General features: G+C 50.2%; 2 protein-coding genes and 1 pseudogene across 2 annotated transcripts; 2 read left to right on the top strand and 1 right to left on the bottom strand.

The window, feature by feature from the left end:
• The first annotated feature begins 43132 nt into the window (after window positions 1-43132).
• Window positions 43133-43677, top strand: LOC116646978 (annotated as a pseudogene).
• A 41291-nt stretch (window positions 43678-84968) lies between these two features.
• On the top strand, window positions 84969-109119 carry IGFBP2 (insulin like growth factor binding protein 2). The gene is made up of 4 exons (XM_032402488.1): window positions 84969-85557; window positions 106098-106327; window positions 107084-107224; window positions 108619-109119. The coding sequence occupies exons 1-4, from the start codon at window positions 85116-85118 to the stop codon at window positions 108781-108783; spliced, it is 978 nt and encodes a 325-aa protein (XP_032258379.1). The 5' UTR covers window positions 84969-85115; the 3' UTR covers window positions 108784-109119.
• A 10530-nt stretch (window positions 109120-119649) lies between these two features.
• IGFBP5 (insulin like growth factor binding protein 5) lies at window positions 119650-136320 on the bottom strand. Its single transcript, XM_032402482.1, has 4 exons — window positions 135232-136320; window positions 121565-121794; window positions 121233-121352; window positions 119650-120073 (listed from the first exon to the last, which is right to left on the bottom strand). Exons 1-4 carry the CDS (start codon window positions 135563-135565, stop codon window positions 119942-119944), a joined length of 816 nt encoding a protein of 271 aa, XP_032258373.1. The 5' UTR covers window positions 135566-136320; the 3' UTR covers window positions 119650-119941.
• Between the last annotated feature and the right edge of the window lie 5306 nt (window positions 136321-141626).

Genomic DNA, 141626 nt, shown 5'->3' with positions numbered 1-141626 from the left:
GCAGGTATCTCAGTGGACGCCACGTGACCCTGGGCTGGTCACATCCCTGCTCTTGTCTCAATTCCCTCAAACATGAAATGAGGGGTTAGGTGATCTCTAGGTCCTTTCCAGTTCTAACCTTCCAAATTAGGGCAGACTATCCCTGTGTCAGTAAGGGAGGAGGCCTTGGTGGTGTAGGTGGGGCTTCGGGGGGCAACAGGGGATGCTTGACAGCAACTGCTTCCTGGGCGGTGTGGGGGGTGGCGGGGGGGAACTCCCAGCTTTCAGGTTGTTCGTATGCTACTTACTTAACCTACCCCTACTGAGTTCATGTCACTCCTTCTGCACGTCTGGGGATTTCCATATCCGTGTCCTTCATCCATCCGTCCACCAGTACAGCAACTTTTCAATTAGTTCATTTATTCACAACCAGCCTCTGGAGCCAGAGTTGGAATCCCAGATCTGCCAGCCCCCAGACCATGGGCGCGTTACAAAACCTCCCTGTGCCTTAATGTCCTCCTCTGTGAAGATAATCATGGAATTTGCCTTACGGGGTGGTGAAGGATTCAATTAGTCATCCATATGAAGCGCTGAAAATCATCCTGGCATGCTTTCCGTGTGCACGATCATCCTTATTATTATTTTAACTAAGCTCTACGCCCAGCATGGGGCTTGAACTCACAACCCTGAGATCAAGAGTTGCGTGCTCCACGGACGGAGCCCGCCAGGCACCCCTAGTCTTAGTATTATTATTTAAAGCATCTCTTGAGTGGATACTGTGTGCCAGGCACTGTGTTAGGAGCGTTTCCTCTGTGACATGTTCACCTACAGCCCCCCAAGGGAGGCATTACTGAGCCTGCTTTCCCGAGGAAGGAACCAAGGTCTGAAGAGTACGTGACTTGCCCGAGATGGGCTTCTGCCCCCCAGGGCTGCGGAGGACACGTCAGCGGGGCCGAGAAGGAGCCGGCGGGGAAGGGCGGGCAGGTCACCTCCTGCCCCCATCACTGAACACCCATCTCAGGGTGCCTCCCCGCCGCACCCGTGGTTCTTGCTCAGACCCGGACTCCTGCTGCTGCCTTATCTTGAACTGCATGACCTGTCAACACACGAGAATCATTTGCAGTGACTGGTGGTGGGGGGGTGGGGGGGATCTGATTTAGGAGCGGGGGCGGGGGCGGGTGGGAGAGAAGCTCCGGGAGACGGGTTCAGGTTGGAGCTGCCTCTCAGCCAGAGCAAACGGGAAACGTCCTGCCTCGGACTGAGCGGGATGTTAATACTTAGGTGAGTGAAGACACGCATGTCTCAGCTCCTATCCCAGGCATATCGGACCCATCATGCTGCGCCGCAGTGCAATTTCCTCTCCGGTCTTCTTTTTTTGGCCCAACGCTGGGCAGATGGTGCGCTCCGCTTACTGGAACCAAGTGTGGAAATGATAAAATAGAAACACGAGACATTTGGATATCGCTGGAGCTGAAACTTGACACTATAGGTCTGATCGGAAATCCAGCAGGCCTCTCTCCTGACCCTTTATCCCTGCTCCCCCTTCCCCACAGCAGGTGCCTTCGGGGGGTGGGGGATACCCCCCTACCCCCAGCTCTCTGCAAATCCCGCTGTTATTAGCTCTGGCTCCATTAGTCCTACTCCTCACAGGAGATGTCCGATCAGGTAACCCCCTCATGCAAATCCCATGACTCCCACATGTGTGCATACGAACATGCACCCCACTCCCGTGCCGCCCAGGGCTCCCCTCCCAGCCTACTGTCCACCGAAACTTCTTGAGTTTCTCTCTCACACTTTTCATGGGAAAAAGCACCTTTCTTTGTCCTTTGGGGTCCATCTCCTTCCTCCTTCAAAAGCCCAGCTCACAGAGCACTTCCTCCAGAGTGTCTCAGATCCCCGTTTTTGGCTAGCCTTCTCTTTATTCTAGTAGCCCAAACCTATTTCAAAGTCTGCTCTCCACACAGAAATCCAAATTTCTTAAAGTTTCAGGATGCCTCCCCTCTGTCCCCCCATCTCCAGGCCCCACTGTTCTGCAACCTGGAGCCCTCACTCCTCTGTACTTCTGGTGGTTTCCATGTTGACTGCAGATTCTAGGGTGACTTGGGTCTCCACAGTGCCTACATCAGGGGCTGACCGGAACTCTCAAAACCCTTTTTCCCATACAATCTCTGACTAGACCAATTTTGATTACCCAAAGCTTCAGACTGAATTTTTGTCTTTTCCTTTAAAGATTTTTTTTAAAAGGAATTTCTATCCCCAACATGGGGCTTGAACCCACAACCCTGAGATCAAGAGTCACACACTCCGCTGACTGAGCCAGCCAGGTGCCCCATTGCTTTTCCTTTAATGATGAACTTGCTTTGAGGAATCCAGGAGCCTAGATATAGTGACGCCTGACCTAGTTACTGACCCATCCTAAAGATGTCTCTCATGAGGTCCATCCTTCGGGCTCCAGTGCATTTCATATGAGAACGGGAACTCGTTTTGGGGGCCCGTTTTTTTTTCTCAAGCCAGGTAGAAATATTGATCTGGCCCCTTGACCCTGCATCTCTCAAAGGTTTGCTGTAAAAAGGCCTCTAGAGTGGAAAGATTATGATGGCTTTGCTTTGTTTTAGGTTTCGTGTTTTAATCTCTTTAAACCCCCATTTTTGATCTTATTGACTTCAAGCCCTCATCTTGGGAAGTAAGAAACCATCAATTGTGCCGCTCTATACAGCTCCAAGCCGTCTGGGGCTTGTCACCTTCAGAGCTGGGGAGGCTGAAGGGTCCTCAGGTTCCCCACAGCCAAGGATGAGGCAAAGGTGGTGAGCTCCTCTGTGTGGGCACCACATGCCTGTCCCAGACTTGCTTCTCCTAGCTTCTCTGAGGCACCCCTGGGCCCTGCTCTGGGTCATCATAACAGTACCATAGACCCAGGGGCTTAAGCAACAGAAGTCACCGGCTCTCAGTTCTAGAGGCTGGAAGCCCAAGATCAAAGTGTTGGCTTCTTTTGAAGACTCTTTCCTGGGTTTCTCCCTAAGTCTTCATATGGTCCTCCCTCTGCACCTGTCTGCATCCAATTTTTCTCTTATTAGGACCCAGGAATGTTGGATTAGGCCCACCCTAATGACCTCATTGTAACTTAATTACCCCTTTATAGACTCTATGTCCAAATACGGTCCACATTCCGAGGTACCAGGGGTTAGAACTTCAGCTTACGAATCTGGGGTGACATAATTCAGCCCCTAACACTTTTAAATATCCACTGCCCGGTTTTAGGGCCTCTTGGACCTTCATTTAGGTTCCTGAAAAGACATTTCCTCCTCTGTAAAATGGGATCAGTAAGGATACTGATATCTTGAAGTTCTTGTGAAGATTAGGTGCCTAGGAGGCTTACGGGAGGCTGGCATACAGTCGGAGCTTAGTAATGCTGGAACCATTTAAATAAATAACAGTGATGAGGATGCTAATAACACCACTGTTATTAGTGGATGCCTTGGTTGTAACAGATTTCCTTTTTTATAGCACCTGACAATCATTTCATTTGGGTCACTGTCATTTTGCTCATTTCTTTTTTCTTTCTTTCTTTTTTAAGATTTATTTATTTGTTTTAGAGAGAGAGAGAGAGAGCGCGTGCGCGCACTTAAGCGGGGGAGGGGCAGAGAGAGAGGGAGAGAAGCAGACTCCCCACTGAGCACAGAACCCTACCTGGGGCTCAATCTCATGACCCTGAGATCCCAACCTGAGCCAAACTAAGAGTCAGATGCTTAGCTGACTGAGCCACCCAGGAGCCCCCATTTTCCTCATTTCTTTCCAAAAAAGGCTGCCCAACTCCCCAAAATTCAGGTTCAAGGCACTCTGCACTCCTACTTTGAGGACTTTTAAGTGTTCTAGCAGGAGGAACCACAGGGCCTGCCCCAGGGCCTCCTGGTTACCAGTGATGATGGTACTCCGGCATCTGCTTTTGACCTTGGCACCTTCCCCTGAGCTGTGCCAGGTGCCTGGGGGACTGCCAGCTCTCCCGGCCTGCCAAGCTGACTCTCTTCCATCACTCCAGGGACTTGGGAAACCCCACCTCCCCTCCAGCAGTCCAGCGAGATCGACCACAGGAAAGGTGCTCCCGTGGGAGCGCTCGGCCCCACCATCCTCCCCTCCACACTCGATGCTTGGCGCGCACTCAAAGCCCCTGCTCAGAAAGGCTTTCTGCTCAAGACTTTCTGTTTATGTGCATCCAAGTGTCCATCTCTGTCCGCATTGTTTACAGTCTTAAACTGTAGGACTGGGTCTCATTCCATTCTCTGTCTGATGTATTACATGTACATCAACACGCCCGGTGGAGGAGCGGGGTCTCCGCAGTTTACAAAGGGGTTGCGCATGAGCACTTCATTCCTCTCTCCACCCTGCTTCTTGCTCCTGTGCTTTTGTATCTGCTGGTTCCCTTTTGCCTGGAAGCGTGTCCTCTGCCTCGTACCCTGGTGGAGGCTTGTCTTAAGTCAGGCCTGGGCCAAGGCTTTGGAGAGGCACTGCTGACCTTCCCCAGTTGAGCTGATGCTCCCTCCTTGGTGGCCCCACTGGACCACTGGTGGCATCTTGGCCATACTTGCCATCCTGTACCCTGATGGGCTGTTTGTGCAGCCTCCCTGGCTGGACGGGCGGCTCCTTGAGGGCAGGCACGACAATTCATTTAACTCTGCATCCCCAGTGCCCAGCACAGTGCCTGGCTGCAGATGAATGGAGCCTGTGAGGAGGGTTCTGGGCCCTGGCCGTGCTGGGCAGGGCCTTTCATGGCATTTTCCATTAGGCCTCACCTCTTCCTTTGTCCTGTTTTTAGCCTAATTCCTTTCAAGGAGCTGGCATGGGACTCTGAGCTCATTTTCATGATTGCTTTAAATATTTGGGGCTGTTGGCATGCCAACATGAGGACCCACGCTAAGGAGGGAGAGGAATTCTCTAGCTCTCTGGGTCCTGCCCAAACACAAGGAATGTGCCAGAGACAGGGGAGGTTCTAAGAAAGTGCCAGATCGGGTCGGACTAAACTGCTTTTCTACCTGGCTGAGGGAGCCAGGAATTTTGGCAGCAGACAAAAAGTGAGAGGACATAGAGATCTGGGGGGGCGGTGTGGGAGCAGAGGAGGGATGGCATTCCGGGAAACCCAGGAAGAGCCCTGGATGGCAGTGAGGGAAGGGGTGGTAGCAGCACCCATCTGGAGATGTAGTGTCCATGCCCCGAAACGGTGGAGAGCCCCCTGGAGCAAATGCCGGGACACCTGGACTGTCCCAGGAGTCAGTTTTGAAAATCAGATAGATAGGAGGAGACTCTGAAAGTCTTGTCATGGAAGAACTTGGGAGCCACAAAAGAAGCTCATGAGCATCTGCATAAGGAGGGGCCTCGGAGGGCAACCCCATCACCTTGTAGATCAGGAAATGGAAGCTCAGAAAGGGATGGGATGACCACGAGCACACAGTTTATGGTGGAAGCGCTGGGACTGGGACTCAGATCTCCTTCTTCTCTTTCCAAGACTCCCAGCTGTTCAAGGGCTGGAGAGGAGCTTGAATTAGGTTCTTCAAGTTTTCCCCAATAACTGTTACACATAGCATAGAAAGCTTCACTTCTGCCTGGTAAGCTCTTGTTACCTGCCATGCATCGTGCTAAGTGGGTCCCATGTTTGACCAGAGCAGCCTGACAGACATTCATAGCTCCACTTTAAATATAGGGAAACTAGGTTTAGAGGCTACAGGATTTGCCTAGATTAACCAGCTACTGAGCATTAACGTCCAGGTTCTAACCCAGAGACTGCCTGATTCTGGAGGTCGTGGTTTTAACAGCTACTCTCTAAAACCTTGCCTGCCCAACCTTGACAGATCTCAAGAGACTGGGTCAAAGGAAAGATAGCTTGGAACTTCTAGATGAAAATGCAACATCACAGCCCTCCTGACAGTGAGACTTGAGGCAGATAGGCGTGGGCATCCGAAGGAGTCTTTCCTAAAGACTCCCCAGTCCAAATGGAATATTATGCAGCCATAAAAAAGGGGATGAGACCTTGCCATTTGCAACAACATGGATGGACCTAGAGGGTATTATGCTAAGTGAAATAAGTCAGACAGAAAAGACAAATAACATATGAGTTCACTTGCATGGGGAATTTAAAAAATAAAACAAATGGATAAACAAACAGATGAAGAGCAGCATCAGACCTATAATAGAGAGGACAGACTGATGGTTGCCAGAGGGAAGGGGGTGGGGGATGGGCAAAATGGGTGCAGAGGAGTGGGAGATCCAGGCTTCCAGTTATGGAATGAGTACGTCATGGGAATCCAAGGTACAGCATAGGGAATATAGTCAATGGTATTATAAGAGTGTTGTGTGGTGCCAGATGGGAGCTGTTGAATCACTCTGTTGTACCCCTAAAACTAATGTAACACCATGTGTCAACTATACTCAAATAAAAATGTTCTTAAAAAAGAAAGAAAACTAAAACAAAGATTCCTTAGTCCAAAAGAGCCCTGTCACTAGGGGTAGAGATGGACAGAGGACCATCCAAGAGCAAGAGTGGGGAATGAGACGAGGGGGCCCAACAGAGTGGCCGCACGGATGGAGACAGAGATTCCTGACTCACTTCCCGAGCTGGTTGCTGACTTTAGAGCTCTCTTACCTCAGAGTGTGGATTCGTCAAAGAGGACAACAGACCTTTGAAATTCACACACTTCACATTTAGAGAGCAACTTCAAGCTCACGAAGTGCTCTTTCTCACACAGATTCTCATTGGATTCTTAGAAGGCAGGGTAACTAGTCCCACTTTAAAGACGAGCACACTGACCCAGAGAAGTTCAGTGACTTGCTCAGCATCACCAGCTAGCTAACAGCAGTGCGCAGACCAGAACCCGGGTCTTTTGAACCCTACGTGGATATCCTTTGTTTTGATACCACTTCCAGTGGACAAAGGAGCCCGTAGAGATGCTGCTGGAAGCTGCACTGTTGTCTCAGGGGATGATGACCCTACTCCCAGCTCTATGCTTGCCCTGATCAGGCTACAGAAAACCCTCTTTCCTTTGCTACCAGTTGCTTCAAGGAAGGCCATGTGACACAATTCTAGCTCATGAGGCAGGAATGGGGGTCTGCTGGGCAGCAATCATTCTCTTGCTCCTAGAGAACCACAGGAAGGGGCAGCCTCTCTAGTCCTCTGGTTGCTCTTATGCCTTGTAACATGATGGCTGGGACTACTGCAGCCGACTTGTGCTTGGAAGAAGCCAGCACATGCAAGAGGAATGAGCAAAGAGACGAGAGAGTCTGGGTCCCTGATGACATCATTCAATCAACACTGAGGCTCGTTGGCCTCGGGCTGCACATCCCAGAGATCAGACTTTGGACGTGGCACACTGGAGAAAATTAGAGTCCAGAAACTTTGTGTCTCCTCCTTAAGAGTTCGCATAATCTCCTCAGAAGGTCCCTAGCAGACTGCCCTCATGACTTTTTGACAAGTGCCCCGGGAATGCCATGATCATCTTATTAGTTGGGGTAAAAATAGCAAGCCCTCCATAATATAACTTGTATTATGTACCAGGCACTCTCCTAAGTGCTGTATCATAATGCTGTAGAAGAGATACTATTAATATTCTCATTTTACACAGGAAGAAATGGAAATAAAGAGTTTAGATAATTTACCCAGGGACCACACAGCTAGGAAGTAGCAGAGCTAAGTTTTGAACTCAGGCTGCAGCACCTGTGTCCTTAATCACAACTTACTCAAGTTAAGAATGAGGTCAGCCTCCCTGGGGCACATGGCTGTGTGAAGGAGAGGTGGGGATTTGAACAAAATTTAAGTTCTGTTAGGAAAGAGGGAGAGACAAATAGACGTTGGTTAGCAAGAGTGTTTGCTACCGTTGACCCCCGCTGGGTACTCTCCCTGCAGATTTTCTTTGACGTGAGCCAGCAGATATCCTTGTGGTTGAAACCAGTTTGAGTGTTTCTCAAACCATTACCTGTAGCACAACTGTGCTAACTAAAATGAGTTATTGTTGCAGGCTAGATCGGAAAGGACTTCAGGCAAGAGAATGATTTGAGGATGGATAGGATTTAAAGCAAATGGACATTCCAGGCAAAGAGAATTGCAGAAGAAAATGTGCAGAGGGCACAGCTGGAGATGTAGGGTAGGGTCAGGTCTTTGAAGTCCTTGAACGCCAAGTGGAGGAGCGTGGGCTTTATTCAGGCAGCGAGGACTGCAGAGGATCCTTGAGCAGGGGCATGGCTGGGCGTCCGGAGAGATCCATTCTAAGGTTGAGCAAAGGAAGGAGTGTGCAGAAGAAGAGAGCTGGTTGACAAGAGGACCTGGCTTATAATAAAAGTTTGAATGAGGGAGAAAGTGTTGGAAGTGGCAAGGGAAAGACACTCTAGGAGCTACTAAGAAAAAATGATGGACTGGTCTGATGACTGCTTAAGATGTTTGAGGAGGAGGAATCCAAGGTATCTTTGGAGTTTCAAGCTTTGGTGACAGGAAGAAGGAAACCAAGAGCTTGCCTGGCAGAGGTGGACGAGAGAGAACAGGATATGGCGGATTTAGCATCGGGCTTGAAGCTTTGAGATGATGGACACCCACATGGGGATGTGGGATTGGGACATTCATGAGGAGTGAGAACCCAAGATGTGTCAATTAGCAAGCTGAGGGCGAGGATGGAGGCAATGAGACCTCCAAGAAAGAGCACGTGGAGAGCGGATTGGGAGCCTCGGAGGCCGGGACCTGAGGAAACCCCCCATCCCTGCCTGGTCCCGGGGGAGTGCGTACAAAAAAGACATGGAGGCAGATCAGAGGCCTTGAAAGAGGACCCAGCAAGCCTGGGGACAGAACCAGGGACTAGAGGGCTCCGGGAAAGAGGGGTCAGTAGTGCTCAATCCTACAGCTACAGAGAAGTCCGGGTTGGTGAGAGGCAAACATCTTGGGTATTTTAAAAGAAGAGATTTGGAAGACAACCCAACATCTTTACAAGCTGCTGGTGGGGATAAAAATTGGTAGAATCCTTCAGAAGGCCCACTGGGCAAGATGTTTCCGAGGCCTTAAAAATGCATAAAATTGCTGATCCAGAGATTCTTCCTCAAGGAATATAATCTCAAGGGCATAATAATTAAAGCTTGAGTACTTTCTCAACCCATGACACAGTGTCAAGGATGGCATTGTTTTCAGACTTTATATTTAATAACTAATTTAATAATCAGGACAACCGTGTAAGGTAAGTCGTATTCATACTTTTCACAGGCAAATTGAATATTTTACAAAGAAAGAAAAGGAGGCCAAGAGAGGTTATGTCATTTGAGCTAAGGGCTCAAGATCTGGGGAGAACAGCTGCAAGGCCCTTGATCTTAACCACGAGGCCATCCTGCTTCTTTTTTTTTTTTTTTTTTAAAGATTTTATTTATTTATTTGAGAGAGAGAGAGAATGAAAGAGAGAGAGAGCATGAAGGGGGGAGGGTCAGAGGGAGAAGCAGACTCCTCGCTGAGCAAGGAGCCCGACATGGGACTCGATCCCAGGACTCCAGGATTATGACCTGAGCCAAAGGCAGTCGCTTAACCAACTGAGCCACCCAGGCGCCCGGCCATCCTGCTTCTTGAAAAGATTAGGAATGAACACAGCATTGCACCCCTGAGGGTGTTCATCTTAGCGTTATGATAACAGGAAACAATCTAAATGCTTAACAGCTGGAGGTTGGCTAAATAAAGTCTGATTTCCAAGCGAGAGCATGATGCTATATAGATGTTAAAAATCATGTTATAAAAGAACACTCAATGACATGGGAAAAAGGTTGATGATACATTTTTAAGTGAGAAAAGCTGTTTTCAAAACCGTATGATCTCAAATATGAAGAAAGGAAGATGTTTGTTATTACTCACATGTGTGTACACTGGCAGGCAGATCTGGCTTCCGTACTGGGCGGCCTATGCCCCCACCAGGTGCCCTCCTTCACCCACCCTGCCCGGCCCGAGAGCCAGGCCCCATGTCCCAGTCACTTTGCGGTGGTCATCCTCATGCCTCTGGACTAAAGCGCTGTGTATTTTAACAAAGATAAGAAGGATGCGTGGCAGAGTTCAATGCCCCCAAATGTCATTATTTCCCCTCAGGTCACTCCTGGAATACTTCCTCGATGAGGCAGGATTCCCAGGGAGTGTTGACTATTGGAAATGGTTGGGTGGAGCTCATCGGAAGAATATTTCAGATATATGGGACCTCTTCTGAAGAGGTGTAGAGGAGATGATGTGTCCCTCCAACGTAGGGGATGCTGGAAAGTACCTGTAAGTAGGGTGTCCTGATCCTTAGACTGGGGAAGGTAGGCCAGTCCCCTACCCCTGGAGTCACCAGCTTTATGTTGCAGGCAACTGAGCTCCAAGATGATTCAGAGGCCCCACTCTGAGTCCTCTTGGCTTTCTGTCCTATGCTTCACCCCAGCTCCACAGCCATGCTTAGGCAAAGCCCAGAACTGACGACTTAGAAAAATATTTAATTGAGATTCCTCCTACAGTGCTTATTTCTGTCTCAATAAGGCCTTGGCATGCCATGGGTAGCTAAATATATTGGCTGTTTCTTCTCCAATGCCAGCCTAGTTTTTTAAATATTCCCAAGTACATCTGCCCAGTTTTCTCTTAGAGAGAATTTACAGCATTAGCCCTCTGTAACCCAGAAGGGGAGGAAAAAAAACGTGGAGGAGGTTAACTTACTTAGAGAAGAGAAACCAGGGGATTTATGTCTTGCAGGATAAGTATTCATTCGTTCGTTCTTTCATTCATTCATTCATTCATTCAGGAGCCATCTATTGAGCTTCTCCTGAGTTACTGGCACTGTGCTTAATGTGGAGACTGAACAGATATATGGAATTAGACCTGGTTCCTGCCCTCAAGGTGTTCATAGTCTAGATCAACCAATGATACAGAGTGTTAATGATGGAGGATGAACAAAACAGAGCTGAAGGGAGGGTCTACAGTGCCCCAGAGTGAGGATACACAGAGGATGTTTCCTAAATAACACCTCTACCTGTCCTAGCAGTACTTAGGAATTGGAAAGGGGAAGAGCTCAGCAAAAATATAAGGATACATAGGATTTATGTGCATGTCACATTAGTTTGGGGTCAACAGCATGGGCACTTTTCTCAATAGAATTCCTCCGTTGGGTTTGGTATTTGATTCTAAAGAAGTCTTGAGTACAATTAATTTTTCCTCTCTAAACTTTGGTTTCTTTATCTATAAAATATATTATTGCAGGCAGATGTTTTATAAACATTTTTAGAAGCACAGGATCCCTTTTGTAAACAAAAGCATGTATGGAACCCTGTATATAAGATGGGTCACATCAGAACTGCTGTGGTTGAGGCCGGGGTAGGGGACCCAAAACTAATCCTGATCTACCCCTGTTCCAGCATCAAAATACCTATCAGGACTCCAGAGTTCCCTAGGCTGCAGTTCAAACACACAAGTTAAGATGATGTTTCAAGCTTTTCTGTCTCTAAGCCAGTCCTCCATGCTCTCTCTTTGCCTCCATTTGGGCATGGGGCTGGTCCTACCTCCTGGAGGGGTCTGCACCTGCTACCTGGGAGCTCTGATGGAGGCTGGTGGGAAATGGTCTTGGAGCGCTTGGGATCACCAAGTTCTGGGAGTGGTCAAGTCATAGTTCCTTTGGTGACGGAAGTAAGCTATCATCTGAAAACAGGAAGGGCGTTGGCAGCCGAAAGATAAGCACAGTCTGGGAGCATGTTTATTGGATGGCGCTGGCCCCATTTACTTGTCTAGGGCTTCTGGAAGATGATCTAGGGGTGGAGGGTCCTTTCGACATGTCAAGGTTTTTAGCATCTAAAGTGGGCTTTACTCTCTGTGATATCAATAACACAAGGTAGAGAATGGTTTCCCCCATATTACAGATGAGAAGGAGGCTAGTGTGGTTGTCTTCTCCGTGAAAGAACATTGAGACTTTCTTTGGAGGGTGTGGGCTATACTTCACATCTCAGACTCCTGAGAAGTGCTTTCTGTTCTCTAACTTATATTCATTTCATCGATGTGCATTACTTCCCCTGCATTTATCTGCTTCCTTCTAGTTCAGAAAAGCCTGAAGTTTGACTTTTTTGTTCTTCTTGACATTGCATAGAAAGCAATGGAAGTATTAGGGGGTCTTGAATGAATGACCTGCAAGAGTTGTGGCAGATTTCCATCTCTGTTAATGAAACACTGCTTTGGTGATCTTGGCAGGAGGCTGGAGTGTGGACATGAGAATTTTAGGGTGAGGGTGATTTCTGTCCTGGGGAGCCTGTAATTCCTCAGATCTTATTAACAGAGGGGCCGAATACCAGACGTTCCTTTGGGTCTGCGTGCCCATGCTCTCAGCCGTTCCTAGCAGCCTTTCTCCACTGGTCTGGAACCTTTTAGGGCATTCCAAGCCCCCGCCCCTCCCCCCCCCCCCCCCCCCCCCGCCCCGGGGCTGGCCTGCAGTCAAGCATCTTCACACTCTGCTGCTTCCATCTGGAACTCTCTTCCTCGATTCCTGATGCTGGCTGCCTCCAGGCCTGCTCGCTGTTCCGGTGCCCAGAATCCCACACAGCAATGCTAGCCGAGTCCTGGTAAACCGCAGCAGCAGATAAGGGTGGGCTTCCCCAGAGGCGGAAAGCATGGGCAAGAGGATGCCTCCCAGGGACCTCAACCACTCATCAAAGGGTATCTTACAAAAAGAGAAACGACATATTCCCAGCTTCGAGGAGGAATCTGGAATACACATAATTGATGAAGGATATCAGCAAGAGCACATCTCCGAGTTACCTTTGGATTCTAAGATTCTCTATAGCATTTGACTCTCGGTAAGACATGAGACTTTCCCTGATGTGGAGTCACATCCTCTCCAGAAACTCTTATTTTTCTGCTGCAAAAAGGTGAGGGAGTCTGAGCCCTTTTAGGGGCCCACTAGCTGACTATTTCAGGGACTCAACTAAGACTCGGGAAACACAGGTGTGAAACACGCTCTGGCTTCCTCTGGACGCTTACATAATGTCCTGTGTCCAGGCAGACCCAGTTAGGAATTCCGTTGAGGTTTTAGGAAACAAGGTGCTGGAATAAAGCGAGAGGAGGGGGTAGAGTGAAGTAGATGCTGGAAGGAAGCAGGGCCTCCTGCGGTGTGCACTCCCTGGAGACCTGCACGCCTGCCTCACCGCAAACCCACCCCACACTGACTGCATGGCTTTCTTCTTCAGTCAGTCCCCTTGTCTAAGAACCTCTCCATCTCTGGTATCGGCAGCAAACTTCCTTTGCTATCCTGACTCAAACCAGGGTTCATCCGAGAGTCCTCTCCCCTTGTGTCCCCCACATCTGGGCCCCTGGGGAAGCTCACCCTTCCCTCCCTTGTACGTGGTTCTCCACTCGCTCCTTTTGCGGGGCCTCGTGTCTGGGGAGGGAGGAGGCCTTCAGCATTCCATTCCATAAAACTGATCTCATGATAGCAGACTCTGCAATTAAGCTCATTTCTGATGAACTCATGCCCACCTGCCTCTGCCTGGCTTCTCAGTGTCTCCACACCGCGCCCTGCACCTTCCTGCAGGGGCATCTTGTGTGGCTCCGCTTCGGGGCTTCCCCTCCCTGGTCAGTCTCGTCCTGTCTTCCTGCCCTCTTCCTCCCTCCACAGCTGGGCCTGAGTTGCCAGACTCAGTTCTGCTGCCAACTGCTGATCCTTCGAGGCCCATCTTCTCTGGGAGGCAGTCCCGATCGGGCCATCCGCTTTATGACCTGACATTTTACCTGTTGATTATCTCCAGTCTCCCACCAGTTTGGCAGTTTATTATACATTACTAAGTGTTGTCTTCTCAACAAGGTTGTAATCTTGATGGTAAGGATGTGGCGATCCCTGTTTGAATGATCTCTCTGCTGTACCCAAAGCGAGGATGTGGGAATGAGGGAAATTAACATTTAGCAAAGGCTTTAAGACATTTTCTCACTGAATCCTTTCAACCCTAAGAGCTGGATATTTTTTTGTCTGTGTTCTGTACATGAAACCAAAGCTCAGAGAAGTATTTTTACATCTACAGCGGGTGAGTGGCTGAGTCAGGATTTGAAACCAGGGTTGCTTGATAACAAAGCATTTTTCACTACTCCCTGTCTTGATTCTAAGGTGGGGCAGAGAGCATTCATAAATGCACTGAATCAGAAAAACAGTTGGACACATGAAGCTGATGTGCGATTATAAGCATTGCTAGCGTTGAACATTCTACATGTGTTTCTTCTATTCCCAACCTGAAAACTTGAGCCCCCTATCAATCTACTCCAGTGCTTATTTTTTTCAAAGATGCTAAGAGCATGTTTTATGATTGATGTCTTTCAAAGTGTCCTCTTTATTTTTCTGGAAGCATAGTTCTTCTAAAATTTTTGTTTGGCAAGAAATGGCCTGGGGATGTGTGATGTGGCCTCTGAACTGAACAACGAGGGAAGGGGGCTCTGATAGCTGCTAGTTGTCTCTCTCAAGGCTGGTGTCCCAGCAGAAGGTGCTCCCGTACTTGCATGGGATTAGATTATCATCAGAGGAACAGGGCTGTGAAGCATTCTTAAGATAGAGCTCAGATAAAGACATACACCTTGGCCACATTCCTGGATGTCAGAAATTCCCCCCTGAGCCCCAAAGAAAAGTATTCCATTGAATGAATTGGATTGTGAAGAAAAGAGAGAGGGAGAGAGATAGAGACGGGGAGGGGGGGTTGGTGCAGGGGGAGATGGAGAGAGGGAAAGAGAAGGAGGGGGAGAAATAGGGAGAAAGAGAGGGGGAGAGAGGGTGAGAGAAAGAGGGAGAGAGAGATGGGGGAGAGGGAGAGAGAGAGGAAGAGAGAGAGAGTGTGAGTGCTCAAATACTGATGAGGACAATAATGAAAACGAGCAAATGAAGAACAGGTGGGATGGAGGAAGGTTGGAAGGAAGCTCGGTGAAAGGTTTTCCCTATGCAGGGAATAGAAAAAAAATATCTTGAATCTTTAGAATTGGAAGGGAAAGCAATTTTTGTATTAAGTGGCAACCCTCCTCAAATCCTTTTTCACATCCCAACAGGATGAAGACAAGGCCTGGTGCTTTGGGATTTTGGCCGAGTTAAAGCAACCTGGCTTCACCTTGGACTTTCTGCTCATGATGCTGGAACTTTCTGACTAGGTAGGTCAAGGCCTGGGCTCTGCCTGACCATCCTCTGGGCTTCCCTGGGGGACGAGAAAGGATATGGTTGACTAATCCCATCCCAGGTACTCTGTGGTTCCCTGACCTTGATTCTCAAGCACCTTCACTACAGAAAACGAAGGTTTCCGGAGCATTACCACAGAATGGACACAGAGCTCTCGGAACTTCTAAGCATGGCAGCAGGCTCTCAACTTCTCTGACGCTGCCCCTGTGATGCTCTTCATTTGACTCCTCAGTCCTCCTTTGGTTCAAAAAGAGGGGATTCGAAGGCTCAGGAACCCGGAGGAGGGGAGGGTTCAGGCCCATCGAGGAGTCCTATTTCTCTCTGTTCTGGCCTCTGGGTACCTCAGGGCTACATAAACCACAGCCCTTCTGGAGCCAGGGGGAGAAGGCAGAGGCGAGGGATCAGCGCTTAGGTAGGAGCGAGTCTCTGCTGTCTGCATTGGTCAAGGCTGAACCCAAAGGGCAGGCGTTTGCCATGGTTTGTCCAATGCCCAGACCACAGGTCAATGTGTCCCGTTCAGTCACTGCTTAGATGAAAGTGCCTCCGTTCTTTTTTTTTTTTTTTAAAGATTTTATTTATTTATTTGACAGAGAGAGACACAGCGAGAGAGGGAACACAAGCAGGGGGAGCGGGAGAGGGAGAAGCAGGCTCCTGGCTGAGCAGGGAGCCTGATGCGGGGCTCGATCCCAGGACCCTGGGATCACGACCTGAACCGAAGGCAGACGCTTAACGACTGAGCCACCCAGGCGCCCCAGTGCCTCCATTCTTGAAAAGGAAAAAGGCTGTTTCGTAGAAGGTGACATGCCATAGTGGAGACAGAATGGGCTGTGGAATCACATGGTCCTGGGTTCAAATCCCAATTTCACCGCTAATGATGATGTGGTCTGGTGACTTCTGTGCACGTCTGGAGGGTGGTTCTGAGGACGAAGTAGGACAGATGCCTGACTCACAGTCAGTCTTCCTGCTGTTAGGCTCTCGGCCCGTGCAGGGAGAGCAGGAGCCCTTCGAGGTCTCTCCAGGTTCATCTGCTACTCCTCTTCCCGATCCCTATCCCACTGTGCTTTGTGAAGTCAGTGTGCCGCCCTGTGGGACTGCCCTTCTCGTGGGACTGTGACACCCTAAGCCACTGAGCAAGAACCTCACGGATGGAGTGTAGCCCCTCAGACTCAGAGCAGGACACTGAGGCTCAGAGCAGGAAGGAGGCTGGCCTGGAAAAACGGGGCCCATCACCCAGTTCTCCTGACCCCAAGCCCAGTGATCTGTCCACCAGCCCATCTCTTAGGGCACCTCTGTCTGTTCCCTGCTACCTCTGGAGCTTCCAATGTGATGAGGAGCTCATCTTTGATGAGAACATGTTTCTAGCCCAGAACCCCCCCCACCCCGCTCCCCACCAGGGTGTCTACATATTTCCTCTAAGAAGCCCTCAGCTGAGAGATTTGCAGGGCCAGGGTTCCCTGGCCCCCATCCCCCCGATCAGCAGCCAACTCAGCCCCACCCCAAGTGAGGCTGCTCTGAAGTCCCCAGTGCCACCCTCTGTGAAGGCGGGGATCGTGCTTTCTGTGACCCGACCTGACACCCGGTTACAGTGACCTTTTGCATAAACCCCACTGGGTGGAAAGGATGATGTGTGAGGCTGTGGTGCGTTTACAGGGGGCTCCTGGTGCCTCTCCTCTCTCACCCACAGTAGCCCGCTCGCCCCTCGCCCAGGGGTGAAGCACCGCCCCAGGTGGGGTTTTGCCTTCTCGCTCATCGCTGAGTATGGGGGCCACGGGGGCCTGGGAAGATGGGGCACCTGAGTGCAGGGGTCCGGCCGGGGGCCTGGGAGGGTTAGAGTTCTCCCACGGCCGTCCAGCACGCCCTGCCAGGTCACCCCACACTGCTGTGCAAGTCGGAACCTGCCTTGGGGCCCCCAGAGGAAGGAGCGAGGGAAGGCTGACATTCTGCGTGGGGCTGACTTGCCCGGACCTGCCCTGCGGGCTGCAGGGACCCCGTGCCCTCCGCCCTTCCCCACCCGCACTCAGAGCCCGCCCTCCTGATAGCTCTGGTGGGGGATCATTTAACAAATATTTATTGACTATCATGTACGTGCCTGGAACTGCTACAGACCCTGGGAAGAGAGTGAAAAACCAGGCAAACCAAATCTCTGCCCCTGTGAAGCTAGTGATCTTGGGGAGGAGACAACGTCAGGTCAGGGGGGGACAGGAGAGCAGAGAAGGGCTGGAGCAGGCCGGACAGGCTGCTTGCGACACCCAGGTCTGGGAAGACCTCTCAGAGGAGGTGATGTTCGGGGAGAGACTGGAAGGGAGCAAAAGAGCCACAAGCAGAGCTGGTGGCAGCAAGACCCAAGGGGAGGAGGACACATGGAGTGTCACTGTCCCCAGGAGGGAGAAGTAGGGGAGCATGGGGCGGTGGGACGGCCATGGTCAGAGGCTGGACTGGTGCCGGGATAGGGAGGGGGAGTAGGAAATGAACCTGGAGAGACCTCGAAGGGCTCCTGCTCTCCCTGCACGGGCCGAGAGCCTAACAGCAGGAAGACTGACTGTGAGTCAGGCATCTGTCCTACTTCGCTTTCTCATCCCCTTCATTATTGGCTTGGAGAGAAGTGGCCTGATTCTCCTGCTCTCTGGCTTCTAGCCTCTTCTGAGGAGTCACAGCACATTCCCTTTGCTCACACAGGCCCTGGGGACCATCAGGGACAGGAGGTGGATCAGCGTCGTTAGGGACAGAGGGGACAGAAGGAGGAGAGCCCAGAGGCTGGAGGGATCCATTCTGAGGGTCCTGGGGAGATGGGCGAAAGAGAGATACCGGGCATTCTTTTCCCAGGCTGGAGCAGGTGGCTTCTTAATGGATATGGTGTGATGTGGCTCATTCTACAAACTTCTCATCCCACCCATCCTTTGTGAGTGCCATGATGCTGTAAACAGCTTGGCCTGAAGGCACCCCCCACCAAGAAGAGATCTTGTCTGTGCCCCTCTGTGGCGGTTCGAAAACATGGCCTCCAAATTCTTCGATCCAACCTCCCCTTGACAGGTCTCCCCATCCCTTAAATCTGGCCCTGTGATGATTTGACAAATGAACAGAGTACACGAGGTGCTGTGCCAATATCTGGCCCTGGCCTTCAGATGCTGGCAGCTTCCACTTCCTGTCTCTTGGGATGCTTGCTCTTGGAAGCTAGCCACCATGCCGCGAAGAAGCCAAAGCCACCCGTGGGGAGGAGGAGGCCATGTGGAGAGGAACCGACGCTCCCAGCCCTCGGCCCTGGCTGAGCGCCCGGTGCCAACATGCCAGCCGTGTGAGTGAGCCATCCTGGGGCCCCCGGTCCAGATGCCCAGCTGACAGCATGTGGGGCAGAGGCACGCTGTCCCCAGCACGCCCTGCCCACACTGCAGGTGCGCCATCACCACAGATTCGCCGTGCTCTTGGGAGCCACTAAGTCACGAGCTGTCTGCTACTGGACAAGAGGGGACTGGCCTGGCGGGTGCTGGGGACCGAGAACCCTCACGTTCTCCCAGGCCTATAAGTTACTTATATTTTTCTCTCTTTCTTTCTTTTTAAATAAGATTTTATTTATTTATTTGACACAGAGAGAGAGAGAGAGAGAGAGCGCAAACAGGGGGAGAGGCAGAGGAACAGGGAGAAGCAGGCTCCCCACAGAGCAGGGAGCCCGACAAGGGGCTCGACCCCAGGACCCTGGGATCATGACCCGACTTGAAGGCAGATGTTTAACGACTGAGCCACCCAGGCACCCCTACTTATATTTTTCTTAAAACAGCCACCACCTTGCCATCCCACAGACTCTAATTTCTCTGGCAAAGACTCTCAGCTCATCTCTCTGAATGAAGATGATGATTAGTAGGAATTGAATTCCCAGACGTCCATTCCCCTCCCTCCAGCAGATACTTTCTTCCCAGCCTCAGGCTCCTGCACTGCCTCCAGGGGACTTCCCCTCAGACTTTGGTGAAATCTCAGGGTGCGCACATGTGAACGCATGTGTGGACATGCATGTACACGTGGACATGCATGTGTGCACACACATGAACATGTGTGTGCATGCATGTGTGACCTGTGTGCATGCATGTGTGAGGTGTGTGCATGCATGTGTGTGCATGTGTGCATGCATGTGCGAGGTGTATGTTGCAAACACTGGAGGTCGGTAACAGGTAGCAGAGGAGCTGATCGTTTTGATCATTGCTGTTCTTGGTGAGGTCACTGGAAACCAACCATTTTTCTTTTAAAATATTTTAAAAATAAAACCAACTTTTTCTGGTTATACCATTTTGCATTTTTCAAATTTTCTACAATGGACATGGATTACTTTTATAATGAAGAAAACAAAACTCACTTCCAATTCCAACGCTCAGAACTAAGCAGAATTCCCCTATTCTGGTGAATTTCCTTCCTGCCTTTCCTCTGCACACAAACATCTGTAGGGTATTTGAGACCACACCGTCAGTGCGGTTCCCCGTCTGGGTTTTTTGCTGTATTTAATATTTTAAGACTATCTCTCTAAATAGTTTCCTAAACCTAATTTTTTAATGGCCTGATAATATTCTAGCATGAATAAGCATTGATTTATTGAATTATTTGTTTAATCTGTTCAGCATTGTTTATTTGACATTTTGGTTGTGATATATTGTATTATATATTATTATAGTATTTATATTATTATGATATAATACAATATTATATTATATACAATATATGTAATATGTATTGTATATTATTGTATCACAACCTGTGTCATTATGGTATATACTATATATAACATATTATACATAATTATTATATATTATATATATAATATCACAACTGGAATGTCAAATAAATATGTGTGGCAAATATATGTGTGTGTGTATCTCATGTCATTTTATGTTTAATCTTCGTAGAAGTGGAAGTTTCAGGTGAAACACTGAACGTTGGGGGGCTCCTAATATGAATGAAGTACAAAATGGCAGAGATCCCCCCTTCTGAAATGTTTGCTTGGCTTCAGGAACCATCTCCTGACTGTCTGGGCATCTCTCACTGTTTTGGTCCCAGGGACGGGGGGACCAGAGACGGGGAACCCAAAGGAAGAAAAGACCAGGTGAAAGCATGTGAGAAAGTCTGTAGCGGGCAGGAAAAACTCCTGGACTAATTTTATGCACACTTGGATGGCTTGGGAGATAGTTTTTGTTTCCTTGTCCGACTGCCCATGATGAAGGAAGAGAAGGGCGCTGACAATAATCCCAGAGGGGCATGCCTTCCCTCCGCTACGTCATCTGACCCCTCTAAGGCCTCACGTTACTGTGATTCCTATCTTATAGACGAGGAAGCTGGGCTCGGAGAGGTTAGACAAGCCGCCCGGAGTCACACAGCTGGTTAAGGGGAAGAACTGGGATGCGAACCAGGGCTGCCCAGCTCCAGAGCCAGTGGGATGAGCTGCCGTTTACATTTCCACAGCAACGCAGGAGAAGGGGTATGGGCTTCGGCCCCCCCTTCCCCTCTCTCTCTCCCGGTCCCACTTCGCTCTTTCTCCCTTTGAACGGGAGGGCCCGAGGTGACAACCAGGAACCCTTTCCCCCCCGCCGTCATAAGACATGGGACGCCATCCCTGGCAAGGTATGGAGCCTCTTTCCCTGCGAAATGTCTGCCTGTTGGTGAAAAGCCTCCTACCCTGGACCCTGACTGGGTGACCTCTGGAGGACCGTGCTGGGCAGAGGATTTGGTGGGTTGCCGGGGAGCCCTCTGTGGCTGTTCTGACCTGCATTCTTCCAGCACGTGTTGTCTAGGAGCATAAGCCCCAAGCGTGTGCAATGAGGGGAGGGAGGGCGCTGCTAGCAGGGAAGCCGAGGGGAGTCCGGCAGATCGAGGAGTATTAATAATGTGGCCGCTGGCTACCGGGCTGGCCCTCCAAGTGTGTCGCAGGGGAGGGGCCCAGGGAAGCAGCGGAGGGCAGAGAGATGTGGGAGGCACCTGAACCCTGTGTTTAAACCTCAGCACGCAGCAGGAGGACAGCCCCTTAATCAGAGCTTTGGTCCAAACCCTCACTCTCTTAGCCACTAAATTGCACCTCTTACCCCTTCAGTTTTCCTCTGCAGGACCTGTCCTCTGGGGAGCCACCCAGATGGACCCCATGTGGCTCTGTTTAGATGCTTCATTCCATTTGGGGAGCTTCAGCTGGAGGTGACATTCAAACGTTAAAAACAGTGAGAATGAGGGGCGCCCGGGTGGCTCAGTCGGTTAATCCTCAGACTCCTGATTTCGGCTCGGGTCATGACCTTAGTGTCCTGAGATGGAGCCATGGTGGGCTCCGCGCTCAGTGTGGAGTCTGCTTGAGATTCTTTTCTCCCTCTGCCCCGCCTCCCCTCCTCGCTCACTCTCTCTCTCTCTCTCTCTCTCTCTCTCTCTCGCAGGCTCTCTCTAAAATAAATAAATAAATCTTAAAAAAAAAAAAACCAGCCCGTAAGAATGAATTTAGTCCTAGACCATCTGTAACAGCCAACTCTGAAGGCAGGAGCAAAGCTACCAGAGGGCCTCTGTGGGGGCAAGTGTTAGCTGTTTAGTTGCTGGACTAGGGGAGGTGTACGGTGTCAGCAGAGAGACTGGGGTGGCCAGGGCACGACCGGGGCTCGGGGTAGTGGCTATTTACCAAGGGGTACAGATGTTTCAATATTTTAAGAACTGGTTGGCTGTATCTGTGTGTACAGGTATGGCTGGGCTCTGCCTAGATGGGGAAAAAACGGAGCCCTGCTCTTGGCTTCTTAGGATTATTGCAAATGAGTCTTTCCTGACCCCTCAGGAGACACACCACAGGTCCCCGTTCCTCTAGATCTCCACACAGAGTCCAGCGTTGGTTTCTTGCTCCGTGTTCCTGCAGCTGCCTCGTTTCAGCTCATCAGAGATGAGCTTCACCTGGCCGGAAGCCCATTCCCAGGTCCACACAGGAGGGGTCCTCCATGTTCAGTCTCCCCGATGGCGAATGCATTCCCTGATGCCTCCCTCATGGCAGACACCCCATCAAAGGTTTGGTTCGTGGGCTAAATTTGAGGATTTAAGTGAAGACCTGCAGTTCTCAAGGGCAGGTGGCCAACCAGCAGTCTCTCTCCCCAGCAACTTGGACTATTCCTCTTTTCTCAGGGACAGAACAACTGGCCTGAGAGTCCAGACGCTGGGCTGCTATTCCTGGCTCTGCCACTACATGGCCTTGGGTGAGAACTTCCCCTCCCTGGGCCTAAGTTTCCTCCTCTACAAAACAAATCTGGAAAAGCTGATCTCTCAAGCTCATTCAGTTTCCAGAGTGATTTTATTCCATGGTTCCTTTTCATTGCCACAGGGATGGAGCATTCATTATGGGTAACAAAGTAGGTTGGAGGACCAGATGGTCTGGGCTCAAATGCTGGTTCAGCCACTCTATGACTACTAACCTTGGAATAATGGTAGGACAGTAGTGTGGGTTAAATAATGCTGATAAAGCATTTAGAACACTTGGTCCTTAGTGAACCCTTGATGAACATCATCTGTTTTTGCTGCCTCTGGTTGACTGTAGGTTTCCTATTAACTGATACCCATAGCTGCCATGTTCTGATTCTTAGTTGAGTAACTGTGTGAGTGGGTTACCACAAGCTCTCTGTCCTCTATCAGAAGCAACAGAGCTAGCATCCTTTGAGATTTTACTCTGGGCCAGACTCTCTACCAGACACTTAACAGACACTTTCTCATTTCATCCTCATAACAATGACAAGAGGTAAGGATCACCCCCCCTCCTTTCACTCCTAAGGAAATGGAGGCCCCAAAAGATGAAAGCCACACTGCTAATAAGTGGTGGATCATGGATTCAAGCCCAGGTCTGTGGGGCCTCAAGCCCACACCAGTGTGAATGGAAGGAATTCTTCTGGAAAGACAATTTCCGTATCAGTCCAGTCTCTTCGTGGGGCAGAAGGCTGACACCTGCACGGAGAGAAGGAAGCCGTACTGTGGGCAGAGGGCTGAGCATTTCCCCTAACGCCTGCTCCCTCTTCTTTCAAGCCAGGCCTGAAGATCCAAACCTCAAAAAAAGATGGAAGAACCTTGTTGATGCAGTCCTCCACCCTGGGAAGAAGAAGATAAAAAAAGAGAGAAAGGAAGAAAAGGAAGAAAAGAACAGAGGGAGGGAGAAGGAACAATCCTTGAGAAATATTTTCTGTTAATAAATTCCATTTTGCCTTGAAAATGTTTGCCAACTATCTAAGCAGGAAAAATTTTTCACATACCAGGGCAAACCGTCGCCGAAACGCCTCTCCAGTTGGCCTGCCCACAGCCCCTGTTTCCATAACCTCCCAGGAGGCAGCCTGTCATGGACCTCTGTGGTCCTCCTTTGGGAAGACCTGCCTTTTCCATGAAGAAGATCCAGGGAGATTCAGGCATACTCTCCTCTGAGCCTGGGGGAGAGGCGGCCTAGTAGCCCTGTAGGTCTTCCCGTGTCCCCAGCTCTCCTCTCCTCTCCCTCTGCTCTTCTCTCCTCCCTCTCCTCCACTTCCCTCCTTTCCCAGCCCCGCCCTCTGCCTGACTGAACCGGAGAGCAGAAAACTTCCTGCCTCACCGCTCTCCTGCGGCCCTTCCGGGGTCACCCACCTCTCTGCAGTCAGGAGCAAGTCTTTCCTAGCCCATCTGCTCTTTGTCCTTCTTCTCCTTCCTCCTCTCAAGCCTGGTTGGTTTTACTGGGTTGGGAAGGCAAGCAGCTCTCAAATTCTTGCTGTAGTCTTCCCACACTTCTCACACTCTGTCTTCAGGCATTCATACACTCAAAAAACACTGAGGGCCTACGGGTAGTTTCCACTCTTGGAATGTGCATCAGGCCTTGATATTGGGTTTGGAGAAAATTCTAGCTAGTGCCAAGGACTTGTTCACTTTGTTTTATTGAATTTGCGTAGGGGTAAGACCTCTTAATACTCCCATGGGTATATTTGTGCCCAAACATACCATTCAGGGACTCCTGAAGCCATCTGGGAAATATCTGGATGAAAAGGAAAGGCATCTATCAGCATTATTCTGTCAAGCTAGAGAGCAAATGTGGATCTAGTTAAAACTGAAATAAGGCCAGAGGGTTGATTATCTTTTCCCCTGACGGACCATCTTTCTAACTCCGGCTCAACTTTTCCCTTCCTGGAATAGAGAGAGATTGGCTTCCACGATATTGTTCTCACTCAGGCCAAGTGGACGATTGGCACCTAATACAGCTCCTTATCTCAGAAGGAAGCACGTTCACTCTTCTATGGCCTGACTTTGGGGTTGAGTTACTGTCATTTTCCCCTCTGGTGTACTTTGGAGACTTTTTAGAGGGCCCGATCTTTCTTATTCTATTAGGTCATAGAATCGGGGCCTTTGGGGGAGCACAGCTCCCGTGGAGTCACTGTGCCCAAGGACTAGCCCCTATTCAACTCTTCCTCTCTCCCTCCTTTTCACAGCTGTCCTGGACACTATGGTCTAGGCATGGTGTTGGACGCCAAGGATGCCAGGATAAATAAGACAGACAGCTTCTTGCCTTGCTGGAACGTACTGTCTGGTGGAAAAGACAGATTTGAGACATCAGCGTGGGTCAGTCACTGTGGTGGAACACGTGTAGCAAGAGCCAACTTTAATCTTTTAGATGTCATGTTTCGTCCCCTGCAGGTAAAAGCTTCATTTTAGCATGTACTCTTCGACCTTGCAATTCTACTTCTAGAATTTATTCTTATTTACATGTAAAATAGCACCTGTGTGCGATTATTCGTTCCAGGAATGTTTATAATGGCAAATGACAAGAAATACCCCTGAAGTCCATGAAGACGTTATTGATTAAATACATGATGGCATATCCATATAATGGAATTCTATCCAGCTGTAAAGACCCCCAAAACGAGGAAGTTCTTTTTGTATAGACATGAAATAATCTCCAAGACACATTATTAAGAAAAAACAGCAAGGTAACTAGCAGGGAGTTTGGTATGTTGTTCTTTTTGTAAAGATAAGGAAAAAGGAGTGTGTGTGTGTGTACTTGGTTGTTTATGTACAGAATACCTCTGGAAGCCTACGAGGGAAGGATAAGAGTTGAAAAGCTGTTCCCTGTAACCTGTCTTGTCCCTTCTAACTTTTAAACTAGCGGATAGAGCACTTTTTCAAGTATTTTATTTTATTTATTTTTTAAAGATTTTATTTATTTGATGGAGAGAGACACAGCGAGAGAGGGAACACAAGCAGGGGGAGTGGGAGAGGGAGAAGCAGGCTTCTCACAGAGCAGGGAGCCCAATGCGGGGCTCGATCCCAGGACCCTGGGATCATGACCTGAGCTGAAGGCAGACGCTTAACGACTGAGCCACCCAGGTACCCCTCAAATATTTTAATTTCACTTTAGAAAAGAACAACAGCAGGGACATGGACACACTCGTGAACCAAAGCGTGGATGCCCTTTTCAAGGCAGGCAGCAGTTAGGCAGTTTTATCCGATACTGGCGTAGGGGGATGTCGGTTTAATATTGCCAGATCTTCCAATTTTTCAAAGTAAGCTGGAAAAAATAATATGCTTAAGGGATATTCTGATTTCAAATTGTTGGCTCAAATTTTTAAAAAATCAGGCTAAATCAGGCAGGCCTGTGAGTTATGTCCAGTGGAAGCCCATCACTGTGGGATCCTGTGGGAGGGACTCCAGGGTCCCTCAGGAAGCTACTGTCTTTGTTTGGGAGAGAGGTCATGAGGCCACCTAGGTCAGGGGCTGCAAGAGCAAAGACAGATGGAGTGGAGTCTTAGGGGAGGGAGGGGAGTAGAGAAACAGCAGGATCTGGTGACCCTTAGATGTGGGGAATGAGGGAGAAAGAGAAATGAAAGAAGATTGAATTGTCAAGCTCGAGTGATTTGTCAGGTTGGAAGGATTTATAGCCAAAATGGAAGGAGAATGTCTCTGAAATCAGGGGGACCTGGGATCTCACCCCTTCTCTACCATTTGAGGTCCTATTTGGGTTTTCTTATGGTTAAATGTAGATAGTACTACCTAACTCACAAGGTTGGTGCTAAATAAAAAAGTGCCCTTAAAGTGTCTATAGTGCTCAAAATGTTGGTTGTTTCGGAGATTTGTTATTTTGGGTCACTATCATTCATTCTCTCTAGTCCCCGTTTAATAAAGCCCATTTTCCTTCCAGCCCACGTGGTCCCGGAGGAGCCGACTGCACCCCCAAGAGGGAGCAGCAGGAAGCTCAGGTCTGGCCAGTGGGTGAATCACATCTTCCTGGCGTGGGGAATAGGCTCAAGGGTAGTCATCCGCCCCAATCCAGGCCAGTTAGAGCCCGCGAGGCCAGTCCAGCGCTTGGGTTGGAGCCAGAGCAGGGGCCAGGCGGGAGCGTGGACTGCTGTGAATGTCCTGCCACCGCAGGGGAGAGCAAGTTTAGATGGAGCCACCCACAGTCAGCCAAGCTGGGAGATGCGGGGCGAGGAACCAAGGCCCCGGGGAGAGAATTAGTGTCCCTACATCGTGCCTCCGCTCCATGCTCAGGGTTTCCATTTACACCTGAGCCGGCCCATTCCCTTGTCTTAAATATAGACAGTTGAACAAACAAACAGATGTCAATGTCCACGGACAGACCACGGGGAACCGCCAAGCAGGCCACTTGCTGTGTGGCGTCCTTGTGTCCTGGGAGTCACCGGTTAACTTGATCCCCTGGAGTGGGAGGTAGCGGGATTGGTAATTGCTGACAATTCACCATTCCTGCCGGCCACAGCCCCGTAACCGTAACCGCGTCACAGAGGCTTCTAGATCAGTGAGAACTTAGACCTAGAGTCAGGGGTGAGTCTGAGGTGAGACACTGGGGACAGAGTGCAGAGACAGAGCCAGAGTGAGGGTGTGGGGCACGGGGGAGCGCTGAAGCGTGTTTGGGCTGAGCATCTGCTGGAAGATTCTGTCTGCCAGGAGTGTTGACGGAGAATTGGGGTTCGTTCCCTTCACACAGGGTCTCTCCTTGCCAGGCTTCACTGGGATTGCAAGGCCAAGGGGGCAAGTCTGCAAGTTACAAGGTCAGGTTTAGAGGGGGAAGGCAGTTGGGAGCCTACTGGCATCTCAGCCCAGCTTCCCTGCCTTCAAGGACCAACAGTTAGGAACTTTTCGTCTGGACCCTTTCGGTCACTGCCAGACAACAGCACTTCCGAATGGTTCCCACAGCAGAGCTTCTAAATGATCTGCCCTGGTCTGCTTTCACGCTCTCCCAGTAAGGCAGCTGGATAGCAGTCCCCGTGTCACAGCGGGATGCAGTGGGGTGGGAAGGAATGAGTGGTCGTTCCATGCCTCAGACATCCTTTTGGCAAAGAAGGAAATTCTATCTGCCTCCGGAAGAATGGGAGAAAAGTGACAGCCAGATTGGCAGGGTTGGAGGCCTTAAGGCTCCTTGGAGTAATTAGAACCTCTGCTCTGGCTCTCACAGCATCGCTGATTAGCAGGCGGCTCTTAAGCAATCAAATCAACGTATCCATTCATTCAACAAACACTGAGTGACTACTACGAGTCAGGGACCGGGTTGTGCCCTGGGGCTACAAAGCAGAATATTTTCTGTCTTCACAGACAATATAGACAATAAACAAGCAGCCAAGACAATTACGTACAGCACAGGGTGGTACCTGGGGTGCTGGGGGAACCCCAGCAGAGGACCCCCACCTGTAGGCTCACTTCCTCATCTGTGCATTAGGTGTGTGGCACCAGATCACACAAGGAAGTTAAGGATATTTGGATGTGCCTGCCGGGGTCACACATTGAGGAGGAGCTTGGGCCTAGATTGGACTCCAGAGCAAATGCTGACTGGTGGTTCTCCAACTCCAATGTACATTGGCATTAGAACGTGATGGAGAGCTTATTTTAATTAGTAGTTTCCTGGGCCCAAGCGGAGGAATTCTGGTTCAGTAGGTTTGGCACAGGGCCTCCTCATCTTCATTTTTAGGAAGTGCCTCGGGTTGATTCTGATGCAGATGACCCATAGGCCACTCCTTGAAAGACTGTATCTAAGGTCCCCCTGACAGCTCTGATATACTAAAATTCCCTCAGACCCTATGTACTTACTTTGAGCAAGTATGAGTGTCTGTGACACAGCCCGGGATTTGAGCTTTTCTCTACGAGACCCGCTAGTAGAAATTGCCAGGATGTCTGTTTGACAGGCATGTCTTTCACACGGTTATTCTTGATTTAGATGTTTTGGGAGAAACAGTGTGAAACTATAGTATGGAGTCTAAATAGTTTCCCCTACAAAAACACCTAGATATGATAAGTGAGAAAGCAGCACAGGGGCGCCTGGGTGGCTCAGCTGGTTAGGCATCCGACTCCTGATTTTGGCTCAGGTCGTGATCTCAGGACCCTGGGACAGGGCCCTGCGTCAGGGCCCCATGTTGGCTCCACGTTGGGCTCTGTGCTCCGCGTTTAGCAGGGAGTCTGCTTGGGATTCTCTCTCTCCCTCTGCACCCTCCCCCCTAAAATGAATGAATAAATCTTAAAAAAAAAGAAAAAGAAAAAGAAAGCACTATAGAGTATTAAGAGCACAGGCCAGTTTGCAGACACTCAAATCTAAGCCTCTTTACTTACTAACCATGAGACCTTGGGCAAGTGACTTTATCTATCTGCGTCTCCATTTCCTTATATGAAATGAGACTGATAATAGTATCTCAGCACCTCAAGGGGTGTTACAGGAGTTAAATGAGTTAATTGGGATAAGCACTAAGCGTGGTGCCCGGTGTTTACAAACAAGAAATGCTACTTGTTATTGACAAAGCTGACTATACAAAAAAATTCTCCAGGAGTCAGAAACAGATAGGGAACTGAAAACTGGAAAAGTAATTGCAGGGGCTGCCCTTTGCAGTTACCACGGGGGTGGACAAGCGGTGCCGATGTTAGAGCTGCTCTTATTTACACAGGGGGTTGGGTTTTTAATACTGTTCAGGGACAAGAAACAAGATGTTCAGTCCCTGGGAGGTGGAGTATTGGCACTAAGGCTTCCACATAAAGCCACGACCCTAGAAGGACAACATCCTTTAAAAAATTGTAGACCAGAAATAGCCAATCTCTAGCATAAAAAATGGGAAGAAATCTTGTTTATCTTGAACTAAGCTCCAGGTCAGGAGGGGAAAATGTCTCTCTTGAGAATTCAAAACCACTGGCATGAGCCTTTAGTGGCTTTGGGGTTTGAGTAAATAGTTCCTGAACAACCTAGAAACCCCTAGGCTAAGAAATAACATAAAATTTGGTCTGGGCCAGTGGTCATATGTGAGAAGCAAACACTTTGAATATACTGGTTTCACCAGGTTAAAGTCCTGTTGCAGATGAGCTCACAATCTGAAATCACACAATACACACACACACACACACACACACACACAAACATAAGCAAAGGTCCACAGATCCAACAAACAAGAGGACTAGATTTCCCAGAACCTTAGATTATAGAACCATACTGGGAGACCATAAACAGTGTGTTAAATTGACTAATAGCATAAGATAAAGCTTCAAAAACACAGTATCTAGAAAGTAAACAAAATCAGGCAGATTAAAAAAAAAAGAAGGGCGTCTGGGTGGCTCAGTAGATTAAGTGTCTTTGGCTCAGATCATGATCCTGGGGTCCTGGGATCAAATCCCACGTTAGGCTCCCTGATTAGCGGGGAGTCTGTCTCTCTCTCTCCATCTGTCCTTGTCCCCACTTGTGCATTCTCTCTCTCTCTCTCAAATAAATAAATAAAATTAAAAAAAAAAGATTTTCCTTAATTTACGATCAGGTTATGTCCCAATAAACTCATTGTAGGTGGAAAATATAAGTCAAAAATACGTTTAATACACTTACCCTACTGAACGTCATAGCTTAGCCTAGCCCACCTTAAACCTGCTCAGAACACTTACGTTAGCCAACAGTAGGGGGACAAAATTTAACATAGAGCCCATTTTGTAATAAAATGTTGACTATCTCATGTAATTTCTTGAATACTGAGAGTGAAAACCAGAATGGTTGTGCAGAATTGTTGTAAACGTGTGGGTTGTTCGCCCTTGTGTTCATGTGGCTGACTGAGAGCTGCATGTTCTGCCACTGCTCAGCATCAGGAGAGACTGTTGCACCACATATTGCTAGGAAATAGATCCAAAATCAAAATTAGAAGTGTGGTTTCGACTGAATGCATACTGCTTTTGCACCATTGTAAAGTCAAAAAACCATAAGTCGAACCATTGTAAGTCAGGGACCATCTGTAGTACTTTTTCTTAGAAATAAAAAAAAAAAGGACTCATTAAAATTTAAAACTCAATGAACAGACTGCGTAGTAGATGAGACACAGCTGAAAAAAGAATTCTTGAACTTGGAGGTAAATCGAGGAAATTATCCAAAGAGAGCCCAGGGATGGAAACTGTTGAAAGAGATACCAGGAGACATGGAGAAGAAGATGAAACAGTCTAACATAGGTCTAACAGAAGTTCCAGAAAAGAAAAGAGAATGAGATGAAGGCAAGGTCCCTAAGAATCGATGAGAGATGAGAATGTTTAGATTTAGGAATTACAATGAACCCCAAACCAGAGAAGTAAAACCGAATGTTCTCTTAGCGAACACCATAGCGAAACTGCAGAACACAAAAGACAGAGAGACTTGGTAAAAGAAACCAGAGAGTAAAGAGCAAGACCCACTCAAGTTGAGAATGCCCTGGGAGAAACCATGAAGACCACATGAGTGTGAGTGTTCCTAGGACCGTATCCTAGCGGAGACCCCATAATGTGGGAATTCTGTGAAAAAGGGGGTGGGGGACCAAGGCAGGGGCTGGGATCAAGGATGACTTGGAAAGCAGGAAAAGGATTTGCATTTGTTATCAAAAGATGCAAGGAGCTCTCCCATTATTGCAAGGACTTGATGAGACATGTAAATAAGCTTGTTAACTAAAAAGCATTTTCCAAAGGATTGTTTTGCAGTGACTGTGGTGTGGAAATGAAACTATTCTGGGACTCTTTGTTCCCAAATCCAAACTGCTGTTTTTTTTGTTTTGTTTTGTTTTTTCTTTTTTTTTTTCTTTCTTTCTTTCTTTTTTTTTAAAATAACACAGAGAGGTTTTGCAACAATCTGAGGTGCCTTGAGAAAAGCTTGTTGTTTCACTCTGGATTAACCATTCTGGGTGCTGTGTCGACATTTTCTTTTCTTTGTTTTAAAAGATTTTATTTATTTATTTGAGAGAGAGAGCATGAGTGGGGGCAGGGGCAGAAGGAGAGGGAGAAGCAGATTCCCTGCTGAGTGTGGAGCCTAAAGCAGGGATCATGACCTGAGGAGAAAGTGGATGCTTAACAGACTGAGCCACCCAGGTGCCCTGACATTTTCTGATGGAAATGACATACATTACCCTATTACCTTTCCCCTCTTTGTAGCTTGATCAGATTAGATGGACCCTGCTTGGAAAAAATTCTGGTTTGGGCCAAACAAGGATATGCCCTGGGCAGAGGAGATGTCCCTGAAAACCCTGATTTCACATATAAATTGGTAATTCACTGTGGCCTCCAGCCTCCTGGGTTGTTGTTGATAAATGCAAAATTGCTAGGCATTTGCCCAGGAAACCCCCTTAAAGAATTGTGTACAACCAGCCAAGGAATGTGAACGGATTAAAGAAGGCTGAGCCCAGGGCAATGAGGAGATGGGCTGGGTACCACTCAGCTCACCCCATCACCCACTCAGGAGTTTGTATCTCACTGGCCTGTGACATGAAGACACAGTTGGCCCCAGGAGAATTTGTTCTTTTGATACATTTTTATGGAGTGATGATTATGTGAAAGTCACTGCATGCAGTGGTTGGGGACACTACAGTGATCCAGACAAAAACCTTTCCCTCTCAGAGCTTAGTCTATTGAGAGATGCAGGTAAGTAACTATGATGTGCTTTGAGAATGTCATATGAGCGAGGTGGTAGACATGGCAGTGGGGACACTTACAACTGAGACTTGAGAGGAATAAGAGTAGCTGAGGGAAGGAAAGAGCAAGATATATTCAAAGAAGTTCACATTGTTCAACTTTTCTGGAGCATCAGAAATGAGAGGTGAGGGGCGCTGAGTGGCTCAGGTTAAGCATCCAACTCTTGATCTCAGCTCAGGCATGGATCTCGGGGTCATGAGTTCAAGCCCTGCGTTAGGCTCCATGCTGGGCGTGGAGCCTACTTGAAAGAAACAATGGGAGGTGAACAGTGAGAAATATTACTAGAAAGGCAGTCAGGAGTCCCCAGAAGGAATCTGTAAGCCATGGTCAGAATAAAGCTTGATCTTGAGGACCCTGGGGGCCATCAAAGGATTTTATGCAGGAAAGTAACCTGATTTGATTTTATTCTTAGAAAGCTCACTCTGGCTGCTGTCTGGGGATTCCAGTAGAAGGGAGACAGGGGCGTAGGGAATCCATCAGGCAGCTGAACCAGATGGCAGCAGTGAAGATGGGAAGGGTGAGGATTCGAGTTGCTTTGCAGGAGAATTAATAGGGATTGGTATTGAATGTGGACTTTGAGGAACAGAGAAGATGCAGAATGATGTGCAGGGTCCTGGTTTGAACATCAGGCAGATAGGTGATAGAAGGGGAGAGGGGCTAGGATACCAGAGGGTAGAGAATGTGACCACTCTGGAGAGGCCTCAGAATGACCAGTGGGCCTCTTTGCCTTGGCTTGGGTTCCCTTTGTCAACAGGGAGTGGAGTCATCCAGGACCTAGTCTCGTGGCAGCTTCTGCATTAGCTGTTGTTTGGACCTCTCAGGTGGACTTTGTCAGAGCTAGTGCTCAAATGTGACTTGCTCATGGATGCTCAGCCCCTACTCTTTGCCCTACCTTCAGCTTGCCCCTTTTCAGAATTTAAGAGCCACATCTGTTCCAAATTTCCAGGAGATGGAGAGTGACATTTCCCCTTGAACAACCAAATAATTGTTATCATCAGAAAAGAGACTTTAACACCATTTCTGCCACTCACTGGATGACCTTGACCAAGTTGCTTCACCTCTCTGGGACTCAGCTGACCTGTGTGTAAAAGGAACACGGTGGAGGGCAACAAGTTAGGTGATTTTCCAGGAAAGCTACCATAGAACCTCAGTATGTAAAAAAGATGTAAGTGGAGCTGCTCTGGTCAAAGGTAGGGAAAGATAGGAGAGGGATAATGTAGAGTCTCAAACCACCACTCACCTGTCCCCTTGCCCCACCAGTGCCCTTGAAACTCCAGAGTTTCTAGAAACCGCAGGGTACCATGGAACACAATTCAAAAGTCTCTATCTGGTCTGCCTTCCTCATTTTATAAACAGAAGGGCAAGGGACTTGTTCAAGGTCATACAAGGAGTCAGTGGTCATGATGGAATTAGGACCCAGGTCCCTTGACCTCTAGTTCAGTGCTCTTTCCCCTCATCATTTTGCCCCGATCCTGTTGTGACCACTTTTTGTTTATTGAGTAGGAAACACCCTACCAGCCCAAACATGAGCTCTGCCCTCTGGAAATGGAAACAGCAGCCCACACAGAAATCATTGCCACTGTCCGTGCAAGGGCACCCGTACCGAGTGCAGGCGATGTGATCCTGACTCGTGCAGGTTATTTGTGTTTATAACCAAGTATGAGGTTCCTGAGGTCCCTATAGCCTCTGATAAAGATCTGTCAGGGATTTGGATGAGCCATGAGTTGAATCTTGGCCAATTTTAGCATTTGATCTCTGTACCAGCAAAGCACTGAGTTATGCACATTCTTGTATTCTTAAAGCCCAGTTCTTCCATGAGTATTGGTCTTATCTCTCCAACTAGATGCTCTATTCCATTAGAAGACAGTTCCTCCATGCCCAGTTTGGTGTTCTGTATACAGTTGATGCTTGGATAATAGTGCTGAGTCAATCATGCATCTTCTCAAGGCCATCAGACTTATTTCATCTTATTTTTTTAAAGTAATCTCTCCACCCAATGTGGGGCTCGAACTCACAACCCTGAGATCAAAAGTCGCATGCTGTACTGACTGAGCTAGCCAGGTGCCCCATCGGACCTATTTCTGTTCACAAAATGGGAAGGGGAACCACATCAGAAGGGAGTTCCAGAGGCAAGCAAACCTTTGAACCTATCAGAAAGGACATGGCACCACTTTACTCAGCAGGGCATAAGTGAGAAGGAGCTAAGCTAGCAGCCAATGAGAGCATAGTACAAATAGCAGCTACTAGTTTGGAGCCTTTACTGTGTGACAGGTACCGTGCTGAAAACTGCAGATGTATGACCTCCAGGAGTGTTAAGAACAGCCTTGAATGAGTTTCCTCTTCATTAGGGAGCTGAGGATCAGAGAGAGGAAGCCACTTAGACGAGGCTTCAGAATTACCACGAGAACCCAGCTCTAGCTGACTCCAAAGCCCAAGTTCACAATCTCCAGATCAAGATGACCAAGGGCAGTAGAAGTGAACTTTGAAAGATCCTGCGGGTTAGCACAAAGAGCTTTCCTATCACATACTTTGATATCCCTCTGCTTGGTCTTTGCCCTTCTGCCCACCTTGCTGTCTTTCTGCAGCCTGCCAAAGGATTTAGACAGGACACCAGATGAAAACAACTAGAGAATGTGGAGCCAGCAAGATTGTAAACCAGACATGTTAACATGGTCCAGAGACCTCTGGGGACAGGGGAGGAGGGGCGCTGGCCGAGACATCAACGTGGTCAGAGATGGGGTAATGAATACAGAAAATCTGCAAAGTTTATCCCAAAGGTCTTTAAATCGGGAACATTGTGATCCTACTGAGCAGTCCCTCAGAGGCAGACATAAGAACTAAAGCTTTTCCAAAGTCCACTGGAACTCTGAGAGTGTAGCGGGTAGTTACTCAGTGATCTCAGAGTCAGACAGATCTGGGTTTCAATCCCAGATCCAATCCAGATCCTTCACTTAATAGCTGAGGGATTTGGGGCAAGTTACTTATGCCTTTAAACTGCTTGCCAGCTGTATCTTGGGAATAATAATACATACCTCAGAGGGTTGCAAAAATTAAATGAGATTCCTGTTGAGTGCTTAGCACAGCATCTGACATATTGTAAGCATTCAAAAAAGAGTTATTCACCATTGTGATTACTTATTAATATTCTCCACATTCAGCTTCTCATCAAGTTCGATATAATTCTTTTGATAGCTGAAGTGACTAAACCTTCAAGTTCAGTCACACCCTTTAGGGTCACACAGCCAAGCCAGTCCTTGGCTCAGACTCTACTGCACGAATCAGCTCTTGCCCTCTGATTCACAACCCCCTGCATTGTTTGAACATCTGGAGGCCAACTTGAAGCCCCCTGGTAGAAAGATCATGATTCAGGCTCTTTTCAAGAATAGACTGAGGGCGGGGGGCGGGCAGGAGAGCTGGGTGGTTCATTTGGTTAAGCGTCTGCCTTCAGCTCAGGTCATGATCCCAGGGTCCTGGGATTGAGCTGGGACTGAGCTCCGCATCGGTGACCTCTGAGTGGGGAGCCTGCTTCTCCCTCTCCCTCTGCCCTTTGCCCCTACTCATGGTTGTGCATGCTCTTTCTCTCTCTCTCTCTCTCTCTCTCTCTCTCGTGCTCTCTGGCTCTCTCAAATAAATAAATAAAATCTTAAAAAAAAAAAAAAGAATAGACTGGGTGGTAGCTCAGAAGGAAACTTGTCCAGATCCCAGAATCCTTGACCTTCTTGAAAATTATTGAAGCTGCCAGAATATCCAAAACCATAAAATCTTATAGCCTTCCCATGATTATACGGACTCAAAATATTAGAGGTAGACTATTCTCTGGGAACTTAGAGGTCATCTGCTCCAACCTCTTCATGTTATAGATCACAACACTGAGTCTTAGAGGAAGGTGAAACTTTGGCTGGAACCACAGATTATTGGAACTGCAAGGCAATAAGCAGCACATGAAAGGCTGAGAATGAGACCAAGGCCAGAGTTTCTCTTGATGAGGAGGTCTCTGGACACCCCCAGGCCCTCAAGCCTGTGGCATTCTGATGACAGTTCAGTAAGTCTCTGGGCTCTCTCAGTGTCTTTTCATCTTCTGTCAAGTCTCTTGGTGGACCCATCTCTCTGACATGCCCAGTTGTATAACTGATTCTGGCAGGGATTCATGGTCAGAATAAAGCCAACCACTTTTCTGCCTTCTTGTGCTCGTTGGGCTCAGTGTCCCTGGAAAAGTTAAGTAGTTTCCTCAGGTAAAAACCAGGGTGCTTTCTTCCAATGGCAGTTCTCACAATCCTGGCAGAGGTAGGCAGTAGGGAGAGGCTGAAGAAATAAAATTAATGAGAATGAGGAATGAGGAACCAGGGACCCAAATTAAAGAGCTGGGAACAGGTCTGTGAGGAAAGAAGGAGTAGAGGTAAGGACCACATCTGCATTGTCCACTCTGGTGTCTACAGTGGTCACAGCTGATGCTCAGTGAATATATACTTATTGAATAAATGAATGGGTGAATGAATTGAGGGAGGGAAGGAGACAGAGATATGCAGCCTATTAGGTCACTTGGAGAACCAGCCCAGGAAAGGTCATCTGGTCAATGGGCAGGAAAGGAGAAAGTAACTGATGTACATGTACTACAGGAAAGGAGAAAGTAACTGATGTACATGGAGCCTCCAAAGTGTACCAGACCCCGTGCTTGGCCCATCCATGTGGCATATCCTAGAATCCTCATTACCATCTCACGACATAGGCATTGCCCATTTCACAGTCAGGAATACTGAGACTCAGAGCAACTTCTGTGTTTGGGCAGTGGGAAAGACTTCTTGGATAGGGTTCAAACTGATGAACTCTTTAGATATCTTGTGCGGCTGATTAATCTCCATTTGCCCCCAACTCTCCAGATGCGTCATCTGCCCTCCCTGTTCTGCTCCATGCCGTGGGATGCTGACCTCTATGCACGACATCATCCAGACTCCTCTGCCCTGGCCTTCTGTTTAGGTTTGACCAATGGAGGCACTGATTAGAGATTAGACAGCAGGAAAAGAGAGAAGTGGGAGCGTTTATTGCCCTGCGCTATCTCTGCCTTACAATCCTCTCTGGCCATAGCTCTTGCCAGACAGCCCCTCCTCCGGGCCTCTAGGCTCTGCCTGGGCTCTGGCAACAGCTTTCTCTCCCCTGGCCCTCATGGTCTATCACTGCTTCCCCATCATTGCTAAGCCCCGGGTCCTTCACTATTGGTCTTTTTTTGCTTCCTTTTGATTTTTCTCTGCTTCATCTCTGATGTCTGTTCAAAAAAATTTAGAATATAATTGTTCTAACACATCCTACTTCCTAAGGACCAACACAAGGAAACAGATAAAGACCATGAAGACTTTCTGAGTTGTTCGTCAACAGAATGACCCATCTTTAGTCCAACAGACAGAAGGACAGAGGGCCGACATGTACAACTGTGGCATAACTCCTGATTGTATTACTATTTCTTCATAGTGCATAGTGCATTTTATATATTCAAGGTATATAATAATATATATTTTCTTCCCTGCTCACCCAACCTCTACCTTTACATTTAATTCGTTAGTGTTGTCAAAAGCATTTTTATAAAGTACTTAAATTCAGAGTCTCCCAGACCGGGTCTCTTTCTCTAGGATGGTGGTTCTCAACTGGGGATGATTTTGTCCACCCCCCTCCCCCCCCGCCCAGGGGACATTTGTCAAAGTCTATAGCATTTTGTTTTCTCATGAATGGAGGAGAGATGTATCGGCATCTACTGGGCAGAAGCCAGGGATGCTGCTAACCACGCCACGAAGCACAGGACGGCCCCCACAACAAAGAGTTACCTGATCCAAATGTCAATAGTGCTGCTCTTGAGAAACCCTGCTTGGGGAGTTTACAATGATGACATCAGGGCTGGCCTGTTTTATGTTCAATGAAAACAGTATTGCAGATTTCTATTTAAGGCATTGTTGTTGGGTTTTTTTTTTTTTCATTCAAATGTGTTTTAAAATATTTAGAAGAAAAGAGACATGGGAGCACACTTCTGGTATGAGTTATGTTATGAAATACACAGTTTAGAAGAGATTATTTTCCATAGTGATTAGGCATTCATCACAAAGGAGAGACAACTGAAGAAGTTAGAACATAATCACCAGGTAAATATTTTCCTGACTTCAAAGAGATGTTATGAGCTTACTCACAGATGGGATTGTTCAGGTGAGCTGCTTACTTTTCCTTCATTTTCCTGATTCTGATCTGGAGGCAGATGCGGCAACCATTGATATAGAATCAAGGTTTTTGAGTCCCTTTCCCATTATTAATAGGACACTAGCTTGTTCCCCAAAGGGGCCTGGACTGGCAGGTGGAGTGAGACAAGTCAAGGTCTGGACTGGTCCGTTACTGAGGTATGTAGCTCTGGAGTCAAGTCCTCGCTGCCAGGATTCTGTCCACGGTCGAGGCCCAGGAGAGCCTGGCTAGGTGATTTCCTCGACCAGCACAAACTGTAATGGCAGCAAGTGAATAGTCTTATCTCCATGGTGTGGGCCAAAGGACTCAAGCTCAGGGAATTTACATAATGTACTAACAACACACAGTTGGTAAGAATTGAAACCAGGCTCTGAGCCCCAACTTCTCTCTTCTAGACTGGGTCACTTTTGTACCTACTTAGTATGTTGGAAAGAGGACTGAGTAGAAGTAAAAAATGACACCCAGTTTTCTGTGGCTTTGGGCAAGTGTTTAGTACCTCTAGAACTCAGTCTTCTCTTCTGTAAGTTGGGATAGCAATAATGTCTGGTGTGTCCATGGCTTCTTGCAATTTCCATAATCTTGTTGGGTCTAGACCTCTCTCACCAGGCTTTTGAGAATTCCAGTCTCTCCTGTCCACACGGGTGAGGAGTGGCCATGGGAGGAGAAAAGGCCATGGTTGAGTGGATGGAGGGGTGAGGGGAGCAGGGGCTGCTGCTTCAACTTTCGATCTCTCCACTCCAGGGTCAGAAAGACTGAGAGCAGAGAGAGTGATGGGTGTGGGCCATGCAGGCCAGTCAATGGTTGGACTCCTGGAGCAGCAACAGCAACAGAGTCAAGATAAAGAGAAGTTGGACCAAACAGAGTCCTGGAGAGCATCTTCTTGACTTTTCTTTGCCATGCGGAAAGTATCATTCATCCGGTCAGCCAGCCAACCTTCGTTGAGTCCAAACTCTGTGGCAAGCACATGGTAGAGGGTTGAAGTTGACTAAGGCAGGGTGGATTGCTGCCCTCATGAGATCTAACAGGGGGTGAGGGTGTGGGCCTGGGCACCAGCTACCTGGGCTTGTCTCCCAGCTCTGCAGCTTCACTCCCTCGGTCAAACTCCGTAACCTCTCCCTGTCTGTTTCTCTACCTGTCACGTTGGAATAATAGTAGTACCCATGTTAAAGGGATACTCAGAGGATTAAATGATACAATTTAGAAAAAGCGTTTAGCACAATGCCTGGTTACACACAAAATGAGTATCATAAATGTTAGCTGTGCTCGCGGCTGTTAAGGGGTGATGAGACAGATCTATAAACAGGAAATTGATAGCTGTTCATGGAGCCCTGGTAGATGATGCAGTTCACTGAAGGACGATGGAACAGGCATGCACGTGCCCATGTGCATGCGTGCGCGCACACACAAAAACACAAACACACACACAGGGAGAGAAGACCAAAGGGAAAAAAATCACTATGGCTGGTGTATAGTTTTTTGTTCTTGTTGTGGTTGTTATTTTACTTCTCCTTGGGCAAAAGAATAAACATGTAGAAAAGTCTCCATGAAAGGAGAATTCACACACCACTACAATGTAGAAAGTAGTCACCCACAGCCCAGCAGGCACCCTGTGATCACCTTGATCTTAGAACAAGCCCAGGTTAGGTATCACTACCGGTATGAACTCCCTGGGGTCGCCATGATAAAAGTGTCACACGCTGGATGGCTTGACCAACGGAAATGTATTTTCTCACAGTCTGGAGGCTAGAAGTTCAAGATCAAGATGCTGGCAGGCTTCGTGTCTGCTGAGGCCTTGCTCCTTGACTTGTAAATGGCCGCCTTTCTCACCAGGTCCCCCTGGGGTCCTCCCTCTGTGCATGCCTGTGTCCCTTAGATGGACGCCAGTCCTATATGGGCTCCATCCTAACAGCCTCATTTTAACTCAACCACCTCTTTACATGCCTTATTTCTAAATATGGCTGTATTCTGAGACACTGGAGGTTAGGACATGAACAAATGAATTTTGAGAGGGCACAGTTCAGCCCATAACTGCAGGGACGTGCTCCCTTGGAGGCCCCAAGGGAGAATCTGCTCCTTGTCTCTTCCAAACTCTGGTGGCTGCCAGCATTCCCAGGCTTGTGACGACATCACTAATCTTCACCTCCTTGGTCACACTGCTCCCTCCTCTTCTGTCTGTATAATTTCCCTCTGCCTCCATCTTCTTTTTTTTTTTTAAGATTTTATTTATTTATTTGACAGAGAGAGACACAGCGAGAGAGGGAACACAAGCAGGGGGAGTGGGAGAGGGAGAAGCAGGCTTCTCTCTGAGCAGGTAGCCCGATGCAGGGCTCGTTTCCAGGACCCAGGGATCATGACCTGAGCCGAAGGCAGATGCTTAACGACTGAGCCACCCAGGTGCCCCTCTACCTCCATCTTTTAAGGACATCTGTAATAGCATTTAGGACCCACTTGAATAATCCAGGATAATCTCCTCATTTGAAGATCCTTAATCACATCTGCAAAGACCCTCTTAAATAAAGTCCCATTTGTAAGTTGCAGGGATTAGGATGATGATATCTTTTGGGGGCCGTTTTCAGCCTACCATACCACTCCATTATACAGGTGGGAAAACTGAGGCTCTGCAAAGTGAGGCAACTTGCCCGACATTATAGAGAGAACCAAGGCAGAGGCGTGTTTCCAAATGGGGGTCCGAACTCAATCCACTGCTCCTTCCATTCCAACAAGCTGTGCCCCAGGCAAAAGCAGGATGAGAGAAGGAACCTCACGAGAGGCTCCCCTTCAGAGAGGATGAGCACAGCAACTCAGCAAGGACTGTGTGGTGGGAGAGCCCCACTGTCCTTGACTTGGATGAGACCAGAGGCTCGTACTTGTGGGCAGGCAGATTCCTAGAAGCAAGGAATGTGATATGAGCCTCAGATCCAGGGAAACTACATTTACTGAAAAATGTCTCGAGTGCAAAGGGCCGGGGCTGCTGGAAGAACTCTGTGGTGATTCTGTTCAGCAGGTCAAGGCTGGAGATGGTGTTTATTCTCTTCAGGAATGAAGCAGTGGTCACGGAAGAACTTGCCATGTCTTGTTCAAAGAGGTGCTGGGAGGCAGTCAGACTCACTGAGAATGGCAGCTTCAGCTGTGGTTTGGCCCTGGATATGGGAAGAGAGGATGGGGTCGGGACTCTGGCAGGTGCTTTTCTGTCTGGGGAAGCAGATGCTTGCTACAAGCACAAGAAGGGAGGGTGACCAGCTCACCCTGCTTTGCCAGGGACTTTCCCCATTTAAGCACTGAAAGTTCTACCTCCATGAAACTCCTTATTCCTAAGAAAACAGAGACAGCTTGTCACCCACACTGTAGCATTTGTTTGAGTCTCACCAGTGCCCCTAAAGCTATTTCAGATGGCAAGACTAAGGCCACAGCTCTGTCTCCTCGGGGAAGGGAGAGGACCTGTCTCTGCAGATTGCCCCCAAACAGGCAATATAAAAAGAGATGCATTTGCTGGATCTGAGCTTGGCTGCTCTAACTGAGACCCCAAGCAACGGTGGCTTCAACATAGTGGAAGGTCATTCCTCTTCCACCTACTGGTCTGGGCTCACATGGGGCAGAGCTCCTGCACAGCTCCATAGAGTGGAGGGATCAAGTTCCTTCTGTCTCGCTGCTCCATCAACACTAGGGTGTTGCCCTTGTTCACAGAAGCCACCAGGTTCATGTCCCTCACCGTGCCCTCCCGGCTTCTCAGCTCTCCCATCTGCCATGTAACCAATTCCCTAGAATATATTCCCAAGCTGTCCAAGTGTCTAGGGAGGTTCCCGCTCTCTTGATTGGATGTTGACTGATACAGTCTGTGATCTGAACATTTTAAGAACCACAGGGAGAATGGACAAGGGAATAGATACCCCCCCCCCCCATTGCAGACATCTCAAGAAGGGAGATAAGATAGATGAGCACTAGCATTTAGTGCCTAGATCTGAGATGGGAGAAATGTCTGGCATGTGTTTGTTGTCAATGAGTAGGTAGTTTGGGCTCATGAAGCTGCAGAGCTTCCACCTGGGTGGAGGCTGTGCCACTGGGCTCCTGAGTGGGGGATCCAAAGACAGGAGTGGACTCAAAGAGAGTCCACTGGGGTAAGGAGGAAGGTGGAACTCAGTAGGCGGGCTGGAAGAAGCAGGAGTTGATGCCAAGAAGGATCAAAAAGGGGCAGGCAGTGGGGCACTCAGGAAAACCTGCCTGGATGTCTAGGACATTGGAAAGAAAAGGGGAAGGCAGTAGAGTCAGTAAAGAGAGGTGACAAGAAACTCCTGGATAATGAGGTAGGTCAGCAGGAGTGATCAGTTATAGTCCCTGTTACAGGCTGAACTGTGCCCCAAATTCATATGTTGAAGTGCTAACCCCCCATTACTTCAGAATATGATCATATTTGGAGATAGGGTCTTTAAAGAGGTAGTTAAGGTAGAATGAGGTCACTTGGGTGGGGCCTGGTCCAATCCGACTGGTGTCCTTGTAAGAAGAGGAAATTAAGACATGGCAGGCACAGAGGGAAGACCACATGCAGACACAGGGAGGTGGCAGCCATCTGCAAGCCAAGCAGCATGGCCTCAGAGGAAACCAAGCCTGCTGGCACCTTAATCTTGGGCTTCCAGCCTCTGGAAATGTGAGACAATGCATTTCTGTTGGTGAGGACACCCAGTGGGTGGTATTTGTTACAACAGCCCTCACTGACTCATACAGTCCCTTATTTACCAAACCATTTTGATCCTTCCCTGCAACCTTCTCCGGGAGCATTTTGCCCTGATTAAACTTTTTGCTTCATTTTCTCTCTCTCTTTTTTCTTTTACATTTTAAGAAAATTTTAAAAACACATAAAAGTCTAAAGAACGCTAAATAATGGCAGGCACGTGGCCGGGTCTGGCGCAATGAGCGGGGCCGGAGCGGCGCTGGGGGTGGCGGACGCGGTCTGGGGGGCTGTGGGTGGACGGGCTGCCCCTGCTGCCCAAGAGCCTGAGCGGTCCGCTGCACTCGGCGGCGGGCGGCGGCGTGTCGGGGGCCTGGAGGCACCGGGAGGGGCTGTAGGCGCAGAAGTCACGCATCCAGGACCAGCTGAGCCGCGGGGGCACAAGCAGTGGGCGGCGGGGCCCGGGCCGGGGAGGAGGTTGCTGCCCGCCAAGCTTCCCAACCTGGACGCTGCGCTGGCCCTGCTCTGCAAGGAGATGGTTGGCCTCCGACAGCTGGACATGTCCTTGCTCTGCCAACTCCACGGCCTCTACGAGTCCATTCAGGAATATAAGTGAGCGTGCCAGGCTGCAGTCCAGCCGGGACTGCACTCATGCTCAGGAGAATGGCTTCATCGATGAGGAGGAGGAATATTTCCAGGAGCACAGCGCCCTCCACGATGGGAGGGGACCTGTCGCTGCCTGTCTCCTCGCTCTCCGGCAGCGACTGGATTCTGGAGTCCATCTAGAAAGGGATCTCGGCGGAGAGGCCACTGCTGCTACCAGACTCACTGTCAGCCTCAGCTTCTCCTCTCGAAGAAGGCTCCTCTGCTCCCCCATCGCGGGCAGTCCCCGGGCGCAAGCCGCCAGGGCTGCCAGTTTAATTTGGAGGACATTCGTGGCAGTCTGTTGCGACGGCTGGAGTTTCTGCCTAGGTGGCCTCGAGGTGCTCAGCGACGTGCTTGGCACCGCGGAACAGAGACACTCCTGCCCACGAGTCCTATCCATGCTGGGAATCTAACGGGAGGATCCTGGGGGAAGACCCTCCCGGGCATTTCACGCCAGACTTTTACTAGTTACTTCCTTGCAGGCGGTAGACGATTTGCTACACTCTGTGTTGTAGCAATTGCCTCCAGGTTGCAGGGTAGGAAAGCTAACATTTTGCGGCCTCCCCTTCCTTGGTACATTGGGCAGCCTTCCTTGCTTTCGTCTTGCGAGCGTTTAAGGCTCTTGGTTGGGCTTTCTTTGTAAGCTGCATTACTAACTGACCCGGTCACTCAGTGAAAGCTTTGTACCAAAAAAGTAAACATTTCAGGTCACACCAATCAACTGCATTCTCTTCACCTGTCAAAATTTGGATCCCTCTTTGTCTATTCGATGGAGGAGGAAGAGAACACCGACATGTGTTACGTAGGCAAAAAAATGGGCAAGCTCATGTTTTGTGTCATTCACTGTAAGATGGCAACAGTTTTTGTTCTGTACATTTACATTCTAAATGTAAACTAGTACATTAGAAAGCAATCCTGCCTCTCACACTCGAAACAATGATCACCTTAAGCCTTAATATATTTATTAAAGTCTTTTATGAACACTTTACACTTTGTAGGTTAAAAATGAGGATAAAATGCTAAACTCTCAAAAAAAAAAGAATGCTAAATAATCACGCTAAATCATGCAGAAATAGTAACTGTAAGATATTTCTCTATTTCAAACATTTTTGATAAAATAATTAAAATGTTATGAATATGGTTGAAGTCTCTTTGCCAACAACCCTTTCCTCTTCCCTTGCTCCTCAGAGGCAATCCCTGTTAAAGAGCTGATGTAAATTCTTTCAATCCATGTGTCCATGAAAAACGTTTAGAATTGCTTTGTGCGGGTTTTTAATTTTTTGTACCCGTGCTGCATGTCTTGTGACCCTTAGCTCCACTACTTCCTAACCTCGTGTTTAGGATTTCCCAAAGTGTAGCAGGCAAAGCAATGCAAAAGAGTTCATGATGACTGGTTCAGGGACCAGCCAGACACGCGATAACACTGAATGGAATAGCAACAAAATTATTCCTTGTGAGTTAAATCAAAGAGAAATCTCAGGGTAGGGCTAAATCTTTAATCCTTGCTAATTTCCCTCTTTCACAAGAAAAGGGACAGGCTCTAAGTGTTCAGCAAGCAAAGGTATCTGGCTAGATTTTCACACCATTCTCATTTTCCATGAATTTATGATTGCCTTCTATTTAAGATGAGCAATATTGGTCTTTCATTTATGATAGTAAAATGAAGTTATCCTATAAAATAAAATTGAAAGTGTAAAAAAAGTAGAGAGATTTAAATAAAAAATATTAAGCCAATAATGGTACAGATAGAATGTGACAACTGAAAATTGGTGTAACTGTTCATGAATAGAATTTTGGGAGGAACTGGCTACGCCCGTTGGGCACATGAACAGCTCCATTTCTGGGGCGCTCTGACTGCATCTGGCGTGATGGGCTGTGTTCTATGCATTCTTTGCTGCGATCCCATAACAACCCTGCAGAAGAACCTTCACCCCTCCGAGGCCCAGCCCATATCTGAGCTGTCTGACTCCAGAACTCACGTGTTTAAGCTGTGCCTAATGGAGTCTTGCCTTTGCCTGTAAAATAAGCCTTAAGATAGTCAACCCAATTAATTCAAAGGGCCATCTGCAGTCAGAAGAAAGGTATGTGAATGTGCTTTGCAAACCGTGAAAGGCTGGCAGGGCACTTCATGGGCACGTGACTGGTGCAGAAGGATCCACGCCAAGTTAGATGCCCTGTTGTCACCATCTTGAGATTCTTAACACTCACATCTTTGATTGTGTGTGTGGACTGAAGAGGAAGTCCAATGGGACAATGGAGCAGGCGCAGGAGGTCTGGAGCCTCTGGGGTCCACCTCTCGCCGCCTCTCTGGGATGAGGTGTCCACAGTCTGCACTCTGAGTCCTGTTTCCCAGGCCCCGACTGGCCTCCTCTCTCCAGCCCCACCCCATAACAGCTGAGGCCTCTGCCTGGCACGATGGTGGGCCATGTTCTGCTGTTCATCCACCCTGGCCTGGGTTTGGGCGCAGGGAGGGGTGAGAGTCAGCGTGTGTCCCACAGTGTGTCACATGTGGGGCGAGGTGGCTGCCCTCCCAGGCTCTCAGTACCACGGTTTGTTCATTGCACACTTGCACATGGGCCTCTCACCCAGCCTCCAGGCAGGGCCCCAGGGTACCCTGGCACCAAGCTCACAATCCCTGGGGTGGCTGACCTGAAGAAGGAGAGATTGCCTTTCCCACCGCGGGCTGGGCCCCACATTTTCTAAAAATTTTGCTCTGGGCACCACAAGTTATGTAGCTAGCCCCGAGTACTGTGTTAGTGCAAGGGAGTACTTGTGTGTCCCGGTGTGGGAAAGCCCGAATCCAAAGGGAAAGCCCAGGAGGCAGGGAAAGTGTTGTGGGAAGCCTCAAGGGGCAGAAGAATGCACACAGGTACGGCAGAGCGCAAATGAGACAGGCCCCCCGTGGAACTCCATAGGACTCTGCTTAGGTATCTGTGACACGAGGGGGCCCGGGGAAGCTTCTGGGGAACAAAATGGGGATCTATGGAGTCTCTCCCCTGGTGGGTCCCCAGACCCTCGACACTTTGCAAGAAACTTCAGAGCTTCACAGCGTCCCCGGAAGCCCACGGATGGACCACAAGGGAAACCCACAAGGGTTTGCAATTCCTGGACCCGAAGTTCTCTTAAACTCCTCCAGCACCCAAACCAGGCAGTAAAGGGCACACTGCCGAAGAAGGCCGAGGGCGTGGGAGGCTGGCCGAAATGGGACTGAAAAGGAAAACTTTAAAAATGGGCAAGAGGGAGCCGTGGATAGGGGCAGAGCATGTGAGGCCCCTGACAGCCTTCCTGGGAGACCAGGCAGGGCGGTTTAAAAAAAGAAAAAAGGGAAGGGAAACAAAGAGAGTCCCCACTCCTAGAGCAGAAACTTGCTGGCTGAGCAGATAAAGCCATCGACAAGGCTTCGGGAGACTTCAGGAAATGGGAGAATTCCGTGAGGCAGAGCTGACTCATGACATGTTTGCACTAACGGGCCTCCGGGGAACTTACCTAAATTCCATGGCAGGAGGGACAGCACCACCCCGGTCTCTGATGGGCCACTGATTGATTTCGGGGGCCAGCTGGCCCCAGCTCTGGAAAGAAAGAGTGGGTAGACTCTGTCTCCAAAGAAAGCAACTCCTGGGCCTTGGGGAAAAGTAAAGAGGGAGGAGGAGAGCAGGCATTTGAAGTGAGCGCAGCAACAAAATAAGGCTGTAGTTCCAGAAGGAAGACCAGTGTTGGGGAAGAGCCGAGAAATGACATGGGCAGGGAGGCAGGGAAGGCGGAGACCCCGGGAAGGACCAGCGTGAAAATGAGACTTTGTGATATCCGTGAGATGTGAGAGATGGCTGGGTTTGTTGGCCTGAGAAGACATGCATATTTGAGTCACACATTTCATAATTTCATTGCATGGTTTGTTAAAAATTTTTTTTTTCTTTTGGTAAAATTTGTAAGAAAAAAAAAATTAACAACATGCACAAAACCAGACCCAAAGTTCTTCCTGGACACCTGGGTCAAAAAAAGAAGGCTCTGCGTGGAGTTGACCAGGCCAAACACATGGGTGGGATTTTTTTTGCTCTAGAGCATAGGCCCCCTGAGAGCCAGAACCACAACTCAGAAATCTGGACTCTGCCACGTTTAGCTCTGTGATTGCTGTTATTTTGTCCTTCAAATTGCAGTTTGATTATTCATCAAAGGACAAGGTAATATTTGTCATGCCTGTGTGCCGTGTGGTTTACAGGCTCTGTGGAAAAAATGTGTGCATAATAGCTTTGTAAACTGTAAATTCCTTCAAATGTAAGACACTATTTCTCTGCTCACTTATTTGTTTATTACCAATCCGAGTACTCCCATTATCCCAGCTAAACAAAAAGTGTTTGCCCAAAGTTAACCGGAGTCAGAATGCTATAATAACTCAGCCCGCTTTGTCCTTCATTTTATTCCTGTTGTCAGTGAAATGGGGGCTGGAATGGGGCTTTATACGCTCATTCATTCACTTCTTTCTCCCTTTGTTGGGTCCAGCATTCATTCTGCACGTAGTGGGTGAGAACCTGCTGGAGGGCCAGACATCCTGCAAATCACCAGGAGATCAAATGCTACGTTTTCTATCTCGGGAAGCTCTTAGGCTCGTGGGGGTTTTATGTCCCAACCATAGAAGGAGAGGAACTTTACCCGCTTCCCTTTACCTCCATTCACATTGGAACTCATCTATGTTCAGTTTTTGACAAGCCAAAGCAGGTTCTAGAGATTAATTTGGCTTCTGCCCGAGGCCACTGCTGGCTTTTCTCATTTTCATTTTCCTGAGACCCGGCTCAGTTTTCTGCTTACCGTGTAAATTAACCCCATCCTTGGAAAGATCGCTTTTTTTCCCCCTTCAATTTGTCACAGCTATAGAATATGACACCCTCTCCTTGAGCCTCAAACTCCTTAAGGACAAAAGCTCCTTTCTCCCAAATTAACTTAGACTCTAAATCCCGGCTCAAAATATGTCGAAGTGCTGGCCATCTTTGCTCTGGGGGAACACAATACACAGGAAGGATGCATTCACATTGCTCCTTAATCCTGCTCCTTCCTCTGGGTGACTTCCAAAGTCAGAGCTGGGAATGTGAAAAGCCCAGTGAGAACCATGGCCATGCCCTTTGGACATTGGTCACAGCCAGATGGGGAAGTTCACAGGGGCTGTAGGAAGTACTGCAAAGAAGTGGGGGAGCGAGAGCATGTCCTTGTGGGACATGAGGACTGTCCCATGCGAGGGCACAGCAGCTTCGTGTAAACACACACCACGGAGCACATAGGAGACAACGCTTGATTGTCAAGTCTTGACACCGGTTCCAAGCTTGCAACTATTTGCTTAAAAAAAAGAATGCACTGGTCACATGTCCCATACCAGGGCCCCCCTTCCCCCCCAGCACATATCTCCTCCGACTCAGACTCAGACTCAGCCCTGCACTGCTCCCTAGCTTGTTCTCCCCGCTCTCTAGTCCCTTCCATTATACCGCAGGGACGTTTTGCTTTTTCTTTTTTTCAAAGCAAAAATCTCCTGCATCTGGTACCTTTTCCAAGCATGCTCGGGCCCATCTACACGACGGCTGACCCCAGTTTCTCTCAGATGCTCTTCTTCCCCTGATGACTCCACCTTCTTCTTCTGAGACAGGGGAACAGCTGACTTACGGCTTATGGCTCCTCTGTGGTTTCCGTTCTATATTATCATTCTGCCGCCACAAGCTAAATGCTTTGCTCTTTGTTGTTGTTTATTGTGGCAAAATGCACATAACATAAAGTTTATCATTTGGCCTATTTTTTAAATGGGGGGTATAACAATAATTGACATATAACATTATATTAGTTTCAGATATACGACATAATGATTCGATATATTTTTTAAATATTTTATTTATTTATTTGAGAGAGAGAGAGAGAGAGAGAGAGAGCACAAGCAGGGGGAACGGCAGGCAGAGGGAGAGGGAGAAGCAGACTCCCCGCTGAGCAGGGCTCCATCCCAGGACCCTGGGATCATGACCTGAGCTGAGTCAGATGCTTAACCAACTGAGCCACCCAGGCGTCCCATGATTCAATATTTGTATATATTGAGAGATGATCACCCCAATCCATCTAGTTAGCATTTGTCACCATTTTCTTGTGATGAGAGCTTTTAAGATCTCTGCCTATTTTTAATTGAGTTGTTTTTGTTGAGTTAGAGTCCTTTATATAAACTAGATGTTAATTCCTTATTAATAATTCGTAATTATTCCTAATAATTCATCATTCCTAATTAATTCCTTTTAATTTTGATGAAATCCAATTTTTCTAGTTTTTCTTTTGTTTCCTGTGCTTTTAGTATCACATCCAAGAAATCATCACCAAATCCAATGTTATATAGATTTTCCCTCTATTTTTTCTAAGAGTTTTATAAGTTTAGCTCTTACTTTTAGGTCTTGGGTTTATTTTGCGTTCACGTTTGTATATGGTATGAAGTCAGGGTCCACCTTTGTTCTTTCACGGGTGGCTGTCCAGTTTTCCTAGAACCATTTATTGAAAAGACTGTTCTTTCCCCATTGAATGGTCTTAGAACACTTGTTGAAAACCAACTGTTGATACCAAATACGTCTTCTCTTGAAGTCTTGTCTCACCCACCTTTCCTACCCCGGTGCTCTCATCGCATAACCAGTGACAATCCGGTGTGTGGGTCCCGCTTTTGTTAGGAGGTTCCTCCTGTTTTGCTGCCCATCACTCCAGGTGCCTTTGCCAATGCAGATGACCCCCAGTCACTTCAGACAGTGCCTTCCCATAGAACCGAAAGGTGGCCTCCGAGGATCCCAGACATTAAGTTGCAAATAGCCTTTCAACTTGGGTTAAGGATTGCTCACATGACTATATGTCACCCCAGGCAGGAGACCAACAGGGTGCACCCAGGACTGAGGTTCTCCACCCTCAGCATGAGAACTGAGTCGATGTATCATTTCCAAGCATGACGGTCATGTGATCCTCCGTGGGTAACTCCTCACTCTGTCCTCATCCCTAAGGACTCCCCCAACCCTGAATGAGGGGCAGATCTTTTAGAGAGTAAGACTTGTATCTTCTTGTTGTATCTTAACATGAAATGTAGGAACTTACAGAGAAGGCATGTGGGCTTCTAGGGTCCTGTGAAATTGAACAGCTCAGCTTTCAAGACTCCTGGGCTTTAGACTTGTTCTCAAAAGTATGACCTTCATCTTCACTGTGTCTGACTAAATTCCTCATTCCTTAGGGCTGAATTCCCTTAGGACAAATATTTCCTCCATCTCCTCTATCTATTTTTTGATCCAGGACAGCACCAAGGGGTGGGGTGTAGAAAGCAGGGAGTGGGCTTTAGCTCGTTCTCTGTAATCTTCATCAATACCTCCCCCAAATCTGGGGCACGGTCGGTAGAGCGTGCGACTCTTGATCTTGGGATTGTCAGTTTGAGCCCCATGCTGGGTGTAGAGATTGTTTAAAAATAAAATCTTTAAAAAAATCAAAAAAACAAAACCTCCCCCAAATCTAAGAGAAAACAGTTCTCTTTGCAAAGGCAGCTGTGAGATACATTCACAAGATCCCCCTTCCTACCAGACCGCTCCCACCCTCCTCTACGAAAGTGCTAGAGCCCCTGCTACGCTAACAGCAAAACCACACTAGCTCCTTCTACTTAAGGCCATAACTTTGCTCTACTGTCCCTTCCAGGTGCTCGCTCCAAAGATGCTCTGATTACACTTTCTTTACCCTCCTGCTTCCCTCCCTCTGCTGATTCGACCTTTCATAATCACTGGAATCCGGCCTAGGGGACAACAGCCCAAGGCAGTAGTGAAGCATGTGGGTTGTCATTCTGGCACTGAAATTCACTAGCCACCTCATGTCCTCCAAATTCCCCTTTCTGTCCCTTTCAGCTCCTTATCAGTTGAATGAGGGCAGTGGAACCAATAATCTTCCATTTCCAGCTCTTCTGGTTCACGGTGGTGTCTACTTTTATATCCTCATATCACATCTAGATGCAGCAACAACCAGCCCGTTGCTGGGTCTCCAGGACTTGGAATGTTTTCATCTCCCGACTTCCTGCTATGACCTCTTTTCTTGCCATGGCTCATCCCGACTATCTGCGGTCCCTGGTCTCACCTCTCAGATGGTGAAGTGTTTCTGGAATCTGATTGGGTCCCAAGTTTTGTTTCATTACATCATTACAGATGCACACCCTTTAATCTGAGCCGACTCTACTGTTGCTAGACCCTCCTTTACCTACCCCCAGAGAACCATGATTACTCACCTCACCTGGTTCTGTTTCAAACATTTTTTATTCCCCGAAGTTCCTGTCTCTAGCAGATGCTTTTGGTGCTGGATCCGTATCTTCTCAGCTGGTATCCTTTCCAGGAATGCTTCCAACTGTCTGCACCTGGCTGCCAGAGCCTATGCCCTCTCTTCCAACATGCATGGTGCCGTCCACTTGGGCGTCTGCAGGATATTTCTGTAGGAAGCAGGCCTCCATCAATGACTGATGAGAGCTGGTAGGTACATTCCCTGGCTCCCTCACCTCTTGCAGGATAAGTCCATGGAGTGCGTTCCATGCTGGTTCCCAGAGTTCTCCACCAGGTGAAGCCCCCACAGTGGCCCCTGGGCTAAAAGGGCATCTGACCGCCTACCTTCCCTTCCCTGTCCCACCTATCTGCTCCTGTACTACTGCTTCCTGGAACCAGTCCCAAATAAACTGCTCATCTCAGTCTGCTTCTGGGGATACCCAAACCAAAACAGCTGCCCTCCATCCAGCTCCCTCACAGCTGACAACCCAATATCCCATTTTGTGGAGAACATGGAGGCCAGCTGAACTTACGGGGACAGCTAGATAGCCTCATCCAACCGCCTCTATAGGCAAACCATAAAACTTTCAAATATGTCCATATATCTTAGCTTTGGAAGGGAAGGGGGGAGGAAGGGTCAGGCAGCCTCCGTCTACCTTTTCTTGGGAGTCCTTCCCACCTTGTCGTCCTGCCCACCACTGCTCTCCTTCTTCTCACCGCCTTCCTTCCTTCTCTCTACGGACATTTTCCTTTCTGTCTTTAACCTGCTGGGGGGGAAGATACAACTTTCCTTGAACCTGTCCCATAACCTATGGACCTTCCGTTCACTCTGAAGTTTCTCCCGAGAACTGTAATATGCTTAATTTTCATCGCAGCACGGTCTACCCCTTCCTTCCTCTTTTGTGATCTGGTTTTACCCTGGCCTCCTGGGGAGGGCCATTACAAGGTCATCAATAGTGCCTTATTCCCCAAATCCATTCAGCTTTGCTCCTCCTCATCATACTTTTCTTGACTGATCATTTTTCCCAACTTTAGCCTGTTTGTCATACTTGGCTCCAGGTAATATTGTAAAGCCCTGTTATGATCACATTACTCTCATGCTCAAAATTCTTTGAGGATAAAAAGATAAAAACATGTCTCTGATTCTTGCATTTCAAGTGCCCCACGACTGACCTCTAACTTTCTGGCGTATCTTGCCAGCCCTCCACTACAGAGAACTGGTCTACTAACCAGCCTTAAAATATGTCCATTCATGTCCATCCTCACCTTCCAGAACTCTCTCAGTCCAAGATGCCCCTCTTTCCTCTTCTTCTTATGTGAACTGCTTCCTGAACCCCCATCCAGGGCCCTTCTATCCTCATATGTAGTCTTTCCCATTTTCTCCCAGCTCTGCTTCCAAATAAAAACTCTGGTGGGCATTGGTCTCTGCTTCCATACTGGGCTTTTTCTTTCAGGAGTCTGCCTTGTCTCTCCAATGAGGCAGGGATTGTGTATAACCTCACAGCCTGATATATGGCATTCCATGTACATTTGTGGGTATTGCTGAAGATGAGATAGAATGTCCCAGTCAGTCCTGAAGAAGTCATATACCTGCATCTCTGGCAGGTAGAAGATTGAAGACCCCTTTCTCATACAGATGGCGGGCACACAGTTGGTGGTGGTGGGGGAGGGTGTTTATTCTTGGAGCCTCCTCCCTCTTCACTCCTTGGGCATCCCTGTAGGCTCCCACCCTTGGTTTATTCCGGCGAGTCTGCTCTCAGCCTATTTTCTATGACATTCCTCTGGAGACTTTGGGAAGGGTGAGCCCTCTATTATCTTTGGACAGATAAGGGCAGAAAGGCCCCAAGAAGGAAAGCCATTTGTCCAAGGCTGCTGTGCTGATAAGTAGCAGAGTCAGGATGAGAATTCACGTCTCCAGCGTCTCAATCCAGGGAGCTTTCTTGCAGGCCTGGATGGAAATTCAACTTTATCTCACACAGGAGGAAATGGGAGAGACCACAGTCTTTAGAAAAAGACCACAGTTTTGGAGGCACTCGGTCTGTCACTTACGAACTCTTTGGTGTTGGGCAAATAATTTAATTTCTTGAACATCAGTTTTCTCATGTATAAAAATAGGCATAATAACGTCTCCCTCAAAGAGGAGACTTTGGAAATTAAATCAGATGACGTGTAGAATATTACATTGGGAGCAGATCTAGCATAGTGCCAAGAGCACAGACTTGATTTTGAGTCCTGACTCTGTGAGGATTGGTGGTGTAACCTAGGGGGGTTACCTGCCCTCTGTGCTAAAGACCTCCCTATATGTACAATAAGGACAATAATTGCACTCTTTTCATAGAATTAAAGGAGAATATGCATATATGGTGCTCAGCACGTTGTCTGGCACGTACCAGACACTCAAGGATCCTTAGTTTCCTTCTTTCCTTCACAAGCAAATACTGTAAACACAATAATGGGAACCACATTTTAACTACTAGAGAGAGAGAGAGAGAGAGAGAGAGGGAAATGTTTTCTGGGACTTTAGAACATTTTAGGCAACCACTGTTACTAATTAGCAGTCCTGCGCTGTTAATTGTGTTTGTGTTTCTCTCCTGCACTAACCTGTGAGAGCAACCCCACGGTGGGGTCATTTCTATTCATCTTTGTTTTCCCAGAGCTGGAGGACAGTATTGGGTACATAGTAGGTGATCAAAAATGTTTGCTGCATCATTGTCATAAATTGGCTCTTTTGGAAGAAAAAAAAGGAAGAAAAAAAATTGAAGGAAAAGGTAATACAAAGTAGCATGAATATTTACTTGGTGGAACCAAAATATAAATGATAAAATCCTGGAGTGTGTTCTGTGTCTCAGGTACTGTTCAGAATACACGATGATGTGTTTAGTGCTTGCTACAAATCCTATGAAGTGTGTACTGTTATCATACCCATTTTATGGAGGAAGAAACTGAGGCACAGAGAAGTTAAGAAACTTACTGGAGGTCATGTAACTACTGAGTAGTAAAATCAGGATTGGAATCCAGGCAGTTGAGCCATATAGAGCCTGGTCTTCTGTCTCCTGTACTATTCTCCCCTTCCCTCCCGACAAGCCTCAGGCAGGGGTGAGGATTAAATGAATGTAAATGCCCAATGCCCCCCACATACAGACGCAGGAAACTATTAGCTCCTTCCAGAAAGTCCCACCTACTCCCTCAGAGATCTGCACTTGGCAAGCTAGTAAGGCAAGAAAGATTACTTTTGTCAGAAGTGTTTACAGTACTAATAGAATTTCCTTTAAAAAAGAGCATTTGTGCTGATGAATTAACTAAACTCCCCTTGCACCTTGTCTTCCCACCTCCAGCGGTGACCTGCACTGCAGGGCGGTCCCGTTTTTTGCACCAGTCTCTGTCTCTCCGATGGTCAGATGAGCTGCTGGAGAGGAGACCAGATCATGTCTCAGTAATCTTTCCATTTCCTGCCGTGCCTAGGACAGTGCTTGGCACAGAAGAAGCGTTCCATAAATAGTTGTGGAGTTTTTGAACTAAATTAAATCTCCACAGTGGAAAAACAAGAATGAAGTAGTCCATGAAAAAGCAGAAAGCAATCTGTAACATCACAGTGCCAATGATTTACGAGATGCTACGCCTCCTTTTCATTAGGCAAATAATACGTGTTCTCGGCGGAAAAATGAGAAAATATAGATAAGCTAAGAGAAAAATGTTGACATCGCCTATGGTTCCGCGATTAACATATTAATTTGTTTCCTTCTGCTTCTCCTTTTTGCTTTGTCTCTGCCCACTGCTGATCGCACAATCTGCATTCAGTGATAAATGCACAGGACCTATTTCCTGGCCATTGTTTCCCTTAACTCGATTTTATATAGGTTTACTCTGCCCTCTCCTGTGTAATGGGGCATTTTTACTATTAAATTCATTGTAGGAAATTTGGAAAATTAAAAACTTGGGAATAAAAACACGGAATAAAACTTAATCCCAGCACCCAGTTAATGTCTGGACCTCTCTTTCTCTGTCTCTCTCTCATACACACGCACACACACACACCACAAAATTGAAATTATATACATAGTTTTATATCCCACTTGTTTAGGAAAAAAGCCTCTCACATTTATTCCCTTATGTTTTCCAGTGTTCTGCAAAAGTAGGACTCTCCATGGTTGCTATTCCATTAGTTGGATGTTTACCATATGCATTCTTTAAGTGCTGTAGGCTATTTAGTGGTAGGCAAACTCTTAAAAGCTCAAGGTTCAAAGGATGATTCCCTTATGGGCAAACATCTTCTTCTTTTTTAAACAACTTTATTGAAGTAGGATTTACATACCGTGCTGTTCACCCCCTTGTAAGTTTGGTGACTTTTAGTAAATGTATACAGTTGTGCAATCATTACCACAATCCACTTTTCAAATAATTTCATGTCCCCTAGTGGGAAATTGTAAGCACTTTTGATAGGCTTAAGAGGAGAGAGGTCTGGGGACTAGAACCATCTCTGTGCAGATCCAAACCCCACAGACAGTCAGCTCTTCTTCCCAGCAAGGTAGGGCAGCCTGTGCCGAGGCTGGGAGGCAGGAACCCTGGTTGCTTCCTTCATTTTCCAGGGTCCCCATCAGAGAGGCAGAACTTCCCCTGCCCTGATTTATCAGATACTTTTAATTTTTGTATCCAACATTCATTTCCTCTCCTCTTCTCTTTCTTGTCTTCACCATTTCCCTCCCCCATCCACTGAGGCTGACAGGTTGCAGTAGCTCATCGACCTGGCATCTCCGAGCATCTTGTCATTTAGACACCAGCTCCATTTTCTCCACTCTTGCCTCCTTGCAGTCTGGTCTTCACCTTGCAACCTGAGGGATCCTGGTCCAAACCTAATCAGAGCTGGTCACTCCCCTGCTCAAAACCCTCCATGATTTTCCACCTGGAATAAAATGCAGACTCCTTGGCCTGGCCTTTAGGATACCCGCCCAGTTATCCAACCTCATCTAGCACTTTCTTCTTTGATCATGCTTCTCAGCCACACTGGTCTTGCTGGTCCTAGAACACACCATACTTGTTTCTACCCCAGGGCCTTTGCACTTGCTGCTCCTGCTTCCTCATTTCCTTACTTTCTCATTTTATTTGGTCCCTGTTCAAATGCCACCTCCTTTGAGAGGCCTTCTCTGCCTGCTTTATCTTAAAATAGCTTTACCTTTCTCCCCACCATCACTCCCTACCCTTTTACCTTGCTTGTGGTGTTCTTCTTTGTAGTAGCATGACTTGCAGTTCTAGTTTAAGGGCAAAGATCCATTGCATGAATGAATGATGAACTAACACACAATTTGCTTTGACTTATGGAGACATACCCATAAAAAGCATGATCTAGAGGATCTGAATATGTGATGGAGTGTGTACAAAGAAGACTGTGAATCCTTGTGGGGAGAAGGTGGTCTCTGGTGTCTTATAGTCTGGCTCCAAATCCACACCTATTAGCTATTTTCATCTGTAATTAGGGGCTATTAATAATACCTACCTCTGGGGCTTTGTGAGGACTCAAGGCTCTAATGTAGGTAAAATACCACATGTAGGACACATTTTAAGAAGCCAGCTGTTAACTTTTTTTTAACTGTATGTATTTATTTATTTTTAAGTAAGCTCTAGGCCCAATGTGGGGCTTGAATTCACGACCCTGAGATCAAGAACCGCATGCTCCACTGATTGAGCCAGCCAGGCACCCCAACTGTTACCTTCTTTTTTTTTTTTTAAGATTTTATTTATTTATTTGAGAGAGAGAGAGAGAGAGAGGGAGGGAGAGCAAGCACGAGCGGGGGAGAAAGGGCAGAGGGAGAGGGAGAAGCAGGCTGAACAGGGAGCCCGAAGCAGACACACACGCGGGGCTCCATCCCCTGGGGATCATGACCTGAGCTGAAAGCACTCAACCAACTGAACCACCCAAGTGCCCCCCAACTGTTAGCTTCTTTATCATCACTGTCATCATCATCATCATCATCATCACTCGACTTGCCAAATGAAGGATCTAGAATCTTGAAAATGCCTCATGAGAAGCTGCTTTGGTATCATGCAAAGCATCATTTGGGATAGTGGTGGTATTCCTATAGCGTAGGACAGTGGTTCTCAAAGTACATTTCCCTGGTCATCAGTATCACCTGGGAGCTTGTCAGAAATGCAGTTCCTCAGGGGCGCTGGCTGGCTCAGTCCACAGAGCATGCGACTCTTGCTCTTGGGGGTACTGAGTTCAAGTCCCACGTTAGGCTTAGAGCTTACTGGAAAAAAGAAAAAGAAATGCAGTTCCTCAGTCCACAGTCCAGACTTACAGACTCAGTAACTCTGGGAGGGAGCCCGGCAATCTGTGTCTTCATAAGCCCTTTGGGGGGCTCTGAAGCATGCCTAAGTCTGAGAGCTTCTTGGATGAGGCAGAAAACCGGCACCAACAGGCTGAGTCGGGCTTGCAGAGTTTTTTGCTTGGCCTGCATGATGGTAGAATATTTTGAAATTAGCTATCAGCATTTAACATTTTGGAGATTTCACACACAATCTCAGATTTCCAGCTTCCCCGTTGGCAGGAGTGGAGTACCAGTTGCCTTTTGAGACAGAGCGAGGGTTCTCCCGCTTGTCCCATCCCGTCCTACTCCTCGTGATATTACACCGGACAAGCTTTGCTCACTCCCTTTACCTGTGGACCCTGGCAAACACCTGTAACAGCACTGCTTGTCTATAAAGGGTGTTAGATGCCGTTCAGTGGAAGCCCCAGCTTGTAGAGGTGAGGAAGCAGAACCCCGGAAGGGAGGTGACACGGGTGCCCATCATGACCAAGTCCAGAGGGCAGGGTGAGAGGAGGCTCAGATGGGCTTTCGCTGCTGGCGGATGCAACCAGCGCCCGAGCGCAGCCCCCACCCCCAACCCATCCCAGACCGGCCCCAGGTCTGAGCCTCAGCTGCTTCCCAGGGGCAGACTCGGGATGATACAGACCCTTTCCCTCTGCCCTGGGGTTCGGGTGTGAGGAGAGAGTGGGAGAGCTGTGGAGCAGGTCTGCGGACTTTCTCGGCTCTCCAGCGGACGGAGCGCGGGTGGGAGAGGCGGCACGGAGGGTTTGCGGGGCCCCCCGCCCCCCACACTGGGCTTTAGCCTGCATAGCGCGCCTCCCCGGCGCCAGGGGGACCCACGCGGGGAGGAAGAGAGCCTGGGGGCCGGGGCCCTGGTCAGGCGGGCTGCAGCCACCCGGGGTTAGGTACTTCACTGAGCAAGGCCGGAGCTGGCTCCCAGGGCAACCCCTCCTGCAGACTCTGTGTGGACCCCAACCCCCGGAGGCCAGGTTTCCAGCCTTTTCCAGCCCTTCTCAGACCTGCCCCACAGGTCCCTCCTTTCCTCGAGGGAGCTTGCCTTGGCAGGGCCCCTCTTTGACCCCCGACGGTTTCAGGGACCCCCTCCTCCCCGCTTTTCTTTACAGTTCTTTCCATCCTCTTGATCCTGCCTCCAGGTGAACCCCACTGCCCCTGAGAAGTGGCCCCAGACCACTACCTTCACTCCCCTCTGCGTCCTTCAGTTTCCGGTCCAGTCCCTGATTATAAAAAGGCCAAACTTCCCTCACTGCCCCTCCTCTCCTCCGACCCCAGGGGCTGCCGATACTTGTAGAAGACTTGGCTGTCTTCCCGCCATCCGCCACCCAAAGCACCTTTCCCGGGGCCTGCAGCGGGAGGGGCCTAGGAGGGGAGGACTGGGGACATTGAGGGATCAGGAGGGAGAAAATTTTTCTGGGATGATGAGGAGGCAGGGAAGGGAAAGGGGGGGTGAATACATGTGCAGGGTTGGCGCGGGGGAGAGTGCATGGTGCTCCTTAGGGGTTCGGAAGGAAGAAGGGTGTTGAAAAGCATGAAAGGTAGAATTGCGAGGAATGATGATTTAACCTAAAACAGCGGTTTCCAATTTTTTGACCATGACCCACAGTACGAACTACATTTTACATCGCAACATTGCACGGGCCCAGTCACCCCCCATCCACAACTGAGACTCTATCTACTTTCATGGAACAATACTTACCCCCAGCACTGTGATACACACATAGTTTCTATTATTTTCCTACTTTTTGTGTCTTTTGTTGTGTAATTGGCATAAATATTTCTTTTAAATGTATAATAGTATACTCATCAAGTGATTTCACTACCCACTAGGGGTTCGGAACCTGTAAGCTAAAAATCAATGACCTGAAGACAGACAGGTGAGAGTGAACACATTCCTGGTTTCTAAGTCTGTGAAGTGTGATTAGTAAATACTGATAAGAAGTAACGATAGCTAATAGGCATGTTTACTGGCAGTATCTTACTCAGCCTTAGAAATCTAGGAGGTCCTGTTATGATTTCCATTTTACACGTGAACAGACACTCAGAGCGTTTATATAAATTGGTTCAAGCGGATGGATCCCCGGCAGGGCCAGCCTGGCAGCCTGACACTGGGACTGTGTTTGGAGGTCACCAGACATGAAACAGAGAAATGTCAGTAGGACAGAACAGGAGGAAGCACAAAGCGGAGGCAGAGATCATTGAGGCCAGACGCTCACTCCACCGTGGAGACCTGAGGCGCCAGGAGCCACAGACCTGGAGGCAGAGCTTGGTGGGAACCCAGGAACTCTGGGCAACTGCACCTGTTCTCTTCCTCCCATGCGGTTATGCGAAGCCCAGCCAGGTGGACACGTATTGGTGATGTCCTTCTGGGGATTCTTGTGAGCGACATCATGAGTTCCTGGAGAAGGGCACATGTGTCCAGTTCTGCTCTGCTGTCCCCCAGCATTGAGCACCAGGCTGGGCACACTATCCATCCACCATAAGTGTCACCTAGACCATCCACATCCTGTTCATCATGAGCTGCCTTGTCATTTCTCCGCTAGTCTTCTCTAGCATTTGTCATTTCTATCTTGTGTCTCAGCTCATTCTCATTGCACTTTATATCCCCCGACCCACTAGAACCGTAAGCCCCTGAAGAATGTGGAATGTGTCTGTTTCACTTACTACCCTGCACGCCGTTGCTGTGGACTGTGCCTATCTCATAAGCAGACATCAGATAAAGGAAATGAATAGACATCGGGGACCCAGCTGCAAGACGGGAACCATATCCTTCCACTTCCCAGCTGAAGCACGCCTCCTTGATTCCCAGCTCCGGGGCACTCACAAATGTGCCCTTGTCTGCTGCCTTAACAGCAAGCAGTAACTCCTGGCCCGTGAATGGCCTGTGGATGGCCTGTGGATCAGGGGAGTGAGAGCAAGGACCTCAGAGTGATGACCTGATTGAGGCGTGGGGCTCCCTTGCAGCCTGCAGATAAAATGAGATTGGTGTTGTTGGGCCTGGCCAATCCAGCCTTCCTGGGGCATTTAAAATAACTGCGTGTTTGCGGATCCTTTCCTTGCCCTTGCATTTCTGAGGCTCCTTCACCCACCAGCTTCTAGGAATTTTGGCTGTTGGGAGGAACTGGTGGGTCACTGGAGGGTGGGAGGAGGGGACAACTCAGACCATTTCTCTTCCATCACCTCCGCTTCCTGCCACGTCTCCAGCAGCCGCTGGGTCTCCTCTGTGGCCCCGGCTCCTTCTGGGCAGCCCCCTGCATCATTTGAGCTCCTCCCGCGTGTGGGGTGGCCAGATTCAATAAATAAAGGGCACTGGTTAAATTTGAATTTCAGATAAACTGAATAAACTGAATACAATTCTATATTCAAATTTTTTTATTATGGAAAAATACATGGAATATACAATTTACCATTTTAATCATGTTGAAGTGTAGGATTCTGTGGCATTTTATACACTATATACCACATTTTTTATACCCTGAATTATTTATCAGAAATTCGAATTGAACTAGTGTCTTGTATTTTGTGGGGCAACCCTCGCTGGAGAACCCTCCTCCACTCCTCATGCTCCCTCTGGCCCAAAGAGGCTTTCTAGCACCTCTGTAACCAATTTCCTCCTTTTAAGTCTCTGAATGGAAGACCCAGAGTGGCCTCCTCCCCGCCTTACTGATAGACTGTGAGAAATAGCCACTGCCCAATCCCCAAGAGATCAAAGTAAGGTCCCCGGGGTGGGGGTGGGGAGGTGAGCCGTTCTGAGTGCTCTTCCGTCTCACCCAGTCCTGCTCTATCATCAGCTCCATTTTCCTCAGCAGCTCTTAATCCTCCTCTGTTCCAGAAACGGCCAGGTGTTTTTTAATTCCCAGGTGCACCCCCCACCCCACTGCCGGGGGTGATTGGTTCCATGTGTCTGTCTGCCTTTGTCACCCGGCCCTGCCCCCCTCCCCTCCCCCCTGCCGTCAGCCCGCCTTCCGCCCACCTGCCTTCCTTCCTCACAGTCCTCGCCTGCGGAGCCCTTCCTGTTGCACGTCTGGCACGTCCCCTGCGTCTGCAGGCTCTCCTGCTCCCTCCCTGCCCCCTTTCAGGACCTGACAAAGGAAAGAAAAGGGTGGCTCTCGTTGCATTCACTACTTTTATTAATGAATGCATGAACAGAAACAGCTGGTCGTGCAGACATTTCTGCTGAGCTGGGGTGTTGCAAAAAGAGATGGAATCCTAGCATTTGGGTTTGGGAAGAGACCTTTGGAGCTAACTAATAGCACTCCTGTACAATACAGGGGAGCTCTCCCTAAGTCACCCCAACCAGGAACCCAGAGCCAAGTGTCTCAGGAATCCTTAATGCTGGGGTGAGCCGTGGAGATTCACAGTTCAGCCTTTGTAATCCAGACAAGTGATTTTTTTTTTTCTGCGCCCGGTTCAGTCCCTCACCTCCTCAGCGCATGAGTAAGTGGATAGTGAGGTGGATTAGCGCTACTCCAAATGTGTACCCCATGCTGCTCAGCGCTGTGAAGAGATAGAGGTAGAAACCCAGAGTAAGTGTAGAGCAGTTTGCCATGGCTGCGCTATCCAAACCTGTGATCATTTTTCCAGTAATTCATTTTATTACTAGTATTTTACAGAAGTGTCAGTCTGTGATGAAGCTGGGACAACTGGTCTTTCGCCAGAGGTAACTTGAGAAGTCCTGTTATTGAGCACAAACTCTGGAGCAGAGTCTGGGTTGGAAAAGGACCACGTGCTCTAAGGCATGTGACTTAACCTCTCCCTGTGTATCTCAACTTCTCCTCTGTAAAGTGGGCACAGGAATGGCTCTTACCTTGTGGGACTGTTGGGAGAATTCTGAGTTTGAGATAGGAGTGCCTGGGAGTGCCTGGCCCATGGGTGGCGTGGCACGTGTGGTAGCTATTCCTCGTTCTTGGATGCTTCTTGAGTTGAGTTGAGTAAACCACCACGATTGTCGGTCACCGACCCCCTTTCTGGAGATCTCTGAGGACCTATCTCTATTCCCACTCTTTGTTTGCTCTTATAGTAAACACTGGTCTTAGAATTCTCTTCCTAGATATGGGAACATTTTCATCCCTATCTTAGATCACAGGATGACACATGACACCTGGGGTTTGGGGGTCAGATCTGAGCAGGGGGTCAGCAACCGGGGATGGTCCGGGAGATGGGGATCTTACACTTGACTTCCCATCAACATCAAACACAAGCTATTCCCACAGGGCCCCAAGCTGCTTCTACTCCATGCCTTTCCACGTACCATACCAATGGTCTGGAAAGCTTTTCCCAACCCATCCGGCTCTTCTCTGTCTCTAGACTCAGTTCCTGAGTCTTACCATCTCCAAGAAGCCCTTCCTGTGCTGAGGCAGGTGCCCTGCTACATTGCCCTGGAGATCTTTAGCATTGCTCCCACCCCCTCATCCCACAAAGCCTGCCTGCTTCATTAGTGTGGCAGGACTTTTGAGGACAAGAATTGCATTGAGTCCCGTTCATTTTTATTTGCCCAGAGCACATTTTCAGGGCCTAATCAGTGCATGTTGAGCAAGTGAGTAAGTGAAGGAATGCCTCTTATGTCTTCAATTAGCAAGTGACTTCTGCAGCCCAGTCCTGCGCTTTTCCAAAGACAAGGTGAGGAGGTGAGCTGAAACAGAGCCCCCTCACGGTGTGCCGCTCCCAGCTTTGTGAGGCTGGAGGGTTTCTGCTCAGCAGTCTTCTAGAGATGGGCTTGGCTAGTGACTCACCTCGCCCATCTCTTCTCTGAGACTTCACATTGTGGTGGCTTCTATTTTTCATCACAGGTGCAGTGACCGTATGACCTGGACTCCCTGGAGTCCAAACATTCTGTCTTGTCCCTAACGATGTGGGATCGTCAAGCCCAACAGTCAAGAAAGAATTCTGGAGACATTTAATGGTGCGAAAAGGTGGGGACAGGACGGGGACAGAACCCGTGGGCAGAAAGAGCTGCTCTGTGAGTGTGAGGAGTGACTGATTACATAGGCTTTTCCATCCTCTGGAGGCGAAGGTAATGTGAGGGCTCCAGGAAATTGAGTCTGTAGGTCCTGGAGGTTGGGCTATTGTTAAGATTGTGTTTCTCTTGTAAATCATGAAGATAGTGACACATTGTAGTGGAGTTTCGTGTCCTACATGAATGCGATCTTTATCAGTTGACCATTTGTCGTGGTCCCCCCCCACCTTTGTTCTTAGGCTGTCACTGGTGCCTGAGGAGGTTCTATGTACACATTCCACCTCGGGGTGGGGGTTGTCGTTTGCGGGGTGTCAGCTCCGTGTTTTGCCCTCAGTGTGCCTTTTGCTCTCTCATCAATCCCCCCCCCACTGCCGAACAATCCTGACCCTTAAATCTTTAAGGTTGTTGAAGGCAGAAGGTTTCATCTTCTGTAGCTTCTTCCTGCTGACTAGAGGTGTAGAGATGTCCCTACCTGTGGGTCAACATTGGTCAGCTGGGGAACAGCTACGGGAGTGATGGAAGGTGGAGGCAGCTGAGTCCAATGCAAAGAAGTATCTTCACGTGGTAGGGACCATCTTCATCGTCGTTTGAAGAGGAGCTTGAGATCTTCTAGAGGTTTACAAGAGTAAGAAGGCATGTTAGTTTGCTCACGGGTTTCCTGTGAAGGAGGTACAGGTTTTGTTCTAGATATATGAGTCCAGGAAGAAGGTCCCTCTAATTTTACTGCAGTGGGAGTACATAATATGATGTGATATGGACCTTTCCATTTTGGATTTAAGTCCCCCACTGTGCTGAATTTCCAGTCTTTTAAATAAACCGTGTCTCTGGGGCTCGCGTGGGGTGGACTTTCAGTTATCTTTGAGTCAGCTTTTGGGAGCACGTGACCAGTCTATTTATTAAGTGACTTATGAATTAAACCAGCCTCGAGTGAATCATTTAATAAAGGATTATAATCTTCATCCAATAACAGGTCCTCGGTAAGAAATGGTTTTCCATATAATAACTCCAAAGGGCTGAGTCCTAGAGGCTGTGTTGCAGTCTTCCTCACCCTGAGAAGTCCTACTGGTAAGAGAGTGACCCAGTTTTCCTGGGCCTCTAGAACTAAGTTTAGTAAGGTGTCATTTTAAAGTGTGATTGGCTTTCTCTACCTTTCCAGAGGATTGTGGGTGCCAGGCTGAATGTAGAAAATGTTTAATTTTTAAAGCTTGTGCTGTTTGTTGAGTGCAGTAAAAAAAGGACCACTGTCACTTTGAAGGGATCGTGGAAGGCCAAATCTAGGAATAACTTCTCACAACGAGACTTTGGTTATTTCCGTGGCTCTTTCAGTTTTATGTGGAAAGGCCTCAATCCATCTAGTGAAAGTATCAACAGATATTAGTAGGAACTTCTAGCCTTTGCAAGGAGGCATTTGTGTGAAATTGAGCTGCCAGTCCTCTCCTGGATATGTTCCATGCCTTTGGACTGGTTTCAAAAGTGGGGGTGGAAGGGTGGGGGGACTGTGCCTTCCAGATTTACTTGGGCACAAACAATACAGGATCGGCAGAACAGTTTTACTGTAGCTGTTAAATTTCCCTCCATCAAATATATTTTTAATTAAATGTTTTAAAGCATTTCTGCTCAAATGAGTAGCCTGGTATAAACCCTGTATTACCTTCCATTGGTTATTTTAGGGTATAAGGATTTTCCCTTCATCATTAACAAGCCAGTCCTGTGCATTTTTTGAGTATCCTCTTTCCTGGGCTATGTGAACTTCTTGGTCTGAATAAACTGGAGGAATGGACTTTACTGGAGTCAAGACTGGTATAAGACTCAATATTTGTTTATTTCATGCTGCCTGCTTGGCTGCACGGTCTGCCAAATTGTTTCCCTTAGATTCTAAGGTCATGTCCCTTTGATGTCCTCTCAGGTGAGTCCCAGCTACCTCCTGAGGTAGGTGTCCAGCCTCAAGAAGAGCAATAATTACAGGCCCATATTTGATTGGGGAGTTATTGCTTCATCATAATCTCCTTTCTTTCCAAATTGCCCCATGGGAATGTAGCACTACGGGGTCAGTATAAATATTAATTTTTAGGCCTTTTGCCAATTGAAGAGCACAGGTCAGTGCTATTAATTCAGCCTTTTGAGCAGAAGTATTTACTGGAAGGGATTTTGCCTCAGTCGTCTTAGATAAACTAACTATAGCATATCTGGCTTTTCTTTCTCCTGTATTCCTGAAGCTACTGCCATCAGTAAACCAATTGTTGTCTGCATTTTCTTTCTTTCTTTCTTTCTTTCTTTCTTTCTTTCTTTCTTTCTTTCTTTCTTTCTTTCTTTCAAGATTTTAGTTATTTATTTGACAGAGAGAGAGAGCACAAGCAGGGGGAGCTGCAGGCAGAGGGAAAGGGAGAAGCAGACTCCCCCGCTGAGCAGGGAGCCGGATGTGGGACTCGATCCCAGGACTCCGGGATCATGACCTGAGCCGAAGGCAGACGCTCAACCGACTGAGCCACCCAGGAGGCCCTCATCTACATTTTCATTAGGGGTATCTTTTAAGTCTGCTCTGCTGGAATAAACAAGATCGATAATTTCTGAGCAGTCATGTTCTAGCCTGGACGTATGATGGTCAGGTCCAGGTGTAAGGGTAGCTGGGTTTGAAATTTGAAAGGCTTGAAGTATCATTTCAGGTTTGTCGAAAAGCATAGCCTGATATTTAATAAGTGGGCCTCCCATCATCCACTGGTGGCCTTTGGTCTCTAGGACACTTTGGTCCTGATGTGGAGCTCGCACTGCCAAAGATGGTCCCCTAGTAAGTTTTAAAGCTTTTTTTTTTCTTTACCAGGAGGGCTGTGGCAGCCGCCGCTCAAGACGAGCTGGCCACTTTCGGGCGACAGTATCAAGTGACCGAAAATAGTCCACTGGTCTTACTTCATTTCCTAATTTCTGGGTAAGAACTCCCAAAGCTGCTACATATAAAGTGAAAGGTTTTTCTAAATTTGGTAAAGCCAAAGCCAAGGCTGACAAAAGTTTAGCTTTTAATGTTTGAAAGGCTGTCTGCTGGGCTTTAGTTCAGAGTAAAGGTTCTTCATCAGGGCCTTTAACTGAATCTTACAATGGTTTGGTTAAGAGCCCAAATCCAGGAATCCACAGGTGGCAAAAATGTGCCATACCTAGGAAAGTATGTAGCGGGGGGTCCAAGATCTAACATAGCCTTTTTCCTGTCGGGAGACAGGGTACGGGGACCTGGTGTTAACTCATTACAAATATTGCACTTTCTGTTTAGATATTTGCACCTACATGATGCCCTCTGTCTGCCAAGAATTTACGTAAAGTTATAGAATTACTTTTAGACTTTTCTTCTGTGCGACTACGGATTAAAATGTCACCCATGTACTGAATTATAGTCCCTTGAGGCAAGGAGATATCACAGAGGTGTTTACTAAGTGCAGCCCCGAACAGGTGAGGACTGTCTCTAAATCCCTGAGGCAAGACTGTCCAGTTCATTGAGCAGCCCGTGGGCTTGAAGGTGAGGCCCATTCAAAAGCAAATAGTGGTTGTGTTTCTTCCAGTCCCAGCACTCCAGGATCATGACCTGAGCCGAAGGCAGTCGCTTAACCAACTGAGTCACCCAGGTGCCCCAAGAAGGCATCTTTTAAATCAAGTACTGAAAACCAGTTGGCATCACCAGGGACCTGGGTGAGAATAGTATATGGATTTGTCACTATGGGATGATTAGACATCACTGCCTCATTTATAGCTCTTAAATCTTGTTCCATCTGATATTCTCCATTTGGTTTTTTTACTGGTAAAATTGGAGTGTTATAAGGAGATTGACAAGGTTTTTAAAATTTATTTTAATTTTTTTAAATTAACATATAGTGTATTATTTGCTTCAGGGGTACAGGTCTGTGATTCATCAGTCTTACACAACACCCAGGGCATACCCTCCCCAATGTCCATCACCCAGCCACCCCATCTCCCAACCTCCCTCCCCTCAAGCAACCCTCACTTTGTTTCCCAAGATTAAGAGTCTCTTATGGTTTGTCTCCCTCTCTGGTTTCGTCTTGTTTCATTTTTCCCTCCCTTCCCCTATGATCCTCTGTCTTGTTTCTTAAATTCTGCATTTCAATGGGATCATATGATGTCTTTCTCTGATTGACTTATTTCGCTTAGAATAATACCCTCTAGGGCGCCTGGGTGGCTCAGTTGGTTAAGCGACTGCCTTCGGCTCAGGTCATGATCCTGGAGTCCCGGGATCGAGTCCCGCATCAGGCTCCCTGCTCGGCGGGGAGTCTGCTTCTCCCTCTGACCCTGCCCCTTCTCATGCTCTATCTCATTCTCTCTCTCAAATAAATAAATAAAAAATCTTTAAAAAAAAAAAAAAAAAAAAAAAGAATAATACCCTCTAGTTCCATCCACGTTTGGCAAATGGCAAGATTTCAAATTTTTTGATGGCTGCATAATATTCCATTGTATATATATACCACATCTTCTTTATCCATTCATCTGTCGATGGACATCTGGGCTCTTTCCATAATTTGGCTATTGTGGACATTCCCACTATAAACATTGGGGTGCAGGTGCCTCTTTGGATCCCTACGTTTTTATTTTTGGGGTAAATACCCAGTAGTGCACTTGCTGGGTCATAGGGTAGCTTTATTTTCAACTTTTTGAGGAACCTCCATACTGTTTTCCAGAGTGGCTGCACCAGCTTGCATTCCGACCAACAGTGTAGGAGGGTTCCCCTTTCTCTGCATCCTCGCCAACATCTGTCATTTCCTGACTTGTTAATTTTAGCCATTCTGACTGGTGTGAGGTGGTGTCTCATTGTGGTTTTGATTTGTATTTCCCTGATGCCGAGTGATGTTGAGCACTTTTTCATGTGTCTCTTGGCCATTTGGATGTCTTCTTTGTAGAAATGTCTGTTCATGTCTTCTGTCCATTTCTTGATTGGATTATTTGTTCTTGATTGACAAGGTTTTAAAATACCATGTTTGAGAAACTCACCAATAAGTGGTTGTAACCCAGCTTTTGCCTCAGGTTTTAAGGGATATTGGTTTTTGGGAGGTCTAGTGGCTGGGCCCTTCAAGGTCACTTTGACTGGCTGGGCTTTACGAGCCCGTCCTGGGACATCGCCATCCCACACCTGTGCGTTTACTTCCTTCCAGATATTAGAAGGGATATCGGGGTAAGGTGTTAGTTCTCCAGGTGTTAAAGAGAACAAGCCGTCCTCTTTTTTAGTAAGAACAAACCTCCTTCCCAGTTTGTACACTATGTCTCGTGCAAGTAATGGAGTGGGACAAGACAGAGGACCAGAAAAACATGAGTAACCCACTGACTTTTGTATTCACAGGTTAAAGGCATTGCCTAGAGGCATGTTTTAGGTTCACTGCTATGCTCACAGTATTATGGCTAGAAAGACAAGTTGGGCCAGAGTGCTGAGTAAGAACAGAGTAAGTGGCTCCTGTATCAGTAAGAAAATTGACAGGCTTACCTTCCAATCCAGGATGACACGGGACTCGGTCATCTTGGTGTCAGAGGGAGCAGACCAGCCTCAGGCTCCCCCCCCCCCAATCATGCCAGATCCTCCTGTTCCTGCTCTGGGGGAGGTCGGGGGGAGTGAGTTCCTGTCTTCCTTTCTCTGGAGAGAGGACAGTCTAACAATGTCCTTCTTTTTTCCAGACAGGACATGGCCCTGGGAGGGTTTTAATTCAATCATGTACTGGTTTTGGCCAGCTCCCGGTGGAGGTCCGACGGCCAGAAGCAGCTAGACCAGAGGTGTGGAGGTGATCACAGTAGACCGATGAGGAGGCAACCTCACATGGGAGTCTTTAGACTGACCACTGTCCTGGTGACTTCGGTGGCTGTCCCGTGCCCAAAAGACAATTCTGCATAAGAATAAGAATAAAGAGAGGGCATCAAGTTTCTGGGTCTTGTACCATTGCAGCCAGAGTGCTAGCCCCCAGTCAAAAGGCAGGCTTTTGTTCCTCCCGTAGAGTAACCATGGGCTGGGTGATTGCAGCCTGAGCGATCCACACAAAAGTGTAAGACCAATGAGGCCAATGACCGTGCTCCTTGAAGAGCCCCAGAAATGAAAGTAAAAAGAGAAGCGAGGGTAACTCACCAAGTTTGCACCGAGGCTCAGAGTCCAGATGAAGGAAGATGTAGAATCCCTGTACTGGGGCCACCAAATACGAAAAGGGATCATGAGCCCAACGGTCAAGAAAGAATTCTGGAGACAGGTAATGGTGAGAAAAGGTGTTCTTTACAGCACGGGGGCAGAAAGAACTGCTCTGTGAGTGTGAGGAGTGACTGATTACATAGGGTTTTCCATCCTCTGGAGGCGAAGGTGACGTTAGGGCTCCAGGAAATTGAGTCTGTAGGTCCTGGAGGTTGGGTTATTGTTAAGATTGTGTTTTTCTTGTAAATCATGAAGACAGTGACACACTGTAGTGGAGTTTCGTGTCCTACATGAGTGTGATCTTTATCGGTTGAACATTTGTCATCGTTCCCCCCCCACCCCTCCACCACCTTTGTTCTTAGGCTGTCACTGGTGCCTGAGGAGGTTCTATGTACACATTCCACCTTGGGGGTGGGTGTTGTGGTTTGCGGGGTGTCAGCTCCGTGTTTTGCCCTCAGTGTGCCTTTTGCTCTCTCATCACTATCATGTGCACCACATGCACATGCACGTGCTATGAGACCACAGGTCCTGATTTGAGGTCTAGCTGCCTTGGGCACCCTGCCCGTGGCTTATCCCTTTGACTTTTCAGGAAAGGGAGGTTTGACAGATTGGATGAGAAGATCAGTAGAAGTCTGGGGTGCCAGGGTGTGAAAGAGTCATGCCCTGGGCCAGGTTGGGGATCATGGCGGTGAATGCAATGGTCAGTCCTGAAGTGCAAGGGACTGGCCGTCCAGTGTGGGAGACGGACATTCAGTAGATACGCACACTGCGGAATGTGAAGCTCTACGGGAAGTGTGGCAGAGAGGTCCCCGTGCTGGGCAGTGGGGGGGGGTGCGGTCGTAAGGGGGTGCCTGGGGACAGTGTGCCCTATTGTCTCAAAGGAGAGAAAGAGCAATTATCAAGGAAATGGCTAAGACAGGATAACAAGGGCCTGGCTGTCTTCAGTACACAATGATAAGTTTATCAAACACAGATCTGCTGGAAGTGCCTCGACCAAGGTCAGCAAAATCCCATTTGGTACCTGCTTTCAGCAGGCCATATGACCTTGGGACCAAACAAATCACTTTAATCTCTCAGAGCCTCACATTCCTTATCTGAAAAGTGGGGATACTGAGAGCTACTGCCCCATATGGTGGTCGTGAGAATTAAATAAGATAATTAAGTGAGATTAATTTTGGAAGCCACTTTGCTGAGAGACGGGTACGTGGCAGACCACCCAGCCATGCCAAGGCTCTGCTCCCCTTTTGCCCTCCTTCTTCTGCCCCATCCTCCTCCTCCCTGGTTGTTGGTGTTGGGGTTAGCTAGCCAGCCTCGCTGGTGTCTCTCTAGAAAACCATGAACCAGGGTTAAATAATTCCGTGCCTGCTTCCACTCCCTTAGAATTATATAGAGCCGCCCGCATGAGAAGCAGCCCCGCTGCAGCTTTGACTGCCCGTCCCCATGACTTGTGGTTTGGGCTTTCTTTGAAACCATGTTTGTCTTCTCTGTCCTCAGTGGCTTCCTATGAGCAGGTGTCTCACTCTCAGGTGTCCCTCTGGCCTCCCACTGCATCCTGTGTGTAGCTGCACCGGCAGATAGCTGCCCACCCAGCCTTTGGGGGTGCTCTCCCCTCCAGGCCACTTCCAAGGGACATTTGCATACCCCTCAGACCCTATATTTTAAGTCAAATCCTTTGATAAGCCCTCCGGACCTGGTGGAAAACCCCTCTAAGCATTTGTATGTGAAGTGGAAGCAGAAGATCTTCTTCTGATAGAAAAGACCCCACAGGACCTGACAGTCTGGTGGGGAGGGCCAGGGTCGGCCTGGGATGTGTGCTAAAGGAAAGGCCTGTTGGGACAGGAGTCCAGGCCACCAGCTTTGGGGAGTCCCCGTCAAACTCCTCCCTAGCACGATCAGAGCAGGCCGAGTACACACCTTCAGGAACAGGAGCAGACTGACTCGAGCTCCTCTTCCAAGGCCTCACCCAGGCAGTCCAGGTGAGTGACAGGACCCACTGCTGTTGAAATGCACCCTCTCACCGCACACGGTGGCCCCAAGGGGACTGGAACCCAATGGGACGGGGGCTGAATTGTAAACAAAGCCACTGGCTGCATGACACTGTGCTTATCTCCACAAATATTGACTCTGGAGGATCAAACAAGTGGCCAAAAAAACAATAATATTTTCCCCCAACCAGGACCTTGTGGGGCAGACAGACAGTGGCAGGTGGCATGCGGCAAGGTGACGATCTCCCTCTGGCTTGGTAGGTCTCTTTGGAATCACGGAGGCCGGGGAATGAGAGATAGGGCTCAGTCCCAACAGGTGGTCCTGAAGAATGCCAGGCACCCCCTATTCTAGATCAGCGTTTTGTTTTTTTTTTTCTTCAAGGGCAGAGGATTGCTGCAAGAAGCGAGAGCCCCTCAGTCAAGACCAGCTGGGGTTTGGCAGACATTGAGTTGAGTCTGCTCTTGGGACTAAACCTCCTGCCAGGGGCCTTCATGAGTGACTCTACTCGATCTTCACTGAAGCCCCGTGAGCTAGGTGTTCTTACCCCATTCTGCAGACGAGGAAACAGAGGCTCCAAGCAGTTTGGTGACCTGCAAAGAATTACCCTGTGGATTACCTGGCAGAGCTGGCCTGGGGACCCCCCCAAATAACAGCCTCTAAAGTGGGTTGTGCTCGTTCTGGTTGTTTTAAGCTATGAAGTCCGTGGTGTTACAACTCAAATGCCCCTTTACACACCGAAGGTCCAGAGACCAGGATTCTGGACAAAGAGCAGGAACTGAGGTCATTGACTTGGCTGAGGCTCCGGGTTGTTTACTATTTTGTAAAGATGTGGATGGAAATAATTATTGATTCTCCATTCTGGCTCACGGGCAGGAGGCACAATTTGGAAAGTATTGGCAAGGTGCCCAAATGCAGTGTGTGTGTGTGTGTTTGTGTGTGTGTGTAATGGGAGTAGGGGATTCATTGTGACTCTAAACCATCCCTTCTTCCCAAACCGCAGACAATGTTACCTCAAAGTCCTGGCCACTGATTATCATTACAATGTAGCAGAGTCCTTAGGACTCGTTTCTCTAGAAGGAGAGGGCTGGGTCTCAGGAGGCCTCTAGCTGGGGGTGGGCGTGGGCATGAAAAATAAAATCCTTCATGAGGGTAACAATGATGACGAAAAAGAGGCCGAGAATGCAGAAAGAGAGAAAGAGACCCAGCCCGAGCTAAGCTACAGTGTGACAGAGCAAGGGAAACACAGGAGATAGAAATAGTTGCGCTGTGACAAGTTGCAGAGGGGAGAGAGAAACACTTCATAGACAGTGAGGAAGGTAAGGTGCCCACCGGAGGGTGAGAGGAGAGGTAAGAGGAGAGGACTGGGGGCCTCTGGAGCGGACTCAGAGCACCAGCGGGCTGGGCACTGGGAGACACCACAGAGACTACATGTTGCCGCCTTGGAGGGCCCTGATGTCCTGTCAACCACCAGCAGCCCCAGAAAAGCAGTTTCCAACGGGCACCTGCTGTCCACGGCTGAAACCCAGGGGAACGTGGAGTTGAGATGACGGGAGAAGAAAAAAGGATTCCAGAAACACCCTCACAACCAAGGACCCTGAACTCTGTTTCTAACACCACCTCCAGGAAGCCTTCCCAGCCCACTGTTTAGGCTGCAGAGCTCCCTCTGATATATCCAGAGGCTCGTTGTTCCCTTGCTTTGCATTCATAGCTCAATAGAATTATAATTAGGGTTATAATTCCTTATAGGTTCTTTTATTTGTGTTTTTCATGTGGGTGTGTATTGTTTCCTTTAATAGCCTGTACATTTCTCTACTATTTCTGTTAGATCTCTTTGCAGTATCTGGTGCAGGGCTTCTGTTCTTTTGAGTATGTGCAACACTGTCTATTCCTTCCTCTTTTAGCAATTAATACTTTTTTTAAAAAAAATTCCCATGTCTATTAAATTTTATGCCATTCTCCTGGCCATGTCTTCTATTAAAAATTCCCTTCTTACTTGATAGCTCTTGATCCTGCCCATTGCCCTTCATAGGATATTTATTATCTCAGGAGGATGGAGCAGACATTTTTATTCTCATTTTGTAGATGAGGGGACTGATCCTCAGAGACTTGCCTAAAATACTTAACCTGGCCAAAAAATTAAAATACCTCTTACATTTTGTACCAATATATGGTACACAAGCTGATTTTAGGTGATATTCCAAGAAATATCTTTTATTGTTTTCATGTGTAGAGGAAAAATAGCATGTTAAACCTGTGTTTTTAGGCATATTATTGTTTGCAATATATTTTTTTTAAGATTTTATTTATTTATTTGACAGAGAGAGAGCATACAAGCAGGGGGAACAGCAGAGGGAGAGGGAGAAGCAGGCTTCCCGCTGAGCAGGGAGCCCGATGCGGGGCTCGATCCCAGGACCCTGGGATCATGACCTGAGCCGAAGGCAGATGCTTAATGACTGAGCCATCCAGGTGCCCTTATTGTTTGCAATATTTTATGTAAATAAAATGAGTTGACTTAAAGATAATATTAAGTAAATAATAATCGAGGTGGTTCAAAGATATGGCAAAATTGGAAGCAGTTTCCCGAATGACTGATATTTAGGAAATGCTGCTTGGCATTAGCTCTGTACACAATGGCACTCAGTCCATGGGGTTTTATTGCCGGCCCATGGCCAGGATGAAGAGGCAGGAGTGCCTGGTGGAGTGACCAGTGCTTGGGGGAGTGAAACCACATTCATCCAAGGACCTTGAGTGAGGAGGAGCTTTGTTTCTTCAGGCTGCAGTTCTTCCATTTATGGAGGCATCCCTGAGGCTGCCCATAGGGAGAATGGGGTAATCTCCATCTACTGCAGACAAAGCCAGGCAGAAGGGGGTGAGGGGTGGGGAGAGGGGTGCACAGGACTCAGAGACCAGTCCCTCCCCTCACTGAACTTTCTGTGTCTTGGGAAATGGAGGAGATTGATGGAAGACACCAAAGAAACACAAAGTAATACAAACTCAGATCTCAGGACAGCCTAGACGGGGCTCCAGTCCTAAGTGGTGGTGTTAGCAGCAAAGCACAGGGACGGCTGAGGTCTGCCTCACCTTCAGGAAGGTGTTCTACCAGGAATGAAGCAAGCACCCCATTCAAGAGGGCCTTCCTCCCTTAGGGAGCTTCTCTCCTCCTCACACTGGCCTTAAAGAACCTTGGAATTGGGTGGGGGTGGTCTTCTTCTTCCCCTAGTGAATGATTCTTTGCCACCTCCACTCACCCCCCCCCACCCCCAATGGCTTAGTTTCCAAACTGGATGATTTCATCATTCCCTCCCACACTCACATCTCCCTCACTTCCCCCTCAATCCCTGGTGGAGCCGTCACACTGACTCCTGATTGGAGGAGAGAGGCTGCAGTTTAATTACAGAGCGAAGGAGAACCAAGGCCTGCCCGTAAAATTGCAGTGTGTAGTCTCTACAGCATTCTCCCGGACGGGAAAGAGGTGGGGAGGCAGAGGGGTGCTATTCAAACCCATTTCTCACTACCTCTCGGCAGCGATTTTGTAAAGAGACCAATGTGCCCACAGCAACTTCTTGCTTTCCCTGACTCTCTGCTGAGGCAAGAGATTTCCTGGCAAGGGGAGTTAGGGTCACGAAGTGTGTGTGATGTTGAGGGAAGGGAGCAGGGAGTGAGAGAGGACGGGGAGGGGGAGGTCTGTGCGCTCAGCTGGACACACAGACTCTGCAACTTGCGTTGCAACACGCCTTTGCAGAGGACTTGGGTTTCATCTGTAGGAGGGGTTCAGCTTTTTTTGTTGTTCTGACTATGGGGGAGGCTGGTGCCCTTGGGGGGGTAGAAGGCAAGCTGAGCCTGTGCGCTTGTGATTTTATACCGCCTGGGCTCGGAGAAGCTGGCTGGGTCCCCTCCAGCCTTTATTTATTTAGCTTTGCTTGCTTCTCAGTGGCCTCAAGGGGGTGAGGGTGGGGGTAATGGGGAGATGAGATAATTGTGGGGGCCTGAACAAGGTTGCTGGGACGGTTTTGTGTGGCTGAGATCCACCGAGCAAGCAAAAGAAAGAGAGAGAGAGACCCCTAAAAAGAAAGGGGGTGAAGAAAGGGAGTGGGGGGAGAAAAACCAAGCGCAACAATACCGAGAGTCATTGTGAAGACTCAGAACTAAGAGTGGAGGGGCTGGAGGCGGCGAGTGTGGGCCATCTTGCTCCCAGCTGAGGGCCAGGAGTGGGGGCAGCAGGGATTTACCGAGAGGGGAGGGGGCGCCTGCAGACAGATTTAAGATTAAGAAGTCTGCTGTGTTTTAGAAGCTCCCCCATTGGAATAAGATGGGTTGTTGTTTGCCAGAGCCTGAAAGGTTTATTTAACCATTCCAGATAGAGTATCGCCAAACAGATGTAGTCTTGTTCCTCGAAAGAAGAGCTGCGGCTGGGGGGTAGGGGGGAGGAGGGCATCTAATGGAGGCAGCAGCCCCGCTCACATTTTCCATAGATGCTCACCCTGCCTGAGACCTTTTTCAGGGAAGCCAGTTGCCAGTTCTCCCCCATTCTGAGCCAGGCCCCCTGCCTTGCCTCCTTGTGCCTCCTGTCCTGCCTTCCTTCTCCAAGAAGCGTCAGGGAGTGCTGGGTCCTCTCTGAGTCTGTCCTCTGATGACCAGGAGGGTCTGCTGGGGCCTGGCTGAATGCCAGGTCCAGACTCTCAGCTGGTGACACTGGGGACCCTGGGCACCTCACTGTGGGATTCTGGGTTGGAATGGGGATGGAGAGGGAAGCCAGGGGAGCTGGGACCCTCAGATAAAATCAAGAATGTGATGGTTATGGAGTTGGCCTTTCCGACAGGCATCTTGTGGCTCCCTCAAGGTCACATGTTGGGAGGTTACCATGGGTGGTCAATTGCATTCAGGTTGGGAGTAAGACTCCAGGGTCTGTATTATCTCCTAGGTCTGACGGTTTTTGAAAGCCTGCTCTCTATAATTAAGGAGGCCCCAGTGCAGGGGTCGGCATCCTGCAGACCTCGGGCCAATTCTGGCCTCCACTTGCTCTCATAAATAAAATGTTACTGGAACACAGCCATGCTTCTCTGTTTGAATATCACCCTTGGTTGCCGTGGGCCTGTAATGGTAGAGTTGAGTAGTTGTGACAGAGACCATATGAAGCCCGCAAGGCCGAAAATATTCACTGAAGGGTCTTTTGCTTTTGCCGACCCCTGATCTAGAGAATTCAGGCTGAGGGATGCTTTGCTCAACACCCCTCCCTTCAGATGCAATTGGTCTCACAGTTTTGAACCCATCTGGAATGGCCACAACATTTTGACCTCAACCACCTTACAAAAGAAGAGGGGGAGGAAATCTGATTTGTTTAATGGTAGACCCCTACCTGAAGCCTGGAGTTCTGCGGTGCTCTTTGTGAAACTGAGCTTCAGGAGCTTCAGGGAATGAGTGCGTGCTGTGCTGGACGTAAAAGCGTCTATTAGTTTTATTCCTATGGGCATGCCTCTGGAGAGCTGCAGGGCCCCTTGTTCTCCAGGGAATGAGCGGCAGCTTGAGACACGGAGGGTGCTGGAGTGACAGCCTACCTAACATGCAGATGTTCTCGTCAATAAAGAGGGGTGGGGGCCGTGCTCGCGATGCTCCCCAGAGATGGCCTGAACAGCCTCTTCTGTCCCGCCTGCCCATTCTCCAGCCCCTTGAAGATGAGCTGGCCTGGGGGCTGTCTGACCAGCAGAATGAGGGGGATATGATGTGGCGGGACTTCTGGATGCCAAGAAGCCTTGCAACTTCTACCTGGTTTCTTGGGACACTCCCTCTTGAAACCCAGCCTCCTCACGCTCAGGAGCCCAAAGCACACGAAGAAGACAGAGAGGGGAGCCGTGGTTGGCCACCCAGTTCAGCTGCCAGCCAAGAGCCAGCGTCAAGTGCGGGCCAGGTGAGTGAGCTACACTCTCGGGTGTCCAGCCCAGTCAGGCCTCCAGATGACCCAAGTCCTAGACACGGCCTCAGAGCCACGTGAAAGGGCCTGTGTGCAAATTACCCAGCGGAGCCCTATTAATCCACAGTACTGCGAGAGATGATACAGACGGTAGTTTTAAAACTTAAGTTTGGAGATGGCTTGTTACACAGGGAGAGGTAACGAGGAAATGGCAGTGTGGACGACGAGGGGCATAGGGACAACTGTGGCCACACACCTTGATGTTAGCAAATCTGGAGTCAGAGGATTGGTCCCGCAGGGTAGTGGAAAGGTAAGGGTTTGACATCTGGCTCTATTACACGCTAGAGATCTTCTTTGACTTACGATGGGGTTATGTCCTGATAAACCCATTGTAAGTTGAAGACACAGTGAGTTGAAAATGCATGTAATACACCTAACCTACTGAACATTCCAGCTTAGCCAGCCCACCTGCAAGGTGCTCAGAACACTATGCTAGCCTAGTTGTGCAAAAGCATCTCACACAAAGCCTATCTTGTAGTAAAATGTTGGAATATCTCCCGTAATTAATATTGAGTTCTGTACTGAAAGTGACAACCATAATGGTTGTATGGATTCGGAATGGTTGTGAAGTGTATTGGTTGTTTACCCTCATGATCGTGGGCTGACTCTGGGCCCTGGCTCCCTGCCGCTGGTCAGCATCAGGAGAGAGGACCATGCCACTTATCCCTAGCCCAGGGAAAGATCCAAACTCAAAATTCGAAGTACGGTTTCTACTGAAGGCATATCGCTTTGGCACCATTGCCAATTCGAAAAATTTTAAGTTGAACCATCATGAGTCAGGGACCGTGTGCCGCTGGGTGACCTTGGACAGGTCACTTAACCTCTCTGGGCCTCATCTGACACTTAAGAGAATTAAATGAAATAACACCTGTGAGCGTGCTCTGAGTTTTGTTCCTCTCTTCCTCTGGTCACTGACCTTTGTTGCCTGTGGCTATGGCCATGCAGGTCAGCTGGATCTCCTACTTACAGTAGGGAGAAGGTTCTGGATTCCCTGGCCAGTTCCATGCCTTCTTCCAAGCTTCTGAGTGGCCACTGAGCTCTGATGTCTACTTCCATTTCTTTCTTGTTACTCTTTTTTTTGGGGGGGGTTCTTTCCTGTTACTCTTCATTACATTTTCTGGAGGCTGTGTTCATCCAGTTATCCCCTTCCTGCCTCACTGAGGGCCGGGGATCTACTCCCTTCCCCCCAAGCTTGGGGTGAATTCCTCCTCCTGCAAACATCTTCCCAGCTTTATTTATTTATTTTTTTAAGATTTATTTATTTGAGAGAGAGAGAGAGAGAGATATTGAGAGCATGCACATGCATGGGGGGAGGGGCAGAGGGAGAGAATCTTAAGCAGACTCCATGCTGAGCGTGGAGCCTGACCTGGGACTCGATCTCATGACCTGAACCGAGACCAAGAGTTCATGCTTACTAACGGGGCCTCCCAGGCGCCCCCATCTTCCCAGCTATATTAGAGGCAGTGCTTTCCTGGGCTTACAATGAGGAACTGTCGACCTCATGCTCCATTCCTGAACGGTGCCAAAGGACATGGGCCCCTCCTCATGAGCAGAAGATAATAATAACAGCTCGACTACCTACTGCTGAGGGCTGTATGCCGGGCGGAGGGTTTTATTTACTCTTTGTAGCACCCCTCTGAAATAGGCGCTATTATTATCCTCCCCTTATTACAGATGGGAAAACTGAGGCTCAGAGAGGTGAAGTAACTTGCCCCAAACGACACAGCCAGTGACGGAAGAGGTTGGACATGCATCCACTCTGGCACCAAGCCCTTTCTCTTAACTCCTCCGCCAGCCTCCGGTGCTCACATTCCCATTCTGATTTTCTTTAGTGTCCTCTCCATTTGGTTACTTTAAAGTCACCCAGCCCAAGTCCGTACCTTCTAGAGGGCAGGGCTATCCAGCAGCCTAAGCCAGCCTCTGGGCAGAGGCATGTGGTGAAGATGCTCCGAGGACAAAGATGATGATGGTGATGGGGTCCAGCTTTTGGCCAGACGCATGAGGCCGGTTCAGGAAATCACCATGAAGCATGCAGCCCTGGCCTCTGACTTACCTCTGAGCACATTTTTCATTTTTTATCTTTTCCACAGCGATGCCCCTCAAATTTTCATGATGGAGTTTCCAACCAAGGCATGGGATCAGAAAAGCCAGATGTCCTCACGCTTGTTCATTTTGCTTCAGGACTCACCAAGGAAGAGGTATGCTGGTCTGTGGCGATTCCCAGGGGTGTGGACAGAGAGGAGAGGATGCTTCCTCTGCTCAAGCAATACTCTTACCCCCCCCCTTTTTTTTTGCTGCTTTTCTTCCTCCTGAGACAAATAAAACTAAAACAAGACTTCCATAATAAAAATGTCTGCACCTGGTGTGGCCAAGATGATTTTAGGTGTTACTCATGGTGTTTAATCATGACACATGGGCAGGACATTATGTAACATTGTATGATACGATTCTCTTAAAATTCATCCCATTATATCATTTAAAAGGTGCTCAATTTCCTCAGTCAACCAGGAACTGCAAAATACAACCACAATGCAATGCAACTATATATCCACCAGATCGGGTATGTTGAGAAAAGATGGGATATGTCAAGTGTTGGCCAGCATAGGGAGCAATATACTGCTGATAGCAGTAGAGATGCACACACTGACTTTGCAAAACTTTCTGCCTGTCCTTTATCTACTGAAGCTGAACACATGTATACCCCATGACCCAGAAATTCCATATCTAGTAGAGCTGCAACAGAAATGTGTGCACATGCTCAACAAACAGCATGTTCTGGAAGGTTCGCAGCAGCTGTGTTCAGAAGAGTCAAACACTGGAAACTATCCAAATGCCCATCAACAGTACCACGGATAAATAAACTGCGGTATAGTCATAGCACGGAACACTACCCCACAACAAGAAGGAACCAATAACTAACTACGTACAAGAATATGGATGAATTTCACCAGCGTGATGTGGAGCAAAATCAGCCAGAGACAAAAAGACTATCTGTTGTATGTTTTCGTTTATGTGAGATGCAAAAAGAGGCAAAACTCATCCATGTTAGTAGAAGTCAGGATAATGGGGTGCTGGAAGTAATACCTGGAAGGAGGTGTGAAGGGGGCTTCTGGGTGCTATTTATGTTTTCTTTCTTCTTTCTTTTCTTTTCTTCTTTCTTTCTTTCTTTCTTCCTTTCTTCCTTTCTTTCTTTCTTGATTTTATTTATTTATTTGACAGAGAGAGACACAGCAAGAGAGGGAACACAAGCAGGGGGAGTGGGAGAGGGAGAAGCAGGCTTCCCGCAGAGCAGGGGGCCCGATGCGGGGCTCGATCCCAGGACCCTGGGACCATGACCTGAGCCGAAGGCAGACACTTAACCGACTGAGCCACCCAGGCGCCTCTATGTTCTCTTTCTTCTCTTGGGTACTTGTTATATGGAATTTGTGAGCATTTATCCAGTTTGTGGTATGAGCACTGTTTTGCATGAATAGTACATTTCAATACAATGTTTAAAAAAATATACTTCTACATCTGATGACTTAATGGAGATAAATTTCACCTCGGGTCTGGCTTGCCTTTAAAACTTCTCTTTAGACTGGCTCATCTTTTGTTAACCAGAGGAATATGCCAGGCTCAGAGGCTTCAGTGGGCAACAGTATCCAGCTTGAATGCAATGGCATTGTTTTGTTTTCATTGTATTTATTTTTACGGTTGCCATCTATATATGGCCATCAATCCTGGTTTTCCATTTATGGTAGTGATATAACGTTTATTTTAAAAATAGCTTTTAGCTGCCAAGAAAAAAAAAGAGATCTGACTTCACATTAAAAAAAGTATTACGTAAATAATAGTACAGGTGGTACTTGGTTAAGGTAAACCTTGCGAGGGTGGAGTTTGTGAAATACTTTTCAAATGGAAAAAGGCAGGGATTAGGGGGAGGGGAGAAAACCAGTTTCAGCCTGTCCCCATCTCTCAGCAAGTCCCCACTGCCTGGTCTAGGCTCTCAGGCCTAAGCACATACCCTTGACAGAGGACTCATGAGCAATTCAAAGTAAGGTATGCTCCAGAAACAGTGGGCACAGCAGGGACGAGGAGGACAGAGAGCCTGGGTTCACTCAACAAATACTTATCGAGCCTCTGAGTGCCAGGCGCTGTTCTAAGCCCTGCGCCTGCAGTTAGAGAACAAAACGGTGGGTCAAGTCCCTCCACCTCTCCAGGCTTCTGATGGCAGATAGCCATCTGGTAGCAGTAGCCAGCCTTGCTGGAGTAGAACTCTGAACCTCACAGGGGTTAGCACTTAAAAAGATGGGGTTCGTGGTGGTGGCCGTGTGTACAGGGGGAGGGGCGATAAAGCCGACTCTTCCCCAGGGTACTAGGAGGAAAGAATTGGGGTCTGGCCATCAGACTCATTCAAGAGAAATCTTGAATATTTTGCATTTGTCAAGTTAGCCTCACTTTGTTCATCTCCAGAGTTCTTGGCTAAGAAAGAGATCAAGAACTTGAAACAGAGCTGGAAAGAGAATGAGTCTCAAATGGCCCGTGAGTAGCAGAATAAATGAGTGAATGAAGGTCTCTCCTATCCCCTCTGCTGGACATCACCATGGAGAGTGAGAAGTTCTGCCTGAAGTAGTTTTAGTACTTTTCATCCATTTACTCATTTACTCATTCAACGTAACTGTGGAGTGCTTACTAGGTGCCAGGCACTTATTTTAGACCTGTGCCCTGTCCACATGCTAACAGCTAGCCACCTGTGGGTATTGTTTGAATTTTTGGCTAGCTCAAATTGAAATGTGCTCTAAGCATAAAATACACCCCAGAGCTTGAGGATTTCATATGAAAAAAGGAATGTTAAATCTTTCATTAATAATTTTTAATACTGATTACATATTAAAATGGTATCTTGAATATATTGAGTTAAATAAAGTATTACAATGGGTTTCACTTATCTCTTTTTACTTTATTTTAATGCGGCTGCTAGAAATTTGAAAATTGCCCATGTGGCTCACATTTGTGCTTTGCATTAGATTTCCTCTGGAACGCCTCACACTAGGCACTGTCCCTATGCTGAAGGCGCTCAGACCCTAGTGGATGCGGACAACAGGAACAAACGTTACCAGGCAGGCACAAGGAGCCAGGGCACACCCAGGGGGAGAGACGACTGTCTCTTTTTACTTCTGTCAGATCTGCACTAGACACAACTCTACAGACTTCCAGAAGTTCAGCTCCGTCTATTTCACTCCTCTGCTCAAACATGGACGCTGCATCCCCTGCCCACTGAATGAAGCCACACCTCCTCACAAGTCAACAGGCTTTCCTGCCAGTGCCCCCCACCCCCAAGCACTCTGCTGGCCAAAGTGGACTTCCTTTCTCCAACCTTCCTTTCCCACTTCCCTGTCCTTGCTTTGGCTGGTCCCTCTGTTCCCAGTGTCCTTGCTATCCCTGCGTTTCCCCGGGTAGATTTCTAAGTTTAGATTTCAATTCTGATTCACCCATGACCCCCCAACCCTCATCCCCTCTCTCTCCATCTAAATATTTCTCCTCCTCCAAGCCTCTGACAAACTAGTTGTTTGTTCATCTTACCGAAATCTTCACCCCAAACACTGTTAATTCCTTAAGCCAGAACTTGCCTTCCTTGGGGCATCTCACTCACCTCCAGGACCAGGTGGCCATCTGGCAAGCAGCTGTCGAGTTCAGTCAAATAGCTCTGAGTCCTAAAGTTAGAGCTGGTGTGGAGGGCTCTGGCCGGGGAGAAGGCTGGCAGAGGTATTGGGAAATTAAATCTAGGCTGGAGTCAGCTGAACGGTGCATCCCTGGTCAAGAGAATCTCTCTGACAAGGGTCTTTGTTAGGGTCACAAACTAGGGACATGGGTGATAATTAAGGCCTGGTCCAGCCTGGAATCCTGGGGGTTGGGGGCAGCAAGGAGAGATGACTCAGTTTAAATCAAACAGAACAACGAAGGGAGGCTGTCCTTGTCCATCTGCATTATCAGAGAGAGCTATAAATGCCCTTCCCCCGGGCCTCCTCTCACACCTGTAAGTCTGATCTGACCTCTCCAAGACCCCTGAAGCAGGGTGTTTGGGGATCTCTCCTACAGCAAATGCCTCTAGATCAGGGAGAGGGGGACAACTAAGGGATTACTTTGGGGCAGGTCAGGCAGAGAGGAAGGGAGCCGGTTTCTCAGTGCCCAGAAATTGCATTTCTGGTTATTATATGTTACCAGATGTTGGCAGGGTTGGGAAACTGCTGTGGTCACTAAGAGGGGCTGTTCAGGCTAGGCTGGTCTAGTGGATGGGAACGTGCTTCTTCTTCGGACGAACTCCCTGAACACCAGAGTCATTGCCCCAAGCAACACGTCGGCACTGAGTGGAACTGATGGAGGGAGATGGTGGGAGTGGACGGAAATCTACTTGAAGGTCAAGACTACGTCTTATTTCCTTTGCGTTGACCCAGCAGTTAGCCCAGTGCCGGCCACATGGGAAGCACGCAAACTAAGTCCTTCCGAACTGAACTGAAAACAGGAGACAAAAGCACCCACTTTTCTCCACTCCCGCGCCGACCCTATCCAAACCCCCAAGTTACTCGCATTCCCCGGGAGTCAGGGAGCCCGGAGTAGAAGGGTGTGGAGGGAAGGAGGGCGGGGTGGTGGTGGTGGTGGCGGTGCAGGGGACCCACAGAGCCCGGGAAGCGCATGGGGGCGGGGGTGGGCGAGCGGGCGTGCGCGCACTCACGGGCCGGCGCGCGGGAGTGTCGGGGGAAGGGGGTGGTCTCCAAAAGGGGGAGGGGAGAAGGCAGGGGGCGGGGAGAAGCAGGGCCCTTTAGGACCCGGCTGCGGCTGCGGGGGAGGAGGAAGAAGCGGAGGAGGCGGCTCCCGCGCTCGCAGGGCCGTGCCACCTGCCCGCTCGCTCGCCGCCGTCGCGCTCACCACCGCCAACATGCTGCCGAGACTGGGCGGCCCCGCACTGCCGCTGCTCCTGCCGCCCTCGCTGCTGCTGCTGCCGCTGCTGCTGGGCGCCGGCGGCGGCCGCGGCGTGCGCGCCGAGGTGCTGTTCCGCTGCCCGCCCTGCACGCCCGAGCGCCTGGCCGCCTGCGGGCCCCCGCCGGCCGCGCCGCCCGCCGCCGCCGCGTCCGGGTTGGCCGGCGACGCCCGCGCGCCCTGCGCCGAGCTGGTCCGCGAGCCGGGCTGCGGCTGCTGCTCCGTGTGCGCGCGGCTGGAGGGCGAGGCGTGCGGCGTCTACACCCCGCGCTGCGCCCAGGGGCTGCGCTGCTACCCCCATCCGGGCTCCGAGCTGCCCCTGCAGGCGCTGGTCCTGGGCGAGGGCACTTGTGAAAAGCGCCGCGACGCCGAGTACGGCGCCAGCCCCGAGCAGGTTGCAGGTAACGCGGACTGGGCCAACTAGTTCGGAGAAACTTGCAGGGCAGCGGAGCGCGGGCCGGGGGCCGTTCCGTGGGGGAGAGTCGTGCGACGGGAGCGCCGCGACCGCTTTAGCGGAGGGACAGCGGAGTCCTCGACCGGGTGTGGGCGACTGCGTGGGAGGGGGACCCGAAAGTCAGGCCCGGGGAGGGGAGCTGGAGTTAGAGCGTGCGGGAGAGCCCTGCCTGCTACCGGTTTGGTCGGGATAAACGGGCAGAGAGGAAAGGCATCCCTGATACCGTAGTCTTCCCCGGGTGGAACGTACCTCGACTTCTGTTTTGGAGGGGGGATTTCCTGGGGAGGAGGGTGTTGGCCAGACCCGGGGGAGTAAAAACTTGAGACTTATTCGGGGCACAGCTTGAGTCGGGGACCGCCGACCGAAGGTTCCTGGAAAGGTCCCGTTGGAGGACGCTGCTGGGGGGCGGAGGCTGGCGGGTGTCAGTGACTTCGGGGACGTCTGGTGAGAGCGGGGCTCTAGGAGAAGGCGGCAGCTCATCGAGGGATCCTTCCGTCTGGGATGGTGAGGTGGAAAGAAAGGAGTTGGTACTTTGTAGGGTGGGTTGCTTAGGGGAGAAATGCAAAGGGGCGCTGCTCTGTTCCGTGGAGAGCGAAGGCCCATGCTTCTCTGTTGGGTGGAACAATAAAAGGGGGGCATCTGGGAGACTCAGCCCAGCAGTTGAGTCCGTGTAACTTAAGCCGGGTCGCCGGCTGCAGTCCCGGGGCGGGGGCAGCCGTGCTGCTCACTTGAGCATCTGGGCCCCAGGGCGGAAGGCAGGACGATGCCTGGGCGCTGGACCCGGCTGCTCTGACCACGGGGAGGTGTTACTCCCGTCCTAATCCGGGGGGGATTCTTCCTGTCCGGTGGAACTGGGGCCCTGCGAGTCTTTGTAAGCGATCCTCATCCCCCCCGCCTAAAAGGTTTCTGAGGGACACGACCAGGCAGTCAGAATCTCACTTTTGTTTTGGTTTTTGTTTTTAAAATTACAAAAGCCTCCTGCCCCAGTGGTCTGGAGGAGACTGTAATTATTTTCTTTTTTCTTGGAGACAGTTGGGGAATGTGTCCACTGCCTGCCGCTGTTGTTTTAAAAAGCAAGCGAGTCTGACCAAGTTCCTCAAGCTTTTAAAAAATAGAAAGGACAGAAAAGGGATAAGTGAAAACGTTCTTGCTTGCTTGTAACCTTCTGTGGTCATAGTCATGTCCCCCCGCAACAAGACCCTCTGCCCCCCGCCTTCCTCTACCCAACTATTGTTTTTTCCCTGCTCTCCTTGGGAATGGAATTGGGGGTCAGAGTTGAAATCTTTCTTCTATTTCTCTGGCACATTTTGACCTTGAGTGCAGAGCCAGTTAGGGCTTCCTCGGAGGGAGCTAGCAGAAACCCTGAGTCCCTTTCTTCTCCCTCCGCTTGCTTCCCTTCCTGCCCGCCTTGCCTCCAAGTTAACCCTTCCCTCCTGCTTCTCTGAGAAAGTAATAATAAAAGGAAAAGACTTGGCCCTGCCTTCCTCCTCCGTGGCCCCCTCGCGCCCGCCCCCCAGCCCCCCCACCAGGGAGGTACTGTGCTTTTTGAGCTGAAGTCTGACAAACTAAACATCTTCCTCAGCAGGATGAACTTTTCCAAAGGCTTCCAAGTTCATAGACTCTTTTGGATTTTGACCGTCTTAATAAAGTGCGTGGTACAGGTCCTCCCTAAACCTTGTACTTTTTCTCACCCTTCATCCTTCTCACTGGCAGCCTGAAAACCAGCTCTCCTGCTTCCAAGCCCCAGAACAGATGCGGGGGATTCTCCCCATTCACTCCTCCCTAGAGCCCGAAGGGGGGAGTTGTCAGGGGAGCCCAGGGACAATGGGGTGAGTGCATGGGAAGAATGTCACTCTGGATTTTCTGCCTGGTTATGGGACTCCTTTCCGCCAGCTAGCCCCAGCTGCCTCCTCAGCCTTCTCCTCCCAATGCCCAGACAGACGCCTTCCGCATTTTTCTCTTGTGCTCCAGACTGGGAAGAGGGGACGCTGGGGGTGGGGGGTGGGAGCTAGATGTGGAAGCCGGGTGGGCACCCTGGAAAGAAGTGACCCAGAGGTGTGAGGAAGGCTGGGTGAAAGGGGGCACTGCAGGGAGAAGCCTGGGCTGGGCAGGGGTGCAGGGAAGAGAGGGGCATGTTTTGAGGCTTCTGTGCAGGAGAGGGTCTTGGGCTGGGGCAGGGATGTGGCGCTGCCTGGAGAGCCCTGGGGTCCCGGTTGGGGGGTGGTGCACAGAATGTGGCCCAGAGGAGACCAGAGCACTGAAAGCTGTGGGTCCCCCCTCCATCTCCCATCCCCTTTTCTCCCCTCTCTGAAGAATGAGCTCTCTCCCATCCCAGACTGCATTCCTCTTTGAGCAGGTTGCTTTTGAGAATTTTAAACATACCCTCTTATTTTGAGGCAGCAAACCCCAGCAGTTCCGGCTTTGCTGTTAGCTCTTTTGTCTTTGTTCCCAGGACTCAGGGGCTGTGTCGCTGACTTCCTGGGGACGGCTGGGATACAGGGGGTGGGGGTGGGCACATCTGCGGGTGCTGAGCCTCCATCCCTTGGGGGTGATGGGTTGGGACTGGTTGGTTCAGAGAAACTCAGAAGTCAGACTATGGGTTGGAGTAGGTGAGTGAGCCTGGAAGAAAAATGGGAGGGGGGGGGCGCCCTGAGATCTGGGGAGGTCTGGATCTTAACAGTGTGTGGGTGTGTTTGCTGGTGGAGTGGGCAGAAGTGCCTAGAAATGTCGGGGTAAGAGGAGGAAGTGGGCTCCCTTTTAGAATTCAGGGCCGGCGGGGCGGACTGGCTCCCTCAGCATCTCCCCTGCCTCCTTCCCTGCCGCGTACAATGCCTGGGATTATGCCGAGGGGCGGAGCCGCCCAAGTGGCCGTCTGGCCGGCTGCACATATAAAGGTGCTATAGAAATGTGCAGGCATTCAAAGTCCCAGGGCAGGCAGGCGGGCAGGCGGGCGGGTCTGAGGAGGCTTTGCATCTGCAGTTGCTGGGGGAGCAGAAAGGGGGGCAGAGGCGAGCGCTGATTTACAGTGGTTCAGTGCAGCTTCAAAAAAGGGGAGAAAAGCAATGGGACTTCTGGCTCAAAGCGCTGCTTTGCATCTTGTCTTGCATAAATTTGCATACTGAGTTCAAAGTCGTAAAATAGACTTGGGGAATGAGTGGGACCCACTGTCACTGATTGCTAACACCACTACCTTCCGCCACCCTTCCCCCTTCTGGACAGAACACCCAGAACTAGCTCTGCTAAGCTGCTCCGCCTGAGTCACCACGGTGCGTTGGAAGGAGGAGATGGGGGAGCTGAGAGCAGCTGCTTCTAGGTCTCCGGGAGGGACACGTGTCGTTCCTGGGCCACCAGACCAAGTGGGGTGTGCCTGTGTGCACTCTAGCCTCGGAGGGAGGTCTGGTCTGGAGGTTGTGGCTCTCCAGGTCGGAACCAGCCCTGCAGGCAGTGTTGGGCGGGCTGCCTCCATCTGCCATTGTGCTCGGAGGGCTGGAATTTGAGGAAGTCGCAGAATCAAGGTTTTTTGCCTGCCATCTCCTTATTCACCTTCCCCTATGTCCACATTGTTCACCATGATAGTTCCCTTTGTGTGGTAATAGATCCCATCCATTCCTCTGACAAGGTATTTGAAGAAGCTTTGAGAGAAAAAAAATCCTGTGTAACAAGGTCAAAGGACCTTATATTAAAAAAAAAACAACAACAGGACTAAGGAATCTCTGAATTAGCATAGGTGGTGGTGTCTGGGGGAAAGAAGAATCTATGTGTTCGTGACCACCGCGAGGGTCTATCTATGCAATGGTTCTTGGCCCATTTGGACTGTTGAGTTTCCTGGCAGGCAGAGGGAAGAGGGAAGCTTAGATGGTTCAAAGATTTAGCTTACCTTAGCACTGAGCTTTAAACTAAAATTTTCAGGCCAGTCATTCCTTTGGGTTAGGGAACTCCATGGAAGTGAGTCCTAGAAAGACGCCTGCAGGTTACTTGGGAGCAGGAGCATATTTGGTCCCCATTGTCCAGCATTCAAGGGCTTACTTAGAGAGAATCCCGGTACTGTAGCCCACTTACCAGGTTAGCTTCTAGTCGGGTCTCACATTAGCTATTCTCTGCCATAGAAAACTGGATGCACAGTTGCTAAATTTTGATATGAGGAAGTTCCAAAAATTCTTGGTTCCAGTGAAATGCAAAATAGGACGACAGTACCTGGGGGGGGGGGGGGGGGGCACAGCAGGAGCTGCTGAAGGGAATGAAGGAGGAGCAGAAAATATGCAGGCTATGCTCACATTTGGTTTTGTTGTTGACCCTCCTCACATACTACGACACAGTACCACCACCACCACCACCACCACCAACAACAACAACAAAGGGCTTGGTTATTATTATTACTATTTTTGAAGAGCCTCCATCACCAGGGACTGCATTTTGTTTCAATCTGTCCCTTCTTAGTGTTCCCAGCCTCCTTTTCCTCCCCTGCTTTCTCCATGTTGCTTTCCTATCCCCCCCCCCCCCCCCCGTCCCCTGGCCCCCATGGCTCCCCTATGCCTCTCCCACTATGGCTGGGTCTTGAACACCTGGCTGGATGCTAAGGCTTGAGAAATGGCATGGAAGATAGATCTACCCCAGCCTTCCACAGGAATCCAGGTAGGTGGCGACCACGTAGGTGATGGGGATCAGAGTGCTGGAAACAAATCTAATCCTGAAATGAGGAGGGTGGTTGGCGGCAGTACAGGGGCTGGGCTTTGTGGGGGTGGGGTGGGGTGGAGGGGGGAAGTGGCCATATCCCCAAGGGGCTTTGTGCTGGGGCTGCTCCCCCTGCAACCGAGGCAGAGAGGAGCAAGGTTATGCTTTTAAGTCACCAGGGGAGCTGGTGTTCTGCTTGGCAGATGTTCTAGGCCTTTCTACTCCTCGCTGTCTCTGGCCAGCATTTTGCTGAGGTGGCAGGCACCTGCCAGGGGTTCGGTCGCCTTCGCATCTGTCCTTGTTGTATAATGAACTGGCTTCCTAGCCTGCGTTGTCTCCTGTCTTCCAAGAGCTCTGTGAGGGAGAGAGGGGGGCTTTTTACCTCCATTTCGCAGGTGTGGACTCTGAGGCTCAGGGGACGCCTGAGCAGGTAAGTCATGAGTTGAGAGGCTGACCTACCTTCTGTTCGCCTCCGCCCCCATGGTCAAGCAAGGGAGGGGGGCTGTTGGCGGCAAAAGCCTTTGACCCTGTCAGCCAGAAAGTTTGTTCCTGGACACCTGCCATGTACGGGCCAGGTTTGCCTATTTGCATTCCCTCAACTCCACTGGGCGGCCCAAGGCCTGGGGACTTCAGAGAGGGAGGTGACCAGTGTGCAGCAATCGGGAGAGACAAAAGGATCCCGGGGGAGGGATGGTGAACAGAGCTGGGGGGCGGCAGCCTGGCCTGTGCCATCGTGGGAACCGGGTTCCCTTGCAGATCTGACTTGGAGAACCTGAGTGCTGATGTGCATGGGCCTTCCTCAAATATCAGTTTACCTGTTGGTGGAACGGGGATGACTGTCTGTCTTCAGTGGGGTGTGTTTGAGGACAGCTGTGGTGCTGGCAAGCGTCTGGCACGCTGGGAGGCTGCACTGGGCGGTGTCGGGCAGGACATGCGTCTCCCCGGAGGCTTTAGCATGGTACTTCGTGGCCTCGTCGTGGTGTGAAGTTGCTCTGGCTCAAAGCCCAGTTACCAACCACATGCTAGCCACCCAAGGCAAGAGATATGTTCTCCCTGAGCCTCCGGTTCCTTATCTGTAAATCAAATATTGATAGCACCAACTCCATAGGGTGGCGCCCGCAAGTGTGTGTGGTGTGTGTGTGTGTGTGTGTGTGTGTGTGTGTTGAAAGCTAGATAATACAGACAAAGTTAAGCACTTTGGTGTTTTTTTTTTTTGTAATCACTTGCTTTTCATCTCTTCACCTATAAAATGGAAATATCCATACCTCTGGCCTACTTGCACGGACCATAGTTGAGCTGTTTGTAGAAAGGGTAAGGCAACTGTACTTTAAATACAGTATAAGTGGATTTGTGTCAAACAAGTGGTCTGAGGTAAGCAGGCTTCCGTTTTTTAGGGATGAGTTAGGCAGTGCTCTTTAGGGCCCATGCCCTGATGTCTGGGGCTGACCGTTCTTGGTCTGGGAGCTTCACCCTTTAACGCCTCAATTGGGGGTGGAGGGACTGCGGGGACAGAAGTGGCCCCAGGGTTGGGTCACTGGGTACTTGTGTGGGCTTGCTGTCATAAGCTGGCGACAGGGCTCAGTTCTACCTTCACCCGGCCAGCCAACCTTTAGGACCCAGCCGTCCAACTGCAGGTATTCGGAGGAGCAGAGGATCCCTGAGGCCACAGTTCAGGGGTGGGAAGCTCGTTCCTCCAGGGACAGCCCTCTACAGGAACCCTGCAGGGACCCAGGCTTCAGAACAGTAGGGTCAGGTAGGAGCCAGCCTGGTCTTAGCACACTTAGTACCTGGAACATGGACCAGGGTGCGCAGTGGTGGAGTTGTCCAAGCCAGGGAAGGCCCTGTGGCACCCGTTTCCTGCTCCAGGAAAATGGGCTTTCACATCTATCCTGTCTGAGCCTCGGGTGCCAGAAAGTTGAACGTGATCCTGGCAAAGACATTGGATGTTCTATCCAAAAAGTGACGTGTCCTTACTACGCCATCTGCAGAGTGGACTGCATTCCTGAGTTGGGGAGCAGCCTCTCATTTCGAAGGGGTTGATGGGTTCTCCACAGGAGTGCTGGGTTGGGGGGGGCTGTTGGGGAGAGAGTTTTCTGGGCACTGAGCTTCTTCCTAATGTCTGATTCCATCTGTGGTCCCAGAAAGCCCTCTGAGTGACCCCCTGTCTGGGCATAATGATAATGACCGTGTTCTGGAGCCTCTGCTGGAGGGGAGGCCCCAGGAAGCAGAGAAGGGGGATGCTTGAATCTTCAGGGTCAGCAGAGGGTTGTAGTGAAACCCAGGACGGTTGGGACAAAGCACAGTATTTGCTACTGGGAATCTGAGGTGGCCAGTTCCTTAGACTCTGAGGGCCTTCAGGATTGTGGGGGGGGGGCACAGAGAGGAGAAGCCCACTTTACAGATGGGGTAGTCAATTCAGAGAAACTTGTTGGCTTTCAGGTTCCAGGGTAACTGCCCCCCACCCCCACCTCCACCTCCACGATGAGTAGAGTGTCTGGGCTATGGATTTTTTTTTATCCTCCTGGAAAATGGACCATCCCCCTATGCCCCTCCCCCTCCTCAGCCACTCCTGTCCTTTATTTAACAAAGCCAGGGAAGATCTGCTCTGGCTCAGCTCCTGGGTGTCAGTCAGGGCGCAGAGGGAGACCTTGCTCAGAAAGCGGCTCCCCCGGAAAGAAATACAGAGTCGACTGTAGTCAGAAATTGTTTCTCTTCCCCCCCTTTTTTTTAGTGGGGGGAGGGGGCACTTGGCAGCCCGTGGGGCCCCTTCTGGCCGCCAGCCCCACATTTCTTCCTGGCTGTTGGGAGGCAGGGCAGGAGAGGAGATTGGGGAGAAGGGGCAGGGCCTGGCTGGCGTCCAGCTGTAGGGCAGGAGAATTGGCCCACGGGCCCCTGTTCAGTTGGCCTGAGTGGAGCAGAGCCTGGGGTTTCTAATTGGTGGATGGGTATAGGTGTGTCAACCTGTGTTTCATTCAAGGAGCTGAGTCCTGGGAGGCGGGAAGTCAGGGAGGGAGGGCCTCAGAGCCCAGGAAGGCCTCAGCAAGTTGGGGAGGTGGGACTGGGACGGGGGGGCTTAGCGTGTTGAACCCCTGAAAGTAGTCAAGGAGGTGGGGCCTTCTTGCTGGAGGGATCTGAGCTGGATTGTGGGCTGCAGTGAGCAAAGGGTCTGTCCCAAGGGGTAAAGGACAAAATAATGGTAATTAAAGTGCTTTCTTCTAGACTTTGACCAAAGTGCCCGTAGGGTTTTTTCGGTTTTGTTTTTTCCAGCTCTGTTTTAGCCTCAGGATTCTCCCCACTTGACAGATGAAGAAATTGAGGCTGCATTCCGGTTCCAGTGCCGAGCAAGGCAAGCACAGACCGGAGTGGAGTCTGGGTCTCCAGATGCTCAGCCCAGGGCCCCATTCCCTCAGACTCACGCATGCAAAGGAGCTGCGAATTATATATTGCTGCTGGAAAAGCTCCTTTGCCCGGGGAGCTGGTAATTAAGGCATAACTTCTTAAAAATGTTCCTTTATGCAGCTCCCCAGGAAGTTTCTTTCAGGTCTATTGTCTTGACTTCTGGATGGAGGTGCCAAGTTGCCTCTGGATGGTGCAGTTGGTTTCTAAAGTGCCTGAGGCCAAGATAAAATGAAAATGGCAGTCCCCTCGGGCCCTGCCTCAACAGCTGCCTGATAAGGCTGGGTAGTTGCTGTAGCAACAGCGGCAGGAAGTGTGGCAATCGGGAGGAAGGGGAGCCCGGCTGGGATGGGTGTACGGGATCAGAAAGGCTTTCCAGGTGGGGTGGGGTGGGCTGGCATCTGACTGGCAGCTTCCCTCCCAGGGAAGACAAGGTCCCCTGATGAGGAGGGGACGAGGTGACAGGGAACAGAAGGAATAGAGCCCTGGGGTTAAAAGCTTCCGGTTGAGTCTTTCCCTAGATGACGCCAATGACCAGACACCATCCTGGCTGGTTAAGAGTTATGAAGCCGAACAACCTGGATTTTGTGTTGGCTTTGCCATTGACGACGTGACTTTGTGCAGTTGACCTTGAACACTATGGCTTTTTTTTTTTCCTGGTCAAGGTGAAAGGGAATAAGAAATTATCAACCTCATGTGATTGCTTGATGATAAAACAAAGTTCTGTACACAAAGCGCTTAGCACAGAAACTGATAATCAGATGATGTCATATTGGTTCTCCTTCCTTCTTCCTCTAATCTCAACACACAGAACAGAAGGAGAAGTCCTGTTTTCCCGTGTTTTCTGATTTGCCAAGTGTATTAAGAACAGGGACTGAAGGATCCAGTTCGGAGGAATGGCTTCTTCTGTGTGGTGTGGCTTCCTTGGATGGCAGCCCTTGGCTTTGGAAAGTCCAGAATGGGGTTAGTGGTAGAGGGTTTTGCAGTGGGCAGTCCTGGCCTTTGGTGCCACGGTCACTCATTATGGTTCTGCCAGTGGTTGAGAGCATGGCCCGTTTATGCCCCAGAGGTGAGGATTCTCCCTTGAAGCTCTGCGGGTTGTCTCTGGTTCTGTTTGCTGCCTCCCAGCCAAGAGAGCACAACCAAGGAAGACCCCAGATGTGATGCCGTCTTCTATCAGACACAATTAGTGAACTTTTAGTTGAAGAAAAAGAAAAGCACGGTGACCTATTTAAAGACACTTATTTATATTCAGGACACTTCTTGTGCTGGTTTTGAGAGTGTGGCAGGCAATCCTGGACATCTTCACAGGTTTTTAGTTTCTGTTTGCACCCTCCGGGTCCAGTTTGTCAGGCCCGCAGTCTCTGGGAACAGTTGGGGATGGAGAAGAGGTGGGCGGAAGGGGAGGGTGGGAGGAGATGAGTGGGTAGGACCCGGTCTCTTATCACTCTGGGAGGTGGTCTGTGGGGTCATAGCTTCAGAACGGAGTGTAGGGACAGTTGTTTGAATGTGGGTCCGAGGAGAGGGAAGCGTCTTTTCTCTCTCACCTCCTTATTTCATTTGTTGACTGCCTTTTTTTTTTTTTAAACTCCTGGTCTCTTTTGCTGCTGTGCGGCCTGGATGGTGAGGGAGAGGCCAGAAAAGTGAGAATTAAATACAACACGATACTCCAGGCCGGAGAGCGGTGGGATGGTCTTCGGGGAGTCAGCTGTCCTGATGTTTACACATTGATGGAGCGTATACCGTGTGCAGGGTGCGAGAATGTAAAGACGCAGTTGTCCCGCTACTCGTAACCATGCTTTTTCATCCTGGAGGGGAGCTAGAGAAGCATTTCATTTTATTTAAAACAATTTTTTTTAAGATTTTATTTTATTCTTTTACGTCCTCTCTGTACCCAATGTGGAACTCGAACTCATGACTCCAAGATTAAGAGTCGTGCACTTCACCAACTGAGCCATTTACCAGATGCCCCAAGAGAAGCATTTTAAAAAGTTGAATATTAACTATGAAGAAACTAAATCAGTAGAGGTGTATATAAATTTAATGCAAGTAAACGGGGCAGTTCTTTTAGCCTTTTGACCAAGGCTTTTGGGAAGTTCTCAAGGTGAAATAATGAGAGCCCTTGCTGGTGAATAGAGTCACAGAAGGAAGAGAATCAGGTTTGACGGGTATCTCCTTCCGACTCAGAAGAAGAAGGCACCATCTCGTTCTTCCAGAAAAGCAAATGGAGCGCACCAAATGTCCTTCCTGCCCTCCTTTCATTTTTTCATACTTTTCTTTAAAGCGATGTGGAAGTGAAGTCCAAATTTGCATCTTCAAGAAGCTCCATCCTTCTGGAGGAAGAAGAGAAAGCAGGGACCCAGGCTTTTTGCCAGTGCACTCTGGTTAGGGAGCTGTGAGGGAAGCTGAGTCAAATAAAAGAGTGCTTTGCCCAGGGATGCCTTCATAGTCTCGGTCCAGTGGCCTTTGGACACTTGGAAGCCATATTGTCCTTCCTCCTTGAAAGGTTCCTTCTAAACTCTACCGGAGCAAGTCTGCAGTTCTTTGCCATCTGCAATGTGTTACCTGGTTCAGTCCTTCCCGTGGAACTCTTGGGTGGCTTCTACCCTGGATCGCTTCTGTTTCAGTTTAAGGCTCTTACCTCTCTGGGCCTCAAGGAGCTGGAACAGGTGCCTCTCTTCCACTGGACATGACTGGCCCTTGGGCACCTGCACCACGCCACACCTGTGGGCACCCCCGGGGCCCTGCGGGCTGTGCCGGGATGAGCTCGTCCCCTTGGCTTTCTATCCTCAGGCCTGCACCATTTTGATTTCTTCGTTGTCCTCTCTTTGACCCTGTGACTGTCTTCCCCTCTCTTTTGGGTCTTTGCTCTGACTCATTTCCTAGTTCTTCATGCCGCAGAGACCTGGCCAAGAGCCCAGGGTCAGTTTCTGGCAGGCAGGTGACCCTGGTGACACTGTGCTGGCCTCAGAGTGCCAGTGAAGTTGGCCATGTCACTCATGTTCGGCCCTCTTGCACCCAGTGGGCTTTCAGAGACACCCCAAGTTTACTGATACCCCTACTTGGCAAGGAGAGGGAGGAGTGAGCGTGATGAGGGAAGTGACTTTTAAAATGGTTGCAGGGTGTCCTCTGGCTCAGTGGATCGTGTAGCTCTTGATCCCTTGGTTGTGGGTTCGAGCCCCACGTTGCCTATAGAGATTACGGATTACTTAAAAATAAAATCTTTAAAAAAATAAAATGGTAAAAATGCAGACAAGTAATAGGAATCATGCAATAACACCAGTCTGCCCCCCAGAACTGGGAGTGGTGGACATTTTGTCCTGTTGGCTTCACGTCTCTTTAACCGACTGAGCACCCAGGCGTTCCAGCTTCATGTCTCTTTAAAAAAACGTTTCCCGATGGCCTTCCCTACCAGCCTCTTGTTGCTGTCTCTTGTCCCCAGAGGCAGCCACCAGCATGCATTCCTTTGTGTTTCTGTTCCTTGGCTAAACAGATTTGTCAATAGATGGCCAACATCTAGAGTTGTTCTCTGAAACTAAGTTACATGTGCAAAAAGGTCTCATTCTGCAACTTTTTCCCTCTGTCGATATTAGGTCTGGAGATCTGTTCATGTTGGATAGATCACAGGAGTGATCACAGGTCTGAGCAATTCTTGTCAACTGCTGTGTAGTATTCCATTGTACTGACCCTACTGAACTTACTTCTCCGTTCACCTGCTGCAAGGCTTCTGGGTTGGGTTGCTGGTCGTGTTTTGCCATTACAGGTAATGCTGTAATGCACATCGTTGTGCACATGTTGGGGAGATGTAGAGTTGCTGGGTCAGGCACGTTCTTCCCGTTCCTGTAGCCCCTGCCCCAACTTTGCACCGAAGCACACTCTGTACTCCCTTGGGCTTTCGGCGGCTAGGTCACCTTGCCAGGTTCTTGGACGGCTTTAGTTGAGCCAGAGGAGACATGTTTGGGACCTGTGGAAAGGGGTGAAAGCTGATAGTGCTGTTTGCCCTCTTGCTTTCAATTTCTCTGGCTCTTCAAGGACAGCTTGGCTCACAGAGTCCCAGGGGACCTTGGCTGAATTTGAGCCTGTTTTTGTTTTCTCAAACGGTGTGCCTCAGTGCTGACCCGCCCCAGGTCTTTGTGATTCCAGGAATGACCCTGGTGTTTATAAAGCAGCCCATTAGAGAGCACACAGGCAGGGAAGCTCTGTAGAGGCTGTGCTGTTTCTGCTCACTCGGGGAGCCCGAGAGGAGATGGCGTCGTGAGGGCATGCTCTAGAAATCTCCATGATGCCTGGCCAAGAAGGGGCCCCCTGTGTGCATCCAAGCATGCATATGTGTCTGTTTATGAACCCATGAGTCTACGGATGGAAAGAGCTCTCGAGGCTGTATCTTCCCAGAGTGTATATGTGAAGTCCTATCTCTTAAAAAGAAGAGGCATCTTTCTCCCATCCCCAGGAAGTTCTTCAGCAAACTGAGGCAGGAGAGCGAGAAACACAGAGGAATGGGGTCTCGGAAATGCCAGAGCTTGGAGGAGGTTGTTAAAAATCCCCAGAGTCCTTGACCTTTGCCCAGGCTTGCTGTGAACCCCAGGGGGCTGGAGTCCAGGACCAAGTTCTTCAGATGATTTCTGATAAACAGTCATGACAGGGCACCGTTCCCCTAATCTAACTCCCTGAATTTATAGATGAGCATGTTGAACCCTACACATCTTGACCATGCAAGCTCTATTTTTTTTTTTTAATAAGTAATCTCTGCATCCAGCGTGGGGCTCGAACTCATGCCTCAGAGATCAAGACTCACGTGCTCTACCAACTGAGCCAGCCAGGTGCCCCATATATTGAAGCCTACACATCTTAAACCCCTGTTGGGCATCACTCAGAATCCCGGGCAGGGTGCTAGCATTGGGATCAGAACCTTGCACACACACCCCCCCACCCATTGGCTTTCAGGCCAGCACTTTTCTTCCTGCTGGGCTAGAACTAGTTGGCCAAAGTTTTGAACCCAAGAGGTGGCGTTCTGAAGGGAACCCAGAAAGAGTTCAGGATGGCTTGGCCAGTGGTGGGCTCAATGCCCTGCTTTCGTGCATCATCTCTAGTGGCATCCATTCCTTCCCTGCGTGAGCGTGGCCATTGGCCATTCCCCTCCCCGGAGTTTCAGGGCTCAGCCACAGCTCACTGGGCACTAGGCCGCCACTCTTCCGAGTGCAGGATGACGATGCCCAGGTGAAAGTGACCAGTGCCTGCCCCTGTGGGACACAGCCTGGATGACGCCTGGATCGGGAACATCTGAAGAGGCTGCTTGCAGCTATTTCCTACTACAAGGGGATTCCTTTTGTGCAAAAGCCACGCTGAGGGGCTCCTGGTCTGTTGCCAAGAGGGTTTCTTGCCGAACGTGGTGGCATCTGGGAGACATCAGGTTTGCTTTGCTGGTGCTGTGCACTGAGCAGGGCCTCCAAGGGTGGGAGAGAATGGGAAGGGAGCTTGGAAGGGAGCTGGGTGTCAGCAGGGGGTAGATGGGCTGACCAGGAGAACGTCATTCCTGGAGCTGGAATGTGCCCCGGGTGCCAGCCTCCACCACAGCAGACGTCCATGTGCACACTCTTCAGAATTCCCCCGTGAGAGGCCAGTGTGGCCTGCCGCCTCTGACCTTTAGAAGAAAGGGTGGAGGGAGACACGTAAACAAGGCCACTTACCCAGAGAGACAAAGGACCTCAGCTGAAAAATACCACAGAAGCTTCCCTTCCTTCCCCACCCACTGTTAACTGCTGCCTGCCTCCCTCCCCCCACCTCCCACGTGGCCTGAATTATCCACCCCAGCCTCGGTGGCCTGTGTTACTGCACACGGGGGCCACAGTCAGCCATCCAAAGGCGCTGGCTTCAAATTCTCTTCAACAAAAGCTGGGTCCCCTGCGTGCTGGTGAGTACCAACAAGCCTTCTCTCCCCTGTGCATGCGTGGTCCTTATGAGCGCCTTCCCCTCCCTCTCTCTCCCCCTCCCTCCCTTCCTCTCCTTCCTTCCCATAAATTCTGTGAAGTTAAAGTGATTTAGGCAAATCCACGCTTGCCCAAGGACTTCCATCAGATGGCAGAGACCTGTGATGTTTAGCGACATACAGAATTCATACGATCAACAACATCAGGCTTTGGAAGGAACATGCAGATAGACAGTATTGCAGAACTTTCTCATAACTCATCTTCCCCCCATGCGTATGGCCGTCCTACAGATCGGGTCTCACCCACCCTTGCCTGGTGCGTGTATCTTCCATTTACCCATTTAAGAAATAGATCACCTGTCTGCATATTTCTTCCGGAGCTTGATTTTGCCCACACTGGGCAAATGGTAATGATAAGTCGTAGCCCTCGCTCGAGTAGGATTATTATTCACATTTTTCACGCTGGAGAAGTGAGAGTTCAGAAAGGTGAAAGGGTTTGGCCAATGTCATGGGTGAAGCAGAAGCAGCAATGCGGGGAGGCCTCTTGACTCCTGGAGTTCTTTGCCCATTTGACTTTGTTAATGAATTGTCCACTGCCATATGGATGTTAACGGAGAAGTTGTCCAAGAGGGAGGAGGAAGATGGGAGTTAGCATTAATTCTTTTGCCCAACATGTGTCAAGATTAAGTGCACTTGGGGAGAAACCAACAAAGCAGGAGGCACGTGAGTTCTGTGCCCAGCGAGAGTGGAACCGGGCAGGCGGCCAGTCTCCCACTGGCCCATTGCTCGGAAGGGAATCCCATTCTCACAGGGTCTGGAATGCCGGTACCTATGGAAGGAGGTGAATCCATAGGAGGGAATGACAGATTCGGGGTCAGAGTAGATCCTTTCTGTGGGGCCCCCAGCTCTTAGATTTCCAGATCATCAGGAAGTAGGCTAAGGAGAAGGTGGGAAATGGCTAGGTTTTCTTCAGGATAAAGACAAGAAGAAAGCGGGGAGGCATAGTCATCTGCTAAGAAGATGTGGTATGTTCTGGGGAAAGTTCCCTTTTCTCGCCAGGCCTGCATAAGGACAGAGCCTCATTCACACTCTAAGCAAGAAGGAGTAGGGGGTTGCTTTTAGATTTGGGGGGCCTATTTTCCTAAGAGGGTTTTAAGGTTTTCCGTAGATCAGGAATCACCAACTGTCCATTGGAGCACAGAGGTCAGAGCATTGCACTAGGAGGAAATGTGGTTTCACAAGAGTAAGAATCCGTCGAACACAAGGGTTTTCATGCATCGAGTCAGGTCGTTGGTGCTACGATACAACAAGATGATGTCAGGGAAAAAAAAGGCTAAGCCAAAATTAAATTTGAAAACCAGGGTATTAATGCATAGTCTGGAATGCAGAATGAAGGTGCAAAGCTCTTTCTCCTGGAGCGGTAGCTTCCAGCTGCCCTCCGGGGCCACCTAGTAAGGCTGGGTCAGAGGACAACGTCGGTTCCCCACGCCCATTGTGAAGCACCTCTGTTGATGGCACAGAGGTGGTACATGCTCCTCTAGACCAGGTAGTAGTCCTTCTGGGCCTCTGGTTTGCTGTCTGTAAAATGGGGCAACTCGTCCCTTGCCTCTCGTTGTCCTTGCCTTTCTCAGCTGAGCTCCCCTCCAGGTGCATGAGGTTGAGAGTATACACAGGACGCAGGACACAGGACGGGAGTTCTCACGCTCCAGGCCCTCTGTGGTCTCCCCCACTTGTCTTTGGAAAAGCTTTACCTTCCATATATAGTCAGCAAACTCCGTGCTTCAGTGTTGAACCATTTCCTGGGGCGCTATGTAGAGAACAGCTAATCCTTAGGCGAAGATCTCTGGGGACCCAGGAGGTCATCTCTAAGCCCTAAGCCTTTTCTAGTTATGACATTTGGGCTGCTAAGAACCATTTCTTAGACTGACCTTTGCCCTGCAGCCCACGGAGCTGCATACATAAGTGGTTGCATAATAAATATTCTGAACCTCACTCTTGGGCAGGAAAAAAACATGCAACTTGGTATTTTTGTTCTGAGGGCAAATTCCATCTCTAGTTGGAGTTCTTCATTTGGAATGTTTTCCTTCAGACCGCTTCTGTCACCTATAGGAGAATGTATGGGAAGCACTGGCTAATAATGTGATGATGCCCTTGTGCCTGAGTGTCGGGCTGCCGCGTGGGTACTTCCCCGAGTGTGGGGGGAAGTGGGAGCCCTTGAGAGCTGGCTCTGTGTGCTCCTACCGTGTGCCTGGCCCTGTGTCTGCGTGCAGCATCTCTGGGAATCTGGCTGCCACCTGGAAGTGGGTGCTGTTTGTCCGTGATTTATAGATGGGCAGTGGAGACACAGAGAGCTTAAGTAACGTGTCTGGGGCTGCACAGCTAAGTGAACACCTGGGATTCACGCGATTAGACTTTGGAGACTGAATTCTTGAGCCTCTCTGGCTGGGAATAGAAGAGTCAAGGAATCAAGGCCTTTCTCAGTCTGCAAGCTTGTCTGATCTCTACCCAGTCAGCTGTCTCAGTCCCTTCCCTGGGCTTGGACCTCAAGGTGTGGAGCGTCAGCATGTGCGTCAGCAAACCGGACCCATGGATTTCTTCATCTTATTGGCATGTTCGTTGGCAGTGTTGGGATCAATAACGGAATGGGACGAAACCTAGCCTGGAATCCAGGTGGCCTCCGTGAGGGTGGACAAGCTGACCTTTACTTCAGAGAGATTGGGGCTATCTCAGGATAGGAAACCAACTCTGTCCTCCTGGGAGCATACTGCCCCATTGGCCCCCATCTTCTGGGGCCTGGCGCAGGGCTGTGTTCAGATTGTGGACCCTGGATGCCTGGGCGTTTGTGGCCCTTCCTCTACGAAAAGATGTTAAATCATATTTGATAACTGCATTTTATAACCGTGCATGTATCTGTATCGTAGATTGACTTTTTAAAAAAATTTACCTAAAAGCATATTTTTCCTTTTGATTTTTTTAATTTTTAATTTTTTAAAAATTTTTTTATTTATCTGACAGAGAGAGACACAGCGAGAGAGGGAACACAAGCAGGGGGAGTGGGAGAGGGAGAAGCAGGCTTTCCGCTCTGATGTGGGGCTTGATCCCAGGACCCTGGGATCATGACCTGAGCTGATGGCAGGTGCTTAATGACTGAGCCACCCAGGCGCCCCTTCCTTTTGATTTTAAAATAGACCCCCACATTCCCCAGGCCCTTGGGTGCTGTGCCTAATGACAAGCCAGCCCTGCCTAGAGCCTGCAGGCCTGATGCATATTTACCCGGGTGCATCTCGTTCATCTAACGTGTTTTCAGATACCTTGTTCTGAGCGCTAAAGGTGGGCTGACCTCTGGGACTCAGCCAGGGGATGCTGCTTTGTCCCTTGTCAGTGGTCCGAGTGCCGGGAGAGCTCGGGGAAGGGGGAACAGCATCCTGGGAGTCCTCTGGATGCCTAGGGAAGACCTCCTGCCCCCCCGCCCCCCCCCCCCCCCCCCCCCGGCTAGAAGGTGGACTAGTGGGCCCCAGAAGTGTGCTGGGGATGGAACCGTGGTGGAGGGTCTTAGCTGAGGGAGGCGAATATAGTAGAGCATGGATCTGCCTTATGCGGGGTCTGGGGTCTTCAGCACAGGGCTGGGGAACTTCCAGGCCTCTGGATAAAGCCTGACTTCTGAAGGGAGGTTTTTTGGCGGGGGGCATTTTTGCCTCCCCGGGGCTATATCTTTGGTTGTCACAACTTCAGGAGGGCTCCTGGCCTCTGGTGGGTAGAGGCCCAGGATTCTGCTTGGCATCCTGCAATGCAAAGGACAGCTCCCCAGTGAAGAATCCTGGTCCAATGTCCGTAGTGCTGAAGTCGGGAGACAGGGTGCATCTTGATGAAAGTTTGGGGTGGGTGGATGGGTCTAATCGAACATGGGGGTACAGAACTCCCATCCAGCTTGGTAGCAGATGCTTTAAATAGGCCATCCCCTGTGGGTGGTGCTGGGGCTTCTGGAACAGGATTTAATCTGTGGTTGGTTTGTTTATGGCAAAACCCAGGCTACCCAGAGCCCCTGGGGAAATAGCCATTCTAGAGAGAATTTTCCAGGTTTCAGAGGGCTTACTCATTTAAATATTTCAATTTTTATTTTTCTAAAGTTTAACAATTTTGGGTAGAAGTCGTTTTTTTTTTTTTTAAATGCTGAATACGTGACATGTTAACCCTCTCCCCTTTCTGGACATCCCAAGGTCATTGTCATTATCCACACAACTCTTGTCTTGGGCTACACGATATGGAAGTCCTCAGGGGCCATCGGTGGGTGTAGAGTTGTTTGTGATGCACTAAATATCCCCAAAGTTCTTATGTTTGTTTTTTTTTAGTGTCCTCTTTTCTCCCTGCCACTTGATACTTCTCACCACTGTCCACAGGCCTTCCTTCTCTCTCCTTTTACTTTTGTTGATTTTATTCTGTGGTGGCCTTGGAAACCAGACATCCAGAGACCAGGCTTGCTGGAGCTGTGCTCCTGTGAACCGGCAGTGTTCTTCCTGGGCTGAGTGTCCCCGTACCTTGTGAGGAAAGCACTTGAACTTGATGACGCATAGATGTAGTGACTGCTGTTTTGATGCTCAGAAGCGTCTCTTCCTCTGCTTCCTGGTTCTTGGTCGGGTTCCACATTGCCGAGGGAGCAGATGACAGATAACTGAGGCAGTTGCCATCTTCGTCATCATCAAAGTACTATCACCAACAGGACACAGGGTTTCTGTGTTCCAGGCCTTGTCTTAACTGCTTTACCTGTAACATATTCTCAGCCATCCTGTATCTAACAGTTCAGATAACAAAATGGAAGCACGGAGACATTGTATGTGCTGGACAAAGACAGCTGGTATAAAAAGTCAGGAAGCTGGGGTTTAACCCGAGCATGTCCTACCAACCAGGGCTCGCTAGTCTGGAGATCACATGCTGGCTTTCTAAAGGAATGCAGCATCAGCTGGTGAGGACTGGCCCCAGGGGTCAGGTGGCCAGACTCCGCCTGGGTCTTCTGGAGCACACCCCGTGAAAGCATATGTCAGTTCCCCAGGGTGCGCAAGAGTGTCCCCATCCCTTAGTCGGCGAGGGAGTCCATGAACGCCACAGCTTGCAACAACCCAGAGCGGGCATCATGGCCCCCCTTTCATAGGTCAGCTCTTTCTACCGTGAAACACTGCCCAGGACAGTGGCCATCTGAGTGCACCATGCTGTGCCCGAATTCGGAGGGGACCACTGGGTCCTAAGTGCCTCACCTGAAACCCTGTGTAGAAATATTGTAAGAGCCATTCAGTTAGGTTATCGGGACTGTAAGTGTTTGAAAGCACACAAAAGGGAAGAGAAAACGTGCAAAATTTGTTTAGAGACACCCCCTCTGCACGTCTAGGTCTTGTTGCACCTGCAGGGAAGTGGCTCCAGGTGCCATGGTCCGAGGCCCTGTTGGCTCTGCTGTGTCCACAGGGGCTGTTTGAGTCCCAGCCCTCCTAGAGCCCGTGAGGACTTGTCTCCCTGGTTACAACTCTTCCACACCCTTCTTTCCGCGGGGCTCCCCTGGCTGGACCGACCTGAGCCAGCGTGAGCCTGTGGTAGCTCGGGGCTGCTCTCCTGGCCCCCTCCACCTGAGCTGTGCACTCAGCAGGAGCCTCTCCCTGTTGTTGGGGGACTGGTGGTTTAGGAAGGTTGAAAGAGACTTAACAGGTGCTCCTTGGAGAGGAGAGGCTCCGTGCTTTGCGGTAAGCGGAAAGTACAGAGTTGAGCTGGTTCCTGTTCTCGGGGTGCTCTGAAATGTGGCTGGTGGTGGCGTGCGTGGACAGACACGGAACGAGTCCGGGCCGCTGGGGGCAGTCCTGGAGTGGCTTTGGGCCTGAGTCATTAGGGCACACGAGGAGGGGCAGGTGGGCAGATGAAGAGTAATAGCAGGGGTGTCAGAAACTGCAGATTCTGGTGGTGGCTCTCCCCCCTTCTCACTCCCTCACCAGACATGGCCTGGCCCGGGGATCTCTGGCAGTAGTTTTAAAAAACGGACCCAATCTGTGCCCTTTTAGGCCACAGATGATGAAGACCTTCACCTGGAGGTTCTGGCGGGTGAAGCTGGGAGGTCTTTCTAGGGGAGAATGATGGCTCCAGAAGGACTTAAGCCCATTCCGTGGTGAGAACCTTGCAGACACGTTCCTCCTTCCATGCTCCTCGGCACTGCTCCGGATGGAGGCAGAACCCACTAAGCCTCCCAGGAGTTTTGCTGGAGTCAGAGGGGCCCCTGTTCCCATGCCAGATTCGTGGTCTCCGTCTCTGTGTGCCCTGACTTGCGCATCTGTCGAAATTGGGGTAGCACCCCCCACCATGGGTTGCCGCAAAACTGAAATTGGTTAGCACAATCTGTAAATTGCTTAGCACAATCGCGTGGGTATCCATCATCTCCATCTTCAGGGCTTCGGACCGTCCCTGGGGGCCCCACCGCTCTGGAAACAGCACCTAGAGTTCTTCCCTTCCTCTCTCTGCAGACAATGGTGACGAGCCCTCTGAAGGAGGCCTGGTTGAGAACCATGTGGACGGGACCGTGAACCTCTTGGGCGGTGGAGGCAGCGCTGGCCGGAAGCCCCTCAAGTCAGGCATGAAGGAGTTGGCGGTGTTCCGGGAGAAGGTCACCGAGCAGCACCGGCAGATGGGCAAGGGGGGCAAGCATCACCTTGGTCTGGATGAGCCCAAGAAGCTGCGGCCGCCACCTGCCAGGGTCAGAGGGGCCGGGTCTGCTCGGAGGGGTGGGAGGTCTCTCGGTGGGGGAGGACACCCAGTACCATCCATGCTCTACTGTAGGCAAAGCACTTTCCTTTCTGGTTCTGCCAGTGGCATGTTCAGGGACCTTCAGGCTCATCAGGGTCTCTTTCGGGGCCCTCAGTATCTTTGGCTATGAAAGAGCCTGGGTATCTGGGTTCTTGAAGTCCTGTCCTTCTGACACCTCCACATTTCTGCTTGGCTTCAGGACATAGGCAAGGAGACGGATGCTAGAGATGGACATGGACTCACTTGAACTTGCTCGAGCTTGCTGGGATGTGTTCCTCTCACTCGACTGCCCCCCCAACCCCTCCAGCTCAGCTCCGTTGTCTTGGGTCTTGGTCCTGGTTGGGTTGATGGAAAGGAATGGAGCTTGGCCCACTGGGTCGGGGTAGAGATCCTCCAGAGACCGCCACTTGAATTCACCTTTCCAAGTAGATCCCATTTTGGCCCCCGAAAGCCATTAACACAGAATGAAAGACGGGTGAAAACACCCATCCATGTGACTTTCTTTAGGGGCTGGGGTGTAGCACGATGACATGTTAGTGAGCACTGTCGGAAGTCCCTGGTTCCACTAGCTAGCTCTGTGGCTGTGGGAACATCCCTTCGCTGTGCATGAGCTGCTTTCTGAGGTTGTACCCAGGACCAGTGTTCCGTGAGCGCAGTCTCCCTCTGAGCATCCTCCTTGCCCGTCTGTCCCTGTCTGCGCCCACAGACCCCCTGCCAGCAGGAGTTGGACCAGGTCCTGGAGCGGATCTCCACCATGCACCTTCCAGATGAGCGGGGCCCTCTGGAGCACCTGTACTCCTTACACATCCCCAACTGTGACAAGCACGGCCTGTACAACCTCAAACAGGTGAGAGAGGATATCCTTGGCCCCGGGCCCCGAGCCCTGGCCGTGCCTTGCTCCTGCCCTCCCCGCCCCCATCATCCGCTGGGGTCTGAGAGCTGAGGGGGGCATGGGGATACCAGCTGCCAGGCCTGTCGGAGGCTGACTCTACTTCCTCGGCTACCTGCCATCAGCCCTTGGTGTCCAGCTTGGGCGGGAGCCCCTGGGAGAAGCGATGCGGGGTTACACTGATGCTTCTCACTGTTTTATTGAGCATTAGAATCTCCTGGCAGGGACTCCTGGGCCTTACCATTCCAGAACCAAGAGCTTGCATTTCTCACAAACTCCCAGGGATTGCTGATGGTCCATGGAGCACACTTCCCGAATCACTGATTTAAACCATTGAGAAGTCGCCTCTCACTTCCCTACCTCCCTCAGCCCAGGCAGGCATCTTGCCCCTCGAAGTATCAGTCTAGTTCAAAGCTGTGTGTACACGTGTCCTCTAAGTGTAAGCCGACTACCACATTTGGAGCTCAAAGTAAGAAATAGTGATCTCTGCTAATGAAAAACAGGCTGTGTCCTGTCCCTTCCCGGTAACTAAAGGGATTTTCCATGGTCATTAATTAGTTTATGGGGAAGAGCAGGGACCCTGGGACAGGAATTGGGTCTCAGCTAGGCCTCTTACTAGCTGTGTGACATTGGGCAAGTTACTTAACCTATCTGTGCTTCCTTCTGATCCTCTGTAAAGTGCTGAAATAATGGTACCTGATCCACAAGGCGGTTGTGCGGATTAAATGAACGTGTATGCTAGATAAAAACGGTAGGGGGCGCCAGCTGGCTCAGTCGGAAGGGCATGCTACTCTTGATCTCAGGGTCGTGAGTTCGAGCCCCACATTGGGCATAGAGCTTACTTACATAAATACATAAATTAACTTAAAAAATGAGAGCTAGAAACTGTAAGTGAGCAGCGTGTAGATGACTCCCACAGTGCAGGGCCCACACTAGGGCCCGTGCTAGTGTTGACTTACACCATTACATGCGGTTTTCACTTCACACTATAACTAAACCCCGGTCTGCTGGGTCCCGCACTGGGTGGGACCTCCCTGCAGGTGGGCACGGAGTCTTTTCAACTTGGGGCATCCCCCAACACCTAGCTAACGTGGTCCGTGGGCCAGGAGCACCCGCGTCACGTGGGAGCTTGTTAGCCAAGCGGTTTCAGCCCTGCTCCAGACCTACTGAAGGGGAATCCGCATTTTAGCGAGATCCCTGGTGCATGGTCAGGATTGCGGTCAGGGTTTCTCAGCACCGCCCTGCAGTGCTAGTTTGCACGCCCTGGAGCTGCTCAGCAAACCTCAGGCTGAGTGAAGGGAAGGAGAGGGGCTGGCTTCAGGGCTGTTCTCCACGTCCTCTTCTCTCCTCAGTGCAAGATGTCTCTGAACGGGCAGCGTGGGGAGTGCTGGTGTGTGAACCCCAACACTGGGAAGCTGATCCAGGGAGCCCCCACCATCCGGGGGGACCCTGAGTGTCATCTCTTCTACAACGAGCAGCAGGAGGCCCGTGGGGTACACAGCCAGCGGATGCAGTAACCCCCAGCCAGCCGGTGCCGGGCACCCCCCGCCCCCACCCCCTCTCCAAACACTGGCAGAGAGAGGAGAGCCTTGCGTGGTGGGTGGGGAGGGTTTTCCAGGAGTGTTGACATGTGTATTTATATTTGGAAAGACCAGCACCGAGCTCGGCACACCCCCGCCTTCCCCCTCCCCAGCGGGAGCTGCCTGCACCCTCGCCTTCTCCTGTCCCAGCTGGGGAGGAAGGGTGCTTGCAGGGGTGGAGCTGGGGGCGAGGCTTGGGAGGGGGGAAAAAGAAATTTTTATTTTTGAACCCCCGTGTTTCTTTTGCTTAAGATTAAAGGAAGGAAAAATAAACCGTGTGTCTTTTGCCTGAGTCTTTGGGGCTTCCCTGGGAAAGAGACCCGGGGTCTGCCTGTCTCATCTGTCCAGCTCTGTCCCCGACTCCTGGGAACAGGGCCTGGGAAGGGGCAGGCACGGCTTTGGTTGGGTTGGGAATGAAAAGGATGGGTCAGGAGGAAGGGGAATGTCCTCCCTCAAGTGGCCTTGGCCTAGGGAAATTTAAAGCCCCCAGTCCAGGCGAAATCCTCCAGTAAAACCACAGGAATCTGGTGTCTCCCCCTGGACTCCCAGCTGAATGAAGCTCGGGCCCCTCGGTTGCCCCTGGGTGGGCACTGAGGGAGGAAGGTAGAGCGAGTGCCTTTCTCTCTCCCATGTTCAGGTGCATCGCAGAGGGAGGCAGAACAGGGAGACCCTGGAATTGCGGTCCTCTGGCCCCTAAAATAAGGAGAGCTCCCTTCTGTGCGGGGGGGTGGGGGGGTGAGAGCTCCATCGCCTCAAGGAAAGGGAATGGGGCTGGTGTGCGCCAGCATGTTCACCACACTGTTGCCTGAGAATTCAGGTGCTGCTCTCCAAGGGGCCCAAGTAACTGGCTTCTAGAACAGCAACGTTAACAAAGACTGACTATACGTGCGCAGATGTGGACCCTATTTCTGAAGCAGAATTTTTTTTTTTTTAAAGATTTTATTTATTTATTTGACAGAGACACAGAGAGAGGGAACACAAGCAGGGGGAATGGGAGAGGGAGAAGCAGGCTTCCCGCAAAGCAGGGAGCCCGGATGCAGGGCTCGATCCCAGGACCCTGGGATCATGACCTGAGCCGAAGGCAGTTGTCTGAAGCAGAATTCTATGCGAGAGCTCAACCCACTGTGTTCTGGGGGCCCCTAACCCCTGGCTAATTGCAGGGGGCTCCCCGACGTCGCAGTGGGCCACCGGGAAAGGAGTGCTCCGCTCCCTCCTCTCCGTAGCACAGGGCACAGAGCCCCACCTTTCACGGTAGTCCCTCTTCCGTGTCTGGAGTCTGACCCTTTCCTGCAGGGGAGGCGAAGGAAGGTGGCTCTGCTCCACCCATATCCCTCCTGACCTTCCTTCTAGAGGCCAGAGAGACACTTGGGGCCCTCACGGGTGGTGGCGGTGGGGGGATGAGCTTCTCCCCTTAGAAGAAAACCACGTCCCCCAAAGCAGACCTGCCCTACCCAGAGTGCTCTAGGTTGCACCAGGCCAAGGCCAAGGCCAGCCGGCCATTTGGTCATTTAGCTAGGCCATTTGGTCTGCTGCTCTGGAAGTGAGTTAATTCAGTTAGTCCTCATGAATCCATAAAGGAGGCACTATTAGCTCTACTTTACAGATGAAGAGAAAAATCTACAGAGGTGCCCAGCCTCCATGGCCCAGGCTGGGACCCCTAGCTCGAGTGTGGGTGCTGCTCAACCCCGGGTTATGCTGCCCTCTCTGGGCAGAAGCAGGGCGGGCTGCCTGGAGAGAGCTTAGGGCACTCTGGACGTGGGTTGGATCTGCCCCCTGTGGGTCAGCCGTCCCTCCCTGGGGTCTGATTCTCTTTCATCCACGGGTGAGGGTGCTCCTGCCACCCCTCTCTGTGCCCCTCAGCTGTAGCCCGGAGCTGGTGTCCGCTGTCGGGACGGGGCAGATGGTGCTGGCTCACCCCGCAGGTACAGCAGTTCTCAACCGTGGCTGACATTGGAGTTGACTGGGGCACTTAAAATACTCATGTCTGTGCCCCACCATCGGAGAGTCTGATCTGATTGGCCTGGAGTGGAGCCCAGGTAGGTTGGTTGGTTGGTTGGCTGGTTGGTTTTAAGGTTCCCAGGTGATTCTCATGCCGAGCTGGGCAAGAGGAAATGCTGGAGTCAGGACACCTGGGTTTGAATCCCATCCCACCACTTGCTGTTTTATTGCCCTGGAGCTACATAACTCGCTGAGACTCAGTTTTCCTCATCTGTCTAATGGGGATGATCTCAGCCTCAAATAGCAGGGTGATATCAATGTGAGACTGTGGATGTGCTTTGAAAACTAGAGGACCTTATAAAATGGGAGGGGTTATCATGGGGTCGTTGCAGGAGTAAACACCATGCCAGCCCCCATGCCCCAAGGCTTCCGACTCGGGTCGTCTCTGTAATATTTTTGCAGAGTGCATTTGAGCACATCACAACCTCCCTGCCTGTTTCTATGTCACTTACCCACAGCCTCCCTGTCCTCTAAACCCTCCGAAGAGGAGGATTTTATGGGTGTGCGAGCAGCACTCCGTGGTGGCTCTAGCTACAGGAACCCCACTGATGGATGGATAGTATGCCCTAGAAACCTTTTCTGAGGGAAAATATTGCATCCAAGTGGGAAGATGGCTGGGCAGGGATCTTGAGGATGTCAAGCCGGCTGGAGCCTTCTGGAACTGCCCGGCTGTGGACAAACACTGGGGCTAAACTGCCACCTCGGGGCAGCACAGGAAACTGCAGCTGAGTTTATGCCTGCCCTCTGAGGGTCATTTTGCTTAAGCCGTGGTCCCAGGAGTCCATTGTGGGTGTTTGTTAAACTCACAGAAGCAGGGGACCTGTCATTGCAGGCTACCTGAGCTAGAAGCTTGGGAAGGCATCTGGGAATCTGTACTGGGGCATGCCCTCTGGGCAATTCTAATGCATGGAATCACCCAATTTCTCCGTGACCCAATTTGTAGAAATCAGGGCACCTTCAGAACCCCTCGTTCAGAAATTATTAAGAATGTCAAGACAGCAACAGCAGAGCATTAAGCCAAGCACAGGCCCTGCGTGACTGCATGGGATGCATGCCTGGGAAGCCGGCCCTGTTCTTAAGCCCTCTGGATTTGGAGGGCCACCACTTGCAGCGACCACGGGTGTTAGACGCATCTTGAGTACTGGCTCCATTTGATGTGGTAGGTGAGAGCATGCGCCTGGAGGTAAGGCAGTCTTTGGACAGAATTTGGGCTCTACTACTTATGACTTACGCGACTTTGGACACATTCCTAACCTCTGAGCCTCATCTACTTCATCTTTAAGTATTGGGATAATTTTTATTTCAAAGAATTGCTTTGAGAATATAAAGTCACTTCTGTGATATAGTAAATGCTGCCTCAGTGGAATTAGTCCTGCATCCTAGGCTCCGTGGTCGGGTTTTAGGATGTGAAGATGAAGTAGACTGTGGGCTGACACTGTAGTGGACAAAACAGCCACGGAAGTCCGCCCTGACCAGGGGACGGAGGTGTGCCCAGGTGCCCTTAGGAGGAATATCTGCATAGATATTGTCCCACAGGGGGTGCAAAGACTGTTGTAGGGAGGAAGCAGGGATACGGGGAAGATTTGGGGTGTGTGTGGGGGAGGTGGGGTTCAGGCAGAGAGAGCACGAGCCATACGCGGGCTTGAGGCTCCCTGTGACGGAGGGAGGGTGTGGATAGAGAAGCAGCTGGAGAGGAAGCCAGAGGAGAGCTCATCAGGAAGGACTTTGGGGGTCTTGCTGAGAGGTTTCCGCTTTGGACTGAAATGACAGCATTTAAGCAGAGGATGGGCCTGACCGGATCTGTGTTTCAGAAAGCAAATCTCTACTGTGATATCTGCGAGGAGGACCTGGCAGGAAGGAACGGCAGTGATCCAGGTGAGAAAGGAGTGTGATTTGGACGAGGCAGGGCAAGTGGGGAGCAAGGTCAGATGGGAGAGTTTTCAATGAGGCGGCTGATTCCTGGGACCTGGGCGCTTGCTGGACGTAGCAGGTAAATGAGGAGTCCGCAATGACACTAGGGGTCAGGCTACAGCAGCTGGGTGGATGCTGGCTGGTACCATCCTCTGGGATTGCAACCAGAAGGGGAGGAGGCATATGGGGAGAGAAGAGGGGAGAGTTTAGGAGGAAAAGTGATGAGTTCAAATGTTGTTCTTATTTTTGAACTTGTAATCTGTAAGGTGTGAGATAAGATAGGCAAGGTCCCTGAGCATACAGGATGAGTTTAGTTTGGGGCACATTGAATTGGAGTTGCCTGGAGGACACTGGGTGGAGAAGACACATTTGACTTTCCCATCACCCTCATGCTGACATCCAGATTCAAGAACAAGACCCATTGTTTCTATCCACAAGATGCTGTTCCTATGTGCCCCCTTCATTCCCTCTCCATCACCCACACAGCAGGAGAGGGGAGCTGTTGGAGAAGGGGCAGGAGCGGCAGGTGGGAAGGGCTGTCCTTTGGAAACAGGAAGACGAGTTCGGGTGAGGGCAACAGGGTGGTGGTTTTCTGGCTGACTCCGCAGGGGTTTGGATGGGAAGGTAGGATATTCTCACAGGTAGGTCTTGCTTTTCTCTGATGGGGAGAAGGCAGTATGGGGAGAAGCATGAAAGGGTGTTGTAGACATGAGGGGATGTGAGAGCGAGACAACTCTAGCAGGTTCCTCAGGCAGGATTTGGAGCTTGAGGATTCCGTGATGATAAGCCCTCACTGTGGTGAGACTTTCTCCATCAGGGCTCAGCAGGGTGAGTGCCAGGGTTGGCTGGTGAGGCTTCTCCAGGGTTGAGGTGCTGCAGGGCGGGAGAGACCCAAACCGTGGAGCCCTGGGTCTCATCTCCCTAGGGAAGGGGGCAAAGCCAGAGAGGCTTGATGGGTTGGAAAATAGAATGGGGAGGCCAAAGACTCATTCTCCCATCAGTAAAATGCTGACATTGCAGCCCCCATCAGGTTTCTCACCGTAATATAGACTATGATCAGAGTGGGAGAGTGGGTGTTCAGACTCTCCACGTGGAGCGCTGAGGCTCAGCGTGTGGCTTCTGAGCTTTGAGGAGATGGAGACGAGGCTGGTGAAGTCAAGAGCATAAGGAGCAGTGTCTCTGGAATTTGGCCTTGGACCAGCTTGGCATGCTGGGGGTGGGGAGGGTGGCATATGAGCAGGCTGCAGGTGCCAGCCCAGTCCTCCTGGGTCACAAAGACCCTGTGAGGGTCTGATCACTGGAGTGCTGTGTGGGTTGTTCTGATGACCCCTGAGCTGTGTGGGGTAGGGTGGGGCAAGGGGCCGAGCAGCCAGGAGCTGGGATCCTAGATGACCTCATGGATGAGCAGGGAGTTCACAGATGAGGGCTGTCGGGGCAGAGAGGAGGCCCAAGGGCAGCAGAGGAGCATGGGAGAGTGGGTCCGGCTGAGGTGGGCCCTAAGGGAGGACCAGTGGGGAGAAGACGCCTGGTTGGCCCCCACCCCCCCCAGCAGCATGTGGGTGGCAGTAGGGTGAGCAGTTGCCGAAGGAAAGGCCAGGAGACAGTCGTGGGGCAGGTGGTGCCAGGTGGCTGGACCAGCGTAGCCTTCCGAATGCTACTCCTCCGGAGCCCCCTCTTCAAGCCCCCTGCAAAGGAAAGTGGGAAGACTCCGGATCCTTCTCTGTACCTCCTAGTGCAGCGAGGCAGAGGCAAGGCCAAGGGGCCTGCTCCGTCTTTGCCTTTACTGCTGGGCGCTGGCTGAGGGACTGCACTGCTGAAGGGTCCCAGGGAAGAGAGTTTCAGTGACCCCTTCAGAAAGATGCACGCCCAGCAACAGGCCAACCCCTTGCCAGGCTGGGATGCTCCCAATTACTCTACTGGCCCCATGCCTCGGATGGGGCAGGGTGCTGGGGTTTGGGCTGGGCCGAGTGGGGGTGCTGGGCCCGAGGACCGGGAGGCCCTGTAGGGTGCCGTCGGGGGATGCATAAAGGGCAGGGTGCTGCTGTGCACCTCACACGTGAAGGGGACACATGGAGATTGGGAAGGGGCCCAGGAGGAAGGAAAGGCGGACGTAGGACAATGGCTGGAAGGTTAAGTCAGAGTCACCGGGTGTTCATAGGTTTCTTCTTCACTGGGCAGAGACAGCTGGGGGCTGGGTAGGAGCGGGCGGCGGGATTCACATCGGCCCAGAGGTTCCCAGGAGTTAAGAGTTTATGAAGCACTAGAATAAGCAACTGAGGAATGTTCTAGAAATGCCTTCCTGAAAATCCTCTCCAAGGAAAGGAGACCCATCATGGGCTGAAGTGTAGATTAAGGCCACTTTACTTAAGAGCAGGGGCTGGGATTCAGGGATGATGAGGATAGTGAAAGCAGCGGCTGAGCGTGCACTGACCACTTGCTGCCCTAAACACACTGCGTACATGAACTCAATGGGATATTTTGAACGGATGGAGAAGGGGGCACCCAGGTTTGGATGGGAGGCCGGGTCTGGGGACTCCCCTTGGCCTTGCTTCTGCCTGGACTGTTCTCCTGCCCTCTGGAGTGCGGCCCGAGTGGACCCCTGTGTGCCTCTCACCCTTCACCTGCCTTCCCTGGGCCCTCGGAGGACGCTGACGCGGGCTAACTGAATGCATAACTTTATTAAATAAATGCTTTGTCATGACAAAAGACAAAGATCAAGGAGTAACATAAATTATAAGTTGAATAAATAGTATACAGCAATCTTCACTTTTTTAATAAAACGTGAGATCCTCTGGCTTTTTTTTTTTTTTTTTTTTTTATTTCCTCAGGTACAAAATGCTAAACGGGAGGCGAGCCCCTCTGCATTCAGGTGATTTTTTTTTTTCTGCTTTTTTTTTTTCCCCCACAAACTGGTTTTATTTGTCGATTTATTTTTTCATCCTTTTCACCAGTAAAGATTATGAGCATTTATTAAAAAAAAAGTTGAAAACAAAACAAAGGGAGAGAATAGAGCTAAGATATGTACGTACGTAAGACTACAGAGAGCTACAGTAATATGTGCTGTGGTTATTGCTGTCTTCAAAAAAGAAAAAAAAAACCGGTAGGCAACTCGGAATCTGAAGGAATCTTGTCTGACAACTGTCTATCCCTGTGGGCTACTGTGTGGTGGTGGCGGTGGGAGATTGGGGACTCAGGCTGGTGGGGGGGGGACCAGAGAAGTTGGGGGTGGGGACGGTGCAGGCGGCTGATGCGCTCCACCTTCCCTTTCCCCATCCAGAGCGAGGAGTTAGAGAGGGGGCCAGAGTCTGTGAGAAGGGCTAAGAGATATACTCCATTAGAAAACCAAGAAAATATGTTTATAAAAAGAAACAAAAACCTAGGAGAAAACAAAAGTGGAGAAAAGTGCAAAAGTAAGTCTTGCACTTTAGTGGTTTTAAAAATAAAGACAGTACAACGCCCAGGTGGCTGGCTGGCAAGTCCCCATCCCCTTTGCCACCACTTCTCAAAACTTAGCCTCCTTTCTCCAAAAATGTCCTCTTTGAGCCCAAGGCTTGCTTCTCCTTGGCCCATGTCCCTCTGAAGTTCCCACCTGCACCACAGACCTCTGGGGGTGGGGGGGCTGAACAGATGGAGAGGGGCAGCCCCGGGCCCCCTTGAGAGGGGCGTGGTAGCCATGTGGCTGCCAAGAAGCTAGGTGGTGGGCGAGCCGTGGGCGGGCCCACCTCCCCAGGGGAGGGGGCTGACCCTGCAGGATTACCATGGAGACCACTGAGACGGTGATGGGAAAATGGGTGAGGAGACAGGAGGTAGACCACATGGGGCCTCCTGGGCCTCCCGTCCTCCCCTGTGGGGGGGTTGAATGTCCCCAGGCCTGTCTGTCCAGGCCTGGCTGTCTGAGAAACTTTAGAGTCTCTTCTGTCCCGGATGCCCTGCTTTGCCCAGGTGGGTAGGGAAGCTCTGGGGGACGGAGGATCAGTCCTGGTGAGGCCTCCCTCAATCACCTGGCAGCGGTGGGGAGGACAGGTAATCGGCTCCCTGCTAGAGTGAGGCATGAGTCAAAGGGGGATGGGAAGAGGCCCACTGCTGGCTGGGTGGGTGGGTGGGACAACATTTAGTCTTGAGGCCACAGAAAACTCCAGAGCCTAAGGCCTGGAGTCAAGAAGATCCTTGCTCAGGATCCCAGTTCGCAGCACTTCCCACCAGCCTCCCCTTCTGCCCTGCTCCGGGGACGCTCCATCTTCCTCCATGACTCCCTCCCCAGGTCAGGCCTTCCTCTTGGGAGGTTAGTCTCATCCGTCATGAAGGTCCAGCGTCCTCTAGGGAGTGGCCAGCTGAGCAGAGTCACTGCAAGTACTGCACTCACAGATTTGGGGGAGTCAGCATGAACTTTGGAAACCCAAAGACACTGTGGAGTTACACCAGCCCTACTCTTCCCCACCTCATGGCTGACTGCAAAGGGCCGAAGGAAGGGGCAGACACCCATTCAGAGTCCACTAAACAGCAGGGGAGAAAAGAGAGAGCCCCTCTCAGGAACAGGGGCCTTGGGAGGGGTGTGGGGTGGGGTATGCGATTCCTGGCTCAGTCTTTTCTTAGGGGGAATGGCACCCCAGTATCCACGTGGCAGATCCCAGTTAGATGACTGCTCAAGATCCACAGAAAGAATGGGCAAACAGAAGAGTGAAGTGGGAAAGGTTTACAATACTGGCCTAAGACACAGAAATGTGAGTCGGGGGTTTGGGGACAGTCGTGCAGAGAGATGGGGCACATGGACGCAGCAGGTCGAGTAAGTCCTCATGGCTGCCAGCCCCATCAGGCCCTTTTGTCCTATGACAATCGACCATCTCTCCTGTCCCAGCCAACTGTCCTGTCGGGGGGGCAGAAGACTCCCCCCCGCCGAGTTCCGTAGCTGCAAGTTTCCCACCAGCTGAAATCTGTTTGCTTCTCCGCTGTCCCTCCTCATGGCCCCAAGTCCGGTGCTAGAGTGGTCTCTACGGTGTCACGCCATCAGGAAAGAGCGGAGAGAGTTGTGTTCTCAGCGAGGAGGGGTCTCCTTTGCCAGTGTCCAAGCCCCCTTCCTGGGCAGGCTATCTCTGGCCTCCGAGGACAGCCCTGTGGCTGCCGATTTGTTGAGGAAGTCAGCGGGGTCGGGAATTTTCTTGGTTCAGAATCTGGCTGGCAAATGACAGCACCGTCGGGGCATCCATCTGTCCTGGGCCTTTCTTCCATCCTCTATCCCAGGGAGAAAGCCTGCACTGGCCCGGGGTCACGTGAAGAGCTTGAAAGGCTCTGTCCTCAGTCCTTCATTGCAGGGTGAAGGTGGCCACCTGCATGCATGGTCTTGTCCCTCCAAAGGCACAGACAGCCTGTGCCGATTCTTGCTCCTGTCCAGTGGCTAGGTTCTAGAACCCACCTAACGTTACCCACCTTCCCCGGCTCCCAGGCCTGGAGTCAGCTCATTTCTCTCTGAGAAACTGCACCCCCATTCTCCTCTTTCTGTCCTCTTGAATCCCAAAGGACTTAGAGGGTGGGGAGCCAAGAAGTTGCTCTTGGCTTTGTCCCACTTTCTGTTGCTTTGCTCCAAAGCTAGAACGGGGCAGTCCCCCGCCGTCCCTCCAGCCCCGTCCCCCCACTCCCTCTACTCTGGCCTGCGAAATCGCTTTTACCATTTCCCTGTATTTAAACCCGTTCACTTCCATCCTGCTCGCTGCCATCTCTCACTTCAGCCTCTCTCCTGCTCTGCCGGCTTCAAAATGCAGGTTCTGCCTCGTTGAAAGGAAAAGGCTGGGCAGGCCCCGGGGGTCAGACTTGGACCTGATGTGCTCCTTTGGTGCAGGGCCCAGAGCCGGTGACTTCCAGAGGGTCTAAAGGCTAACTCAAGAGGTGCTGGGGATGTGGGGGGGTGCCCCACGGAGCACCCTCATCTACCTGGCTGGGTGGTTCCTACGGACGCACCCGCACCCGGGAAATTGTGAAGGAGTCCAACACCGTGGCCCGCCGAGGGCTTGGGTCTGCCGCTCCTGGGGGGCTGGCAAAACCGCAGTTACGGAGTGTGTTAGAAGAATATGGATTTTCTTGGTTTTCCCAGAATGAGGAAGCTCCTCAGTGCCCCCAGAAGAATTATGAAAAGTTAATGCAAACCTTTGAAAGAAAGGAAGGAAGGAAGGAAGAAAGCAAAAAAGAAAGAACATAGATGTATATGCCTTATATATGACTACATGGAGCCTCATAGAGAAGTCCGTACGAGGCCGCATTTATTTCAGCCTATCCTCCCCCAGAGAGGCCGTGCTAGTAGTGAATGGAGTGCCACGAGGGGCTGGAACCACGCATGTGGGCGTGATCTAGTCACCTCGGAAGAGCAAGTCTCTCCACTCGGGGAGCGTACTGCTTTCTGAAAGTCTGCACGGGGACTGAAGTACGCACACATACGTCATCATTGTGTATCTGCTTCGGAAAACCTATCTATCTAATAGCACTCGGTTATTCATTTGCTTTGTCTTGAGAGGAATGGAATGCATTTTAGTTTTCATAAGTTTTGGGGAGGGAGAACCCTCTGCCGCGGGAGGGGGAGGAGGGGCGGGGTCAAGCCGGGCGCTTGCTGGCTGGAGGTGGAGATCAGGTCCAGGAGAGGCACTGACCCCTTCTGTCGTTTCCTTTCTCCCCCTGCGACCAATCCACCAAAACCCTCAAGGGTGCCATAGAATGCCACACCTTGGGCCATACCTTCCAGTGCCTAAACATCTCCCAACTCAGGCCAGGGCTGGACACGACAAGGTTGGTCCAGCCATGGTCCCGGGGATCTTTCCTTCCTGCCCACATTCTTCTTTCCTTCTTCGAAATTCGGTTTGTCTCCCCCTCTCCTCTACACGTGTCCCTTCTCTCTCTCTCTCTCTCTCTCTCTCTCTCTCTCGTTCCTCCTCCCTTCCCTCCCTGTCATTCAACTTGCCTCAAAAAGAAAACCATTTTCAAGGGGGGGGGTCTCCTTAGCTGTTTGCATCTCTGCTGTTGTCGGTTTGAAAGTTGAGACCTTGCTAGAGATTCCGAGGTCCTCAGTTTCCTCAAATAGATATATGTATGTTTTTTCCCTTAAATGAGATGAAATGAGTGGCGTCCTGGGGTGGAGGGAGGTGCTGGCTGGAGTCGGGGCTGGGGGTGGGAGGGGGCGGGGGAAGGATGGGGAGGGGACGCATCACTCAACGTTGCTGCTGTCGAAGGTGTGGCACTGAAAGTCCCCATCGACATACTCCATGCCTGGCAGCTTCATCCCGTACTTGTCCACGCACCAGCAGATGCCACGTTTGCGGCCACGGGAAGGCTTGCACTGCGGTGGGGAGAGCGACAGGCAGTGAGGATGGCGGTGCCCCCCCGCCCCGGACTCTGCTCTTGCCTGGCCCCTGTTCTGGCCCTGCTCCTTGTCTTCCCCGCCCCAACTATCGGGGTTCTGGTATGCCCCCTGCATGGGGGATGGCCCCAGGGGGAAATGCTCATTTAGACAGTCTGCCCGTGGCTAGCTCTTACAATCTCTTTTATGTCACCCATTCAGGGTCCTCCAACTTGGTATTCTCCATATAGCTACGTGATCTGGTGGCGATGATGATGATGGTGATGATGATGATGCATCATTTCTACAGCTTTATCAGGTACCAGACACTACTTAACACTTCCTACAGAGTAGGGACTGTTCTAAGTGCTTTACAAAGATTAATCCATAATCCCTCATAATTGCATAAGGACAACAGGTACAATTATCATTTTGCATGCGAGACTGGAGGCAGAGACATTAAATAACTAGGTAAGGAGGACGCAGCTCATAAGTGGGAGAGCCAACAAATGACTCAAGGCCATCTGGCTCTTGACCCCCAACTTAGACGAAGGGTATCCTTATGGAGCATCAGGGTCACCTGGGAGGGAACTTGTTAGAAACGCAAAATTCTCAGAGTCCATCCCTGAAACTCGGGGGTGGGGCTCAGCAATCAGTGTTTTAACAAGCCTTCCAGGTGATTCTGATGCTCCAGGAACTGGGAGAACCACTGGCCTAAGGTCATGGGTACCACTCGAATAGGCTAAGTATTACTGGTTAACCCACAATAGTGTTGCCCAAAGGGTAGTCTGGCTGTGAATGGAAGGTAGATTATTTCAGGTGGTACCTGCTGAAAATTTGTTTTGAAGTCATTATCTCTGTGCATATACTTATGTGTGTGTTTATCAGAAAATAGCACATACAACATGTGAAATGACACGGTGATATCGTTTCCTTTTTAAATGAATTCACGTAAGTAAGGTGGATCACTAAAACGGAAGCAGATTATAGTACAGGAGGGAACGGGGAAACTCCTGGTTGTGGTACTTGCGTGGATATTGGAGGTTCAGGAAACACTATTGTTAATGACAGAAATCGTAAGCATTTAGAGGTAAAGGTTTTCTGGCAAGTGCCACTTTCAGGAGCCCTCTGAACTTGGGTGCGGGGGACGGGGGCGTACCTGCTTTCTCTTGTAGAATCCTTTGCGGTCACAGTTGGGCAGGTACACGGCACGAGGCACCATGCGCGGGCTGGCTTTGAGCTCCTGCAGGGAAGCCTCCATGTGTCTACGGCAGGGGCCCTGTGTGAGTACGGCAGGGGTGAGAGACACGGCAGGACCCGAGGGGAAAGCACCTCTATGTGCAGAATGCACGGCCCAGGGCACTGGGGGCCCGAGGGTTTATGGAGAATTTTGTTCCAACTAGTCGCTCCCAAAGATCTCTCCTCCTTTGTACCTGTCTTGCACTCTGGGTGTAGAAAGTGTGCAAAGTTTGCAAACTCCGTGAGACTTACCTGCTCAGATTCCTGTCTCATCTCAGGTGCAGAGATGACCCGGGGATGGGCAGTGTTCTCAGCGCCCCCCACAAACTTGGACTGGGTCAGCTTCTTTCTGCGATCCTTCTTCACGGCCTCGGCCTTCAGCTCGGAGATGCGGGTATGTTTGGGCCGGAAGATCTTGGGTGAGTAGGTCTCCTCTGCCATCTCGGAGGTGGTTGGCTCCTCGTGCTCACGGGAGTCCCTCTCTGCAGGAGAAAGAGGCAGAGGGTCAGTGTCTGGGGCTGAGCCACAAGGGCAGAGCCTGAGGCTCGGAGGGTGTCTGCCCTCCGGGAGCTTCCCAGACCGGGGGAAAGCAGGGAAAGAAGGAGGACGTAGGAGTCAGCACTCGTACAAGTGCTGGAGAGTTGCTGGTATGACTGGAGTCCAGTGGAGCAAACCTAGGAAGACTTCGCGGAGTGGAACGGGATTGAAAAGGTCAGGCTGATAAATGAGGGCCAGTATGACAGGAGGGACAGGACATTCTGGAGGCAGGAAGGGGATAGTAGGAGGGAAGTGGCCTCTGGGGGTGCTCAGCCGCTGGTGAGGGGCTTGCTTGCTGTGGGGCTGGCTAGGTAGCCGAGGCAGTGGCTGGGGTTGGGCTGCCAAGAAGAGCACGAGCTAGAGATGCAGGCTGATGGAGGAAAATAGGCGACAGCCCAGCGTGGCCAGGAGAGGCCAAGTCTATCCCCAAGTGGGGTCTTTGTGCTTCCAGGATTGTTGGAGCTGAGATAGATTTTTGACTTGGGAAACGGAAGCAGGAGGGTCCTTGGGATCTAGACTAGCAGGGTGGTGGGGAGCATCATGGAGAGGAGGGGACCTGAGAGAGCCAGACACGTGGGGCCTGGAGGGGTGCAGTGTGGGTGGGGGGACCTGGCTCTGCTCTGGCTCAAGGCTGGCTCTGTGCTCTGGGCCCTCGGAGGCTGGAACAGAACTCAGCTCCAGGCCAAGAGAGGCCGGCAGCTGGCTGGGGCTGGAGCAGTTATATATAGGAGAGACTTGGTGACAGTCTATACTTAGCTGACTTATGACCTTTAAAGAAGTAGGACTTTGTTCATTTATTGGTTGATCTGAAAATTCCACCCCCTGGCCTTTTCTCCATCCACAGACTTCCAGTACATTCTTATCTCCTGGGCACCCTTCTCTGGGCCCCCCATTCTCCTCTCAGCTCCTTGACCCGCCGGCCTTGGCAGACTGAGTGGGGAAGGCTCCATTGCTCTTCCCAGGTGGGCAGGACGTGGCCAGGATGCCCACAGTGAGGCCAGGTGCAAGGTGGGGTGGGCAGGGGCAGGGCAGCCTGTGTTCATTGCCTCTTTTCAAATTTTAGAAAGAGAAGAAAAGGGCTCTGGAGTGACCCCGAGTTACTCAAATGAGATGAAGAAAAATCCTGTTCTCCACCCACTCCATTCACTGGGCTCTCCAGGAGCCACGATGACAAGGCCCTGGGATGGGGAATAGAAGGAGAGGGATCCAAGGAAGTGGGGATGAGGGGATGCACAGGGAAGAAGAATCTTGGTGAGAAGACCCTGTTTTGTGTCCCCAGGGGCAGGAACCCTCTCTCCAGGGGAAGTTCCAGGTGTGGGGTAAGGGAGGCGTTTGGGGACCTGGCCTAACCCGGTCAGGACGGCAGGTGGCAGGAAACACCTGAGCACCTGTTTGTCTGTTGGCTTGGGATTTGTCAAACTTAATTGAACAGGTATCCAGTCTTTAAGGCCCTGGCAGGGAAGTTCCCCCGCCCTGAAGAAGTCTCCACAGGTCTGCAGTGTTTTGGGTAGTTAGCTGATTTAGATATTTATCCACAGAGAGGAGGGGAAGTAGTCACAGGAGAGGTTGATGATGGGGAGAGAGCAAATGGCAGAGCAATGGGCAGGCTTTCTCTGAGCAAAACTCAGTGCCAGGACCCATCCCCCACTTGTGGTCTTTCCCTCCCTCTTCCCACCTTGCCTTGACTCCATGAAATCTACTGTGATCGTTAATCAGCATGGCGATGTGCCTGGTAGGTGGACGAGAGCCTTCAAGGGTTAGCTAAAGGAGTGACATGTGGAGTAAAGCCACTTTTCTTGGTTGTGGGACAAGCTAGCATGGGGTGGCGTGCAGGGAGGAGCAGAGCTGGCTTGGGGGACTCAGTAAAAACTGAAAGGCTAGGGCTCTGTGATCTAGCACTTAGGCCCAAACCTGAGGCTCAGGTTTTGGGGAGAGGTGCGTGGAGATGAAAAGCCGACTGAAGGGCTGCTGAGCCCATCTTGCTGAGTGATCTGAGATGCTTCACTCAACCTCTCTGGGCATCACCAAGCATTCTGACTCTGAAAAAGTGGTTGACCACTGGTAGGAGAGAGGGCAAGAGATGGTTGCCCTTGAAAGGTGGGGGGCATTCTGGGGGTGCGTGGTCACGCCCCTTCCCTAATTAAGATTGTAAGCAGGTGAAGTGAAGGGGGGGTGGGAGGGCCAGGGGCTGACCAGCATCTGTGAGAAGGCTGAGCGGCTCCCCTAGAGGAGCTGGAGGGCCAGCAAATTGTCCTCAGGGGCACCTGTGTGGCTGGGCTCCAGGAGTCTCCTCTTCCATGGGGGGGATCCCAGGAAGCTGCTTACTCCCAGTGGCAGGCTGTACCAGCTCCTGGAATCCTTCCAATAGACCGTCGGGTCCATCTCCCTGTGTCCAAGCAGGAACAGTCCATGAACGTATCTCAGAGTGCTCTTTCTAGTTCTTAAAGACATCTGGAACGGGGGTGCTACCCCTCCTCCTCTGGTCAGAGGGTGTCGTGCACCAGATGTGGCGTCACCTCTCACGGGGCATCTCTCTCTGGCCTCGGGGGACAGGGATGGAGGCATGCTGGCTCACAGCACTCCATGTACTAACAGCTCTTCTCAAGACCCTCCATCTTTTAGGACCTTTTCTAAGAAATGCTGTGGGCTGCCCTTAACCTTGACTCACTTTTCCTGGGAGGAGGATGGGTCTCTTAACAGTGGTTCAGTAAACTTGGGAGCAAATTTTCTTTGACCTTATTCTTTTCTCCGAAAGTGTTTAAGTATGGCCTTGGGGCTAAGCACATGTTGATCCTGGAAAATGATGTAGATTCCTGTATGTTCCTTAAGGAACTCAAAGCACTTCTGCATACCCTCTCTCCTTCCCCAGCCTCACAGAGGTGGGGCTCCTGAGGGCATACCTTCCCCAGTTCACAGGCTTTTTGGCTGCTTCCGAAGGTCAGGCTTAAAGTTTTGATGTGCCTCCTGGCTTTTGGTGCCACTTGACCCCATGGGACCTATTACATAGGCGGCAGGAAAGTGGAGTATCGAGGATACTCATCAGGGTCTTGTGGTCCCCTGCAGGCTCCGGAGACAGTGGAAACGTAGCACAAAGCCAGTGCAGAGCTACGAAGACTAAATGGCTGGAAAGTAAGACCAGAGCTGGAATGCCAGAGCCAGCGAGCCCTACTCAGCTGCTTCCTGGCCAAGTCATAAATAGGCTTTCAATTTGGGCAGGGTTTATATTTTAGATAAGAGAAGCAGGCGCATGTAGAAAGGCGATCCTGTGCTCTTTCATCGAGAGAAAATGGACCAAGGTTGCAGAGGGGATTTAGGTGGGATGAAAAGGGAGGACTTCCTGGTGAAGTTGCCCTGCACGTGAACAGCAAAGGAACTTCAAAGTGCAGGAGGTTCTGGAAGCTGTTGCACAAACAGGTCAATACCTACCGTGGCCAGTAGGTGGCAGACTAGACTGATGGCCACGCAACATGTCCCCAGTGCTTACTTCTAGGGACTGTAGGCAATTTTAAGATCTGGGACTTACGTGCTGCCCTCCCAGACTTCTCTGACAGCTACCCAAATCCTCTCCTTCTGTGTGTCTGCAGCACGCATTTCAAGAGTCAGGGGGATGGACAGGTGAGGACTGGAAAAAACCCACATACGGGGTGAAGGCAGGTGTGAGAGGCAGAGGCTCATGGCGGGGAGAGGGCAGACCTGTGCCTAGCCCCCTGCTGCTTCTCTAATCTGCAGCTGAAAAGTGATCTGGGGTAGAAGAGAGACCTGTCCGGGGCCTCCCTTCCCATCTCTAGATGTCATTTTGAAACGATTCTGTAGCAGATGGAAAATGTGGAATGCTCAGTATTTTTCCCTCCTCCAAGGGCCCGTGAATTCCAAGATCTCATCCAAAGACCAAGGAAGTGAGGGCTACCACAGTGTCCTGATGGTCGCTTTTCGGGTGGGTTCTGAGTCCGGTCCGCCTCCCGAGCCGCTCTCTGATGGCCCTGCCCCTGCCACGTCGGGGTGGCCAGCTGTTCCTCCTTCATTCCTGAGGCACTCCCGGGTCACGCTGCTGCACCAGCCGCCGCGGAGGCACACACAGGCACACATGAACACCTGCCTGAGGACTATGCCATTTTCCTGTCCCAGCAAACACAGAGGGTGTCTGGCTGTAGGCCCAGCTGCTATGGACCCGGAGGCATCCCAGGGTGGGCAGTGCCGCTCACAGCAGAGCGTACAATGCACGCCTCCCACCCAAGCACCACCATGCTGTCCACACTCACCCTCTGGCTGTTGCTGCTTTCTTGCGGGGCGGGGGGGGGGGGGGCTGATGGTGCGCCAGCAGATGCAGGCACATGCTCTTAAGAAGCCTTCTGATTCCATCCTGCTCCCCAGTCCAGTGATGGAGGTGTTGGGGACCTGTTGCCCCCTGCCATCTAACCCTCCATCCTGGGGCTCTTAGTCATGCCCTGGCACCGTTAACACCCTGGTCCCGGGCTGGTGGTAGTTTCCCACTCTATCTTAACCTCATCATCGAACTTCAGAGAACTCAGGGTGGCCCAGATATTGCGACGTTGCTTACGGAAATTGAAGAAACCGAGGCGTACTTGGAATTCACAGCTCAGGAAGAATGTTGGGCTTTGCCAGGCCACCTGGACCTGGGGAGAGGAAAGTCTCTTTTTCTAGCCAGGAGACAAGATGGGTTTGCCCAGAATCTCTCTACAAGGAATGAAAAGGGGAGCTGGGTCTCCTCCAGCTCTCATTCTTACTCCTTCAGTGGAATTTAAACAGTAAACTTCCTAAGGGCGGAGCTTTGTCATTTATCTTTTTCTCTCCATTGTATGGTATTCAGTATATAATCTTCAAATGGAGAGAGGCACAGATTTCCTCGAGAGATAAAGAGAAGTGGGTCTAGAAGCGCATCTGTAACATAAACTCGGGCAAATCACAGTTACATGGATGCCTTGAGAGGTCACCTCACTCATGCCCCTGCCTGTAAGCCTGTAGCTGCTGCCGAGGGAGCCGGGAAGCAGAGGAATGGGTCTCAGGGGTACGCCAACAAGTGGGGCTCCCCTGGGTTTATAGGGCTTCTTTGATCTAAGGTCGTGCTATCCATTACAGTACTCACTAGCCACATGTGGCCACTTAAATGAATAAATATGAAATCAAATTACAAATTTAGCTCCTCAGTTGCTCTATGCACTTTTCAAGGACCCATAGCCACAGCGGTGAGCGGCTGCTGAGTTGGACAGCGCAGATAGAGAGCATTTTCATCCCTGCAGAAAGTCCTGCTGGACAGCTGGTCTGAGCGCACTGATCCATGCCGGGCTGTGGCTAGATGCTTTGCGCCCCCTCCCCACCCTGCCCTGCTTCCCCGCCAACCTGCATCCTTCTGCTTTTTGCTAGGACATGCAGCTTACGGGGAAATGATGGATCGGCTGCTCACTGTTTAAATTGTGAGACGTGTTCCAGTCTCCTGAAGTCTGACCGTTTCCCAGCTGTGGATGCCAAATGAATCAATGACACGGTGTGTGCATGCCTTTGCATAAAGAGAACGGGCACAGGGCGGTAGGGAGGGGCTGCTGAGCCTTCCAGGGGAACTGCAGTGTGCCTCCTCCTAGCCATTCCATCCCTGGCCAGTGTCTGCCTTGCCCCAGTCTCTCTTGGAAGACACTGTTTTCTTTTCCTCTGTGGTCAGTAACAGACGTGCATGTTCTGGGCTCTTTTTAACACGAATTATGGGCTGAGAAGGAAAGGAGCGCTGTCTTTTTAAGAGGAAAACAAACCCAAACAACTGTAATCCTACGGAACAGTTGCAAGAAGACACTGGAGGGGAAGTTTGACTTGGGGTGAATGGCAGAGGCGGGAAGCAGGTGCAGAGCCTAAGTGACTGGCAATGAGGACAACAGGCTTACCCTGCTGAGCTCCTTTCCAGCCCCCACCCCGTTTCAGGCCAGGAAAACTAATGTACTCAGGTGCTCTAAACCAACAGTGAAGTTGGCCAACGTAGGTATGTAACATCTCTACCCTAAGCAGAGAAATAGAGACACCATATAGCATGGTGGGTAAACAGTCAGAGTAAGAGTCAGACTACCAGAAAATCGGATTGCCAACCCCAGGTGAGAGGAACCAGTCCCCACCTAGAGAGCTCCCTCCAGAAGTATCCCCCTGTCTAATGGCATTCCTTCATGCTGCATTAAGGCACTAGGTTTCCTTCCAAAAGATGGGGAGAGAAAAGGTGACCCACTGCCCTTGATGGCATAGGTAGGGCTGCTGTCAAGTTGGTGACACTCCCTCAGAACGAAAGGCTGGGGTCTCGCTCACACATCTCCCACTGTCCTGGGAACAGAGGTAAAGAAAGGATCCCCCTCATTTTTCTCCCCTAGGGCCAAAGGAGGATTGAGGGTTTTGACTCCGGTACACATTTCTTGATCTCTGGGAGGCAGCTGGTGATACATTTACACATGAGAAATACACACTTATGTACCGACTCCCAAGATGAGTATCTCTGGCTGGGTTTCTCTAGAGCTGGGGAAGGTAGAGCATGCTCAATAGAAACATCTCTATCTGTTCCTCACATACACCCCAAACCAGAAGGGAATGGAGGGACTAGGTGGAAAGCAGCCTCTGAATGGAGAAGGGGGAGAGGGAGAGGAAGCACTTGGCCCTTTGTCTGAACTGGCTACGTTTCCAACTCATGACTCATCGCGGTCCATTCAGAACATTACAATTAGGCAGCCACCTTTCCTGAGAATGGTCCAGGATGACCAGAAGCACGTGTCAGGGAGCAGGCAGCCAGAACTCTTCCCCAGTCCCCCTAAGAAAAGAGAGTTGCTGGGGGTCAAACAAGAGTCTTGTGGTGTCTGGCAATCCAGATTCAGACTCTTCCTTTTGGACCCTTCAGGGCAGGAGGAGAGAGCAGACATTACTTCCTTTCTCAGGTTGGGGGGGGCGGTGCTTGCTGGTGGCGTCTACGCTTTCCAGTTGGGTGGCTACTAGCCACATGTGGCCATTCAAGCTTGAAATGTGGCTAGTGGGGCTGAATTTAAAAATTTATTTCATTTAGGGGCCCCTGAGTGGCTCAGTTGGTTAAGCGTCTGACTCTTGATTTCGGCTCAGGTCATGATCTCAGGGTTCTGGGATCGAGCCCCGTGTCGGGCTTATGCTGGGTGTGGATCCTGCTTAAGATTCTCTCTCTCCTTCTCCCTTTGCCCCCCACTCTAAAAAAAATTATTTCATTGAAATTAATTTAAATTTAAAAACTAATACTCAGTGTGGTCATTGGAAACTTTCCGCGTGTGTTTGGAACGACTCAGGTGTATGAATCTAGTTTTTCAACTGTAAATTGTATGAAACTTAAATATACAGATCAAGTATTTTTAATGAAAATTTAGTGTCCAAACTGAGATGTGCTGTAAATGCAAACTATACCTCAGATTTCAAAGACTTCATATGAAAGAAAGAACGTAAAATATCTCATTGTAACTGCTTGAGTGTATGTAGAAATGATAATATCTTGGATATATTGAATTAAAATAATATGGTTAAAATGAATTTCACCTGTTTCTTTTTGCCTTTTTAAAAAATGTGGTGACTAGAAAATTTGAAATTATATGTGTGGCTTGTATTGGATTTCAGCTGGCCAGTGCTGTTCTAAAGGGTCTGGGATGAGAGTCCTCTTCAGTGGGGTGACAAAGAGAAGGTGGAGGATACTCAGTTCAGGTGTGATGGTACAATCTGAATGCTTCAGGATAACTAGAGCCCACCTAAATCACCTGTGTGAACCAGCAAAGGTCAAAGAACGCCAGGTTCTGAGTACAAATTTGGTCTGGGCCTTGCCTCAGGATTTGGCAAGGGAAGGCCGGTGTCTGATGGTTGAGGTGGAGGGATGAAAAATGAGGAAACTAACCTCTTTATATTAAAACTCCCCCAGGGTGCACCTGGCAGGTCTAACCTATTGGGAGGAGGTCTGATCTGCCTCCCTCTTAAGAATCCCCCAAGCAAGGAGCAGCCCTGGCTGCAGGATATAGTAACATATGGCTCTTGGCTTTCCACAATTCCTGGAATCCATCTGAGGCCCCCAGCTGTAATCAGGAGGCCTGTCTCTCTTCTCCTTTGGAAAGATGGCTGACATACCTGCGTATGTTCCCAAACCCAGTGACTTTCTTGCTCTCTTCCTCATCAACTCTTGGGGCCTGGGGGCCTGTGGTTTCCTCTCCCCCTCCTACTCTGCCCCCACCCCCCACCCCGGAGCTCAGGTCTCCTCATCCTGCTCGACTGACTCCATGAAAGGCCTGTGCTGGTGGAGGCTGGTTGCCATGGGAAGCTGGCTGCTTCTGGGCCATGTTCTCCTTCTACACAGTGGGCCAGAGGGCCTGCCTGCCTTCCCACATCGGCAGAGCTCCCTGCAGTTCAGGAAAGGAGGTTTAGTACATGGACCCGAAGCCTGGGCTCAGCACCGTCCCTTTCCACCCTCCTTGTCCCCATCCCTCACTAAACCACTAGCCTAAGCCAGTCTTGCTTCCAAGACTGTGTAGGAAAAGGGATGCAACAGAGTGTGATTGAAAATAAAAAGGGTGTTGCATTCTCCACTTTGGGGCCAAGTTACTTCTTCCCTTAAAAGACAGCACTTCCAAGTTCTGAGCCCCCAGTTCTTCTTCACAACCCCCACTATGGGAAGACAGCATTGGGCCATATTTGCTGAAGGCCTCCTGGCAAGTTAGGCCTGGCCCTGGCGAGAGCCCTAGTGACTAGTGAAGAAAGGCCGGGATAGGGGCATGGGTGTGGAATCAAGAGGACGGTAAGACTGAGTTCTAGCCCTGACTCTGCTGCTAATTCTGCACCTAAGTTTGAACAAGTAACTCTGCACTCTCCGCCTCAGTGTTCTCATCTGTAAAACGGTCACTTTGAATGCTACGATCTGTGGGTTCTTTCCAGCATTAACACTCTTTGGCTAATACATAGACCATTCCTGGGGAGACACTAGGACTAAGCTGAGCCAAGTGGCTAGGTAGGAAAAGCCACTTTGTCTCTCATAGAGGTTTTCGGTAGCTCCTCTGGATTTATATGAAAAAAAAAGGCATCATAATAGAAATCATGGAAAAAAATGGAACTGGAAACAAAAATGGGAGATCCTCTGGATATGGGGCAGTGGGTAGTAGAAGCTTAGACCTGGCTTCCTTGTTTATTTCCTTATTTATTTTTGCAAATATGTAATAAATCTTATTGTTTTGGAAAACATATCCAGATTGCCATTTAAGGATGCTCTCTGGGGATTGCAACTTTTGGACCAACATAGTAAAAATGCAAAACAAAAACTCAAACAAAACCCCTCCACATTGCCTCCTCCTCTCTCACCACATCTGTTCTCCCACCCTCTTCATTTCTGCTCCCTGTTGGTCCCTCACTGGTACCTGGTCTGTTTATGGAGTTCTTCCAGTTTCTCAATGCAGTGGGCTCAGAGTATGTGGATCCCTCCTCCATGTTCTATGTTTTACGCATTAAATAACCCAAAGTTTCAAAGGCATTGCTCAGGTACGAAGTAAAAACTACAGACAAAAATCACCTTCCTTTCCTGCTAGCCCCCTCCCCCCACCCCTTATTAAGGGGACCAGGGCTTCTGTTGGGATTCCTGCTCCCATGCCCTTTGCTGTAACCCTCATGGTGACCTCTGCCTCCTAGGTCAGCCGGGTCCTCCCTCTGCAGCTGCAAACCCACCTGCCCTTCAAATCCAACCCAAGCCCCAGCACTAACTGGCAGCAGCTTTGGCCTAAAACTCGAGCCCTCAGGGAATGCCCTGGAGCTAGGGGATAGAGAAGGGGCGGGGGAGTGGGAGGGAGAAGAAAAGAGAAATATGGAAAGAAAATGAGCTCTCACTGTGGCCAACTGTCCTTGCCCTTCCAGTCTGAGCTGACACAGCAGAAAGAGGGGGCGGGAGGCAAGAAAAGTCAAGTTAAAAGCACCGTCTCGGTCTCTTGTCTTCCCCGCTCCCACTTTGGTTAGCTCAGGGCACAGCCAGCCTCTCAAAGACTTATTTCAAAGGGAGGGGGTGCGGGTGGGAAAGGAATCTGGCTCCTTTGGTTTTCCATGAGCTTGTTCAACCCAGACACAAATTTGGCCAATAAACCTAACTCTGGGACTTGACTTCAACATGGCATTTGGACCAGGCTTGGAGTGGATGCCAGGGTGATGGACGCCAAACCCCTCAAAGAAGCAAAGGCCGAATTCATTTTTATTTAGGTAATATTTTTTCGTTCCCAGGGTGTACTTTCTGTCCTCTCTCTCTTATTTCTCAATGACAGAACTGAAACTCAGAACCCATTTCTCCCTGTATCCCAAGCTTAACGTCTCACGGGCTCAGGAGAGATCTCCCAGAACAGGGCAAGTACGTATTTCGCCCTCCTGCCCAGCAAGCCACAAGGGTCCTTCTGCAAACAATGCCCAAGCAAAGCCCGGTGCTTCCTTGACTGGACCCAGCTCACCCGTATTTACTGAGCTTGGCTCAATAAATAACTCCAGTCTCCCGCCTCCCTCCAGCCTCACACACACTGCCCTCTGTTTCTATATCTATCTTTGCCCCAGAACTGGCCAAAATAAAATGCAGGGCTCGGCGCGCTCCCAGCACCCAGTTAGCGGGCGGACTCGCTCTCCGGTTGCTCAGCAACGCGCCCAGCAAAACACCAGTCTCCGCCCGCCGGCCCTCAGCTCTTCCTCCCAGCAGCTTTGGCTGCCTGCCACCTCGCTCTCCTCGACTCCCCGTTTCGGATTCTGGAAATGCACTTTTTCTTTTGGTTAAAAAAAGATATGTATCTATATATCTTTCTTTATATACGCATATATCTTTTGACTTATGTGTGCGTATATATATGCATATATCATCCCTATCCGTATCTATATCTGTATGGCAACCGCAGGAGAGAGAGGCGAATCCAACTTCTCACTGCTGACTTTGGTAGGGGGACATGGTGGTGGGGTGTTGGGGAGCAGGATTTTTGGTCAAGGGACCCGACACTCTCCTCCCTCTCTCTGTTCATTTCCCTCTCTTTATGAACTGTCTCTGCACCATCTCCAACTTTTTGGGGACCTACTCAACGGTTTTCGAGTTGAAGGACTCGAGCCCGGAGCGCCCACTACCATACTATCTTCCGGGAGGAAGGGGTCAGCTCTTGTAGCCATCCTGCAACCGTGGTCGGTCAGGCACCTGCCAAAGGCGGGGTGGAGTCGCCAAGAAAGTCTGGGGTGGGGCGGGAAGCCAACTACGTGTTCGCCAGGAGGCACCCTGAAAATGGGGGTTGAGGAATGGGCAGCAGAAGTCTAAAGGGCATCTTGCTTGGGACAAAAGCCGGTGTGTGTGTGTGTGTGTGTGTGTGTGTGTGTGTGTGTGTGTGTGTGTGTGTTACGTTGAACTGGAAAGTTAGATGATGAGCCAATTTGCTCTTCCAAGCAATTGCGCGCGCGCGCGCCCTGCGCGCACACCCTCCCCACCAACCACATCACACCAACCACACGGTTGGGCAAATAAAAGCCGGGCCAGAAAGCGGCTGAGTGATACCTTGCATACTTTCGATGTGACCGGATTATTACCCAGAGCGCTCTCTTCCAAGCCAGGAAATCGATTCATACCTTTTCTCCACTCCTCCCCCCGCCCCCCCGCCCTGCTAAGCTTTTCCAAATCCACATCCCCCAAGATGAGAGCGGCCAGGACCGCCTTTGAAAAGTGGCTCTTAATAAAAATAACTCCACAAACCGGCCTCTAGGGCCTCCGGGGCCTGCGCGTTGCACTCCGTTCCTTTTTTGCAGGCTGTAATCCGGAGGACCACTGCCTCTCGCAAAGCGGGGGGCGGCCGAAGGCGACAGGCAAACCCTGCAAAGTTTGCGGGGATCCAGGTTGGACCCAGGAAAGTTTTGCCGCTTCTCAAGCGCTGACGCACTCTTATCCTACGTGATAGTGTGTAGTTTGTAGTTACGAAAACTCATATTGGGACGCCCTAATGGACGGGATGGGTGGGAAAAAGGACATTGCCCCAGTGAGAAACTACATCGAAAAAACATTATTTAGCTAAGTCTTAACCCCTTTAGGAGAGGACTAATAACCAGGTTGACGTTTCAGAGCCCAGATTTTTGTGTACAGCTCATTAGACTTAAAAAAAAGTAAGATCAGGAAAGTCTAAAAAGAAACACATTCTAATGAGCGGGGTCAGAACTGTTCTGATCAGAACGAGGAGCTCTATCAACCTTTTAAACCTTAGACTCGAGCAGCAGAGAATTTGGGGGCGGGGCCACCCGGGGGCGGGGCTACTTGGAGGCGGTGGGGAGGCTCCCGGAGCGCGGCTTTTCGGTCTCCGCCCAGTTGATTTTGCATTCTGTGTTTCCTGGGCCCCTCTTGCATTTACACCACACCCACTTGTGGTCCGGTTTGGAAGACTGAGGTGGTGGTGGTGGTGGTGCGGAGATTAGCACTGGCGGGGAAGTTGGGATGTCTGAGTTCTACATCCCTTCTTGCCCCTATATCCACCTTTCCTCCTAGGTAAAATCTGAACTGGGGCGGGGGAAAAAGGAATTAGATTCAGGGACGAACACTCAACAGGGGAACAGAAACCCTTCTTTCCCATTTCTCCCCACCCCCCCTCGCCCCCCCACCTCCCCACCGCCGCCGAGCGTGCTAAAGTAATTTTTCCCTTCCTGGAAGGAAAAAAGGTATTTTGCATTTTAATATGTTTTACGCTGTGCCACAATCATACCGAGTCAAGAGCAATGGGTGTGCACGTGGGAGGGGCATCAAAGCCCCCACCCTAAAGGTGTTAGCTTTCAAGCGTTTGTGCGTGTGTGTGCGCGCGAGTGCGTGTAGGGGTAGAGGGAAAGACTCGCCAGGACCGATTTGTGGGGGGCAGGGGCAGGGGCTGGGAGGGACAAAGGTGGAATTACCACAGAAGACCGGTAACGCCTCTCTCTCCAGGTCCCTAGTTAAAGCAGTATTTTAACAAAGAGATTTTTTTCTTTTTTCAAGTTCGGAAAAAAACCGTATTGGGTGGGTGGAGGAGGGAGTTGAAAATGTAACATGCACCTTCTCAGACTGGGAATTGAGTACCTGGGGGTTTGGACCTGGAGGCCGAATGCAGCTCGGAGTCAGTATGCAGACGGAGGGGGAGGGGAGGGGAGGGAAGGGTGGGGGTAGGGGCGAGGAGAAGGAGCGAAAGCCGCGAGAGGGAGAGGCTCGGCTAAGAAAGCAGCCCCGGGGTAGCTGGATCCGCCGGGCTCCAATTCCGAAGTGCAAGGACCCTCCCCGCCCTCCTCCCGGGCTACACCCCGGCTCCAAGCCACTTGCTGGGCCAAGCGCGCGGGGCCAGCCTGTCCCGTGTTCCCCGGCCCTGCGCCGTGTAACTGACTGGCACACTGAGCGCGCTCACCGATCTTGGCTTGCTCGCGGTAGCTCTTTTCGTTGAGGCAAACCCCGCGGCCGTGCAGCAGGGCGTGCAGCGGCTTCTCCTCGTCCTGCCGGGGGAGGCAGCGAAGCCCCTGGGCGCAGCGCTCAGTGTAGACGCCGCACGACTGCCCCTCGGCCAGGGCGCAAGTCATGCAGCAACCGCAGCCCGGCTCTTTGACCAGCTCGCAGCCCAGGGGGCTGGGGGGGCACATGGAGAGGGCTTTTTCGTCGCAGGGCTCGCAGTGCACGAAGGAGCCCAGGCCCTGGGCCGGCCCCGCACAGGAGGCCAGCAGCAGGAGGACCGCGGTGAGCACCATCTTCTCCGAGTCTTCCCCTTTACCTTGGGGCGGGGCACGAGAGCGAGCGTTTAGGGAGAAAGGGACTAAGAGGGCGCCCGGAGAAATTAAAAAAAATTTTTTTCTGGCAGGTAGAGCAGGTGCCCTCCCCCAGACAATTGCAAAACGTAGGGAGAGATGGAGGGCTGAGGTGCCTGCAAGCAAGTCCCAATTGCAAGGATTAAAGGACTTGCAACAGGTTGGGGGGGAAAGAGCAGCGCCAGGTGCACGCGGAGGGAGTGGAAGCCGGAGAAACAACCCCCCCGGCCAGACCTGCTCAGAATTACAGGGAGGAAAAAGCCAAAAATTGTTCACCCCAAAGCAACCACCGGAATAATGAGCTCGGAGGCTGTGGAGGAGAAGGGGGTGGGGGTGGGGGGAGAAAAAAATGGGTCTGTCTTCAAAAATTTTGTTTAAGATCTAAAATGCACCCTGCTCCTTTCTAACCTTCAGCTGCCTGCAGCGCGCGGCTGCCGAGGAACAGGTAAGAGGCGGCGGCGGTGGCCGCGAGAGTGGGGGAAAATGTTGAAATCAAGAAATTTTTAAAAAAGCCCCAAAATCCCAAACCCTAACACCTCTTTGCTCCCACTCTGCCACCACCTCTTCGAAATCCGCAGGTTCTGCGTGAAGCTCGAAGAAGGGTGCAAACGGAAGAGGGGGTAATTCAAAGGAGCAAGAAAAGAGAAAAAACCCCACACCGATTTGCCCCTTTCCTAGCTCTTTTCCCCCCGGCAGAAGTTTCCAAAGAGACTACGGGCTCCGGTGGAGCAGGCGCTTTTAAATAGACGGCCCCTGGCCGCCAGCCAGTTTGTAGCTGCTATTTGAGCTCCCCAACACCCAACCCAGGCGAGGATGCCAAGGAGCTTTGCAGTACAAACTCACACGGGGTGGGGGTGGGGAGAGGCCTTCTAGACGCACGGGGGCTCCCCTGCGCTCCCGGAACAGTGCCCCCCTCCCCCCGGAATGTAAGAAAGGGGCTTGGGGGACAGGGCTGGGCTGCCTACAAGGGGGGGGCGGTGGGGGGCGCGAGTGGAAGGGAGAATTCGAGGAGCTGGTGGACACAATGAAGAGTAACGCGGTCTCCCCCTCCCTCCCACCCCTTAACTAGCCAAGGCCCAGGCTGCAGGGAGAAGCATTTTCTTATTAGCCAAGTGGATATATACAGTACCCAAACAATTCTTCCCAAGTTTTGGGAAATGGCTGTCTGCTAGTGTTTAAGTTACTATGTGAGGGTGTGTGTGTGTGTGTGTGTGTGTGTGTGTGTGTGTGTGTTTGAAGGGGAGTGTTAGCATAGGATGGCCAGCTGAGGGTAGTGAGGCTGAATTAGAAAGAAAAAAAAAAAAGGCAAAACTGGATTTTCCCCCTAAAGGTCTGGGGAAGGGGATTTAATTAAGAGCATTTTTCTTGCCAGTGGAGTGTGGAGTGACTGTCTTTGGTCATATGATCAAGAAGTGGCCACTTTCCTTCAGTTCCATTGTTGGCCCAGGGAAGCTGTGTGTGTGTGTGTGTGTGTGTGTGTGTGTGTGTGTGTACGCACGCACACATGCCTGCACGCTTGCTCAAGCTTGTGGGTATCTGTGTTGTGTGTACTTGTGGGAAGGGATATTCATTCAACGGCATTGTAGGGAGCAGTGAGTTACAGAGACTAGCGCTTTCCAGAAGATGCTAAGTCTGAAAATCTTGCCTGGTGACCTAACGTGTCCTGGTGTAGAGTTTTGGGATGGAAGGAAGGCAGATTGGAGCGATACGTTCCCTTCACATTCTTTTACTGGAGCATTTCTGTTGGATAGGGCCACATCTCTGGAGGGAATGGGTGACAGACCAGAGGAGCACCTTGTTCTAAGGTTGACTGGCACGCACAGGTATATCTCAGGACTGAGAGCTGACAGCACCAGAGGACTTGCTCTGAAGAGATCCTGACCAGGGACATTATTATTCTATTTGAAACCTCAGGCAACTTCTTCAAACACTATAGGATCCCTTCTTTCCTTAGTAAAATGAAAGAAAGCTAAAGTCTTAAAGGAAGGAAGGTGGTGATTTCCCTTTGTTTCTGAAATCCACATGGCTGGGCTGTGGACTTCACAGCCGGATAAGAGAGAAATGACTCCTCCTTGCCGCCCCATTTGGGAGGACCTGGGGTGGGATTCACCCCTTTTACATTTCCTTCGTCTCTTTAGAAGTGCTCTCCCTTTCCTTTGGAAAAAAAGGGGCTGCATTTCATGAAGTTTGCCACTAGACTGCACCCTTATCTATGATAAGAATTTTTTCTGTAGGACTGCTTTTAAAGAAAATATTTTTCTTGCTGGTTTGGTTCAGGAGCATCTCACTGTATGCTGTTAACATTCCCAGATCCTGATCTTTCTACTTGCTTATCTATTTGCTGAAAGGCACATTTTAAAAGGAGGCTAAAGCTTAAAGTTGTGCTTTTGTTCATATTGCCAGAGGGGTTTTAGGTGTTGGCTGGGAGAGGGAGGAGGAGTTGTACTTAGTAATTAAAAACAAAAACAAAAACAAAACACTCCCCCCCCCCAAAAAAAAACCCAAACTGCAAGACCTGTTTGCATGGCTTCTCCCCTCCCTCTGGGGGCTTGGAAAGGTAGGGGGGGAATTAGTATTCAAAAAATTTGGTTCAAATATTTCAGGAACCAGGGAGATCATGTTATTTTCCCTTTTGTGTCAAGTTCAGACTAGAAGAGTGGCCCAACAGTGTGCGGTGTGTGTTCTGACCCCTGCTCCTATTTCTGCACCAACTCAGCGGCAAAGCTGACTCCAAGCACGCTGGTAGCATTTAAGATGAATGGGGAAATTGTGGTGCTCCTTCCAGAGAAACCCGAGTTCTGAGAGAGACAGCCTCCAGTGACACGTCTTTTTGTCTAGCCGACTTCCAGTGGCTGGAAAATAAAATGTGTGAGGACAGGTAGAAGGAAGAGGGGGATGATTCATGGAGAAGACAGACAGAAAGCCTGTGGAGAGAAGGAGGAGGTGGTGGTGGCTGAGGCTGGTCCTTGGAGTAGGGTGCAGAGGGGCCATGGAGAGCGCATGCTCTGCAGCTCTGTAAATGTCAAGTGAACATTCCATGTGTCTGCCTAGAAATGAGCTTGTCATGAGGGGATGAGAGCTGATGGGATGGAGCTGCTCTTCCAGGGACAGTGGGTAGGCTTCTGAAAACACAAGAGAAAGAATTCTCAGTAGCCTGGGGCTGTCTACAGTGGTTTCGTCCAAAGACAGGACTGGCCAGATGGGCTTGCTTGCACGAGTCCGTGAGCAACATAAGATAGTGGAGGAGAAGTTCTGGTACATGATGTTGGGTTATAGGGCGTGCCTGTGGGCCTTTCTCCATTCTGTTTCCCTCCCCTCCACTCTGTAGACCTAGATGTGTTCACAATCACCTTTAGAAGATTGCTTCTGGAAAAAAAAAATAGTTTGCATCAATGAATTTAGTTAGGAGGGGCTCATTTATTCCTGCCAGATGCAAATGTCAGAGGCCAGGTTCCCTTCCCTCATTTATTGCTGACTTGCTTTCCCTGCCATGAGCTTCCCAGCTCTGCTTCCCACCCTGGCATGTCCGAGTTTTGATGCCTTTCAACCACATTTTTCTTGGAGAAGTAAGAAGTTAAATATTATCCACTTGTGTCTCATCCCCTAGAGATCACTCCTCCCCATTCCTTTAAAAAACTAACTGCATAGCAAAACCAATTTTCAAGAAATGCAACTGGGTAAAAGATTTATGCTTTTATATGGACAACTTTTCAAAGGGCGGCTTACATTTTTGTTTTATAAAGCTTGATCATTTTCTGTTGAGTTTCTAAGTGATTTTCAAGGCAAGGGTGACGCCTGATAACATGGTTTGGGAAAGCTGGACTTTTAATAGGACATAAAGTATCATGGGTTCCTCTGGTTGGAAAGGAAAAATGTCAGCTAAGGGTCTTGTCTTCATTCTTTTCCTTTGCATTACTCTCCTCACTGCCTTAGACAGACTTGCCGAAACCATTCCCTGCAGTGAGTAATTACTCTGTTTTAAATATTTTATGAGATTGACATCAGTCCCTTTTCCAGAGACCAGCACACATCGGGCATACTAATGCTGCCACTTCATCTTAGTATAAAACTAAGGTATGGTCACCTTTAAGAAATAAAGCACCTGGTCGATCAGGTCCCTCCCCAGATAAGGGAAGTTCAGCAAGACTGAGGTCTCTGCAGAATGGTGTAAGGCAGCTCTGTTGTAGTGATGGGGCTGAAGGCTAGGTGGCAGAATAGATACATCATTTCCAACACGCCTCCTTTCTCCAAGGGGCAGAAGCAGACACTGGTGGAAGTCTTTAGCAACGGGGACAGGGACGGGGGTTGGGGGGCGAGAGCAAAGGCACCGATGGAGGGCCACATCAATACCCTCTGGGTCCTCTGTACATCGCCCCGGCCTTGGCACTGCCCTTTGCCATGACAGCACTGATCCAGTGGAGGTGGGACACCTTCCAAGTCCCACCAGCAGCTATATTCATGATCACTGTACTTTGGAGACAGGTACGGCCAGGTCAGAACTTGATTACTTTGGGTTCATCAAAGAATGCCCTAAAGCTTCTCTGATGAATAATTAGAATATGACCTTCAGCCAAAGTGCATAAAAAACGTCCTCTAAAATTTTTTAAATGTTAATTATGGCATATTTCAACCATTCAAAGAGCAGAATATAGTGTAACAGCCTCTGCTCACCACACACATTTAACATGTTACCATGTTGCCATCCTTGTTTGAGATTCTGTTAAAAACATCTATGGTGTTACAGAGAACAGCCCCCCCCAACCCTGCGCACCCCCGTGCCCCCGCCTGCCTCCAGCCCCTGCCTCTTTTTCTGCAGAGGTAGCCACTCTTTTGAAAGAGCTTTGTATACTTTTGCACAGCCGTTTTTCTGGTTTTACATGAAGTTTCTTACAGAACAGAATTAGAATGATTTTGAGGGTGAAACCACGAGCTACTTAGAGTTAATTTTGTAGTGGTGCTTGTTATGGTGGCAATTTAACTACAGTCCACATTGACCCTGGGGCTGACTTCTGATGGAGCGGGAGCCAACTATGACTCAGAGTGACTTATATTTCTATGTGAGCAATATACAAGTTAATAGTTTTAAGAATTGATGTTTAGAAGGCTTCTGGAACCATTCCAGGGAGATAGGGCAGAATAGGGATGGCTCCATAAATACAGTTTCTGGTTGGAGGCCTTCTTGGATCGTGGGATCTGACATGTTTGTACAATGGACAGCCCTAGAGCTGTGTTTTGAATTTTGGAAAAATGAGATTAACCAGAAAAAGTGATCTGTTGTGATTTAAAGAAAGACCGTGTTGGTAGATTCAGGTCTGGGAGGGAGGGGGATGGGCTACGTAGGGAAGATGGAATCACATGGGATAGGAGGAGAGAGAGAGAGAGAGAGAATGTTAACTGCTTGAAGCAGATGCAGTTGAGCCATGAAAAGGCCAAATAAAACCACAGTGCATGGTTGGAATCTAGGTTCCATTACAATTCAAGGGAAAGAAACCGTAAGAGCTAGTTTACCACCACTAGCCCATAGGGCAGATTTGTGTGATTTGGAAAAAGATACCCTTCCTCAAGACACTTTGCATCTATTTGTCAGAAAATTGTTAAGAAATACAGACTTTGTTAGAATAAGAAACTTTACTCCCCCTTCCAGGAAATTGTCATAAGGAATGTGCATATCTATCATGTCTGCTGTAAATAGTGCCACTTAGATGGGACTCTTATTGTGCAGTACACAACCTGTGAAACTGTATGTGGTGGCACTGGTTGGAAAAGTTGAGCTCTGGTTTCCAAATCATTAGGAAACACTGTTTTTCTACTAGCGTGGAAAGGATTGGTCCAGTGACATGGTTTGATCCACTGCCAGAGTTGAGGAATGGGCTTGAGCCCTTCAAAGCAGCTGACTCTGACTGACTCTGTTTTCAGCTGGGTCAGTCTACACCTTTGTGCCATTCCTTAGAGAAACCATGCCTTTCCATCTCCCATGTCTTTGCACAAACTGTTCGTTCTGACA

The sequence above is a fragment of the Phoca vitulina genome, unplaced genomic scaffold (genome assembly GCF_004348235.1).
Source record: "Phoca vitulina isolate PV1807 unplaced genomic scaffold, GSC_HSeal_1.0 scaffold1, whole genome shotgun sequence".
Lineage (NCBI taxonomy): Eukaryota > Metazoa > Chordata > Mammalia > Carnivora > Phocidae > Phoca > Phoca vitulina.
Note: the sequence above shows the minus strand (reverse complement) of the source record. Positions and strands in the feature narration are given on the sequence as shown.

Bases quoted from the DNA above. Each gene is read 5' to 3' on its own strand.
- IGFBP2 (XM_032402488.1), top strand. From the start codon at position 85,116: ATGCTGCCGAGACTGGGCGGCCCCGCACTGCCGCTGCTCCTGCCGCCC. The intron at 106,328-107,083 runs GTCAGAGGGGCC...CTGCGCCCACAG, and splicing joins TGCGGCCGCCACCTGCCAGG to ACCCCCTGCCAGCAGGAGTT. The intron at 107,225-108,618 runs GTGAGAGAGGAT...TTCTCTCCTCAG, and splicing joins GCCTGTACAACCTCAAACAG to TGCAAGATGTCTCTGAACGG.
- IGFBP5 (XM_032402482.1), bottom strand. From the start codon at position 135,565: ATGGTGCTCACCGCGGTCCTCCTGCTGCTGGCCTCCTGTGCGGGGCCG. The intron at 121,795-135,231 runs GTGAGCGCGCTC...TTTCTCCTGCAG, and splicing joins CCGCGAGCAAGCCAAGATCG to AGAGGGACTCCCGTGAGCAC. The intron at 120,074-121,232 runs GTACGCCCCCGT...TCCCCACCGCAG, and splicing joins GATTCTACAAGAGAAAGCAG to TGCAAGCCTTCCCGTGGCCG.